The 144,179-nt window shown below is 45.1% G+C and overlaps 4 protein-coding genes across 4 annotated transcripts; all 4 read right to left on the bottom strand.

The window, feature by feature from the left end:
* Nucleotides 1-23,185: 23,185 nt before the first annotated feature.
* Nucleotides 23,186-31,193, bottom strand: LOC132584539 (uncharacterized). Its single transcript, XM_060256443.1, has 3 exons — nt 31,026-31,193; nt 29,747-29,803; nt 23,186-23,992 (listed from the first exon to the last, which is right to left on the bottom strand). Exons 1-3 carry the CDS (start codon nt 31,033-31,035, stop codon nt 23,412-23,414), a joined length of 648 nt encoding a protein of 215 aa, XP_060112426.1. The 5' UTR covers nt 31,036-31,193; the 3' UTR covers nt 23,186-23,411.
* A 15,475-nt stretch (nt 31,194-46,668) lies between these two features.
* On the bottom strand, nt 46,669-95,219 carry LOC132584172 (uncharacterized). Its single transcript, XM_060255980.1, has 7 exons — nt 95,058-95,219; nt 76,349-76,736; nt 74,029-74,331; nt 71,832-71,942; nt 58,971-59,051; nt 50,122-50,278; nt 46,669-46,838 (listed from the first exon to the last, which is right to left on the bottom strand). The coding sequence occupies exons 1-6, from the start codon at nt 95,076-95,078 to the stop codon at nt 50,172-50,174; spliced, it is 1,011 nt and encodes a 336-aa protein (XP_060111963.1). The 5' UTR covers nt 95,079-95,219; the 3' UTR covers nt 46,669-46,838; nt 50,122-50,171.
* A 4,056-nt stretch (nt 95,220-99,275) lies between these two features.
* On the bottom strand, nt 99,276-106,286 carry LOC132583936 (uncharacterized). Its single transcript, XM_060255685.1, has 4 exons — nt 106,177-106,286; nt 104,850-104,939; nt 103,547-104,092; nt 99,276-102,310 (listed from the first exon to the last, which is right to left on the bottom strand). The coding sequence occupies exons 1-4, from the start codon at nt 106,232-106,234 to the stop codon at nt 100,683-100,685; spliced, it is 2,322 nt and encodes a 773-aa protein (XP_060111668.1). The 5' UTR covers nt 106,235-106,286; the 3' UTR covers nt 99,276-100,682.
* Nucleotides 106,287-107,319: 1,033 nt separating this feature from the next.
* LOC132583383 (uncharacterized) lies at nt 107,320-126,527 on the bottom strand. The gene is made up of 9 exons (XM_060255035.1): nt 126,476-126,527; nt 122,951-123,326; nt 116,390-116,473; nt 114,836-115,177; nt 113,609-113,719; nt 110,515-110,751; nt 109,477-109,530; nt 108,313-108,537; nt 107,320-107,423 (listed from the first exon to the last, which is right to left on the bottom strand). Exons 2-9 carry the CDS (start codon nt 123,312-123,314, stop codon nt 107,320-107,322), a joined length of 1,521 nt encoding a protein of 506 aa, XP_060111018.1. The 5' UTR covers nt 123,315-123,326; nt 126,476-126,527.
* Between the last annotated feature and the right edge of the window lie 17,652 nt (nt 126,528-144,179).

The raw sequence follows: 144,179 nt of genomic DNA, 5'->3' as shown, positions 1-144,179 counted from the left end.
GTGGCCCCAGGTTACATCCTAAATGTCTCCAGGTTGAATCCTTGCTTTGCATTCAAGATCACCTTCAGCTGTCCCAGCTTCAATGCACAGGGGCTTGATCTTTTTAGCACCAATCTGTTTAGTGGCTTGGTTTTTACCAGGGGTGGCCAAACTGTGGCTCAGGAGCCACAAGTGACTCTTTTACACATATTGTGTGGCTCTTGATGAACCCAACACCCCATCAGCCAGTTTGGAGAAGGCATTTCTCTCATTAAATCACTTCTCCAAGTCAATCCAGTCGTTGACTTGGAGAATGCAAAGTTAAAGTTGCTTTATTTCCACCTCTCCTTCCCTCCCCATCTATTTTCCATTCTTCCTGTCATGTGGTGCTCAAACATCTGACATTCATGTCTTGTGGCTTTCAAACATCTGATGTTTATTTGATGTGGCTCTTATGGCAAGCAAGTTTGACCACCCCTGGTTTATACTGTTCACTACTATTGGTTTCTAATTTTGTGATGTTTTCTTCTGTAAATGTTCTAACTGCTTTCATTGTTGTTGTTTTTTACTGGAAATAACTAGCTCACACAAATTCTTGGCCAAGTGCATCACAGAAAGTTATTCAATAAAAGAATAAATACTAATAAAAATAAATTATTTTTTAATATTTTGTCATTTGCCTAGAGTGTCAGTGAGAAGGTAAGCTATGAATAAAGCACATGAATTTTAAAAATCCCCACACTCCAAAAGTTTGCAAATGACATTTCTTATAAGCAACTTGGCTTCTCCTTTACAATGTCCAACAGTAACAAAAACCAGGATAATTCATTGCATTCTGTGTTTGTTGTTGTTGTTATTATTGATATGTTACATCACATTGTTAAATGACCTAAAAAAAACAGGACCCATACTCAGAAGTTTCAATCTCAGGTAATGAATGAAACAAATGTAGTTTTACAGGAGTGTGCTGCAAATCAGAAAACACAATGTTGAGTAGAGCCAATAATATTATCTTTTTTACCTTTTTTACCTTGTCCAGCTTTGCTTCTGTGACATGTTTTATACCTATATACTGAACAGGTTCTGTCTCACAAACACTGTACTACATGGTATGCTGACCATCAACAGACAAACTTATGCCTGCATTTTATTCCCAATCTTTCTATCTGCATCTTGGCCCCATCACTGAAATATTCTGATCTCAATTCTCTGTTACTCTTCCTGTCACATGGGATTGGTACTAGGGTTGGCAGGTCTCTCCTGCCAACCAGTGAGGATAGGGGAGAAAGAGGAAGGCCCAGGCCATGTCACCAGTACTGTACAGGAACTGACGCCATCATGCTGTGAGATCAGTGCAACACTCAGGTATTCAGGCAAAAACTCAATGGCTTATACCATAGAGTTTTTGCCCAAACACCAGAGCATCATGCCAGATATCACTGGCATGATGATGTCACTTCCTGTATGGAACCAGCAATGTGACCTGGGCCTTCCTCTTCCCCCTGGTAAGTCCCCCTTGTTGGCCAGCTGATTGAGGGTGGAGGGGTGGGGCCTGTAGGCATGGGGCCCCCACCTCCACTGGTGGGAACCGGCAACCATAAATTGGTTCTGTACCATGTGACAAGAGCTAGACAAGAATTACCTTTGTGTTCCATCCAACTTTGCATACTTGGTACAGAAGCTTGTTTCAGAAAATCATTTATTGACCTCAGACTCTCTATGCAGGTAGTGAGGAAAGCTGACTGGTATCAGAGTGGATCCAACCACTTTCTCCCTTTGACCACACAAAAAGCAGCTATGCAGAGTACCATGGGACCTGGATGGACAGAATCCAGGTGGTACTAGGGCTGAATATGAAGAATTGGGCAACACTGAGTGAAAAAGCTGGGTCACATCTAACCCACTGTGTCCAGCCAAATTTGCAAATCATAGCTTCTAGAAAATCATACACTTACCTGCTTCTTCATCCATTAGGCTCTGCATTTTCTTTTCTTTATTGAACCAGCAATTAGGAGATGCACCAACATCTAACTTGATGACTGTTGTTTGAGAATTCTCTTCTAGAACCACCACGTTCTTCATGTCAGTCAGCAAATACTTGAGTGAACTGTATCCATGAAGAGCCAGTTTGGGGTGATGGCCATGGAGTTTGTTGAAAGCACCAGAAAAATTCCCAAATTTGATTCCCTGAGGGTGCTTGAGCAACAAACAGACAACATTCTGTTTCAGGACACCAGCATCTGCCACATCCAGGGCCATCACATTCTCAAGCTGGAAAAGACAGATATGTGAAGGGCATCTAGTATAGCATAACAACATGATTCACCCCCTTGAACATTGTCCCTGCCATATTTTACTTGGGCCTATATCCTGCCTTACCTCCAAAGTTTGGGAATAGTTTAAATTAGAAATGTCAAACTCATTTGTTACAAGGGCCAGATCTGAGATAAATGTCACTTTGTCTGTGTCAGCTTGTGTTCAAACTAATACTAACCAGAATGCCTAAACTGTTGTATTGCTTACTAACCCTGTGACCTGTAACCGTAATTTAGCTGTGAGAGCAAGAGGAGTGGGAGGGGAAGAAGAGGAGCTTGGCGCCAAGAGCTGTAAAGGTGTTTGAAGTGCAAGCTATGCGGCCAGCTCTCAGCCGCGGCAAGGCCGCCTGTGGGGGAAAGGGAACGAACGTGGCTAGCTATGCAAGATATCAGTGTGTGAACCTCGCACCTCTCAGAAGTAGAATGTAACTGTATTGTGGGAATGATTTAAACCCCCCAGCTTTGATCCTGGGCCATAAAGGCCAGCTAGTTTGTGTGTACCTTATCACTTTCAAAGAACTCTCGTAGCAGTAACATGTATGTATCCAATAAATGAAACTTATTTTCAAATGAAAAGAGTCTGTCCATTGTTGGAGCGTCCATGAACCCTACGCTGACATTTTGAAAGTGATAAGGTTTACCTGGATGACATCATTATTTATTCGAAGGACCTACCCTCCCACGTGAAATTGGTCCGAGAGGTGCTGAGCACCCTGCTTCAAAACAAACTGTATGCCAAACTTTCGAAATGCGAATTTCACAAATAGGAACTGGACTACCTGGGGTTCTGAGTCTCGGGGAAGGGATTGGCCATGGACCCGGCTAAGGTCCAGGCGGTGTTAGAGTGGGAACCCCCGAGGACACGTAGACAGCTCCAATCTTTCATCAGATTCTCCAATTTTTATAGATCCTTCATACACGGTTTTGCTAAGGTGGCCCTTCCCCTCACGGACTTACTGCAGACGAAAGGGAAGGGACCAGAGGCGAAAAAACCAAACACTAAACTTAAATGGACCAGCCAGTGTCAGGAGGCGTTTGACAAACTAAAGCACCTCTTCACGAGCGAACCCGTGTTAGTGCACCCTAACGAACTCGAACCCTTCGTGGTGCAATGTGACGCTTCCGACACGGCTGTCGGAGCCATTCTCATGCAGAGAGATGAGGAGGGGCACCTAAGACCATGCGCCTACATCTTGCGGAAATTTCCCCGGCGAGCAGCGAAATTGGTCGGTCTGGGACAAGGAAGCCTACGCTGTCACGTTTGCACTAAAAACCTGGCGCTCCTGGTTAGAGGGAGCCCGGGTCCCCTTCGAGATCTGGACAGACCACAAGAACCTAGAAGCCCTAACCGGGCGGCGGAAACTGACCGGGAAGCAGATCCGGTTGGCTGGGTTCTTCACCAAATTTGATTTCACCCTCCGCCATATCCCCGGAGCCAAAAACTTTTTAGCTGACGCTCTGTCCCGGCAGCCCCAACACGAAAGCGAGAAGGAGGAAGTTATAGACTCACTGATCTCCCTGCGGGCAGTGGCGGGGGCGGTGCAAACTCGATCGAAATCCAAAACCCCAACTGCGGGTCTGTGGGGGGGAAGCAGGCTGATTGCCGAGACTGAAGCGGAGGGGGGAGGGCGACCAGAGGGATTGATCAAGGGGGAAGGGGGGTTCTGGTACCACGAGGGGAAACTCTACGTCCCCGAATCCCTCCGGGCAGAAGCACTACATCACTGCCACACGAGTAGACTGGCTGGACACTTTGGCTATGTAAAAACGTTGCACATGGCCCACAGACAGTTCTGGTGGCCACAAATGAAGAAAGACATTTCCAATTTTGTGCAAACATGCCCAACCTGCCTCATGGCAAAGAGAAGGGGGGGGAAGGTTCCGAGATTACTACAACCCCTCCCCACCGCGGCACGGCCGTGGTCAGTCATCTCCATGGACTTTATAGTGGAGCTACCCCCATCAAGGGGGAGGAGCGTGATTTGGGTGGTGGTTGACACATTCTCCAAACAGGCTTACTTCATCCCCTGTCGAAAGCTCCCCACCGCAAAAGAGCTAGCCCATCTATTTTTTGTCCACGTGGCCCGCCTACACTCGATCCCCAACAAAGTCATTAGTGACCGCGGGCCACAGTTCGTTGCCAACTTCTGGCAGGAGTTCTGTAAGCTAATGGGCATGGAGCAGGGCTTGAGCTCAGCTTATCACCCCCAGACGGACGGCCAGAGCGAGAGGGTTAATGGGCTCCTGGAACAATATTTAAGGTGCTATGTGAACTTCCAACAAAGCAACTGGGTGGACTTGCTTCCTTTTGCAGAGTACAGTTATAACAACAGCCTCCATGCCTCCATCAAGGTTTCCCCTTTTCAAGCGGTCCACGGGTACGAGGGGAAGCCCCTACCTACCCTACCGGGGGGCAGTGAACCCTCACTCTCCCCCGAGTGCCATCAATGGTGGAAAACATTGGAAAACTCTTGGAAGGGTATACAGGAGAGCTTAGAAGAGGCAAAGAGAGACTACAAAGCCCAATTTGACAAAAAACACAGCCCGGGGTGGGACTTTAAGGTGGGGGAGATGGTCTTCCTGTCCACAAAGAACTTACCGCTCCCCCAAACCTCCCGGAAGTTGGCATATAAGTTCCTGGGGCCGTTTCGAATAAAACGGGTGATTAACAAGGTGACCGTGGAACTAGACCTGCCCAAGCTATTTAGTAAGGTGCACCCTGTTTTTCATTGCAGTCTGATTCGTCGAGACCCGGGGGGGGGTCAAAATGGCATCCTCGGGGCCCCGAGCCGACCCCCATCAAGGTGCGGGGCCAACAACACCACAAAGTGAAGGAGATTCTCGATGCCAGATTGCACCGGGGTGCTCTGCAGTATTTAGTGAGGTGGCGCTACTTCCCCCCTAGTTGTGATAAATGGGTAAAAGCCACGGATCTGAACGCCCCGCTGCTCCTTAAGCAATTTTACCTACTGCACCCAGACAAACCCTGAGCGCGAGCTTAGGGGGGGCAGTATGTCAGCTTGTGTTCAAACTAATACTAACCAGAATGCCTAAACTGTTGTATTGCTTACTAACCCTGTGACCTGTAACCGTAATTTAGCTGTGAGAGCAAGAGGAGTGGGAGGGGAAGAAGAGGAGCTTGGCACCAAGAGCTGTAAAGGTGTTTGAAGTGCAAACTATGTGGCCAGCTCTCAGCCGCGGCAAGGCCGCCTGTGGGGGAGAGGGAACGGACGTGGCTAGCTATGCAAGATATCAGTGTGTGAACCTCGCACCTCTCAGAAGTAGAATGTAACTGTATTGTGGGAATGATTTAAACCCCCCAGCTTTGATCCTGGGCCATAAAGGCCAGCTAGTTTGTGTGTACCTTATCACTTTCAAAGAACTCTCGTAGCAGTAACATGTATGTATCCAATAAATGAAACTCATTTTCAAATGAAAAGAGTCTGTCCATTGTTGGAGCGTCCATGAACCCTACGCTGACATTCTGGGCCATGCAATGTGCGCCATAAAATGTAACATGAGGTACTGAAGATACAGACTTTATAAAAGTTATTTCAGATGCCAAACAGTAATAGCAGGTGAATGACAAAAGCAGTCTTGATTGAATTAGGTGTGATTTGCAGAGGTGTAGTAATTGTGGAGATACCAGCATTGGTAATTAGACAGGAAAACTAAGTCTCAATTCCATCCAGGAGGATTCAGTTCAGGAGGATGCAAAGAATAAATGGACATAAATCTGACATTAGAAACCACAACATTCAGTTGTTCACCTAAGAGTAGCAGTGCTCTCACAAAGGAATTTCAAAGGGATTAGAAAAAGACACTGCTGAATTGCAATCAATAATGAAGCTCAAGACAATGCATCCTCTTGGACTGAACTGGGACCTAGTTTTCCTGTCTCATTACCAATGTGTGCTATTATCATTTGACATGTGAAATCACTCCATCCGCCAAGATACAGAACCTATCCAAGTATTCTGATTCCTGATCAGGGTCTTTTAAAAAGAAAATAAAATCCAGATAGGAACAGAGAAATCCATTCTTTTATTTTAACTTGTCAGAATAAGCCAAAATACTTCCCTCAGCAAAAACTACTTGTCATAAAAATCCATCCATAGATCCTCCCTCCAATCAAAGAAGAAATGTACTTGCACACAAAAACTTATACCTTGAATAAAATGATGTTGGTCTTAAAGCTGCTGTGGAACTCCAACTTTGTTTTGTCTCTCTTTTTTCCTATTCCCTTCCTCCTTAAAAGAAGAGGACTGGCCCTCAAGAAGGAAGCAGAAGCTGTATGTGGGGGTGGGGGTGGGGGGAGGCAAAAGGCAGGAAGCAAAGAGCCACTTAGGAAAAGCAAGCAATGGTGTGGCTGCAGCAGCAGCCATGGAAAAGGAAGCAGAAGGAAGTTGCACAAGGACTGGATATGGGGCTCACATCTGTCCCACAGGCTTATGTTTGACACTCCTGGTTTAAATACTCCCTGTTTTCCATAGCTGAATGAAAGGAGAACTCAGGGAAATTTTGAATAGTTGCACCATAGACAATAGACTCCCTTTGTCCTTAAGTCGTTTAAGTGCATTAATTCAGCCAAAGCTTTTTGGGCTCAAGGTGGTGTGCAATGTTGGAAGAGAAGGACCAGACACTATTTCTTAGTCTCAACCTCAGTCAGATAGACAGACAGGCAAACTGTGAAATTCCTTCCTATCTACTCTTCTGTTTCTGTCCCTTTGATGTTATCCATATTATAAGTATATTCATTCATTCATTCATTCATTCATTCATTCATTCATTCCATCCTAATCTGCCTTTCTTACTGAGACTCAATGCAGTTTACAGAATATAAAAACAATGCCACAGGGCAACATAAAACTCCAACAAATAATAGGATTACAAAATATGACATAACATGAACAATTCATAGTAAGAACAAAGTAATACTTACAATACTACAACTCTGCTTCCTCAATATTTCCCTTCTGAACATTTCTGTTTTATAGAACCTCTGCTATGATAAAAAGTGTGGGAGCCTTCCTGACCTCATTTCATAAGGTGGGGGGTTGCAAGAGAGAAAGCTCAGGTATGGGCCGCTGGTGATTTCAGCCATTTGCAGAGTGGCACCTTCAGAAAACTGTGCTCACATAAGCAAAGCTGTTGCAGCAGAACATTGTAGGAAAGACAGTCCCTTAAATATGTGGGTCCAATGCTATAAAGAACTTTGTAGGCAAAACCAGGACCTTCAATTGAACCTGTTAACTGAATGGTAACCCAGTGACAGCAGGATAGCTGCAAAATGCATACTTAGCCTTCCAATGGTAACCAAGTTGCATCATTCTGTATCAAACAGAGTTCCCAGAAAATACCATTGTGAAATCCATTTCAGTAGTCTAGCCTCAATACTACCATGGTATGAATCCATCACATCTGCCTTGTCAGGATTCAGCTGCAGCTTGTTCCTCTTTAGCCATGTAACCACAGAAGTCAGCCAACAGCTCAAGACCTCCACAGTATGACCAAGCAATTTGAATTAAAAAAATACAGAGTTGGATGCCCTGGTCATATTAAGAACACTCAAAGAGAAAACCACAAATGATTTCTCCTGAAAGCAGCAAAATAAAAAGAACCTTGAGGAACTCCACAGGAAAAACCTCACACTGGGGAGGGACGGTGGCTCAGTGGTAGAGCATCTGCTTGGGAAGCAGAAGGTCCCAGGTTCAATCCCTGGCATCTCCAAAAAAGGGTCCAGGCAAATAGGTGTGAAAAACCTCAGCTTGAGACCCTGGAGAGCCGCTGCCAGTCTGAGAAGACAATACTGACTTTGATGGACCAAGGGTCTGATTCAGTATAAGGCAGCTTCATATGTTCATAGTAATGAATGGTTTCCAAGAGTGGGAGAAAGTACTTTCAGTGTTCATTCACAATTCAAATTATACATTTAGTAAACTCCACTGAAACAGAGTCCAATAGCACCTTTAAGATCAAAATTTTATTATATAATTTAATTATATTGTATGCTTGTATACTAATTTGCAGTTCAATCTCTGCCTTACTTATATAAATGGATAAGCCTTATTTCATGCTGTTTGACAAAGTGTGCATACACACAAAAGCTCATACCTTGAACAAAACTTTATTGGCCTTAAAGGTGCTATTGGACTCTTAACTTTGTTACATTGCTTTATACCAACATGGCTGGCTACCCATCTGGATCTAAACTCCATTGAGTTAGCATGCACATGACTGAGCTCCAGAAGTGGAAGGAGGTCCTTAAATACAAGACTGAATTTGATTCCCTGTTCTTTATTCAAGTTTGCAGCCATAAATATTGATTACTTAGGCTGTTTCGCCAACCCTGTTGCTCGCTGTGCTTGTGATATTTAAAATGAGTCTGAACAATGAATAAGCAATCCTGCCTCCTGCTGAAAGAGTTCCAGCAATACTGAATGAAGCAATGGCAATCGTTCTTTGTTGGCAACCTGTAGGGAAAATTAGACTTACAATGCCTATCTCCCCCATGGGGACCCCAAAGTAGCTCACATCATGGTCCTGTCCTCTTTTTCATCCTCACAACAACAACCCTGTGAGGCAGGTTAGGCTGAGAACATGCGACTGGTCCAAGGTCACCACAAGGAGAAAACCTAGCTGTCCTAGATCCTACACAGCCAGTCTAAGCTAGGGGTGTCAAACTCATGAGAGCCAAAACTGACATAAATGAAGCCTTGTCAGGCTGGGCCATGTCAGGCCAGTCCATGTGTGTACTTATTTAAGTTTATGTAGCAGAGATATAAACTTTATAAAGGACACAAATACAATTAAGAATGTTTTTTAAAAAAAACCTTAAAATAAAACGTGCTTAAAACATTAGCACTTATTGGTATTAAAGGTGTTTTCTTTGTATTTCTCCCATGGGATCCATGGAACTGGGCAAAGGAAGCTCTGGCTCTTTCCTTCTCCCCAGGGGACAAGGAGAGGGAGAAGCCTCAGCCAATAGAAGAAAGAGAGGCTTGGCTCAGTAGGTCTGCTGCATGATAGAGAGCAGCCTGGCAAAGCAAGCTCTGCCTCCTCCCATCCTCTGTAGCTCCTGTGCAACTGAGCAAGCTGTGAGGAGAAGGAAGCAAAAAAGAGGAAGAAGGAAGCAGATTATTGCCAGTTGCTTGGGGGCCTGATTTGGCCCCCAGGACACATGTTTTGCACCCTTGTCTAAGCAGTACACCACACTAGCTGTGATAGCTGTGCTGCCTTTCTCCCCAGGTGGGACACAAGCCACGTGCATTGTTCTCCTCTCCCAACATTCTGTCCTCATAAAAATCTAGCTGCAATCACCAGACAACTTGATGCCACATGACTTGCATAACTCATCCAGGCCCACCTGCTTTCTATAGTTCAACAGCTGCCACCCTGCAAAAACCAGTGTATGTACATTTGTTTTGATTATATTTATAGAGCTGCCAGGTCCAGCTCAAGAAATATCTGGGGGCGGAGCTAAGAGGCTTTGAGAGTGGAGCCAGGAGCAAGGTTATGACAAGCACAATTGAACTCTGAAGGGAGTTCTACGCATCACAGAAGGGGAACACACATGTTTTGTTCTATTCCTTCAAAACTTCCACTTTTTATTTACTGATGCTATTTTGTCAAAGGCCGTAGCCTTAAAAAAGGAAGAGGGGGACTTGCTCCTTTTTTGAACCTGCTTCGGCGGGGAGGGCGGGATATAAATGCGAAAAATAAATAAATGCCTTCACTTCACTGGAAATAGTGGAGGATAAGGGCACCTATTTTGGGGCTCATAGAATTGGACCCCTAGTCCAACCTTTTTGAAATCTGGGAGGCTTTTGGGGGAAAGGCACCAGATGCTGAAAATTTGGTGTCTTTACCTCAAAAAACAGCCCCCCTACAGAGCCTCAGATACCCACAAATTGATTCTCCATTATACCCTATGGAGACCAGGATAGACAAGACAAGACCAGAGCAAGTGTCCTGATTGACTCATCAACGCCCAGCCCATGTTGGCATAGGATAAAATGCCAGTAAGGCATGAGGCATTGCTTACTGATCTGACAGCTACTGTCAAGTAGATGACTAAGGATGATCTGGCAGATGAGAACTGGTTCTGGCCAGATGGATGATGTAATCAGGTGAGGAGTGCAGAGTGACTCAGCACTGTCTCCTCATTGGTGCAGCAATTAGCAGCAACTGTATATTACTGGAACTATGCTGTACATACTATCCTCTCGCTATTATATGATTGATTGGCTAAGCATTATGGTGGAGTGTCTGTATATATGTATAATAAAACCTTGTATATAGTTTAAGAGCACAGTGTGGTGTTGGCTGTGTTAAACTATTGCTCACCGGAGTGGACGGACAGAGGCAGACACTGGCAGTCACAAATCTGCTAACTTATACACCGACAGCCCAAACCCTTGGACCTAGAACCCCAAAAATTCATTAGCACCCAACTCTGAAGGGATTTTAAGAAATTCCACTTGTAAGGGAGTGAAAATGGGTAAAATGTATTTTCCCAGAGGGGTAAAGCTTTGCTGTGTGCATGGCTTGCTGCTGCCTCCTTGCACACCCCTGGCACAGGGAGAGCAAAAGGGAAAGAAGGAGATATTGGTTTGGTGATAGGGTTGCCAGATCTGGGTTAGAAAATACCTGGAGACTTTGGGGGTGGATCCAGGAGAAGGCAGGATTTGAGGAGGAGAGGATCCTCAGCATGGTACAATGCCACAGAGTCCACCTTTCAAAGTAGCCATTTTCTCTAGGGGAGCTGATCTCTGTCAGCTGGACATCAGCTGCAAAAGTGGGGGGATAACCAGGGCTTTTTTTGAGCAGGAACTCACAGGAACACAGTTCTGGCTGGCTTGGCATCAGTTGTTGTTGTTGTTCAGTCGCACAGTGGAGTCTGACTCTTTGCGATCCCATGAACAAAGTCACAACAGGCCCTCCAAAGTCTGCTCAAATTTGTGTTTGTTACATCAGTAATGCTGTCCAACTATCTCATCTTTTGCTGTCCCCTTCTTCTTCTGCCTTCCGTCTTTCCCAGAATCAGGGTCTTCTCCAGTGAGTGCTCCCTTCTCATTTGGTGGCCAAAGTATTTGAGCTTCAGCTTCAGCATCTGACCTTCCAGGGAACAGTCTGGGTTGATTTCCCTTAGGACTGACTGATTGGATCTTCTTGCAGTCCAAGGGACTCTCAAGATTCTTCTCCAGCACCACAGCTCAAAAGCATCTTTTCTTCTGCACTCAGCTTTCCTTATGGTCCAGCTTTCACAGCCATGCATTACTACTGGGAATACCATCGCTTTGACTATACGGACTTTTGTTGGCAGGGTGATGTCTCTACTTTTTATTATACTGCCTAGGTTTCCAGGTATTTTCTAACCCAGACCCAGCAATCCTATCACCAAGCCAATATCTCCTTCTTTCCATTTTGCTCTCCCCATGCCAGGGCTGTGAAAGGAGGCAGCAGCAAGCCATGCACACAGCAAAACCTTTGCGAAAGCACATTTTACCCATTTTCACTCCTTTAGAGGTGGAATTGGGGAAGGAAATGGCAAATCACCCCGCAAAAAGTCTGCCGTGAAAACGTTGTGAAATGTCACCCCAGAGTCAAAAATGACTGGTGCTTGCACAGGGGACTACCTTTACCTTTACAAGTGGAATTACACTGGCATCAGTGGGTGTGGCCTAATGTGCAAATGAAATCCTGTTTGGCTTTTTCTACAAAAAAGCCCTATGTGAAACAATGGTGACATCAGGGGGGATGCAAATGAGTTCCTGTGGGCTTTTTCTACCAAAAAAGCCCTAGTGACAACTCTGCTGGTGAGGGGGGGGGGAGAGAGAAAGAACAGGAGAGGAAATAATGTCAGGAAGGTGAAATGGGAAAATGGAGAAAGGCTTAGGAGGAGAAAATGGCTTGGGAGGACAAAGAAAAAATAAGGGGGGGCTTACTTTGGTGGGAGAAAGAAAAGTAAAAGAAGGGGGGGGGAGGAAGCAAAGGTGGGGCAATGCCTGCAAGTTTCTTGGATTCCCCACTTGTAAAAGGAGGGATCTGCTGCTTTGTATGTCCAAGAAGGCAGCAATTTATACACAGCTCTTCTCACCAGTGGGGACAGAAAACAGGTTACAACAACATGGTCTTCTCTTCTATTTTATCCTCTTTCAACATGCTGAGAAGTATATTAAGTTAAGAGAGCAAATTGATCCTGAGTCACTCAGAAAGATTTATGCTACACGAAAACCACAGCCACCCTGTGTAACTTCTTGTGAAATCCAGCTCAGGCTCTGGCTCTGCCTTTGACAAAGGGCTGCCACTTGTTACCTCCAGCCTTGATTATGTGCTTTTAACACTGAAATTCAGCAAGAGAAGCTTTTGCTGCTATGACCATGAAAGGTGGGGCAGAGAACTGAGTTTTGCCCCTCCTAATCCTGTATTCTAAATAGATTTTGCAAGACCTTTAAAAGATAACCCAGCCATATGCATACAGGATGGGGGGGCATATATTGTGACGCTGGTTTTTTTAATCACTGTTCTTTTCATTATTTACTAGTAGCAAAAAAAAAGTACTGATTCCTAGACAGGCGAGGGGGTGGAGATGCCCCAGAATTTCGAGACGCATCTCTGGCTTTTCTTTCCCAGCACGTACTTCTAAACGAGGCACCTTCATAGCCCCCCAAAGACAATGAGGCTTCCAAAAAGAAGTGTGAGGCAGCGCTGTTATTCTCCCCCCGCCCGGAGTTTACAGACGTCTGCAATTGAGGTACCCAACCAAGGCATCATCGCTACTACAGCTACCTCTCTACCTTTAAGCCAACCCTTACAGAACTCCCTCACAACCTGAAACGTCAGTTTCGTTTCCTCTTCAGCTCCGGAATATGGAAATGGTAAAAGAACCGGGGGGGGGGGGGGGGGGAAACTTGCCCAGTGGATTTTGCCCTGTATCCTGTGAAGGTCAACAGGCCTTTAGAGTCCCCACCTTTGAACAACAAGCTGGTTCTTGAACAGCAACTTTGTGTTTTAACCAATTTATTGATAGCATATGGTTACAGAACTTAATTTCCCTTCGTTGCTTCAGTACTAACCCATATGACTTTTCAATCCCCCCTCCCTCCAATATAGACTTCCCCAAGGTTATAGATTCTAATTCAATACTAAAGATACATCTGACTAATCAAAATTCGTTATATAAATATTCCCCCCCCTTCTTGCTTCTTCGTTCCCCCCCCCCATTATTACTAAAAAATTGTCCAATGTCTTCTTACATTCGACTCTTTCTCTATGTATTCTTTAAACTTCCTCCACTCTTTTTTAAATATCTCCAAATCATAGTCTCTTAATGTTCTAGTTAATTTATCCATTTCACTCCACGATAGAACTTTCATAGTCCAATCCCATTTATCTGGTATTTTTTCTTGCTTCCAAAGCTGCGCATACAATGTCCTAGCAGCTGATAGCAGGTACCAAATTAGAGTCCTATCTTCCTTTGGATATTTTTCTAATTGTAATCCAAGCAAAAATGTCTCTGCAATTTTCTTAAAGTCGTAACCCAATATTTTGGAGATTTCTTGTTGTATCATCTTCCAATACTCTTTCGCTTTTTCACATGTCCACCACATATGGAAGAAAGAACCTTCATGTTTTTTACACTTCCAACATCTATCCGGCATTTTCTTGCTCATCTTAGCCAATTTTTTCGGGGTCATATACCACCTGTACATCATCTTAAAACAATTTTCTTTTATGCTCTGACAAGTTGATATCTTCATTGAGTTCTTCCAAAGGTATTCCCATGCATCCATTTGTATTTCTCTATTCACATTGATTGCCCATTTGACCATTTGAGATTTTACTACTTCTTCTTCTGTAGACCATTTCAATAATAACTTATATACTTTTGATATCAATTTTTCATTATCACCAAGCAGGACCCTTTCCAATTCTGTTTGTTCTCGTCTAATTCCTTCCAATTTTATATCATTTTCCAACAAGCTTTTAATTTGTTGCATTTGAAACCAATCATATTTATTGTCTAGCTCTTCCGAAGATTTTAATTCAATTTTATCTCCTCGGATCTTGAGCAGTTGATTATATGACATTTCTCTTTTATCGTCGGATTCAGCTGTTATTTTTATTACTTCTGCTGGCACTATCCACAGCGGTTTTCTCTTGTCCCCATATTTCTTATATTTTATCCAAGTACTTAGTAAAGTGTTTCTAATATAGTGGTGAGAGAAAAGACCATCCATTTTATTCTTCCCATAATACATATACGCGTGCCAGCCGAATTTATTTCTGTGAGCTTCTAACCATAAAGGTTTTTTATCTAACAGCATTATCCAATCTTTAATCCATGTCAAACAAACTGCATCATGATACAATCTTAGATCAGGAAGTTGAAAACCTCCTCTCTCTTTAGCATCTGTTAAAATCTTCATCTTTATTCTTGGTTTCTTTCTGGCCCATATAAAGTCGGAGATTTTCCTTTGCCATTTGTTAAATTGTTTTGCATCTTTTACAATCGGGATGGTTTGAAATAAATACATTATTTATTTTTTAAATATTTTTTTTATTTAAAAATATTTTTTAATATTTTTTAAATTATTTTTTAAATATTTTTTAAACAGGACTGATTTATTTATTTTTAAATACTATGCAAATTTATTTAAAGGTGTAAATATAAGCAAAGAAAAAATGGAAGAGTATCTACGGAATATCCAGGTGGCGCCTTTGACGGAATATATGAAAAAGATATTAAATGACCCAATAGAGAAAACTGAAGTAGAAGCAGCAATAAAAGCAATGAAAGAGGGTAAAGCCCCTGGGCCAGATGGATTCACATCAAAATTTTATAAAACTCTTAAGGATGAAATAACACCCAAACTGTTGAAACTGTTAAATACAATAAGAGAAGAAGGGAAGATCCCAAAGACATGGAGGGAAGCTGCAATTTCTTTGATTCCTAAGGAAGATAAAGACATCACAAATGTAAAGAATTATAGACCAATTTCATTGTTGAACAACAACTATAAGATTTACTCAAGAATCTTAGCAGAGCGATTGAAACAATATTTGATCAATTTTATAAATAAAGACCAAGCCGGATTTCTTCCTAAAAGACAAATAAAAGACAATGTGAGAGCTGTCATTAATGTTGTGGAATACTATGAGAAGCATCCAGAAAAGGAAGCGGCCTTATTTTTTGTTGACGCAGAGAAAGCCTTTGACAACTTGAACTGGAACTTTATGTTTGCGGTAATGGAAAAAATTAATTTAGGGGAACAATTTATAAAAATGACAAGAGCAATATATACAGATCAATATGCAAAATTGTGTATAAATGCAGATCTTACTAAAGAACTGAAAGTGAGTAAAGGAACAAGGCAAGGATGTCCGTTATCACCATTGTTGTTTATAATGACCCTGGAAATATTGTTACAACAAATTCAAAAAGATGAAGAAATAGAAGGTTTAAAAATTAGAAGATTCTCTTATAAATACAAAGCTTTTGCAGACGATATAGTGTTTATACTGGAGAACCCGATTCAAGTGTCACCATTGTTGTTAGCCAAGATAAAAGAGTATGGAGAACTAGCAGGATTGTATATAAACAAAGAGAAATCAAAATTCTTATGTAAAAATATGCAACCAAATAAAATAAAAGAACTACAAGAGGTGATGGGTTGTGAAGTCACAACCAAAGTTAAATACCTTGGAATAGAGATAACAATGAAGAATATTGATTTATTCAAAAATAATTATGAAAAACTGTGGTGCAAAATGGACAAAGATTTGATGAAATGGAATAGGCTTAATTTGTCCTTATTGGGTAGGATAGCTGCAATCAAAATGAATATTTTGCCAAGTTCTTGAACAGCAACTTGACACAGACAATGAGTAAGTGGGCGTGGGGTACAGAGATCAAGCGACGCATGAAAAGCTTTGCCCGCTGAAGGAACGCGGGTGAAGCTGAGGTTAAGAGAAAAAGCAAAGATGCTAAAATGAGGTCTTGGTGTTACCTTTCCTCCGGCATCAGAAATGGACAAAGCATTTTTTTAAAAAGGTGTTTTGGGACCCAGAATGGTTTTCAGTTATAAGGGGGGGGTAGGGTGTCAGTTTGCTAGGAGCAGTGGCGCTGGGGTGGGTAAGGGTGTAATGAACTGCCCCCTCCATGCTATTTCTATCCCCTTCCCATACACAGAAAAGCTGTTGTGCATCCATGAGGATGGTGAGCACAGCAGGTCTGCGTATGTGGGGAAGAACAGCGCCTGTGAAATCACACGCATATACGGGCGTGCCAAGAAATGCATATTTTCGACCCTGGTTGAACGATAAGACAGTTGATAGCTTTTAAAGGGGCAGTTTGTCTCTGGAAGATAGCACTGGACGATGGGAATTTAGTCAAGCTCTATAGATTTATATTTACGAGTGTGAAAGAGGAAGCAATGGCCAGGGTTGGAGTGAGCCAATACAAGTGTCGTTTTAGAAATCGGCCACTAGGTGGTAGTAAAAAACTCTATATGAGGCCCGGGACTTTTTATGTCTCTTATGTATTGCCTCTCTAGTCGCAACCGACTGAACAGAGCGATACTGAGAGGTGGTAACCTTCAAATTTCACACTAGACCTTTAATCCTGGTTTAGCCCTTTCCCCAAACTCACATTCTACACTAAAATCATAATCATAGAGTTGGTTTCTCCGATCCTAGTTCGGAGACAGCTAAGCTAGGATTAAAGGACTAGTGTGAAATTCCCTGTCTCTGCGTAGCGATCCTCGTTTTCTTTGGCAGGTTCCCCAAGGAGCACTGACCCTACTTAGCTTCCAGAATCTGAAGCGACTGAGCCAGCCTGATTAGAAATTAAAGTGCCTCAATAGTATCTGTCAAAATTGGCAGCTCTTTTTGCAGCACAGCAGCTTTGTATGTATGAGGAGGCCCCAAACCTGCAACTAATTTGGTAGCTTTGGTTGAGTTTCTTTGCCAGCTGTTCAACCAGTCACTGAAGCAATGCTTTTAGGATGAGTTTGAAATGCAAGAATAAGCGAGTCTTTTCACCGCATGGAAAAGAATGTATCACTTGCTGAGAGATGTATCTTCCCACCTGTTATAGGCACAGCTAGAGGTAGATAGTAATATCAGCTACCCTAGACTTTAGATCAGGTCCGTAGCCAGAAAATTTCAGATGGGAGGCCCGCAAAATAAAGTTTTGGGTGGAGGGACCCCCCCACTCTGGCGACCTCCACTCTCTCCGCCACCCTCCCCGTGGGGTCTGGTGGCCCTGGCCCCCTCCATGGCGCCTCCCCCCTCCCTCCAACCCACTTGGTGAAGGCCCATCTCACCTTTCCCTTCATCTCTCTGCCCCCATGCACAATCACAGCAGCCCCCAGAAAGAAAAATAAGTCCCTGATCAGTGCTGTCTTGTACCCCCACCCCGGTGTGCCTCCTCTGCCGACCCGCCGTTGCCGCTACTGCCGCTGACCATCCCTCCTTTCCCTTCCCATCACCTCCCCTCCCCCACACACATGATCACAGCAGTACCCAGGTACGGTACGGTACGCTGTGATTGCGCACACGGGGGGGGGGCAGGCAATGGGAATGGAAGGTAAAGGAGGGGTGGGCAGTGGCAGTAGCGACGATGGCAAACCAGCGAAGGAGGCATGGGCGGTGTGCTGGGGAGGGGTGCAAGCCGGTGCTGATCAGAGACTTTTCTTTCTGGGGACTGCCGTATCGTGGGGGGGGGGGGAGGCAACAGGAAGGGAAAGGAGAGGTGGGCAGTGGCAGTAGTGGCTATGGCAGGCCTGCAGAGGAGGCATGCTGTGGGTGGCGTGCTGGCGGGGTGGAAACCGGTGCTGAATGGAGGGGTCCTATAGGAGGAAGGGGGGGATTAATACAGGGGTCATGCTCCCCGCCCCCCCCCCTCCATGGCTACGGGTCTGCTTTAGATTAGTTTCAAAATTAGGTAGCTTAGCGTGCTCTATATAAGATAACTGGGAAGCTGCTGGAATTCCTTCTTTTGTGTGTTACAAGTTATGAAAGCCCAGACTTCCTTTGAATCTGGCTGTCCAGTGAACAACACGTGTGCATGCAATGCTACAGAATAAACCACTTTAAAGCAGAGGAGAATTTCCCAACCATTTGCAACAGGGCATGATGGCCAAGGGGGGGGGGGGGGTACACTAAATCCAGAAGGGTTCAACCCTGACAGCAGTCCTGTTTCTTCAATAATTCTATACAACTACCCAGTGGGTCAACCAGCCCTCCTACTTCCACTTCAGGGTGGTTTTCCATAGTGGTTAGCTGGCTGGCACAATTGTGGGTGAAATCACACATTGCATCTGATTCCAGGTGGCAGAGGCTAATCTCCTCTCTATTAAGCCAACTGCTTTCAGCATTAACTGAGTTAACATTTATGTTCGCAGTGACCCTGCAACTCTTAGTATCCCTTGTACATCTTTGCTCGAACAATCCTATTGCCCATACCCTTTTCTTCTCATTGTCAGCAGACATTGTTTGGCCTACTACAACTTGTTTTGTTTTCTTTCACAACTGCTTGTGAATACCTTGCAAAATAGGCCTTTTCTAATAGCTTGACCACCATTGTGGCAAATTGTTCCTGGAAGGCTACTGATGTTGTGGAGGTCATTAGAATTAACAACAGATACCATTAAAGAAATACTAATTTCTGTTTCCACACTCTGCAGGCAATTTTGTTTATGGAATTTTAACCTGCTCCTAAGGGAAGGGAAGGTCCCCTGTGCAAGCAAGCACCAGTCATTTCCGACTCTGGGGTGATGTTGCTTTCACAGCATTTTCACAGCAGACTTTTTACGGGGTGGTTTGCCATTGCCTTCCCCAGTCTTTTACACTCCCCCCCCCCCCCCAGCAAGCTGGGTACTCGTTTTACCGACCTCAGAAGGATGGAAGGCTGAGTCAACCTTGGGCCGGCTACCATTAAAACAGACATATGGAAACTCCGAATGTTTTTGTATATGGGAATTGAATCCAAAGCAATACATTAACAAGTAAACCACAAGGCTATCTAGAGATGATTTTTTTTCTCAATCTGACTGAAGAGAGGTCAGAAGTTTATTCCAGGTGCCAAATGAAAATCTTATATTTAAATGTTGTCATTTTTAAGGTCTTTATTTAAAATCAACCACTCTTTAAATAATTTAATTGAAAAGTCACATTGATACAAAAGATGCTAGCATAATGTCAATGTAATTAGAAATATGGAATATATTTTATCTCTTAGCCTACGTATCTTAAATTTAAAAGATAAAATACAGTCCCCTCCCCCAGGAATCAACAAGAGGAAACCAATTGAGGAAACCAATTGTTCAACCTGCCTGAAAGGTAGGGGGTGGGTCTTTAGATTAGGAGGGCCATGTTCTGTGCAAATTTGGAGCAGCACCAGTTCAACCACACTACAGCCTTGACTTGCTTTCAATACTGCTTTACTACTAAGTGTATTATTTTGAATTATCTGCACATATATGAGAGTGGACCATACTGGATTATGACATGAGACATCTTATAAATCACATGATAAATTACCAGGTTGCATCTCTTTCTTACCATTGCAACCATTTTTTTCTCAACCTCCTTCCCACTGATTCTACAGATATTACCATCAGGTATTTCCAATACAGAAATGTATCAAACCCTGCTTGTTTGTTTAAGACGTGAAAATTGGGTAAGTACAAACACATCTGAATCACTATAGTCCACTATTGACATTACAATGTCAGAGGACTCCCCACCACATTCCCTTTGGTGTGCATATCAAATCAATCTAGACACACCCGGTTGGCAACTTGAGAACCTATCAAGCAAACTTTGATTTATGCACTGAGCCCAACAAGAAAGATCTCACAAGAAACTGGGGGAGCAGATCTTTCCCCACTTTTCCCTTCACACAGCAGCCAGCTGCTTCTCAAAAAGACCATCTGGAGGGTCAGAATCCCCACTATAAACAAAACATATCAGGGATGTGTGTGTGTAAAATTCTATTAAACAAATATGTCTGAACAAAAGTCTGAATGGTATCAGAAAGTTGACCCTAAACAAGCTATTGTTTTTGAAGTATATGGTCTCACAAAGAGGTAGCACTATTAAGGAGCACTTTGAATTCAGCTAATTAAGATTACTTGTTTTTTTAAAAAAAATTGTTAATCACATCAGTAAACAGACTTTAATGAACAACAAAAGAAAAATGATATGCTCGAGATAATAACAAAAGGAAGCAAAGGTCATCTCTTTGGGAAGGTCACTGCACTAAGCATAGAACCAGATGTAAATCCCTTGTATCACTTCCTTGCTACAATAAGTACTTCCTACAAAAAGCATTAGCATATGGTTCCTGTTAGATCCAGTAATGACAGGCACTGGAAGAACCATAGACCTTCATCTAGACAGCATTTTTAAAAATTTTGAAATGAGACCAAAAATGTATATTAAAAGTTTCTAGCTCTCATGGTTGCCAGGCTAGTGGACCTTGTAACAAGCGTAAGGTGTTATCTCTACTAATTAAAAAAAAAATCAAAGAAGGGCAGGACTAATTAAGATTTCCAGATCTAAAAGGGCATTAATGGCAAAGGGTATTTATTCCATGCACTTTGCTATTAAGGTCAAAATTATGTAAAAAGCGGTGATAAGCTTCAGCTATACAATCCACACAGGTCACAAGCAGTGTACTGTCAGCTTGTGTTCAATTGCATCCTATTGATCCTAACCACATTGCCTATATTGTTTATTTGCTTAGAACTAACCCTAGGGCCCTTTGATAGAATGCTAGGTATGTCAAACGGGGGGAGGGAAGAGCAGGGCGCCAGAGGCCATAAACGGAGGGAAGACCAGAGGGAGGCGCCGCCGCTTCCCAGCCGCTGCAAGGACATCGGCCGAAAGGGGGAGGCTGGATGGCCCAGGAAGGGAGATAGCCAGCGTGTGAATCAAACACCTTGGAGAGGGAAAATAACTTTGTTTTGAGAATGATTTAGAGGCCCCTGTCTTTGATGTGCCCCCATAAATGCTAGTGCCTTTTCAATGTATGTTATCACTCTCAAAGACCTTCTGCAGCAGTAACATTGTATATTCAATAAAGAAACTTATTTCAAAAGAAAGAGTTCTATTATTCTGAAGAATCAATGAATCCTGCGCTGACATGTACCCTCTAGTCCCCACCCTCTGGAGTGGAACGATTCACATCCTGAGCAGAATAGAACTGCTGTAATCTTAAAATGGGCAATGGAGAGTGGAAGACTTTATGCGGCTCCAGATTACTGCTGAGCAAGGATTCCCATATTAATGAGCAGCTATTCACATGCACAGTTTACAGGGAACACTGGTCACATGACAGAGTTCTCTTGGTGAAGAATTAATATTTGCCTATTGTTATGTATTATGTTATACTGGGGTCTTGTTGCCTGAGCTTGAGACATGCACTCCTTGCAAACCAGGATCCTGAAGCCTGGAATAACTGGCCAATCAGGATGCCAGACATGTAACAACTTGTAACAAAGAGATGCAAATGAATGATTCTGGAGTGAGCCAATACAAGCAATTGTAGCCTGCTGGGGGGCATGGTTAACCATGGCCAGAGTGCATATAATGAGTGAAGTGCCTGTGCTGCCTGTGGCTGTTTCTTCTTGCAATAAAGTGTTCTTGATTGATTCAGAGCTGGCTGGACTCACTTTGCAGTACCTATCATTAGCACAGACACCATGCCTGCCTACTGGTAAATTTAGTCCACTTCTCTTTTATCAGCCTGGACCTCAAGGGATGTGGAGGCAAGGAATCAGCAGGGTGCCTCCCCCAAACTCAATACAAAGAAAACTGGAGTTTGAAGCAAGTATTCAGCCCACAGAGGAAACCATTAGCAGACTTCTCTCCTCAAGCCCAAACCAGCAATTGTAGTGATGAATCTCAACATGCAATTCCAGCTTTGGCTCTAAAAATAAATATAGTATAGATAGGGTTGCCAAATCCAATTCAAGAAATATCTGGGGACTTTGGGGGTGCAGCCAGGAGACTTTGGAGTTGGAGCCAGGAACAAGGGTGTGACAAGCATAATTGAACTCCAAGGGAGTTCTGGCCATCACATTTACAGGGACAGCACACCTTTTTAAATGTCTTCCTTCCATAGGAAATAATGAAGGATAGGGGCACCTTCTTTTGGGGCTCATAGAATTGGACCCCCTGGTCCAATCATTTTGATACTTGGGGAGTACTTTGGGGAGAGGCACTAGATACTATACTGAAAATTTGGTGCCTCTACCTCAAAAAACAGCTCCGCCAGAGCCCCCGAAACCTCCAGATCAATTCCCCATTATACCCTATGAGAATCGATCTCCACATAGGGAATAATGAAGTGCTCAGCAGACGTTTCCCTCTCCCCCTCCACCCCATTTCTGGTGACTCTGAAGGGAGATTGGCCTGTCTACTCACGAGTTGCTGCCAACTTCTTCACAGCAACACAGACACACCATTCCAAGAGGAAGCCTTTCAATTGGAGATTGCAGCCTCCGGAGGTGCAAAGGCACATGGTCCTCTGTGAGCGGGGCTTCTCCCCACAGGCTAGCTGACTGGGGACGGGAAGGAGTCTGGGAAAGCGGAAGAACCCCCGCTGGGACCTGGGGATTGGCAAGCCTAAGTATAGATGATCAGGTGATGCCAGGCAGGTTTCTGATTTGTTCTTTCTGTTTCCTACCACGTCTCCTCAGTCAAAGCAACTGCCAGCTGATGGGTAAAATAAGTATGTCTTATTTCTGCTAGCCAGTCTTGGGCCCTTCACTCTTAAGAGCCAGTTTGGAGTAGTGGTTAAAAATGCAGACTCTAAACTGGGAGAATTGGGTTTGATTCCCCACTCCTCCACAATTTTTATTTGAAGCTCAAGCAGAAAATACTCTGCATATTTTTTTTTATTTACGATAAACTCATGTTTTCTTCTTTATGTGAGTTTCCTGTAAACATACAATATCAACATTTTGTTTTTTTAAATGATTTAAAAGATTTTCAATTTTCATGCATTTGTAGGAGATTTCAGTCTGTTAGTATCTACTGATACTATTTTTAATTTATCCATTTTGGCCCAATGTTGATGCCACTACTATGTCAACTTTTGAGCTCTTAGATCACCTTTGGGTTGATTAAACATTTTTCTTTAGTTCTTCTATTTAAGTCTTCTGCTTGCAGTTCTTCAACCAATAATTTAGCTTGTTCTTCTGTTTTAATTACTTTCCTTCCTCTTGGTAGATCTACCTCTATTGCAAATGGTATTTTCCACTGGTATCTTATTTCCTTCTCTTGTAAAATTTGTGTCAGAAAATCAAAGTCTTTTCTTTTCCTTAAAACACTTGGTGGTAGATCCTGAAAGATCTTTATTTCTTTTTCTGCTACTTTAAATGCTAAATCTCTTTGCTTCCTTAATATTGCATCTCGTGTTTTCTTATGAGAGAATCGAACAAAAATATCTCGAGGTAACTGGTTCATAAATGCAGATTTTGAATTCACTCTGAATATCTGGTCAAAATCAAGGCAATTTCCTTGTATCTTCAGATAATCTTGAAGCAATTCTCGAAATTTTTCTTCCAAGTTTTGTCTTCCAAAATCTTCTGATATGCCTCTAAAGCGCAGATTATTAGATCTGTGTTGGGTTTCCAAAATTTCAACTGTTTGTTCTGCTTTCTCAATCCAGAAGTCTGGCTCTTCTAAATACATAAAAAGGGAGATCAAATTACTTGTGCAGAAAAAGAAATACAATAACAATTTATTAATGTACTTTCAGGATTGTACAAAAAGAAGTATGTCTCAGAAAATTAAATAAAATAATATTAAAAGATATTCTGACTACAAAGTTTGCATCAGGACATGGAAAAATCTTAAATCAAGCAATAAAAATACAAACAGTTTCCTAGACAATAAAAAAAATGAAAAAGGGGCAGTGACTCAGTATTCTTGGTGCTTGGGGGGGCAACAATGTGAAGACTTCTAGTGCCCTGGTCCCACGAATGGACCTCCTGATGGCACCTGGGTTTTTTTGGCCACTGTGTGACATGGAGTGTTGGACTGGATGGACGATTGGCCTGATCTGACATGCCTTCTCTTATGACAAAGCACCAGGCCTGAACGGTCAAACAGCAACATAATATTAACTTTTGAAGAAGTTTTGCTGATACCATTACAGAAAGTTATGAATGAAATAACAGAAGGAAAGACAATACGTCCAATATAACAAGAGGTGTATATAATGTTAATATACAATGAAGGCAGTGATGCAACATTACAACAATCATACAGACCTACTTCTCTACTGAATGTAGATTGCAAGATTTTCAGTACAATAATGGCAGAAAGATTATGAAAATGGATACAAAATTTAACACACACTGATCAAACAGGCTTTGTACTAAAGAGGTACATGAAAGATAATATACAATTTATATATAATTGAAGCAACTGATTTTGTGAACAAGACAAAAAAATAAAGCATTTTTATTCTTGGATGCAGGGAAAGCATTTGACAACATAACATGGCCTTTTCTATTGCATGAACTCCAGAATATGGACTGTGGACTGGAATTCTATAATTGGATGTGAGGTATACACTCAAATCAATGAGCAAAGATTTAATTAAATGGAAAATTAATAGAAGCAATTTCAATCAAGAAAGGAACATGCCAAGGCTGTCCATTGTCACCTCAATTATTTATTTTATCAATAGAGACTCTAGCTACAAAGTTTAGACAAGATACAAGGATCAAAGAAACTAAAGTGGTAGAATTTAAAATGAAAAACTATGCTGATGATGTGGTTTTGACAGATTTGGATTCACAAAAAATGTTACAGTATGTAATGGAACATATTGAAGAATTTAGATCTCTTTCAGGATATAACATTAAAAGGAAGAAGATGAAAATAATAATGAATTTTAATGCAACAATGAGAATATGATATTATAAAGAGTACAGAATGCACAATAGCCACTGAACCCATGAAATATCTGGGAATAAGTGTGACAGGACAAAAATTGTAATCTTTTAAAAATAATTATCTGAAGATTTGGAAATTGATACAAGCAGAACTATACAGGTTGAAAAAAATACAATGTTCTGAGCTGGATAGAATTTCAACCACTAAAATGAGTGTGTTGCTAAAATATTTTTTTTATTTTAAATGCTACACACACAAACATATATAATAATATTGATAGAGTAGCAAAGACAGAGCAGCAAAAACAGATAATCAAATTTATTTGAAATTGGAAGAATCATAGAGTCAGGAGGTACCTCCAGGGTCACCTAGTCCAACCCTCAGCACAAGAATAAGTTTTTAAAACATTACAGGATGAGAAAAAGCAAAGAGGGTTATCAGTTCCAAATAAAATGTTATACTACCAAGTGGCACATCTTGTCTGAATCATAGATTGGATAAAAAGTTTGGAAGAGATATTTAAATATTTAGTGACAGTAGCTAGAATTACTTATGCTGCAAAACAGAAGTCACACAAAAAACAAACAACGTATCTGTGATATAAATAGGCTACCATACTTTTTAATATATTTACATGCTTTTTAAATATAAAACTGCTTTAGATTTAATCAATATGTTTGACACAAAAGTCCACATTAACAACCATAATTGTTTAAACCATTATAAACAGAGCCCATAGTGATTTAGTAATACGGCGTACAAGTAGCTAGTTACAATAACAGATGCATTTCATGTTCCCACTTCTTCAGTATTATATTTTCCACATGTTGAGCTGTATATGACAAGGGAGTAAGCCAGTTCCTTTTACTAAAAGATGAGCAAAGCCTTCCAACTCCATTACTGGCCAAAACACTCTCCATACATACTGGATACAAGCACTAGGACTTCATGAAGGAACCACCCATGGTTGCAATATACTTTTCTATATAGAGCAAGGCACTTATATAAATGTAAAGGTAGTCCCCTGTGCAAGCACCAACCATTTTCGACTCTGGGGTGACGTTGCTTCCACAACGTTTTCACAGCAGACTTTTTACGGGGTGGTTTGCCATTGCCTTCTCCAGTCATCTACACTTTCCCCCCAGCAAGCTGGGTACTCATTTTACCGACCTTGGAAGGACGGAAGGCATTCGATGAAATTGCTGAGCAGTCAGGTTAAATTGGATAAAAGGAAGTACTTCTTCACCCAAAGGGTGATTAACATGTGGAATTCACTGCCACAGGAGATGGTGGCGGCTACAAGCATAGACAGCTTCACGAGGGGGTTAGATAAAAATATGGAGCAGAGGTCCATCAGTGGCTATTAGCCACAATGTGTGTATATATGTGTGTGTGTATATATATAATTTTTTATAATTTTTTACAGAGTGTTGGACTGGATGGGCCATTGGCCTGATCCAACATGGTTTCTCTTATGTTCTTAAGGCTGAGTCAACCTGGAGCCAGCTACCTGAACCAGCTTTCGCTGGAATCAAACTCAGGTCGTGAGCAAAGGGCTCCGACTGCAGTACTGCAGCTTTACCACTCTGTGCCATAGGGCTCTTAGCCACTTATATATCTTGTTCCAAACCTTCAATTCTACATATGGCATAATGCTCTCCTTTGCAAGCTATGCAGCAATGAGACCAAGTATGTATAAAGAGTCATTCTTAATTTTAAGCAAGACCAATGCCTTTCTTATTGCTGGTCAAAAGGTTCTCTGGGTGGTTCCTTCATGAAGCCCCAGTGCTTGTATCCAGTAGGTATGGAGAGTGTTTTGGCCAGTAATGGAGTGGAAGGCTTTGCTCATGCTTTTAGTAAAAGGACCTGGCTTACTCCCTCATCATATACAGCTCAACAAGTGGAAGATATCATAATACTGATGAAGTGGGAACATGAAATGCGTCTATTATTGTAACTAGCTACTTGTATGCTGTATTACTGAATCACTATGGGCTCTATTTATAATGGTTTAAAAATGTTATGGTTGTTAATGTGGACTTTTGTGTCAAACATATTGATTAAATCTAAAGCAGTTTTATATTTAAAAAGCATGTAGATATATTAAAAAGTATTTAAAAGTATGATGGCCTATTTATATCACAGCTATATTGTGTTTTTTTATGTATCCTCACTGTGATCCCCTTGTTGATTATGCAAAACAGAAGACAAACATCTGTGTAAACTTAGAAGAATAGGAAAATAAACTTTCTGATTGTGCAGTAATGGTGAAATTGACATCTTATATGAGAAAATCCTGAAATTTGAGGAGAGATGGAGTGTCTATTATGAAAGCAGGAGATAAACTCAGAATGAAAAAAAAAAACTAAAAATGGTCTATATATGTACTGTAAAGCATATAAATTAATATATTGCAGAAAAAGAAAAAAGTTTTGAATAGAAATGTATAGGGACGTGGATTTTGAACAAAATACTTTTTAGCCTTTTATTTTTAATGTGAGGTAGAGAACAGATTTTCCTTCAGTTCAGTTCAGCTTTATTACGGTCAAATATCAGAACTTAAATACCCATGGATAAAATGCCACTTAGGGCAATAAATAGTATACAAACCATCAGGATGCAATAAAATAATTTTTACGTGGATATTAAAGGAATAAAATGTTAAAATTCCACTACTTGAGCTAATAAAGATTTTCTTATCCCTAGCGCACGCCAACCAAATCTAGCTACCTGATAAGTAACATCAGGATGTCTGTCTGAACGAAGTTTTCTCAAAAGGCACAATCTTTGTCTGCCAGTGTGGGAGAGGGGGTAAAGGAAGAGATTCATGAAGCTTGTTATAGGCCTTACAGTCAAAGAAAACATGCTCTAAAGATTCTTTGTCTTCCCTGCAACATGGGCAAAGCTTTTCCTCACAGGGGATTTTTTAATACTTCCCTTCAAGAACCACTGTGGGAAGTACATTGCAGCACATTAGCATGAACATTCTCCTATATTTTTGGTTAGATAGGAGAGAAAGGTAAGGCGTGGGGGTTGCCCTGATGGTGGGTTCTATAAGGCTATTCCCCTTTTCCCAGTTTTGCTCAAATCGTATTGCCTTGCAATATCATAGCCATGGCTTTCTCATAACCCAAAGAACACAGGAATTGCTTTGAGAAGCCATAAAAAGGCAATTTCTTGTCCAGGGCCCTTATCCATGGAGTAACAAAAGAATCTAAAGATATTAACCTTGTCAGTCCCATTGGTGAAAATACCAGTTTTAATCAGTACAGGATCACCACTAAACACAGCCTTGCCTCCACTGTGATCATACCAGTTTCAAGGCATATAAGAGCATTTGGGACACCATTAGGTACTTGTAGGATTGTTCTCAAGAATTTAGACTGAACGGTATCCAGTTTCCTAAAATTTGAAGAGATATTAATGGGGGCTCCATAAGTAAGCTGAGAGAGGGATTTGGCCTTGAATACTTTTAAAGCTGCTGCCACACATCACCCCCCCACACACTTATTTCAATGTAATTTTTGTATTGCCCCTGAGCTCCTTTTAGCTTCCACAGCAACAGTGTTAATATTAATTGTTCTTGAGCCACTGTCCTGAAAATGAATCCCCAGATATTTAAAACAAGGGACTTGCTCAATAGGACTGTCATTTAATAACCAGTGATAAAATTTTTAGGTTATATTTTTTGTAATGGTCATTACTTTTGTTTTAGTGTAATTGATTACTAATTTGTTTTCCTGACAGTACAGAGCAAAAGAATTCATGGCTCTCCTAAAACTAGAGTCCTTCAGCATATGGTATAGTCAAAGTTATAGTTAGTACATAGTATCAGTGAAATATGTAATACAGAAAATGTATTAATGATGAAACTATTATAGAAAACGTCTTTACAATTCTAATGTAGAGGTTGCCAGGGAAAAGTATTTCTTTATTTCTTTAACGTATTTTGTAAGTATAATATAATCTATTCTACAAATACAATCTGTTCTATAATCCCTTTCTTTTCTTCTGTACCTTTAACATTATCATATTATTTTAAAAATAAAATACATATCAATATACCAGCAGGGAATTAAACCTTGCACAGTTCCTTTTAAACTTCACTCCTGTCATACTAATTTTTTTATCCAGTCATCTGAGACTAGCAATAGTCTCATATCACTGAAATCATTCTGTCAACATATATATTTAAAATAGGGATGGGGGGAAGGACCTGGTCCACCAATGAAGGGGGGATGATGGTGGAAGGTGCAGTGTTGGTGGAACAACCTCAGTTTGGGTGGGGGAGTGACCTTCAAGGGATAACAGAAGTGCAGTGGGTGGAATCTGAAGGAATCTGTATGATTTTGGCTTAGAGATGAAACAAGGGGAAAATCAGCACAAAAGCACTCCCAGAAAACACAGGAAAACAGCAACCAGAAAGGGAACTGAGTGCTGAAGGGGGAAAAATCAATGCAGAATGACAAAGAAAACCCAACAAACATGCACAGTAAAGGCAAGGGGAAACACTCATGTGTAACAGGCCTTACTCTTTGTTTTCTCTTCAAAACCTTGACACTTTTTCTGTTCCTTGCTTTTCCATTGACCTACAACCAGAGAAGAATTTCCTTGTTCAAAAAGGTCACTTGAGTGGATTCATGTATCAAAAATATGTGGTCATGCTGGGTGACTTCACCAGACAGGAATCCAGGGTTAGCCAAAGACTCACAGCAAGCTATCATTTGTAAGACGGAAGATTCAACGGGCTCTTGAATCAACCTGCAACCCTGAGTGAACCATGCCAGCCAACAGAACCAGTACCAGCTTGGCAGATTCTTATAACTGCTCACCTGCTTCGAGATTGCACTAAGAGCCTGTTTTAAGTTGCATTTCTTCATATAAATTGTGTGTTCTATGCATTTTGTTATGTCAGTGGAGCTGCATTCACAAGCTGATGGGTATTATGCTATCACTGTGCTACAGCACTCATCCACGACAGCATTTCCCAAGATGGAGACAAGATGGTCCAATTGTAAACCACTGCTGTAGGAGAACAAGGGCACAGCATTCTGTGAAGTATGTTTGCATTCCCAAAAGTGTAAAAAAATAGGGTGAAAATTACTCCCGATAGCTTATTTGCAGTTGATTTTATAGAGTTAGTCTAAAAGCGTCAAGATTTAGCTTCAGCCAGAAACAAATGAAATAACCCTAATGATGGGATGAAAGGGAGATTGACTGATCCCATAACACAGAGGAAATGAGGCTCAGAAAAGGCCCTGAATACAAATGGAGCAATAGTAGAGAGCAGAGGTGGCCAATGGTAGCTTTCCAGATGTTTTTGCCTACAACTCCCATCAGCCCCAGCCAGAAGAAGAAGATGAAGAAGATATTGGATTTATATCCCGCCCTCCACTCCGAAGAGTCTCAGAGCGGCTCACAATCTCCTTTACCTTCCTCCCCCACAACAAACACCCTGTGAGGTGGGTGGGGCTGGAGAGGGCTCTCACAGCAGCTGCCCTTTCAAGGACAACCTCTGCCAGAGCTATGACTGACCCAAGGCCATTCCAGCAGGTGCAAGTGGAGGAGTGGGGAATCAAACCCGGTTCTCCCAGATAAGAGTCTGCACACATAACCACTACACCAAACTGGCTGATGGCTGGGGCTGATGGGAGCTGTAGGCAAAAACATCTGGAGAGCTACCATTGGCCACCCCTGGTACAGAGGATGTAATTCCAGGCTGCGGTGTCTGGAAATGCCATAATTTTTGCACAAGTTACATTGTAATGAGATTGGACTGTTCATAGTCAAGGCTTTCAGTTCTCAACTTACTCTTTTTCATTTTCTCTTGAGAACCTTGACACTTCTGCTCCTTCCTTTTGTCTTTTCCTAAGACCAGAGAAGAATTTCCTTGTTTAAAAAAGTCAGAGTGATTCAGATATCAAAACCATGAGGTCATGGTGAGTGATCTCTCCCAGACAGGACTCTAATGTCAATCAGAGACTCATGGCAAGCTATTGTTTCATCAATTAAAGGTTTAAGACCTGATTACTGAATTAAAGATCATTTGCTAGAGTAAATTCACAGTACTAACCTGAGCAGTGTTACTAAGTGTTACTAAGCTCATTCACTTCAAAAGACCTAGGGCCATTTTGGTACTTGAAAGCAGATGATGGGCAACAAGATCACATAATTCTGCCAGTGCTGCAAACCTAGTCATGAATGGGCCCTTGCAGCATTTTTAAATAGCTGAGTTCAGCTCAAAGATCCTTTCAAAAAGAAACAAATCATTATAAAAATCTGAAAAGTCTTCCAGAATAGTTAAATGTTCAACCAGCCAATGTATATTCAAATATATTTAGACATTCCTATGAAGACTGAAATCCTTCATCAATCAGGAAAATTATGAGCAGATTATATGAAGTCAATGATGAGGGGTTTCTCACACTTCACACCCTTTCAAGGATAATTTGATTCCTCTGACCCCTGACCTGGGACAAATCCCCTTCTGATAGTTTTGACTGAGACTGGATTTGGACTCTCTCACACACTGCAGAACACACCAATAAAAGCAACAGGTTTTATTGAAAAGATTTTAAAAGTGGTTCAGACTTAAGCATAAAGCAGGAATAAGAAGGTGCAATAAAATAACAAAATCTGCCTTCCTACATACACAAACATGCATGAAGGCAGGCAGGTTACAATATCTTCAGATCAGCACAAGTAACAAAATGGCATGTTGTAGCTGCAGCAATACAGTCCCTGGCCCTGATGGTATTATTGGGCCATGCTTGACAAATTTGTTCCAGATGGTCATAAGCTAACTTTACAGGAAAACTGGACCCCTGATCAGTAAAAGCTAATCAAGAATGGGATCCAAAAAATTATTCTTGAAGAACAGCAAGACTCCCTCCCCTCCCCCACCATCTGAGTGTAGTTGTCAGATTGCTTTGATATTCAAAGATGGAACCTCAAGTTTTTAATCTTGGCTTGGAGACAGTGGAGGAGTGATATTAGGCATGTGACAAGGAACTCTCCCCATATCAGGAAAAAGGCTATTACTTTACATTTATGACATAGCCAAATGCTGATGTTTAAACTGTCAGGGTAATTGACAACAAAGGTGATAATCTCTCTTGACATATGCACATGTAGTGCACTTGTAGGCAACCACCTTTCCTCTGAAGATGGCGGCACTGGGAGCAGGAACTCAAGGATCTTAGTAGTGGTATGGAACTGCATTTGAACAAGCAGTCCTTCAGATGCTTTGTTTCCAGACTGTTCAAGCACAAAGCATAGGAGCCTGCATATTGCAGACACACTGTGGATTATGTAGGTTTTGTGTAACTAGGGTGCAGGGATATTCCTCAACCAAGTGTTGAGGCATACACTGAAGGGGTTGGCAAAAAAAAAAATTAAGCCAGGGGGCCATCACATCTGCTCCATTCTATGTCTGAACAATGTATCTAGAATCCTTGGCAGTCACAATTCAATCTTACCAGCCTTCTGTCTCAGTTCGCTTTGCTTCACGGTTTTAGGTTTGATGGCAGAGCAGAGTAAGCAACAGGGTAGAGAAGCCCTGGACTGGGATTTCATGAACCTGTGGGAAGCTGAAAGAGTAGAGAAGTAGGGGGAGCAATGGGAGAAAAACTTAAATGAATACACAACAAAAAATCAAGGCATCTGCATAATGGCAGCCACACTGGTGTATGACTATGACTACTTGAGTGTGCAACAATAAAGCACCTGTAAAATCCAGGGTGCTTTCTATTTCCTGGCTTTCTTGTGCAGTCCCTTAAACTTTAAAAGGATTGCATGAGAAAGCCCAAAACAGCTGCTCAGCAGGGAGCGCTCCTAGCTGCTCAGCTGTTTTTTTGTGTGGCTTTTTGCTAGAGCAGAAAGCAGGCGTTTAAATAGGCTCGGCGTCCCTGCTTTCTGTTCTGGAGAGGTATAAAAATGTCCAATTTTCAGAATGTTCTAATAATCAGGGTGCTTTGGATTATACTGGCAACAAGTTTTAGTATTCATGTTCATCAAGAAAGTCCATAAAGATTACTGAACCACCATAAATTAGTCGGCTACGGAAGCCTAACTGTTTCTCATTTGTGTGTCCCCATTTTTACAGAGCTGTCAGCGAGAACAGGCTGATCAAGTAGAGACTCTGTGGGCCCACCCATCAGAAAGGCCTCATGCCTTGACAGAAACACAAGATGCAAGATCGGACTAGTTTTCAGCATTGATGCTGTGGGTATGAAGAACATATTTCCTTACTAATCTCCCAAAATTCTTTACTGGCCACCTCCCAGCTTGTATCAGAACACAAAACTGCTCCAGAAAGCAGGAGGAAAAGGCAAGAGTTACTAAAAGCCTGAGGAAAAATCAGGTTGCTTATCTGTAACTGATGATCTTCGAGTGGTCATCTGTGCAGTCACACTGATGGGATTAGGCGCCAGCGCCGATCTCGATCGGTATACTTAAAAGCTGCGGATTTCTGTGCCGATGTCCCAGTGTGCATGCCCAGAAGCCCCACTGCGCACGCCCACTGAGATGGGAGCGGACATCCCACCAGTTCCTTCTGACCGCTGCATAAGCCCAAGATGGACCGGCAGCAGAGGGGAAGGAGGGCGGGTAGTGTGACTGCACAGATGACCACTCGAAGATCATCAGTTACAGGTAAGCAACCTGTTTATCTTCTTCGTGGTCTCTGTGCATCACACTGATGGGAGATTAGCAAGCCAAATTCCTACCTGGAGGAGGGCGAAATGGTCCATCAGCAGGAAAAAGACTGTAGAACAGCACAGCCCACCGACGAGTCCTGGCGAAAACGTAGGTCCAGCGCACAGTGACTCACAAAGGTATGCAGTGTAGACCAGGTGGCAGCCTTGCAAATGTCCTGGATTGAAACGCCCTTCAGGAAAGCTGCCGAAGTCACCATAGCTCGAGTGGAATGGGCTCGTATGGGCCCTGGCAGGGGCCTCTTGCTCAATAGATAACAGAGTTTTATGGTCTCGGTTATCCATTTAGAAAGTCTTTGGGACGAGATCCACTGCCCTAAAGATGCAGTGGCATAGGAAACAAAAAGTCTGGAGTCTTTCCTTGAAGAATTTACACGATAGAGATATAACGATAACACTCGTTTTACATCCAAAGCATGAAGTCTCCTTTCAGCATCATTAGCCGGATTAGGAAAATACACTGGCAGGGAGATTTCAGAGTTCAAGTGAAAGGAAGAAATCACCTTGGGAAAGAAGGTGACAGCCGGACGAAGCACTATGCCTTCATTGGTGAAACACAAGTAGGGGGCGTCGCATCTGAGCGCTGCCAGCTCACCCACTCTTCTCGCAGAAGTAATTGCCACCAAAAAGGCCATTTTGCATGCGAATAATTGCAGAGAGCAAGTGGCCATAGGCTCAAAGGGTTTCCCTGCTAAAGCACGTAGGACCAAGGAAAGGTCCCAAGTCGGAGTAGGCTGTCACACAGCAGGATACAGTCTAGAGAGCCCCTTGAGGAACCTCTTAGTATCAGAATGTGTAAAAACAGAATGTCCATCTATCTGGGAATGATTAGCGGATAAGGCAGCCAAATAAACATGTAACGATGAGACTGCCAATCCCTTATCCAAAAGGGAAGGGAGAAAATAAAAAATGACAGGTAAGCCTGCTGCTGACGGGTCTAAGGAAAGATCAGAAGAAAACTGAACGAATCGTGCCCATTTATAGGCATAGGACTTGCGTGTAGACGGCTTCCTGCTGTTCAATATGACAAATTGAGCTCTGTTTGACAATAGAGTCACTGTAGACACCATGCTGTTAATTTCAGATGTGATACATCGTGGTGCACCACATGGCCCTGGTGCGTGAGAAGATTTGAGGCCTGAGGAAAATGGTGAAATAGTCCGTTGGCTAGATGAAGGACCAGGGAGAACCAATGCTGTCTGGGCCACCAGGGTGTCACGAGGATGCCCACAGGTCTTTCCCTCAAAATCTTCTGCACTACCTTGTTGGTCAGGGGAATGGGAGGAAACAGGTACACATGCTGTTGGTTCCACGGAAAGAGGAGGCCGTCCCCCTAGGACAGGGGATCCGCACCCCCCCCCCTTCCCGGCAGCAGAATAGTTTGCATTTCCTGTTGTTACGTGTGGCAAAAATGTCTATCTCTGGAGTTCTCCAACTCAGAAAAACGGGTTCAAGGAAGTCCCAGTTGAGCTCCCATTCATGGAGCAAAGCTCCCCCTTGACTGAGGAAGTCTGCACACACATTCAAGTCCCTGGGAAGATGTGCCGCCACCAAGGACACATCCATTGATATGCACATCTCCCATATGCTCAGAGGAAGTACACAGAGTCTGTGGGAGACCGTACCCCCTGTCTGTTTATGTAAGACATGGCCGTCATATTGTCTGTCAGAATGGCTACCGTTTTGCCTTTGGAAAGCGATTGAAAGGACTGGATAGCATGGAAGATCGCCAACAGTTCCAAGAAATTTATATGGTGATGCGCATGGTGATTGGGCCACCTGTCCCCCACGCATAAGCCGTTCATATGTGCTCCCCAACCCCACAGGGACGCATCTGACGTTATTGTGACTGACGGGGATGGTATGTGGAAGGCAGCCCCCTCCATCAGGTGCTGCCGCTGTTGCCACCAGGTGAGAGAGGATAGAACTTCTGGATGAATGGTCATCAGACGAGATGGAGAATCGAGATTGCAATTGAAGTGTTTGAGGAACCATAGTTGCAGGATCCTCATATGCAACCTGGCGAAGACCAGAACCAAAGTGGTGGCTGCCATGAGGCCCAAAAGACACTGTACCTGATGCGCTGTGACCGTAGGTCTGCGCCAAACGGCCTGAACAAGATTGATTATGTTGTCCGGTTGATTTGGAGGCAGGAAGGCCTTGCAAGCATTGGTGTCTATTATGGCTCCTATAAACTGCACCCTCTGAGAGGGTTGTAGGTGAGACTTCTTTTGGCTGACCTGCAGTCCTAGCTCCCAAAGAAGAGAGAGAGTAATGGCAATGTGCTGTAGAAGACGGACCTTGGATTCTGCCACAAGGAGCCAATCGTCTATGTACAGGAACAGGGTGATCCCCTGCAATCTCAGATGGGCTGCGATTACTACCATAGTCTTGGTGAAAACCCTGTGGGCTGTAGAAAGCCTGAAGGGCAACGCCCGGTACTGGAAATGGCCTGCTGCAATGGTGAAAAACAGGTTTCTTACCTGTAACTGATGATCTTCAAGTGGTCATCTGTGCAGTCACACTGATGGGAGAAGGCACCAATGCCAATCACGATCGGTAACTTCAAAGCTGTGGATTTCCGCTCCCACGTCCCAGTGCGCATGTCCAGAAGCCCCACTGCGCATGCTGAGACGGAAGCAGACATCCCGCCAGTTTCTTCTGACTGCTGCATGAGCCCTAGAACGGACCGGCAGCAGTGGGGAAGGTGGGCGGGTAGTGTGACTGCACAGATGACCACTCGAAGATCATCAGTTACAGGTAAGAAACCTGTTTATCTTCTTCGTGGTCTCTGTGCATCACACTGATGGGAGAATAGCAAGCTAACAGCCTACCTGGAGGAGGGTGCACGGTCCGTCAGCAGGGAAGCGACTGCAGAACAGCACGGCCCACGGACAAACACTGATGCCAACGAAGGTCCAGCGCATAGTGTCTGATGAAGGTATGTGGGGAGGACCAAGTGGCAGCCTTGCAAATGTCCCGCAATGGCACACCTTTCAGGAAAGCTGCAGAGGTGGCCATTGCCCTTGTAGAATGTGCTCGAATAGGCCCTGGAAGAGGTCGCTTGTGCAATAGGTAACACAGTTTTATTGTCTCCGTTAGCCATTTTGAGAGTCTTTGAGACGAGATCTTCCGGCCCAACGAAGCTGAGGCGTACGAGTCAAAAAGCCTAGGGTCCTTCCGGGAGGGCCCTACACGATGCAGGTAAAAGGAAAGCACCCGTTTAATGTCCAGAGCATGGAGTCTCCGCTTGGACTCAGTAGCCGGGTTAGGGAAATAAACCAGTAAACAAATTTCCCTGTTTAGGTGGAAAGATGAAACCACTTGGGTAGAAAAGTAATGTCCGGACACAGCCATACTCCTTCGGTACTGAAACGGAGATATGGGCCATCACACCTCAATGCTGCGAGTTCCCCCACTCTCCGAGCTGAGGTGATAGCCACCAAAAATGCTGTCTTCCACGCCAGCAACTGGAGGGAACATGTTGCCATGGGTTCAAAAGGCTTCCCCATCAGGGCATCCAGAACCCCAGGAAGATCCCAAGATGGAGTCGGGCCTCTAATAGAGGGATATAACCTCATCAACCCACGCAGAAACCTTTTCGTAGTAGGATGTGTGAAGACCGAATGTCCTTCAATCTGAGCATGGTTGGCAGAGATAGCGGCTAAATACACCCGTATGGATGACACTGCTAGCCCTTTGTCAAGTAAAGTAAGTAAAAAGTCCAAAATCAAGGGGAGACCTGCTAACCTCGGGTCTCCTGAGGTATCTGACTGAAATTGTACAAACTGCGCCCACTTATAAGCGTAGGACTTTCAAGTGGACTCCTTTCTGCTATTTAGGATGACATGCTGGGTCCTCAGGGATAACGATCTCACAGCAGCCTCCATGCTGTTAGCTTCAGATGCGGGACATCGTGGTGGACCACTAACCCCTGGTGGGATAGCAGCAGATTTGGAACCATGGGAAAATGATAGAAGATTCCCTTGGATAGGCGAAGGATGGGGGAGAAACAGTGTTGTCTGGGCCACCAAGGGGTGACCAGCACTCCTCTCGGACGTTCCCTGGACAGTTTCTGAACTACTCTGGTAATCAGTGGAATCGGAGGGAACAGGTACACATGTCGCTAGCTCCATGGAAACAGAAGGCCGTCTCCCAACGATAGCGGGTCTCCTCCCCCCCCCCCCGGCAACAAACGCACCTGCACTTTTTGTTGTTGCGGGTGGCGAACACATCTATTTCCGGCATCCCCCACCTCTGGAAGATGGGTTGGAGAAAATCCCAGTTGATCTCCCACTCGTGAAGGGAGGCTCCCCCCCCCCCCGACTGAGGAAGTCTGCGCATGTATTCTGGTCGCCAGGAAGATGTGTTGCCATTAGAGATGTGTTCATTGCTCTGCAAACTTCCCATATGCGCAGAGCTAAAAGACACAGCTTCCTTGATACCGTGCCCCCTTCCGGTTTATGTAGGCCAGCGCCATGGTATTGTCCGTTAGGATTGCTACAGCTCGGTTTGCAAGCAACGGCTGGAAGGAGAGAATGGCGTGATGAATCACTAGTAGCTCTAAAAAGTTTATGTGATACTGCGGTTTATCAGAGGAAGTATGTTTGGCAAGGAGGTCATCCTGAATTTGTGGTGTGGGATGAATAGATTTAGACCTCGAAGGTCCATGATGGGACGCAGGCCTCCATCCCGTTTTGGGATTGCAAAATAACGGGAATAAAAACCTAGTCCCTCTTGGTTTGTCGGAACCGGTTCTATGGCATTTTTGCGAAGGAGCGAGAGTACCTCTTCTCGAAGAGTAGGAGATGGGCTGGTGTAGACGAATGTTGGAACTGCTGGCTCCTGGTGGAACTCTATCATATAACCCAGCCGAATTATCGATAGGACACACTGGTCCATAGTTATTCTGGACCATGCCTGGAAGAAGGGGAAAAGGCGGGTATGGTCTGAAGCCGGAGGAGGGAACGGGGAACAGGGGAAAGGACAGTCAAAGTCCCTGCTTGGGTTGTCTGTTCCCTTTTTGGCGAGACGATTGTGCAGAGGTCGGGGAGTATTTGGATTTTGAGTTGTAAGGGGGCTTAGAGAAGGGTGTCATGTTCTTGGGCCTCCACCGTTGCTCCCCTGTTGGTTTAGGAAATGACTTCTTGTTCCACGGTTTAGGCCAAGGACGCTTGTTCTGTGGGCGAGATGAGATGGGGACTCCCAGATTCCTGGAGGTCCTGATGCTTTTATCCATCTCTTGCAACACAGAGTCCATGTTGGCACTGAATAAGCCGTTCCTGTCAAAAGGCAAATCCTCAATGTAGGCTTGAGTATCTGGTTGCAGTGCAGTGGACCGTAGCCATGAATGTCTTCTTAGACATATTGTAAGAGTTTTTGCTCCTATGTCGCCAGAGTGCTTGGCCGAGTTTAATTCCTGTTTGGCCAATGCCATGCCTTCTTTTTGGATCTTCTTGATCGCATTCCTACTCTGCTCTGGGAGACCTGGTAGAATAGTTGAAAGTTTGTCCCATAAGGTATATTGGTATCACCCCATGCAGGCTGAGTAGTTTGCCACCTTCAATCCCAGCGAGCCCGCCGAGTAGACACGTCTTCCCAAGTTGTCCAATTTCTTCCCTTCCTTATCTGGGGGGCCCGCATGTGTCTTCCTTGCTTTCGATGAAAATGCTACCACCACCGAGTTCGGTTTAGGGTGATTGAAGAGGAAGTCCGCTGTGGATTCTTGTATCCTATACATGTGATCAAGCCTGCATGACGAAATAGGCATGGACACAGGCTTGTCCCATGATGCTTTTGCTATGTGCAAAATCACTGTGGTTAGTGGAAGAGCTATCGCTGTTGACGTGTCCATTTGAACAATGTCAAAGACATTGTCTGTGACGACGGGTTGAGGCGGGTCCATGGGGAGGGATAGGGACTGAGCCATTTTTTTATAAGGTCCCCATAAGACTTTAGGTCCTCCGAAGGAGAGATGGGTTGCTCCTCGGTGACTTTGTGCGAAGGTGATGGCTCCTCTGGAGACGATAAGGCTCCTTGCTCCTCCGGTATCAAATCCTCTATTGACCTCGGGAAACCCGCAGGCAATTCTGAATGTTCAGAGGGTAGCAATGGTCGGTCTGGAACCGATTCTGGTGGTGTAACCCGTTCCAGAGCCAGAGGACGCGGAGAAACTTTCCTCTGCTTGGCGGGTTCTTCCTCCGGAGGTTTGGATACTGACGCAGATGGGGCTCACTTCGGAGGTCTGTAGGACATCCGAGATCTGCAGGATGCTTCTGAGTATTGGTCCCACTCGGCCTGATGCGGGTGGAACCACGGTAAGACCGACGGCATCGGGTAGGATCCGTACAGATATTGTCATTGGCATTGGTCCCATGGCAATGGAGGTGGTACCCATCGAGACGGAGAGCCTTCACCCGGTCTCGCTCTAGGCAAATGGGGAGCTGTCTTTATCCGGTTCCCGAGAGCGACGTCAATGCCAAGGGCTTCGGGATCGGTCTTGCTGAGAGCTCCTGGAACGATCTCGTCTAGGGCTCCTGGATCTACGTCTTGGACTCCGGGAGCGAACCCGGCGAGGGCTTTGAGATCGGCCTTGAGGAGGGCTGCCCAATCGATCTCGAGGGCTTCGGGACTGAGGGGTTTCCGCTCTGACGTGAAGGAGCTCAGGTGGGCTGTCGTCCATACCAGATCGCTGTGCCAGGTCGAGGTCGTGGTAGGAGTCGGACGAGATGGCAATCTGTGTCGACATGGAAGCGAGCATCAGTGGGCTTAACCGATGGCCTGGTGAGGCGAAAAGCTTCAGTGGTGGGACAACCAGAGCCGTCGGGTCCGATGGTGACTTCGGTGGGGAGAGGGGAGCGGCCTTGCTGTGTTTCAGCTTATCCGCCTTCTTCCTCTTTTTCACTTCCACAGGAGCCCCTTTATCCTCCCTAGACCTCTTTGCAGGTGTGGAGGAGTCCGACGTAGAAGCCGAGCCCGCTCTCTTAGTGAGGTGATCGGCGTCGGGGGGTGGGTCTGTCGGTATCGTCCGACTCCGATGTCGACTGTGAGCGCGCTCCGACAGAGCCGCCATCTTCCGAGGGGACAAAGCCTGTTCCATCAGTGCAGCTGCAAGATGGGCCGCCCGATTTTTCTTAGTCTGCTTCGAAAATCTGGCACAGTGGGCACACGAGTCCGGTCTATGAGCTTCCCCGAGGCAGAATAAACATAGAGTGTGGCCGTCTGGTGGGGTGATTTTGCTGCTGTACTTAGCACACCTCTTAAAAAATCTCCAACACTTTTCCATGCGAGGAAAAGGGGGGGAGGAGAGGAAAGCGGGAAAAATAGGGGGGGGGGGAAAGCCTCTTTCCTCCCCACTTCACAGACGATAGGAATGAAACAACAATGAAGAAAAAAGGGTTTTAACAGTCTCTGGAAATTTGACGAAATACTAGCAATAGTGAAAAGTTCACCGACCGTAGCGATGATCGACTGATCCAAGCGGTGGTCAGAAGAGAACTGGCAGGATGTCCGCTCCCATCTCAGTGAGCATGCGCAGTGTGTCAGACGTGTAACTTACTTATGGTAAAGTGAACTGTAGATTAGAATAGCTTGACATGACTAACGCCATATTGTACTCTACTGTGACCCCTGCTTCACTAACCGTGAGAACAGTAACATGCATCTTTCCCCAAAGCAATCTGTAACCGCAAGGAGAAGAATGTCACACCTGGCCTAGAAACCATCTGGGGGCCTTTTAAGTTAGCATATTCAAAGTGACTAGGGAATCGCTTCCTGGGAAGGAGATAAGGGGTATGGGAAGCGCCGACTGTCTCTGGGAGTGTGAAAATGCTGTATTGTTTCCTTCCTTTGAAATGTACAAAAAGGCTGGCTTCAGCCTTGGAAGTTATCAAACTCAATTTGACTTCGTACTAGACTGTTTGTTCTCAAATAAATTGATTAATTTTGCAACAATATGATCCGTCTCTGTTTGAAGTTCCACGTCTTGACATTGTGGGGCTTCTGGGCATGCGCACTGGGATGTGGGCATGGAAATCCGCAGCTTTGAAGTTACCGATCGTGATCGGCGTTGGCGCCTTCTCCCATCAGTGTGATGCACAGAGACCACGAAGAAGATTCTGAGGTACTGCCTGTGAGAGGGGTGAATGGAGATATGGAAGTACGCATCTTGTAAGTCCAGCGTGGCCATCCAATCTCCATGATTGAGAAGAGGGAGAATGCTGGGCGACGAGGTCATTCTGAATTTGTGGTAGGTAATGAACAAGTTCAAGGATCGAAGGTCCATGATCGGCCGAAGACATCCGTCTCGTTTTGGGACCGTGAAGTAGCGAGAGTAAAAACTGAGTCCCCTTTGATCTAATGGAACTTGTTCGATGGCTTGTTTGAGAAGAAGAGACTGAAACACCTCTCACAAGGTGTCTGAAGGACTGGTGGAAACGAATGTCGGGGTGGCTGGATTCTGATGGAATTTGATCACATAACCCCGCCGGATTATGGATAGGACCCATTGGTCTGAAGTTATGTTGGACCATGCCGGGAGACATGGGAAGAGGCGGTTATGGCCCAAAGAAGATGGGTGGGAAGGGAGGATGGACAAAAGGCAGTCAAAGCACTGGCTACCTGTTGTGTTCCGAGTTCGCTTCAAGGTGTTGGTATTGAACTTTAAAGCCCTTTATCGTCAGGGACCTGCATATCTACGAGACCGCCTTTCTCCATATATCCCCCAGAGAGCACTGCGTTCAGGGGCAAAAAACCTACTCTCTGCCCCCGGACCAAAAGAAGCCAGGTTATGCGTGACAAGATCTAGGGCTTTTTCGGTGGCAGCACCAGAGCTTTGGAATGCCCTTCCAGAAGCCATACGGGCCCTGCGGGATCTGTCTGCGTTCCGCAGGGCCTGTAAGACCGAGTTGTTTAAGCAGGCCTTCGATGCTTGACGAAAAGACAGCTGCCACCGGACATCACACAGAATGCTGGTGATCACTGCTTGGAATTTTAATGCCGCTTATAATGTATGGATTCAGCACTATATAATGGTTTTAAAAATTGTAATATGTTTTTAAACTGGAAAATGTAAATTATGGTTTTATATATTTTATTGGTTTAACTGTGTAGATATGATACTGTGAGCCGCCCAGAGTCCACTTGTGGAGAGGGCGGGATATAAGTCAAATGTAATAAATAAATAAAAAATAAATAAAGCCCCTGCTTGGGCTGTTTAGGGCCCTTCTGATGAGAAGATTGAGCAGAGGAAAGAGAGTATTTAGATTTGGCTCCATATGAAGGCTTGGTGAATGGCTGTGTCGATTTCGAGTGCCAAGATTGCTCTGAAGGAGATTTCGAATAAGGTTTCTTATTCCACAGTTTGGTCCAAGGTCGTTTAGTTTGGGAACGCAGCTTGGAGACTCCCAGGTTCCTGGAGGTTCGGATACTCTTATCCATCTCCTGCAGCACCGAATCAGTATTAGAACTGAAGAGGCCCTTGCCATCAAAGGGTAGATCCTCAATGTAGGCTTGGATGTCTGGCTGTAATGCCGTGGAACATAACCAGGAATGACGTCGTAGAGTGATGGCCGTTGTTAGGGTCTTGTCACTGGTGTCATCCGAGTGCTTGGCTGAGTTTAGTTGCTGCTTGGCAAGGGTCATTCCCTCCTTTTGAATCTTCTGCAGAGCAGTCCTGCTCTGTTCTGAGAGGCTGGGCAAGATGTTGGGAACCTGTTCCCAGAGAGCGTATTGATAGAGACCCATGCAGGCGATGTAGTTGGCAATTTTTACACCCAGGGAACCAGCAGAATACAGTCTTCTTCCTAGGTTGTCCAATTTTTTCCCTTCCTTGTCTGGTGGAGCAGAGTGTGTCTTCTTCGCCTTGGAAGATGAGGACACTACTATGGAATTCGGCTTGGGGTGGGTGCAGAGGAAGTCTGCACTGGACTCTTGTATGCGATACATGTGGTCCAGCCTACGAGATGAGATGGGCGTGGAGGCTGATTTCTCCCAAGAAGATTTTGCAGTATGCAGCATGTGTCAAGTCTGCAGATTCAATGATGAGTCGGTGTGGATACAAAGACTCTATTTTATTGATACTGATACTTGTGGCCTAAGCCAAGGCTTGAAAAGACTAAAGTACATACAGTAGATACATTGCATATAAGGTACACTTCAAAGGGATTCCTATGAGTAGGGGAATTGTGCAGAGGACATTCATACATAGATGTTACAAATACATTCTCATGTTGATTAGAGGCCCATTTGGCCTTGATACTCCCAGGCTCCTTCCTCTCCCCCGAGCCTGAGCTGAGAAGGCACAGATAAGACTTTTCACACATTACCATTTCAAAGCAGGAACACTCTCTAATGGGAGGGGGGATAGGAGAGGGTTTGCTAGCAGCATTTGGTTATACTTTGGCTCTACCCAGCATGCTCTTTGTTTGAGCCAGAGTTGCAGACAGACTTGACAGCATGACAGTAGTGAGTGGTAGAGCTACTGCAGTAGAAGTGTCCATTTGAATGATGTCAAAGATGGTGTCCATAATCACTGGTTGAGGTTGGACTGTAGTGAGGGACAAAGACTGAGCCATACGTTTAATAAGGTCTCCATAAGACTTTATGTCCTCCGAAGGTGAAATGGGTTGCTCCTCTGCTATCTTCTGTAGTGGAGAGGGTTCCCCAGGTGATTATGTTGTTTCTTGTTCCTCCGGAGTCGACCCTTCAATGGACCTGGGTGACGCATCAGGAGAATCAGAGCGCTCCGATAAGTGTGGAGTCGGGGATGATACAGGCTCCATTATTACGCCCTTAGACTGCTCCAAAGAAATCTGTTGCGCGGGGTCCCGACGGGGTCGAATCAGCTCGAAATTGGGCGGCTTCGACACCAACACAGAGGGTGCTCTTCTAGATGGTCGGGATCGATGGTCGGGATCTTCTAGAGGTTCGGGATCGATGGGAAGCTTCGGAAAACTGATCCCAGTCCATCTGGCGAGGTGGAAGCCAAGGAAAGGAAGGTTGCATGGGATATGCCCCGTATAAATACTGCCACTGATGCTGATCCCATGGGATTTGCGAAGGCAAGCAGTGCGGAGGAGAGCAATTGATCTCTCGGTATCAAGGAGAGCGGCTTCTCAAAGAGCGGTCCCATTATGATTCCTGCAGTCGACCTCGAGGAAGCGGACTCCGGGATCGAGAGACCTCAGCTACCCTTCAGGATCGATCAGGCGGGCTCTTCTCGGTACCGTAACACTGTGCCGGTTCGATCTCCTGATCGGAGTCAGAAGAAATGACTAGCTCCATCGACATCGAGGCGAGGATTGGAGGGTTTAGCCGATGACCCGGTGAAGCGAATAGCTTCAGTGGTGGAAAGATCGGTGCCAGCGGGTCCGATGGTGAGACTGGAGGAGCTAGAGAGACAGATTTAGTATGCTTTGGCTTATCCGCTCTTTTAGCCTTCTTCTTCTTCTCCTCATGAGTGCCCTTATCCTCCCTTATGCCTCTTAGCAGGCGTAGAGGAATCCGACATAGCAGCCGAGCCCGAGCGTTTGTGACGGCGATCGGCGTCGGAAAGGGGACGATCGGTCTTGAGCGATGTCGATGGGTCAGCCGGTGTGGTTGGTTGCTCAACCCGTTCTGCTGAGGACAGTTTCCGAGGGGATAGTGCCTGCTCCATAAGAGTTGCTGCAAGGCGGGCAGCTCTGTTCTTTTTGGTCTGTTTAGAGAACTTCGCGCAGTGCGCACAAGAGTCCATTCTATGGAGCTCTTCAAGGCACAATAGGCACAACGAATGTCCGTCAGGTGGGGCGATCTTACTCCCACACTTAGAGCACCTCCGGAAAAATCCCCAACGTCTTTCCATATGAAAAATAGAAGGAAGGACGGATTGGGGGGAAGATGGGGTGGAAGAGCGGGAAAATAGAGGTCTTCACACCCGCGCTCCCCAAAATGCTTATTATTAAAACTAACTAACTATAACTAACTACGACTATAACTATATTTGAAAAAAGCAGTTAACCGACCGAAGCAACAAAAGATCGACTGATCAGCGCGGCGGTCAGAAGAGAACTGGCGGGGTGTCCGCTCCCGTCTCAGTGGGCATGTGCAGTGGGGCTTCAGGGCGTGTGCACTGGGACGTCAGCGCAGAAATCCGCAGCTTTTAAGTTTACCGATCGAGATTGGTGCTGGCGCCTAATCCCATCAGTGTGATGCACAGAGACCACGAAGAAGATTAAAATAGTTTTCATTTGGCACCAAAAGGATAATGACATTAATGGCAGATGAACATATTTAGGGAAAGATTTCTACAGCCCGATGGCCACCACAGAAAAAAACCCTGCTCCTTTTGGACAACCACCTTTCATCATCTAACTGCAGAAGGTGCCTGGAGCAGGATCTTGACTGATTAGCTTAAGGGGGGGAGGGGTTGGTAGAAAAAGCCCAACAGGAACTTATTTGCATATTAAACCTCATCCCCTGACACCAAGTCAGCTGGAACTGTGTTTCTGTCTGTTCCTGTTCACCCTCCACCCCCGATCTTAGTAGTAGCATGTGATTACAAACTACCACCAATCTTTCAAATGCTCTGCTTCAATATAATTCACACACCAAACCTAGGAAGTCTGCATACTACAGACACACTGTGGACTATGTACATTTTTGTGACTAGATTGCTGGGATACTCCTCAACTGAGTTCTGAGGCATACCTCATGGAGCATGGATTTTGCCCAAAATTATGACAAGTGGCCCACACACCGGCTTCCTTCCTCCTTCTGTGCTTGAGTTTATTCCCCAGAATACTTCACAGTTAAAATACAATCATACCAGGTCTCTTTCCTAACACAGTTTGGTCCAGGGTTTTAGATTTAGACCGATCCAAGTCACAGGATGGAGAAGTGGTGGCCTGGGATGTCATGAAGCTCTGGGATGCTGGAAAAGTAAAGTAATAGATGGAGAAATGGGAGGAAACTCAAATGAATACACACCAAAAAGACCAATCAAAGCATCTGCTCAATGTTTGCCACTCAGGTATATGGCTGTGGCTACTGAAGTATATAATGGTGAAGCACCCACAAAATCCAGAATTTCCATTTGTAAAATGGACATGTTACTAACCCACAAAATCACAGACGCATATTTAATCAGCTGGAATGTGAATGGAATGGCCACTGGCTAGTCGGAAAGTAATTCTCCGAAGTACTGCCCCAATATCTGTGCCTCTTTATGCCAAAGTAATTGATCTTTCCCAGCCAGTTTCCAGGAGGGATGACAGAACTTTGCGAAACAGTTAACTTTGCCTATCTGAAGGGAAGGCTGCTCCCATATATTCTTCCACATGTACAACTTACACCACATGCCAGGACCCGCCATAGAGGGCTTTGTTGAAAGTGCAGTCACTGGGTGCTATCTAGACTGTCCACTTAATCTCAACCAATCTCTTCCTCACTGAAACTTCCATTACAGACAGATTTTGTCTACACAAGCCCCATGAGAGATGGAAGTCACAGCCGCTATTTGTCTTGAGGAGCAGCAGCACCTCTTCCCCCAAGGAGTTCAAAATGGCACATATGAGTAATAGCTATATTGCTATAATGTAATGTTATGACAATGTACTGCAAAGACTTGGGGCGTTTTCGCACTCACCTTCAGCCGGCGCGACCTCCCTCTTCACCGCGCAGGATCTGCGCGGATTTCGCATGTAAAGCCGCGGAGCAGCCGAAAGAGCCGGAAACTCCCGGCGCAAAAGCCGCGCAAACGGAAACTGCTTTTTGGTGGTTTACGTTTGCGCCGCAAAAGCGCCGGGAGTTTCCAGCTCTTCCGGCTGCTCCGCAGCTTTACGTGCGAAATCCACGCAGATCCTGTGCGGTGAAGAGGGGGGTCGCGCCGGCTGAAGGTGAGTGCGAAAACGCCCTTGGAGTCTCTTTAAATCCTGGGTTTCTGATCTGGCCAGGAACCAGCATGAACTCAATGAACTGCCTTAAAAGTTTGTGGACCAGTCATGGACTTCGGTTCCTGAACCAGTGAACGAGAAAATTCATCAGGAATTTTGCTTTATGGCTCGGTTCATGCCCATCTCTAACAACAAGTCAAAGGTATCACATGCCATCCTTATTCAACCAGGGACTTCAGATTACTGCTACTACTGCCAATGGTAGCAGCTCAGATCCAAGTGTCATAGAACAGCCAGGTCCTGGAGACAGTTCTGACTCCTCTGGTGATGAATGGATAGATTCTGTGCCTATCAGCCACCAGCCCAGTGCAGCTGAGCAGCCAGACAAGGAATCACAGCTGAGAGATAATGAGGTGCATGTTTCATCCCCCAGCCCTGAGCTGACAGTCAGAACTTAAGAACTTCAAACGGATCCCATACTTGGTTACAAAGTTAGGATTTTATTGAAGAGAACTAAGCACTGGAAGAGGCAAGATAACAGTGATGGCGAGAGCCAGCACCAGCACAATTTTATACACGTAAAACAAACATCTCACAAAGCCACAATTCACACCGTTACAGGCACATCTGTCTTCTCACCATCACTATCAGTAGAGAGGATGCCTCCCTACTTCGAAGGCCATGCTGCTCGGCTTCAAAGGGTCCCAGTGTGAGAGTGTGCAGAGACATAACATAACTCATTCTACAACCCCAAATATTTTAGATACCAGTGGGGCAAGGTTAATTACTATTCAAGCACTTTGGGTCAAGCAAGGGTTACAACATGGAGTCAGTTTGGTTCAGTAACAAAGCAGCTCTAAGTCATGATAAAAATACATTGCAGCATTGGTCACATTATAGGGAACCAGCAGTAAAGATACAAGTTCTGACAGTCAGCCAGCCATCTCATCTTTTCCAGAATCTCCAGGTCCTCATGAGCAATGTTTGTGCAGGTGAAGAGAGGATTTACAGTCCTTACTAAAGTCAAAGTTAGAGTCCAGTAGCACCTTTAAGCCCAATAAAGTTTTGTTCAAGGTACAAGCTTTCATTGTTGTTGGTCTCAAAGGTACTACTGAGCTATAACTTTACTCTGTTGCTTCTGACCATCATAGCTACCCACCTGGATCTACGTACTCAGGTCAGTTTGCCTCAGAGCTTAACAGTCACAGAGGAAAGAGAAACATCACCGGAGGAGACATGAAACAGCTGTGGCAGGCATGACATAGGGCTTGGAGCATATAAAAATACGAGGGAGGAACTCTTCAGTGTGGTTTCCAATAGGGTTGCCAAGTCCAATTCAAGAAATATCTGGAGGCTTTGGGGGTGGAGCCAGGAGACATTGGGGTTGGAGCCATGAACAAGGGTGTGACAAGCATAATTGAACTCCAAAGTAGTTCTGGCCATCACATTTAAAGGGACAGCACATCTTTTTAAATGTCTTCCTTCCATAGGAAATAATGAAGGATAGGGGCACCTTCTTTTGGGGCTCATAGAATTGGATCCCCTGGTCTAATCATTTTGAAACTTGGGGAGTACTTTGGGGAGAGGCACTAGACACTATACTGAAAAATTGGTGCCTCTATCTCAAAAAACAGCTCTCCCAGAGCCCCTGAAACCTCCAGATCAATTCCCCATTATACCCTATGAGAATCGATCTCCACTTAGGGAATAATGAAGTGCTCAGCAGACGTTCCTCCCCTCTCCTCCCTCCCCCCCCCATTTTCTGGCGACTCTGAAGTGAGGGATTGGCCTCTCTACTCACGAGCTGCTGCCAACTTCTTCCAAGTAACACAGACACCCTATCCCAAGAGGAAGCCTTTCCAATCGGAGACTGGAGCCTCCGCAGGGGAAAAAAATCACATGGTGGCTTTGGGGGTGGGAAGAAGACTGGGAAAGCAGAAGAACCCCCGCTGGGACTTGGGGATTGGCAAGCCTAGTTTCCAACAAGTTTCATTTGAACGCCGACCAGCTTCTGGCTGATGTTTCTAACTTGCTTTCTGGAAAACTGACCTTGGCCCACTCAAACAATGATGTGATTACAGACTTTTTTAAAAAAAATTAAATTCTGGCATCCTGACTCTGATAACCAGCTCCAGTTATCTGCTGAAGTTAACACCATGAATGCTGGCACCATCCTGAAGCAGAACACCAAGAGACACTGAGTTGTGAATGCAACTCTAGGAGGCATTTTGAATCGAGGGGCATTAAGCAAGACTGGAAACTCAAGGTCAATTAAATAGGCTTGCCCTGCCCCAAGGAACAAGGAATGGAACCTCATCTCACCTTGCATAACAACACAGTTGCCTTCATTTCCACTGTATTTGATCTTCAGTTCAGGCATTTGTTGCTCCAAAAATTCCAATGTGTTCTTGTAGCCTAAAGCAATGCTGAACTTCTCCAGATCGAATCCCTTCGAGGTTAGAAGATGCTTCTGCAACTTCTTAATCCGCAGTCCCAATGTATAGGGTTTTAGGAAGTTAGTGAGTAATGTCAAGGCTTCTGTTGGGGCTGTAGGTCAATACGCCCCCGCCCCCCCCCCCAAAAAAAGCATATCAACATAAAAATCTGACAAGTCTACCAGGACAGTCACACATTCAACCAGTCAATGCATATCCAAGTACGTTCGCTTTAGACATTCCTATGAAGGCTGAAATCCTTCAACAATCAGGACAAATTATCAACAGATCACATGCACAGTAGTGGCTTTGCTCAGCTCTGCAAGAATTTCAGCAAGAGGTGCTAGTGAAATTAAACAGGTAAGTTTTGCACAAAATTTTCATGTTACCTTGTGTAGGTATTTTCATGAACATATGAGAGAACAATAAGCATCTGTGATGCCGGACTCAGGATCAAATCTCCATTCTGCTAGGAATCTTTAAATTAGGCACTCTCTGCAGCTATCAGTGATTTTACAGAGTGATTTCTAGAGTGTACTCTGATCTTACCCCCACCCCAACTGAAAAATTCTACCCATGTTTCCCAAGGACATATAAAATGAGAAAACTATTCCTTACTAACTGATTGACTGGGTTAACAAAATTATAATACTCTCCCATGACCTACAGCCTTGAATTTTCGTATATGAATTCAAATGGAACATTCCAAAAATAAGGCATAAAATTTAGCATTAAAGTACACTTTAAAGCAAATGTTCTGTTCTCAGATATGGAAGAGGAGCAGTTCCATTTACAGAGAGAAAACAAGTTTTATTTTTTGTTTCTATTAAGCTCGAATGAATACACACACACATTATTAAACCAATCCTCAAACTGGAGGGGCAACTTCTTGAGTACTCTTTAAATTCCATGAAACCCAAGCCCAAAGAACCAGGAAAGTGTAATATTCTACCCCATGTGTACCCTCACTTGTTACAAAAGGCTGACTTTTATTACAAGGTAAATGTCAAACCCTAAATTTTGGATATTAAGTGGGAAGCTGCCTTTTTTAGATGTTTCTAGAAGCTTTCTGAGGAAACTGAAGTACCTTAATTTTGCAGGGGAGGGGGAAGGGATGCACTTTGTTCTGAGGGAGGCTCAGAGACCCTGCTTTCTGTTCTGAAGGAGAGGTATAAAAATGTCCAATTTTCAGAATTCTCTAGTAATCAGGGTGCTCTGGATTATACTGGCAACAAGTTTTAGTTCTCATGTTCATCAAGAAATTCCATAAAGATTACTGAACCATAGTGAATCATATAGCTAGGGAACTCCAACTGTTTGAAATAAATATAATTCTTTTGTGTGTCCCCATTTAAACAGAACTGTCAGCTAGAACAGGTGGGTCAAGTAGAGACTCTATGGACCCAAGAGTCATCAGGAAGACCTCACGCCTTGCAGGAAACACAGAATTCAAGATGCCTCTAGTTGTCAACGGGGTACCATTGATACCGGTCCCTATGGTCAAGAGCTTAGGCGTGCTCCTTGAGTCCTCCCTTACAATGTAGGCTCAGGTGGCAGCCACTGTTAGATCTGCCTTTTTTCATCTTCGGCAAGCGCAGCAGCTGGCCCCTTACCTGGAGCGCAACGACTTAGCGACGGTAATCCATGCTACGGTCACCTCAAGAATAGATCACTGTAATGCTCTCTACATGGGGCTACCCTTGACACTAACCCGGAGACTACAGCTAGTGCAGAACGCTGTGGCACAGCTGCTAATGGGGCTGCCGCGACGGGAGCACATTCAGCCAATGCTGAGAGAGCTGCACTGGTTGCCTGTTGTATTCCGAGTTCGCTTCAAGGTGTTGGTATTAACCTTTAAAGCCCTCTATGGTCAGGGACCTGCCTATCTATGGGACCGCCTTTCCGCATATATCCCCCAGAGAGCACTGCGATCAGGGACAAAAAATCTGTTGTCCGCCCCTGGCCCAAGAGAAGCCAGGCTATGTGTAACGAGATCCAGGGCTTTTTCGGTGGCAGCGCCAAAACTTTGGAACACCCTCCCAGAAGCTATAAGGGCCCTGCGGGATTTATCTGAGTTCCGCAAGGCCTGTAAGACCGAACTGTTTAAACAGGCTTTTGTGGTCTAACTGAAAAAGGGCTGCCACCAGACACCGGTGGGTCTGATCATAGTTAAGAAGTCAATACCGCCTATACTGGATTGAAATAGCGCTATAGAATGGTTTTAAAGTTGATATGTAAATTATGGTTTTATATGTTTTATCGGATTAATTGTTTTATAATGTTGTAAGCCGCCCTGAGTGTCAAGTCGGCTGAATTCAATAACGAGTCTCTTGATAAAGTAGCAAGTTTATTGTAATCAGAACTGTGGACCATGGCAGAGATTGAAGGACTGAAACACATATGCACTAATCCAGTATTTAAAGTATGAATCTAAAGGATTCCTACGGGGGGCAATCTATGCAACACATCTTCACACTAGGATGCTACTTCTTTCGTTCCCAGACCGAAGTCTTGACACCCCATACTCCCCACAGAGAACAAGGCTGGGAAGGCGCCACTATCTTGTTCACAGGTTAGCATTTCAAAGCAGGTTACACAACAAAGGCATTTCTAGAGAGGGGGCAGGAGAGTGAGCTAGCAGCCCCCGGTGTACACTGTAAAGTACCCAGACTCCTTCACTTCAGAACCAACCTTAATACAGATATTGAGTAACCCATAGCAGACTTGACATACTGCCCCCCCTAGGATCCCCCTCCTGCCGGGCGGCCTTGCAAGGAGGGCGAGTCACATTTATGGCTCCGGAACTCGGGCCCCGAGAGGCTCCGGCACTCCCCCTTCGAGGGGAGGGTTGGTGAATCTTGTGAATGCCATTTGGACGGCCCCGGAGATCTGCGCAGTAGGCTGCAATGAAAAACAGGGTGGACTTTACCAAGAGCAGGGGGGAGGTCTAACTCTACTGTCACCGGGTTGATTACCCGCTTGATTTTGAATGGCCCTAAGAACTTAAAAGCCAATTTCCTAGACGGTTGTGCCAGAGGCAGGTTTTTTGTTGACAGGTACACGAAGTCCCCCACCTTCAAGTCCCAGACTGGCACGTGGCTTTTATCGTACTGTTTCTTATACGCCTCCTTGGCCAGCTTCAGGTTTTCTTGAATGGCTGGCCAACATTGGCTGGGACCTTGCCACCATTGCTCGAAACTTGAGCCCGTCAATCCCTCCCCCCCTGGCAGCATGGGAATCGGCTTTCCCTCATACCCGAACACTGTTGCAAAGGGAGATGCTTTTGTGGAACTGTGAGCGCTGTTGTTGTAAGCGTATTCAGCGAAGGGGAGGAGGTCCACCCAGTCCGACTGGCGTAGGCTCACAAAGCACCGTAGGTACTGCTCTAGCACCCCGTTCACTCTCTCAGTCTGTCCGTCCGTCTGGGGGTGATAGGCAGAACTTAGCCCCTGTTCCATCCCTAGTAACTTACAAAACTCCCGCCAGAAGGTGGCAATGAACTGAGGCCCCCTGTCACTTATGACCTTGTCAGGGATGGAGTGATGTTTGGCCACGTGGTCGAAAAATAAAGTCGCTAGTTTCTTGGCCGTGGGTAATTGGCTGCAGGGGATGAAGTGGGCTTGTTTTGAAAACGTGTCCACCACCACCAGTATGACTGTTTTCCCCCGGGAGGGGGGTAGCTCGACTATGAAGTCCATGGACACCATGGCCCATGGCCGTTTTGCTGTTTCCAGAGGCTGTAGGAGTCCCGGGGGTTTCCCCCCCCTCCTTTTTGCCATCACACACACCGGGCAACCAGCTACAAAGTCCGACACATCCTTCTTTAGGGACGGCCACCAGAACTGCCGGTGCACCAAGTGCAAGGTTTTTACATAGCCGAAGTGCCCAGCTAATTTGGAGCAGTGACATAGTTGGAGAATTTCTTTCCTTAATATTTCCGGGATGTACAGTTTCTCCCCCTTGTACCAAAGAGCGTCTTTTCTTTTCTGCAACCCCTCCGGCCGCCCACATCCCTCCCGTTCGGCCTCTAGGGTGATTCGTTCTTTGCTTAGCCCGCTCAATTCCTTTTTCCTCTGCGAGCGGGTAGTGACCATAGCCGCCACTTGTGTGGGGGGGATCAGGGAATCTACCACTTCCTCTCTCTGGCTCTCATGCTGTGGGAGCCTGGACAGGGCGTCTGCTAGGAAATTGCGGGTCCCCGGGATGTGTTTCAGGGTGAAGTCGAATCGGGAGAAGAAGCCCGCCCACCTGATTTGCTTTTCACTCAATTTTCTTTTCCCTGTTAGTGCCTCTAGATTTTTGTGGTCCGTCCATATTTCAAAGGGCACCCTGGCTCCCTCCAACCAGGACCTCCAAGTTTTCAGTGCAAACATGACAGCGAAAGCCTCTTTGTCCCACACTGACCAGTTCCTCTGCTCCTCCGAGAACTTTCGCGAAATGTAAGCGCAGGGTCTCAGCTTCCCCTCCTCATCCCTCTGCATGAGAATGGCTCCTACGGCGACGTCGGAGGCGTCGCATTGGACCACAAACCCCTTCCGCTCATCTGGGTGGCTTAAGACCGGCTCGCTTGTGAACAGTTGTTTAAGCCGGTCGAAAGCCGCCTGACAAGTCGGTGTCCAATTCAGCCTGGCCCCTGGTCGCTTTGCCTCCTCCCCCTTCGTCTTCAGGAGGTCTGTTAGGGGCAGAGCGATCTGGGCGAACCCCTCAATGAATGTTCTATAGAAATTGGAGAATCCGAGGAAACTTTGGAGCTGTCTACGTGTCCTCGGGGGGGCCCACTCTAGAACTGCCTGAACTTTGGCTGGATCCATGGCCAGCCCGTCCCCAGACACCCGGAAGCCCAAATAGTCTAGTTCCGTGCGGTGGAACTCGCATTTAGACAGCTTGGCGTAGAGCTGGTGCTTCAGCAGGGTGGCCAGCACTTCCCTCACTAGTTTCACATGGGATTGTTCGTCTTGCGAATAAATAATGATGTCATCAAGGTACACCACCACCCCCTTGTACAGAAATTCCCGCAATACATCATTTATGAAATTCATGAACACCCCCGGTGCCCCTTGCAATCCAAACGGCATGACTAAATATTCAAATTGCCCCATCGGGGTGTTGAACGCCGTCTTCCACTCATCCCCCTCCTTGATGCGCACTCGGAAGTACGCGTCCCGCAGGTCAAGCTTTGTGAAAATCTTCCCCCCCGCCACCGTGCTTAGCAAATCTTTGATGAGGGGGATGGGGTAGGCGTTTGACATGGAAATCGCGTTAATCCCACGAAAATCCGTGCAAAGCCTAAGACTGTGGTCCTTTTTCTTTCTAAACAACACGGGGGCCACGTGGGGGGCCGTCGCGGGTCTGATGAACCCCCTTTTCAAGTTCAAGTCTAGGAATTTTCGCAGCTCCTTCTTCTCAGCCCACCCCATTTGGTAGAGCTTGGCCCTGGGAAGGCTTTCCCCGGGGATTAGTTCTATCGCACAGTCTGTGCTCCTGTGGGGGGGTAGCTGGTTGGCCTCCCGCTCACTAAATACCTCCATCAGGTCGCGGTAGGCGTCCGGGACATGGTGCACCTCTTCCACCAGGACGCACGCCCTCTCCCGAGCGGTTGGCGCTCGTGGCCCCCATGCTGCCTGCCAAAGGTGCTGGTTGCAACTTGGGTCGGGAAATCTGATGGTCTGGGCTCTCCAGCGGATGAGGGGCTCGTGCTTTTCCAACCACCCCACTCCCAGGACCACGGGGTAGCCGCAGGCGGGCGCGATCACAAACGTCTCTGAGTCCCAGTGATCCTCAATCCCCAGGGGGCACGGCTCAGTCTCTTGCGTGCAGGGTTCCCCCCCCCCATTACTGACTCATCCATCTGTTCAAAGTGCATGGGGTGGGGCAGTTGTAAGCGTTTCAATCCCAGAGCCTCCACCACCTTGGGGGAAATCAGCTCTCTATTACAGCCCGAGTCTATGAGGGCCCGGATCTGTAGGAACCTTTTTAGCTTTGGGTTCAACAATTTGACCACTATAAAGTACCACCTTCCCGTGGGTCTCACCGTGAGCGGTGCCTCCTCTCGGTCGACCTGCTGGTTGGCACCGTTCAAAGCAGGTCGGCGTCGTTTCCCGCCGGCTCCTCTTCCCACGCCAGCTCGGCCAGCTCCTCTGACAGACGCACCTCCTCCTCTTGTAGGTCGTCTTGCACCAGGAGCGCGCTGCTCTTCGCCGCGTCCTTAGGGCGGCCGGTGGTTTTCTTGGGGCCGGGGGTGCCCGGGCGGGTGGCTCCCTGCGGTGGGGCGGCCCCGGTGGCTGATTGGGGGCAGCCGGAGGCTAGATGGTTGGGGTCCCCACACCGAAAACAACGTCGGGGCCCCCCTGGGGCAGCCACCGCCTGCTTCTTGACTTTAGGTGGCTCAGCCTTCCCGGGGCTTGCTTTCGGCGTTCCCCTGCCGGCGGCCAGTGCTTGGCGCAGCATCGCCACTCGTTTCAGGTTGGTCTCCACCTCCCCCGCCAGCTGAATCCACCCCACCAGGGTATCGGGGCGGGCTTGCGTGAGCGCTCTATCCAGGATGCTCGGGTTCAGCCCATTGGTGAAGTGCTCGATCTTCATCACCTCGTTCCAGTTCCGAGCCCGGGCGGCGTTGGCCTGGAAGTCGGCCGCGTACTCCCGGATGGATCGGGCCCCTTGCTTCATGTTCCGCAGCGCCGCCAGCGCTCGGGTTTCTTGCAGGGGGTCCTCGTACTGGGTCAGCAGAGCCTGCACGAAAGTGTTTACAAAATGGAGGACCGGGCTGTTGGTTTCGCATAGGCTCACATACCACTTCTTCGCTGCGCCCCGTAGCTTCGACCCGAGGTAGTCCACGCGGCTCATCTCATCGGGGAATGAGTCCCCCCAGTAGTGCATGTAGCTGTTTGCTTGGATCGCGAAGTAGTTCACTTCCTCCGGGTCCCCGTCGAGCGTGGCGTCCAGCTCCCGCCCCCCCCAGGTCTCTTTGTCTGACCGGGGCAGGGGGGGGCGCCGCTGGGGCTTGCGGGGCCGCTCCGGGTGGAGGAGCGGCGGGGCCCTGTCGAGCCGGGGGTCCCCGCGGACCCGCCGGGGCTGGCTGTTGCTGGCGAGCCCCGGTCACCCCCAGCGCTCTGCCCAGCTGCGCGGTCAGGGTCTGCATCTGGTCCTTTAGGTCTCTCACCGCCCCGTCGATCTCCCTGCGGACCATCGCGCGAAACGTCTCGTACTCCTCATCGGTCTGGTCCTTGGGGCTCGCCCCTCCGTCCTCCGCTCCGCACTCGGCCCCTTCGCTTCCACTCTCGAGGTCCTGCGCCCCCGCGGCGCTGGCGCCTTCGCTCGCCTCGCCCGGGTGGACGGCGGCGGCCTCGGCCAGTTGGACCCGCTTGGTGTGGCGGGTCATGATCGCCTCCCGACGGACCGGGGCTTGATCCATCAGCGTAGTGGAGGTTCTTGGCTGGTATTGCCGTGGGGTCGCCACCAGCTGAAACTGTGGAGGGGAGGCCGCGGTCCTTCTGGCAGTATGGATGTGCCAGGGTGTCTCGGCCCCCTCCACTCTGGTTGGGAATCCTCCATTCTCCGGAGACTGTTCGGACATCGCCTTTTCAGTTGCCGGAAAGGTTGAACTCCAAGATAGGGAGTCCTTCAAAATGTCAAGTCGGCTGAATTCAATAACGAGTCTCTTGATAAAGTAGCAAGTTTATTGTAATCAGAACTGTGGACCATGGCAGAGATTGAAGGACTGAAACACATATGCACTAATCCAGTATTTAAAGTATGAATCTAAAGGATTCCTACGGGGGGCAATCTATGCAACACATCTTCACACTAGGATGCTACTTCTTTCGTTCCCAGACCGAAGTCTTGACACCCCATACTCCCCACAGAGAACAAGGCTGGGAAGGCGCCACTATCTTGTTCACAGGTTAGCATTTCAAAGCAGGTTACACAACAAAGGCATTTCTAGAGAGGGGGCAGGAGAGTGAGCTAGCAGCCCCCGGTGTACACTGTAAAGTACCCAGACTCCTTCACTTCAGAACCAACCTTAATACAGATATTGAGTAACCCATAGCAGACTTGACACTGAGTCCGCTTGTGGAGAGGGCGGGATATAAATGAAAAGTAATAAATAAATAAATAAATAAATAAACATTAATGTAGGGAAGGGGGGCAGGATAACAAGCACATTTCCTTACTAATCTCCCAAAATTCTTCATGGCCCACCTCCCAACTTGTATCACAACAAAACACTGCTCCAGAAAGCAGCAGGCAAGAGCCAGAGTTACTAAAAGCCTGAGGAAATAAAATAGTTTTCATTTGGTATCAAAAGGATAATGACATTAATGGCAGATGAACATATTTGGAGAGAGATTTCCACAGCCTGATGGCCACCACAGGAAAAGCCCTACCCCTTTTGGACAACCACCTTTCCTCTGAAGACTGGAGGTGCCTGGAGCAGGATCCTGAGTGAGAATTTTAATAGTGGTGTGTGATTGCAAACTAACCACCAGTCCTTCAAATGCTCTGTTTTGATAGAATTCACACACAAAACGTAGGAAGTCTGCATACTATAGACACACTTTGGACTATGTACATTTTTGTGACTAGATTGCTGGGATACTCCTCAATTGAATTCTGAGGCATACCTCAATGAGCATAGATCTTGCCCAAAATTATGGCAAGTGGCCCACACCTGCTTCCTCCCTCTTTCTGTGCTCAAGCTTATCCCCCAAAATCTTTTAGTTAAAATGCATTTCTTACCAGGTTTCTTTCCTAGCACATTTTGGTCCAGGGTTTTAGATGGAGAAGAGGTGGCCTGGGATGTCATGAAGCTGTGGGGTACTGAAAAAGTAGAGTAGTAGATGGAGAAATGGGAGAAAACTCAAATGAATATACACCAAAAACACCAATCAAGGCATCTGCCCAATGGTAGCCACGCTGGTATATAAGACTGTGGCTTCTGAAGTACATAATAGTGAAGCATCCACAAAATAAACAGGTTTCTTACCTGTAACTGATGATCTTCGAGTGGTCATCTGTGCAGTCACACTAATGGGATAAGGCGCCAGCGCCGATCTCGATCAGTAAACTTGAAAGCTGCGGATTTCCGCGCTGACATCCCAGTGCGCATGCCCAGAAGTCCCACTGCACATGCCCACTGAGACGGGCGCGGACATCCCGCCAGTTCCTTCTGACCGCTGCGTAAGCCCAAAGATGGACCATCCACAGAGGGGAAGGAGGGAGGGTAGTGTGACTGCACAGATGACCATTCAAAGATCATCAGTTACAGGTAAGAAACCTGTTTATCTTCTTCGTGGTCTCTGTGCATCACACTGATGGGAGATTAACAAGCCAAAATCCTACCTGGAGAAGGGTGCAATGGTCCATCAGCAGGAAATAGATTGCAGAACCACACGGCCCACAGAAGAATTTTGGCGTACATGTAAATCCAGCGCATAGTGATTCATGAAGGTATGCGCGGAGGACCAGGTGGCAGCTTTACAGATGTCATGGAGTGGAACACCCTTCATAAATGCTGCCAAAGTCGCCATGGTTCGGGTAGAGTACGGGCGTCCCCCAGCGATGAAAAATGGGTTGCAGGAACTCCCAATTGAGCTCCCATTCATGAAGCATTTCTAAACAAAGCTACATTTCCCCAAACAATGTTACGTTCACATGTGAAGATTCACACGGGTCCTTCCTCTTATCTCCTCCGATCTAAATTCCCGGGACTAGCGACTAGCCTCCGGCCAGTTCCCTGGGAAGTGTTATCTTCAAAGGCAAAGTTTTGCAGTTGTTAGTAAAAGTGAAAGAAAGGCCCCAGCCAGGGCCTGCTTTGATGTGCATGGCTTTATTCAAGGTTAGTAACAAGCATCTTAGATTCAGATAAATTAGCATTGCCTGACATACTGCGCCCCCCCCCCTAAACTCTTGCTTGGGGCTTGTCCAGGTGCAGCAGGTGAAGCGAGGCTCCCCCGACTGAGGAAGTCTGCACAGACATTCAAGTCCCCCGGAAGGTGAGTCGCCACCAATGACACCCCCATCAAAATGCACATTTCCCATATGTTCAGGGCGAGAAGGCAGAGTCTGCGGGTGACCGTCCCGCCTTGTCTGTTCACATATGACATCGCTGTAGTGTTGTCTGTCATGATGGCCACCGTCTTGCCCTTGAGAAATGTCTGGAAGGACTGGATGGCATGGAAAATTGCTAGAAGTTCTGAGAAATTTATGTGGTGGTGCGCGTGGTGCCAAGGCCATCTGTCCCCTACGTAGAGACCGTTCATATGCGCACCCCAGCCCCACAGAGACGCATCCAAAGTTATTGTGACTGATGGAGACGCTCTGTGAAAGGGCGCGCCCTCCGTCAGGTGATGCTTCTGTGCCCACCAGGTGAGGGACGACAGGATCTCTGGAGGAATGGTCAGCAGGCGCAAAGCAGAGTCTCAATTGCATCTGAAGTGCTTTAGGAACCAAAGCTGCAGGGTTCTCATACGCATCCTTGCGAAGACCAGAACAGAGGTGGTGGCGGCCATAAGACCCAGCAGCCGCTGGACTTGACAGGCTGTGATCGTTGGATTGCGATGGAACGAGCGGACTAGCTGTATTATATCATCTGCCCGGTTTGGTGGGAGGAAAGCCTTGCACGCAAGGGAGTCCAGAATAGCACCGATGAACTGAACCCTCTGAGAGGGCTGAAGATGCGATTTCTTTTGATTTATCTGCAGGCCCAGTTCCCGCAGAAGAGAAAGAGTGGTGGTGATGTGCTGCAACAGAGTGGCCCTTGATCCCGCCACAAGGAGCCAGTCATCTATGTACGGAAACAGGATTATACCCCGTAAACGCAAATGGGCTGCGATCACCACCATAGTCTTGGTGAAGACCCTAGGGGCCGTAGAGAGTCCAAAGGGCAGTGCACAGTACTGAAAATGGTCTGTTCCAATTGTGAAACGTAGAAACTTCCTGTGGAGGGAATGGATGGAAATATGGAAATACGCGTCCTTTAGGTCCAGTGTAGCCATCCAATCCCCGCGATTGAGAAGAGGGAGGATGTTGGGCAACGAGGTCATTCTGAATTTGTGGTAGGTTATAAACAGATTCAGAGCTCGAAGGTCCATGATGGGACGAAGACCTCCATCCTGTTTTGGAACTGCGAAGTAACAGGAGTAGAAACCGAGACCTCTTTGATTTGGAGGAACCTGTTCGATGGCGTTCTTGAGAAGTAGGGATTGGACTTCTTCTTTTAAGGTGTCTGTAGGGTTGGTGGAGACAAAAGTGGGAGTGGGTGGATTCTGGTAGAATTTGATTACATAACCCTGCCTGATTATGCAGAGGACCCACTGGTCTGAGGTTATTTTGGACCATGCCCGAAAGAATGGGAAAAGGCGGGTATGGCCCATAGCGGACGGCTGGAACGGGAGAAGGGCCAAAAGGCAAAGTGCCTGCTTAGGCTGTTTGGGACCTTTCTGTCGAGAAGACTGGGTCGAGGGCGGAGAGTATTTCCATTTGGCCGTATATGGCAGCTTGGAGAAAGGTGATGTAGGCTTTGGACGCCAAGGTTGATCTGGAGATTTGGAATATGGTTTCCTATTCCATGGTTTTGGCCATTGTATTTTTGTTTGAGAGCGAGATGTAAAGACTCCCAAATTTCTGGACGTTTTGATACTCTTATCCATCTCCTGCAACACTGTATCGGTATTCGAGCTGAAAAGACCGGTGCCATCAAATGGTAAGTCTTCAATGTAGGCCTGGGTATCTGGTTGGAGGGCTGTGGAGTGCAACCAGGAATGGCGTCTTAAGGCGATGGCTGTAGTCAAGGTCTTGGCACAGGTGTCGCTCGAATGTTTGGCTGAGTTAAGCTGCTGCTTGGCCAGAGTCATTCCCTCCCTTTGGATCTTCTTAAGAGCATTCCTGCTCTGTTCCAGAAGGCTAGGCAGGAGCTTTAATACCTGATCCCAAAGGGTGTATTGATATCAACCCATACAAGCTGTGTAGTTGGCAATTTTGACTCCCAGAGACCCACCTGAATACAGTCTCCTTCCGATGTTGTCCAACTTTTCCCCCTCCTTATCAGGAGGAGTAGAGTGAGTCTTCTTCGCCTTGGAGGATGAGGATACCACGACTGAATTCGGCTTAGGGTGATTGAAAAGGAATTCTGCACTGGACTCCTGAATGCGGTACATGTGGTCCAGCCGACAAGAAGATACAGGTGTGGAAGCCGGCTTCTCCCATGAGGATTTTGCAGTGTGCAGCATGACATTGGTAAGGGGTAAAGCTACTGCAGTGGATGTGTCCATCTGAACTATGTCGAAGACATTGTCTGTAATGACTTGCTGTGGTTGGACAGTGGTGAGAGACAACTGGGCCATTCGCTTAATGAGGTCCCCATAGGATTTTAAATCCTCCTCCAATGAAATAGGCTGTTCCTCTGTTATCTTTTGTGATGGGGAGGGTTCCCCAGGTGAAGATGTCTCTTGCTTCTCTTGAGAAGACCCTTCAGGGGATCTAGGAGACGCATCCGGCGAGTCAGAATGCTCAGAAAGGTGTGGAGCTGGGGGTGATACAGGGTCTACAGAGCCAACCTTCGCTTTTTCTGAAGAGACCCGATGACCATGCTCCCGATGGTGTTTGGTCGGTTCAATATCGGACGGTTTCGATACCGAAGCCGATGGAGCTCGTCTTGGTGATCGGTATGATGTTCGGGACCGATAGGATGCCTCAGAGAACTGATCCCATTCCATCTGATGCGGAGGAAACCAGGGGAAGGAGGGTTGCATGGGGTACGCTCCATACAAATACTGCCACTGCCTCTGATCCCAGGGGATCTGAGCAGGGGGGCGGTGGCGCAGTGACAGATCGACCTCTCGGTGTCGTGGAGAGCGGCTTCTCGGGGATCGATCCCGTGGTTCTTACACTCAACAGCGAAGAAGAGAGCTTCAAGATCGGAAGGTTCGAGCTCAATCCGGAGGGCTCCTCTAGGTACCGGAGTGCTGCGCTAGCTCAATCTCCTGGTCTGAATCGGAGGAGATGACTAGTTCAGTCAACATTGAAGCGATCGGGGGTTTGCCCGATGACCTAGTGAGGCAAATAACTTCAGTGGTGGGACGATCGGTGCCATCGGGTTCGATGGCGAGGTCGGAGAAGCTGGGGAGACGGATTTGCTGTGTTTCGGCTTATCCAGTCTCTTGATTTTCTTTTTCTTCTCCACATGCGATCCCTTATCCTCCTTATGCTGTTTCGCAGGCGTGGAGGATTCCGACACAACAGCCGAGCCCGGACATTTGTTAGGGCAATCGGCGTCGGAAGGGAGACGATCGGTATTGACCGCTGTCGATGTCGATGGTTCAGCGGCAGCGATGGGCTGTTCGGCCCATTCTGCGATCATCCTTCGAGGTGAAAGCTTCTGCTCCATGAGGGCTGCCGCAAGCCTTGCTGCTCTGTTCTTAGTTTGTTTCGAGAACTTGGCACAATGCAAGCAGGAGTCGGTTCTATGCAGCTCCCCAAGGCACAGCAGGCACAGCGAATGCCCGTCTGGTGGGGCTATTTTACTCCCACACTTGGAGCACCTTCTGAAAAATCCCCACCATCTTTCCATGCGAGGGCGGAGGAAAGGACGGGTTGGGGCAGAAGAGAATGGGGGGGGGGGGTTGGAAAAAGTGGGAAAGTTCTTCCAGCCCCCGCTCTCCCCCAAACGAACAACAATCTATCTATCTAACTAACTAACTACTACTACTAACTAACTACAATAACTACAATTCTAACAAGATTTTAATTTCTATGAATAAAGTTCACCGACCGAGGCGAAGAAAGATCGACTGATCAGCATGGCGGTCAAAAAAGAACTGGCGGGATGTCCGCTCCTGTCTCAGTGGGCATGCGCAATGGGACGTCGGCGTGGAAATCCGCAGCTTTAAAGTTTACCGATCGAGATCGGCGCTGGCCCTTATCCCATCAGTGTGATGCACAGAGACCACGAAGAAGATCCAGAACTTCCATTTGTAAAATCGGCATGTTGTTAACCCACAATATTACAGACACAAATTTAATCAACTATTATACAATGAGAAAGGATCTGAATGAATGTCTACTGGCTAGGCAGAAGCTGTTTCTTCAAAATACTTTCCCAATATCTGTGCCTCTTCACACCTAAGCAATTTGATCTTTCCCAGCCAGTACTTTTGCCAATCTGAAGGAAAGGCTGCTCCCATATTTCTCTACATGACACAACTTACACCTTGTGCCAGGACCACCACAGAAGGCTTTGTTGAAAGTGCAGTCAATGGGTGCTATCCAGACTGCTTGTTCACTTAATCTCAACCAATCTCTTCCTCACTGAAGCCTCCATCCCAGACAGATTTTGTCTACACAAGCCCCATGAGAGATGGAAGCTGCAGCCACCATCTATCTTGAGGAGCAACAGCTCTTCCCCCAAGGAGTTCAAGGGAGAACATGAGTCTCTTCCTTTCTCCACTGTGTCCTCACAGCCACACAATGAGATAAGGCAAGCTGAGGGAGCCTCAGCTTCTTGTTGAGTAGAGATTTAAACTCAGGTCTTCCAGGTCCTAGCTCAGCTCTAACTACATCACCAAGCTGGCTCTTTGGAATCCCGAAGACAGAATGCTTAAAGATGAAGTTCATCCCTCACTGTCTGCATCTGCATCCCACACTTCATTGGAAACACACTTCACTACAGCAATAAAATGTAATTCAATTTTCCAGCATTGGCAAGGGAGGCTGGCTGCAATCAACTTATTTTACACACCTAGAATGCAGCCTCAGGCAGTCTCTCATATAAGCATGATAACAATCCTTATAAAGTTTTTTATCCAGTGCTCAGACAGATTTCAAAGGCTTCCATCATATCTGAGCAACACTGGCATTTTCCACACAGATATTTTGCTCTGCTGTGGCTTTCTTATGCAGCACTGGATGCTGTATGAATGGGAAGCTGCACATTTTTGTAGGCTGCACACGTACGAACACCAGATTCCCTACCTCAGCCTCTACAACAGCCATTCTCCCCTTAATCACCAGAGGGTTTTTTATAGCATGTTATGACAATGTACTGCAATTACATGGAGCCTCTTTAAATCGCTGCTTTCTGCTCTGGCCAGGAACCAGCATGAACCCCCATGAACTGCCTTAAAGGTTCATTAAAGTCTGTGACTGTGGATCTATCAAGGACTTTGGTTTCTGAACCAGCAAAAGGAAAATTTTTTCAGGAATCCTGCTTTGTGGTTCGGTTCATGCCCATCCCTAACAAGTCAAAGGTACCATGTGCCATCTTTATTCAACCAAAGGCTTCAGATTACTACTGCTGCTGCTAATGGTAGCAGCTCAGAGCCAAGCGTCATAGAACAGCCAGGCCCTGGAGATAGTTCTGACCAGTGTTACCTCTAAGTGGAGTTAGTGTGAGCTAGCTCACAGTTTTCTAGCCTCCAGCTCACAGATTTTTGTCTTAGCTCAGGAAAGATGGCCCCAGAGCAAGCTAATTCATGCAGTAGCTCACACCTTTAACGTCAGTAGCTCACAAAGTAGAATTTTTGCTCATGAGACTCCAAGGCTTAGAAAAAGTATTGGTTCTGACTCCTCTGATGATGAACAGCTAGATTCTGTGCCTATCAGCCACCAGCCCACTGCAGCTGAGCAACCAGACAAGGAATCACAGCTGAGATAATGAGGTGCATGTTTAATCCCCCAGCCCTGAGCTGACAGTTGAGGGTCAGCCAACTGTCTCATCTTTCCCGGATCTTCAACAGCAATGTTTGTGCAGGTGCAGAGAGGATATACAGACGTTACTCTGGTCAAAGTTAAAATGCAGTAACATGTTTAAATACAACCAAGTTTTATCCAAGGTATACACTTTCAGGAGAGCTGGTTTGGTGTAGCGGTTAAGTGTGCAGACTCTTATCTGGGAGAACCGGGTTTGATTCCCCACTCCTCCACTTGCACCTGCTAGCATGGTCTTGGGTTAGCCATAGCTCTGGCAGAGGTTGTCCTTGAAAGGGCAGCTGCTGTGAGAGCCCTCTCCAGCCCCACCCACCTCACAGGGTGTCTGTTGTGGGGGAGGAAGGTAAAGGAGATTGTGAGCCGCTCTGAGACTCTTCGGAGTGGAGGGCAGGATATAAATCCAATATCATTTCATTGTTGTTGGTCTTAAAGTTGCTACTAGACTAACTTTATTCTGTTGCTTCAGACCAATACAGCTACACACTTGGATCTATGTACTTGGGTCTGTTAGCCTCAAAGTTCAACAGTTACAGAGGAAGAAGAAACATCACCGGAGGAGACATGAAACAGCTGTGGCAGGCGTGACATAGGGCTTGAGCTGTATAAAAGTATGGGGGAGGAGGACATCTTCAGTGTGGCTTTAATGAGTTTCCTTTGAATGCTAACTTGCTGCTGGTTGCTGCTTCTAACTTGCTTTCTGGAAAACTGACCTTGGCCTGTTCAAACAATTATCATGTAATTACAGACTCTTTTTATTAAACTCTGGCATTCTGCCTCTGATAGTCAGCTCCAGTTATCTGCCAGAGTTAGAGAACAGAATGCTGGCACCAGCCTGAAGCAGAACACCAAGAGACACTTTGTTATGAATTCAACTCTAGGAGGCATTTTGAATTAAGGGAGATTAAATAAAACTGAAAACTCAAGGTCAATTAAATAGGCTTGCCCTACCCTAACAGACAGACAATGGAACCTCATCTCACCTTGCATAACAATACAATTTCCTTTTTTTCCATGGTATTCGATCTTCAGTTCAGCCATTTGATGCTCCAAAAATTCCACTGTGTTCTTGTAGCCTTGGGCAATGATGAACCTTTCCAGATCAAATCCCTTCAAGGTTAGAAGATGCTCCTGCAGTCCCGATTTATAGATTTTCTGGAGGTTAGTGAGTAATGCCAAGTCTTCTGTTGGGGCTGTCAGTCAACACCCCCCCCCCAAAAAAAAAAATCAACATAAAAATCTGACAAGTCTACCAAGACAGTCAAATATTCAACCAGTCAATGCATATCCAAGTATGTTTTCTTTAGACATTCCTATGAAGGCTGAAATCCTTCATCAAGCAGGATAATTATCAACCGATTATATGCACAGGTAGTGGCTTTGTTCAGCTATGGAAGAATTTTGGCAAGAGGCTGCTAGTGAAATTAAACAGGTAAGGGTTGCACAAAATGTTCATGTTACCTTGTGTAGGTATCTGCATGAACATGAGAAGAACAAGCATCTATGATGCCAGACTCAGGATCAAATCGCCATTCTGCTATGAATCTGTGAAGCCACCTTTAGGCTAGGCACTCTCTCCACCTATCAGCAATTTAACAGAGTGATTTCTAGAGTATACTCTGATCCTACCCCCACTCCCACCAAAAGGACATATAAAATGAAAAAAACTGTACCTCACCAACTGCTTGACTGGGTTAACTAAATTATAATATTCTCCCATGACCTACAGCCTTGAATTTTGGTACATGTACTCAAATGGAACATTCCCGAGCCCGCTTCGGTGGGGTAGGGCGGGATATAAATAGAATGAAATAAATAAATAATAAATAAATTCCAAAAATAAGGCATAAAATTAAACTTCACAATAAAGGTTTGCATTGAAGTACACTGTAAAACAAATGTGGTTCTATTTTCAGATTTGGAAGAGAAGCAGTTCTATTTAAAGACAGAACACAAGTTTTTTTGTTGTTGTTTCTATTAAGCACACAAACCAATCCTCAAACTGGAGAGGCAACTTTTTGAGTACTCTTTAAATTCCATGAAACCCAAGCCCAAAGAACCAGCAGAGTTTAATATTCTACCCCATGCGTACCATCACTTGTTACAAAAGGCTGACTTCTATTACAAGGTAAATGTCAAACCCTAAATTTTGAATATTAAGTGGGAAGCTGCCTTTTTTAGATGGTTCTAGAAGCTTTCTGAGTAATGTGAAGTAACTTAATTTTGCAGGGGGAGAGAAAGGGATGCACTTTGTTCTGAGAGAGAGCAATAAAAATGTCCAGTTTTCAGAATTTTCTAGTAATCCGGGTGCTCTGGTTTATACTGGCAACAAGCTTTAGTTCTCATGTTCATGAAGAAATTCCATAAAGGTGACTGAACTAGGGAAGCCCAAGTGTTTGAAATCAATATATATATTTAATATATATATATTAAATAGAGTTGTCAGCTAGAACAAGCTGATCACATAGAGGGTGTTTTTACACTGACAGTTTGTGACTCTCTATCACCGCATTGGAAACTCACCTTTTACATTACCTAACTGTCAGACACTGGAAAGTTACTGTGATATAATATGATGCTGGGTTTAAACTGTGACGAACTGCTTAGCTTAACTGACTCCATGTTCTACCATATGTTATTAACCCCAAGCAGAAACCTTGCATATCATAGTAGAGGTAAAGTTGCTACTAACACTAGTGTGAATTCCTGTCCCTGATACTAACAAAGGCAAACATCCTTTGAAGATAAAATGCCCCAGGAAAGGCCAGTTCTAACCCTGTGAGAATGGGAACCACAATGAGATAAGAGAAAACAACTGTGTGAAATGTATCACTCCATTGTGGGAATGTAGATTGTTTAGAAACCTTTGATGTACAACTCGTTAAAATATCTATGCTTCTAAGGAAAAGTATCAGTTCCAATCTTGCTGCGCTCAGAAACTATGAACTATCAAATAAAGGCTTAAACATTGTAACAAATGGAGTCTGCTTAATTTGACGTTCCATTGTCTGACACTAACGTTCTCACAACTGTTTTTCATCGTTGCTGCCCGAAGCATCTACATTTGTTTCGGTGAGATGAGTTCTGGTGTTGCTGCTGCAACATTTTTCTTGAAACTAGTTTTGATTTGGTCATTTCTCTACAGCCATTTCAAACTTGTATTGTAGAAGTTTTCATGTGTTTTAAAAGACTCCTCCAAAAGCCACAAGGTGCAGTAATTTGCATGAGAACTGACAGCACTTGAAATTTTTACATATCATTGCTTGCCTCATCTTGTAATTTAAATTTATATTGTTTTTGCAGTGCTGACACAATTTCCAAGCAATCCTATACATTTAACTAAGCACTGGTATTCCAGCTGCCCTCTGATCAGAGACCCCAGCCCCCAATTGAAACACTTTCAGCAGGCAATAGAAAAGTTTGGCTATGCAAAATAAGCAGCGTAAGTCCACAAATGTAAAAGGAAAATAATTAAAGTGGAACAGTGGCTGGCAATTTGAAGATTCTAAAACTCTGGATCAAACACCCAGAGACTCTACAGACCCAACAGTCATCAGGGAGGCCTCATGCCTTGCAGGAAGCGCAGAATGCAAAATGGCTCTAGTTGTCAGCATTGATGTTGGGGGGAGGGGGAGACATATCAAGTACTTATTTCCTTACTAGTCTCCCAAAATTCTTCATCTGCCATCTCCCAACATGTATCACAACACAACACTGTTCCAGAAAGCAGCAGGAAAGAGCAAGAATTACTAAAAGCCTGAGAAAATAAAATAGTTTTCATTTGGTACCTTAAGGATAATGACATTAATGTCAGATGAACATATTTAGAGAGATTTCCACAGCCAAATGGTCACTAGTATTCCCTCTAAACTGAGTTAGTGTGAGCTAGCTCACAATTTTTTAGCCTCCAGCTCACACAATTTTGTCTTAGCTCAGGAAAAATGGCCCCAGAGCAAACTAATTTCCACAGCAGCTCACAACTTTAATGCCAGTAGCTCATGTAATAGAATTTTTGCTCACAAGACTCCACAGCTTAGAGGGAGTGTTGATGGCCACCACAGAAAAAGCCCTGCCCCTTTTGGACAACCACCTTTCCTTTGAAGACAGGAGGTCCCTGGATCAGGATCTTGACTGAGAAACTTAGTAGTGGTGTGCAATTGCAGACTAAGCACCAATCCTTCAAATGCTGTTTTGACAGAATTCACACACAAAACACAGGAAGCCTGCATACTGCAAACACACTGTGGAGCATGTACATTTTTGTGACTTGGTTGCTGGCATATTCTTCAACCAGGTTTTGAGGCATACCTCATTGAGGCATACCTCATTGCCCAAAATTATGGCAGGTGGCGGACACACCTGCTCCTCCCCCTTCTGTGTTTCAACATATTCCCCAGAATCCTTCACAGTTACAACACAGTCTTACAGGTTTCTTTCCTAGCACATTTTGGTTCAGGGTTTTAGATTTAGACCCATCCAAGTCACAGGATGGAGAAGAGGTGGCCTGGGATATCATGAAGCTGTGGGGTGATGGAAAAATAGAGGAGTAAGTGGAGAAATGGGAGGAAACTCATATGAATACAAACCAAAAACACCAATCAAGGCATCTACTCAGTGGTAGCCATCAGTGTTCCCTCTAAGCTGAATTAGTGTGAGCTAATTTTTGAGCCTCTGGCTCACACAATTTTTGTCTTAACTCAGGAAAAATGGCCCCAGAGCAAACTAATTTATGCAGCAGTACACAACTTTCATGCCAGTAGCTCACGAAGTAGAATTTTTGCTCACAAGACTCCACCAATTAGATGGAGTTTTGGTAGCCATCCTGGTATAAGACCTTGGCTTCTGAAGTGTGTAATAGTGAAGCATCCACAAAACCCAGAGTTTCCATTTGTAAAATGGACATGTTACTTACCCACAAAATCATAGATTTAAATTTAATTAGCTACTTGTTTCCCATAGGGTTGCCAGGTCTTGCCTGGCTCCCAGTGGGTTAATTTCCCCATTGTGTGGTGCTGTGCGCAAGCAGTTGGCTATAAAATTATAATAGTGGGGTATGTCTCTCTGAATAAGGGTTTCCTCGGAAACAGAAGTAAAAGTGCGTTCCTGTCAGACGTTTTTGCCATACCCACTTCAAGTTTGAGAAAAAGTTCTCTTTTGAAATTTGAAAGCCATGCATTTGGGCATTTAAGAAGAATGTTAAAATCATGAACCTTTTTGTATTGCCACATTTGGAGCACCAGCACGTTGATTTCAGCCTGTTGGAGCGAATGAATTGTTGCGAGTTTTAAAAGTCAGAACCAGATGTCTGCATATGGACTGAAATAATAAATTTGGAATACTACTTTGGAAGACTATCTTTAGGATTGTAACTGTAGGACTGTAATTATGTTTTTGTAATATAAATATTGTAATGCTGTAAGTGTTTGTTATTAAATAAATATGTTTTTTTCATAATATTTTTTCGTTATTTTTCAGTTTTCTGTTTTGTTTTGTATCCCAGTGGGGGCAAGTTTCTGATGAGTGTGACGTGAACCCAGTGCGATGACATCACCCAGAACTGACATCATAGTTCCAGTCTTGTTTTGTATGGGGATGTTCTAGCAATTTGGGTTACAATTCTATAGTGCTATAGAGTTTTTACCCAATTTGCTAGACCGTCCTCTGTGTGACATTCCTGACACAATTATGTCATTTCTAGGTGATGTCAGCACACCAGGTACATTGGATGCAACAGAGCTCTTTGGGGGCAGGGATTCCCTGGTGACCAGCTCGGTGCCGGTGGGTTGAGGGCTCCAAAACTGGGGGAAACCCTGCCCCCAGCAGGAGTCTGAGAACCCACCTCCCCTCTTGAATTTCAACATATTCCCCAGAATCCTTCACAGCTAGAATGATTCTTACCAGGTTTCTTTTCTAGCACATTTTGGTTTGGGGTTTTAGATTTGCTGGCAAGGCGATCCAAGTCACGAGAAAGAGAAGCGCTGGCCTGGGATGTTGTAGAGCTGTGGGAAACTGGAATAATACAGAAGCAAACATAGAAATGGGTGGTGGGGGAGAGAACATGTATGAATATATACCAAAACACATACCCACAAAATCCAGAATTTCCATTTGCCATACAACTTACACCACATGCCAGGACCACCATAGAGAGCTTTGTTAAAAGTGCAGTCATTGGGAACCATCCAGACAGTTTGTCCATTTAATCTCAACCAATCTCTTCCTCACAGAAGCCTCCATCAAAGACAGATTTTGTCTACGAAAGCCCCATAAGAGATGGAAGCCACAGCCACCATCTGTCTTGAGGAGTGGCAGCAACTCTTCCCCCAAGAAGTTCAAAGTGGCACATATGAGTAAAAGCTATATTGCTATAGCGTAATGTTATGGCAACGTACTGCAATGACTTGGAGTTTCTTTAAAGCCCTCCTTTCTGCTTTGGCCAGGAACCAGCATGAACCCCATGACCTGCCTTAAAAGTTCATTGAAATCTGTGACTGTGGACTCATCATGGACTTTGGTTCATGGAAAAGGGAAAATTCATCAGGAATACTGCTTTGTGGTTCAGTTTGTGCCCATCCCTAACAACAAGTCAAAGGTACCATGTGCCATCTTTATTCAACCAAAGGCTTCAGATTACTACTTCTACTGCAGATTTTGTCTGCGCAAGCCCCATGAGAGATGGAAGCCACAGCCACCATCTAACAGTTTTTTAGGCCCAACCCATATGAACACAACATTCCCTACCTCAGCCCCTGCAACAGCCATTCTCCCCTCAATCATCAGGGTTTTTTTAAAAAAAAATTAAAAAAATCTGTAATAGCTATAATGTTATAATGAGGTACTGCAGTTATGTACTATTTCCCAAGCTTTCATTTAAAAAAATAAAATAAAAAAAATCAATCTCCACTTTTAATTGCTGAACTATAAGGAAAAAGGTACTTGGCTGCACATTTCCCCTTATAATGACATAACCAAAAATCTAGAGATTTATTTTAAAAAAAGAAAAGAAAAGTTGGGACTAGTACACTGTGGTGCTGGAGAAGAGAGTCCCTTGGACTGCAATAAGATCCAATCAGTCAGTCCTAAGGGAAATCAACCCTGACTATTCCCTGGAAGGTCAGATGCTGAAGCTGAAGCTCAAATACTTTGGCCACCAAATGAGAAGGGAGCACTCATTGGAGAAGACCCTGATGCTGGGAAGGCAGAAGGCAGAAGAAGAAGGGGATGGCAAAAGATGAGATGGCTGGACAGCGTTACTGATATAGCTAAAATGACTCTGAGCAGACTTTGGAGGACTGTGGAAGATAGGAGAGCTTGGCGTGACTTGGCCCATGGAGTCACAAAGAGTCATACTCGATTGTGCGATTGAACAACAAAGAAGTACACTGCTGCAATACCATACATTATAATGCTACAGCAATATAGCTATTCTTAATTTTTTAAACAAAACCTGAAAAGAGCATTTGGTTGTAGCAGGGAAATGGAAGCTACAGGGGGCTGGGGCAAGGAAAGCATAGGGAAGACTCCCATGTGAATGCTCTATTGATATTGTGAAGGCCTCTGCATTTGCGGCTGCAATGAGAGCTACTCATCTCCATGTGGAAGAAGTTACAGTCTAGTTGAAAACTGGCTTTATTGTTTTGAACCACTCTGATAACTATGAAGGTTAAAAACTGGCACATAAACACTGTAAACAACCAATTTAGGGGGCAATGTCTTGAAGGCCTTTGATTCAGAATTCTCCAGTTCCTGGGCAACTTAAAAACAAAAGCAAAAACTCTGCACTGATTATGCATGAGAGTCTGCTCTTTTATTTTTGGTCATAACTGAAAGTGTTTTAAACTGCTATTATAAGCTACCCTTAACCATAAGGAAAGGCAGGATATAAAACTTTTAATAAATTAAATGCACACAATGTCATTGGCTTCCACCACTCTCTTGGCATACATAAACCTCTCAGTTTCAGAAAGAGATAGAAATTGCTACTTATAAAGCAAGGGAGCAGCCATCATTAGTATTCGCTAGTCATCCACTCTGGTCTCATTGCTGAAGCAAAACAACAAAAAGAAATCTGTGTCAGCTCAGGAGATATTCTTACCTGGCTTTGCTTCTATAGAATGCTCAAGGAAGGTGCTCAAAGTCCTGGAAGACAAGGGTTTGTGTAAAGAAGAATGAGCACTGAATGTCTGGACCATGCAGTTATAAGGCACCATGTCATTCAACAAATACAACCCTGGCATCTCAAGCAGGCAGTATATTGTATCACTGTGACCCATATCTTGGCTGAAATGCTCTAAGTCAAATCCACACTTCTTCAAAGTCTCCGTCAGTGTTTGCAGTTCCATACCATTTGGATAGTCTCGAAGGATAGTGAGGATAGGCACTACAGCAGCAGCCAGAACTGAAAAGATAAATAATATTTTAGAATCTTATTACATGGAAGGCATATGTCTGGGACTCTACTAAGAAACTGGCTGAAAGAGGGGGAGAAAATGAAACACTGGAAGAGAAGGATGCTCTGACAGTTGGGTATTCTCCTATCCACAATCCCTGGAGGGAGGAAGTAGATTGTTCATAGTGGGAAGAGAGTGCCCACCATCCTCAATTTAGAGATTTCCTGCATCCAAGAAAGATGGCAGACTGATCCCTTGTGATCAATGGAAGACTTCATAGGCTTTTGGCATAAAGGTGGAATAAGTATGTGTGTTAAGTGCCATCAAGTTGCTTTCCATCCCATGGTGACCCAATCCATGAATTAACATTCTCCGAGTCCAGAACATCCTATCTTTAGCAACCATTCTTAAGTCTTGCAAACTGAAGGCTGTGACTTCTTTTGTTGAGTCAATACATCTCATGCTGGGTCTTCCTCTTTTCCTGCTGCCTTCATCTTTCTGAAACTGCTTTCATTGTTTTCTACCAGAAATAACGAGCTCACACAAATTCTTGGCCCAGAGCAGCGTAGAAAGGTATTCAATATAAGGATAGATATTAATTAAAGCAAATGTAATTTAATATTATGTAATCCGCCTTGAGTATTAGTGAGAAAGGTGAGTTTACAAATAAAGCAAATAAACTTGAAAAGTGCCCACCCTCCAAAAGTTTGCAAATAGTTTTCAAATGACATATAAGCAGTCGCTTGGCTTCTCCTTCACACTGTCTGACAATAACAAAAACTGTGCCTATTATTATTATTATTACGCCACATACTGTAGAATTGTTGGATGTTCTAAAACTACAAACCAGGACCCACACTCAGAAGCTTCAGTCTCAGGTCATGAATGAAATAGTTTTGCAGGAGTGTGCTGTAAATCAGTGGTGACACTGAAGCAGGCATGTTTCCCTGGGCAAATAAGCAGCAAAGGCAAACAAGACCTGTATATCTTTACAAGGAGGCTGGAAACATAATGTTGGGTAGAGCCATTATTATTATCTCTTTTACCTTTCTAAAAAAAGTACAAGAGCCTTGTCGAGTTTTGCTTCTGTGCACCATCTGTGCGACTGAACACCAAAAAACCATTTTTATGCCTATATTCTGAATAGGTTCCTCCCACAGACACTGCACTACATGGCCTATTGAACACTGACAGATCAACTTATGTCTGTATTTTATTCTCAGTCTTCTTATCTGCACCATGACCCCATAATTGAAATCTTCTGATCCAAGTTCTCTGTTTTGTTCCAGCTGCATGGGATTGGTACTAGGGTTGGCAGGTCCCTCCCGGCAACCGGTGGGGATGGGGAAAACTTACAAGGAGAAAGCGGAAGGCCCAGGTCACATCGCTGGCATTGCACAGGAAGTGACATTATTACACTTTAATGTCAATGTAATGCTCTGGTATTTGGGGGAAAACTCTATGGTAAAAATGGCTTCTACTAATACTATATACTTTTTGCCCAAACAGCAGAGCAACATGGAAGTGATAATGTCATTGCTGGAAGTGATAATGTCACTTCCTGTGTAAAACCAACAATGTGGCCTGGGCCTACCTCTTCCATCAGCCAACTGATTGGTGGTGGAGAGGTGGGGCCTGTAGACATGGGACCCTTGCCTCCACCAGTGGGAGCTGGCAACCAGAACTGGTACTGAGCCATGTGATAATAACTAGCCAAGAGTTACCTATATGTCTCACCCAACCTTGTCCAGTATTGCATTCTTGGTAAGGAAGGTTCTTTCAGACAATCATATCTGGTCTTTACTGTCTAACAGCTGCAGAGAACTAATTATTGTTGAGTTGGATACCACCCTTTGACCACCCCCAAAAAAGGCTACACTGACCACTATGAGACTTGCATGAACAAAAGCCAAGTGAGATGGGGCTGAAATAAGGAAGAGAAAAGGGTAAGAGTATTCAAAAAAGTTGGTTGGCTCCAACCCACAGAGTCCAGCCAAATTTGGCTGCCAGCCTGTAGCAAATTACCTGCTTCTTTCTTTGCTTCTTCATTCTTTGAGGTCTGCATTTCCTCTTCATAGCTGTCCCATCCTTCAAAGTCGTCCCATCCTTCTTCAGAGCTGCCCCATCCTTCCCTTTCGTCCAGCCACTGATTAAAAGGAATGCCACTGGCCAACTTGATGACTGTTGTTTGGGAATTCTTTTTTAGGACTACCATGTTCTTCATGTCAGTCAGCAAGTACTTGAGTGAACTATACCCATGAAGAGCCACCTGGGGGTGGTGGCCATGAAGCTTGTAGAAAGCACCAGAAAAATCCCCATATTTGATTCCCTGAGGGTGCTTGAGCAACAAACGGATCACATTGCATTTCAGGACACCAGCATCTGCCACATCCAAAGCCATTAAATTCTTAAGCTGGAAGAGATAGATGTGTGAGGAGCATATGGCACAACAAAACAACATGATTCACCCCCTTGAACATTATTCCCTTCCTCCGAGGCCAGGAATTGTTTAAATACTTCCTGTTTCCCACACCTGAATGATGAGAGAACTCAGAGACAATTTTGAATAGTTACACCACTGTCCAGTCATGCTAGTGCCTGGCCTCTCCACAGCTGCCCCTACAAACCCTGATGTCCCCATCCTGTTCACCACATTTCCCCCAGCCCTGTGTTCTATAGAGAGCAAAGGCAATGAAGGACAATCACAGAAAACAGACTCCCTTTGCCCTGAAGAACCTAGGCTTTTGGGGCCTGAAATGAAGTTGGTGTGTGCAAAGCATAAGAACATAAGAACAACCACACTGGATCACGCCAATGGCCCCTCTAGCCCAACACTCTATTTCACACAGTGGTCAAAAAACAGGTGCCATCAGGAGGTCCACTGGTGGAGCCAGGAAACTAGAATCCCTCCCACTGTTGCCCCCCCCCAAGCACCAAGAATACAGAGCATCACTGTCCCAGATGAAGGAGAGACCCCTGAATAATTAATGAATAACTCTATAAAATAATAAATGAAAATATATTTTTGTGTTTAAAAAGCAAAAAGGGTGTCTGATGTAATATTGAAGAAGTTGCAATGTGATAAGAACCCAGCCAGGCCTTCAGGGGGTGTGAGTCACAGATGTGTATTGGTGACAGACACTCCTATAAGGAAGCTCCTTGCTGAACAACAACCTTCCTATCAACATCAACAGCTTCAGCAGGGAAACGAGATAACAGGCCGCCCCCAGGCCTGGGAAAAATAGATGGGGACCGCGATCAGTCCATTAATCTTTCAAAAAATGATACTGATCAATCGCTTCCTTTGTATTTCTCTGTCTCTACTATAACGCCTATTAGTGTGATGTTGGATCAGCCAGTCACTGTCTCGGCTGGGTTCACTGTCCCAGTCCCTGTTACTTTATCAGCGTCCATTCCTTCTGGTGGCATGGGATTGTTTTTGCCAGTGATTACGTCATCTTGCTGGAAGGTGGTGCCAGGTTTGCTCGAAGCATCCTGTTTGCCTCAAGTTACCTTATATATTGAAGCCACAATGGAGGCGGTCATTCCCCCTAATCTACAAGTAGTCTGTGTTCTTTCGTTACCAATTCTGACCACTAATGAGACTGAAAAAATGCTATCAAATATGACTATGGCAACTATTCAATTATCTGCTAAGCGTCCTGTTTTACCAATTGTTGTGGCCGGTCAAATCATTCATGGAATGATTGATTCTGGGGCGGATGTAACTGTAATAGCTGCCAGAGACTGGCCTAAGACTTTACCTAAGCAAAACACTCCATTCGTTTATGGGGTAGGAGGTTTTACTCCTGCTGAACAAAGTGTTCATGACATTACCTTTCAATCAGAAGACAAGACCGTCATTTTACACCCTCTTGTCATGGACATTCCTTTTACTTTATGGGGTCGAGATTTGTTATCTAGCCTCGGGACCACCATTTCGACAAATTTATCCTGAGGGCCTCCCCTTCGGCGCCACTGCATGCTTTGCCCATTCAATGGAAACCAGGTCCCCCCGGTTTGGGTGGATCAGTGGCCCCTCCCTTTTGAAAAGCTCCAAGCGGTGGAGGCCCTTGTTCAGGAGCAACTTGATTTCGGCCATATTCGGCCAAGTACTAGTCCTTGGAATACTCCTATTTTTGTTATTAGAAAGAAATCTGGGAAGTGGAGATCATTACAAGACTTGAGAAAAGTTAATGAATGTATGACAATTATGGGTCCTTTGCAATGCGGTATGCCCAACCCTAATATGATACCAAAAAACCATGATGTAATGGTGGTGGATTTGAAAGATTGTTTTTTCAGTATCCCATTGGCACCCCAGGATTGGAAAAATTTGCTTTTACAGTCCCAGTTCAAAATAACGATAGGCCAACTCAACGTTTCGAATGGCGTGTATTGCCTCAGGGCATGGCCAATTCCCCAACCTTGTGTCAATCATTTGTGGCCTTAGCCCTTCAACCATTTCGTTTGGCGTTCCCTGATTTATTAGTTTATCATTATATGGATGACATTTTGATAGCTGGACAATCCTTAAATCCTGAACATCAAAAATTTTTGCTTAGAGTGCTACATTCATATGGGTTGGTGATAGCTCCGGAAAAAATACAAACTCATAATCCATTTGTGTATTTGGGCCATAAACTTTCTGAGACTGCGTCTATTCCATCTTTACTGCAAATACAAATACCACCCTTTTTTACATTAATTCAACTGCAAAGCCTTTTGGGAAATCTTAATTGGGCTAGACCCTTTTTAGCCCTTACTACTGAAGAGATGTCACCATTGTTTTCGGCTCTCTTCTTCACCAGCAGACAAGATTCCCGTTACTCCATCTATGCGAACTGCCTTGCATATTGTCTCTCAATGGATTCGTTCTCGGGCAGTAGATCGACTGCCATCCCTGGATGTTCCTTTGAATCGTGCTATTTTATCGACGCCACGTTTACCAACTGCAATTATTTATGCACCAGACACGAAAGAACACATTTCCATTATAGAGTGGATACATTTGTCACATACTCCACCACGGAATCTTTATCCTTGGACCATAGCAGTAGCAGATTTATTTTATAAGGCCAGAAATCTTGTTGTCCAGCTCTCCAGAAAAGACATTGACTCTGTTTATTTTTCTTTATTACAGGAAGAAGTTGCTCGTTTATTGCAAACTTCTATCGATTTTCAATCAGCATTTGTGGGATTTGTGGGGAAAGTCCTCTTTAACCCACCAAAAGATAAATGTTTAAATTTAATTTTGCAGGTTCCATATGTTTTAACTTCATGTTTTTCTCCACAGCCATTGTCTTAATACTTTTACTATTTTTACAGATGGAGCCCCTAAAAGGGGAGTGGTTGTTTGGCAAGGTATAGAGGGCTCATGGAACACACGGTTCACTGAGCCTCAAATTTCTGCTCAAAGATCTGAGTTAGCTGCTGTTATATTGGCCTTTCAATTGTTTAAAGATAATGACTTTAATCTTATAGTTGATACACAATATGTATTTAGATTGTTAACGCATTTGCCTTTTTCTTATTTGTCTCCAGCCATGGATGAAGACTTATATCATTTGTTTTTTTAAAATTGCAGGAACTCTTACAGAATAGAACAATGTTTTGCTTTGTTGCACATATTCGGTCACATACTGGTTTTCCTGGCATTTTGGCAGAAGGAAATGCCAGAGCAGATGCTGCGTTGCAAGATATTACCGTTTTTTCATTGTTTGATGATCCTATTTCTTCCCATAATGTTTTTCACCAATCAGCAAAAGTTTTGCATAAGATGTTTTCTATTCCTATGTCACAAGCTAGAGATATTGTGTCAGCATACCCTGCCTGTTGTAAGGCGCCTATTAATTTTCCATTTGATGCTGTAAACCCTTGGGGAACAAAAGCTAATCAAATATGGCAGATGGATGTGACCCATGTTCCTTTTTTGGCACCGTTTTCTAAGTTACATTTAACGGTAGATACATCATCTGGTTTTATATGGGCCACCCCTCTTAAAGGGGAAATGTCCCGACATGTTATCCAGCATTGTATTAGAACATCTGCTATAATGGGGAAGCCACAGGTTTTAAAAACGGACAATGGTCCTGCCTATTGTTCTAGTGCCTTTGCTGATTTTTGTCAACAATGGGGAGTTAAGCTGGTTGATGGCATTCCCTTCAATTCTACAGGACAGGCCATAGTTGAGCGTGCTCATTTGACATTTAAATCGCTCCTACATAAACAAACTGGTGGTCGTGGAGTACCAACATCAGAAATTCTGACTGCGGTTACTAAAGTTCTTTTTACCTTGAATTTTCTTTTTACTCCTCATAATAGGTCTTATACTCCAGTGGAATTTCATTTTAGGTCAGAGGAACCATTGCCACGCCCCCTTGTTACATACCGGAAACTGCCAGATCCAAATTGGCACGGCCCTGTGCCTTTAATTACTTGGGGAAGAGGATACGCAGCTGTCGCTGAAGAAAAAGGACCTTTGTGGGTCCCAGCTCGTTGTATTCGGCCATGGCGTGGACTTCCTACATCGTGATTTTATTGTAGGACTTGGACTTGGATTTAGAGCAGACTTAGGTTACTGGGAAGATAACTACAACCATCCGTCATATGGAAGAATCTATTCGGAATGCCCCTTTTGGTACAGGCTCCCTACCTGTTGACAGTTGGTGGTCTGTACTGTAGAAATGGCTCCCAGATGTGGGATGGTTGCAGTAATATTGTACAATTTTAATGTTAGGTTTGTTCATATTAATAGTATGATGTTGTTTTATTCAACATATTTCTTCATTGTTTTATGTTTTTTAGTCTTGTGGATCTAAACCTCCTTCTGTGGCCTTGGTGGCTCGTAAGCGAGCCTTTTAATAACAGTATCAGGCCTTTCCCACAGAAGAATATAGTAGATGGGTTGGCCATAGGCCGCCTCTCCAGAAATTCTTTATTTTTAAATATATATAATTGGCAAAGTTTGTCAACAAAAAATAAATATAAAGGGAGGAGATGTGGGAAGGTATGTGTAAGGTTTGGCAGTTGGTATAATTGGATACTATGTAACTAGAAGTACAGAATGCATGTGTTTCTTGTTGTTGAGCAGATTGTACTCGACGCCTTATTGGTTAAGGGGTATGATGTGTATGAAGAAATAAAAGGAGGTGCTGGAGAGGCTGAGGGATCGATCCCTGTGCAGCTGTACTCGAGCATGCTTTGAAATCTTTAAATCTGTCTCCTGTTTACCTTTCTTTTTCACACCATTGTATTGTCGGGGCTGGACTCCAACAGGTAATGGAAGTTTGGTGTGAGTGAGAGCTCAGAGCCTGGTTCCCTTGGGATTTCATCTTTCTTTAGACATCCATTTTAGATCTCTAGCAACCTGTCCTGTCTGGATATGGCAACCCCATTCAGGAAATAAAACTAATTGTAGAGAATGTGGCCTTGCCTAAAAGATCAGATCTCTGTTAGTGTAATGAAGTCTGCCACCTGTTTGGCCGAGGTGGGTCAGCAGACTTGCCAACTGATAGTTAAACACAGGTCCAGTGTCTGGTATTTTCCCCAGAAACATCAGGAAGTTAGGTTGCCACCAGACTGGATAAATGCTTTAGCACAGAGGCCCTAGTCAAGCCTCTGCCTATTAGGAAAACTCTAGAGAAAACTAAGCCACACCACTGCAGCAAGGGGTTCCCTAAGTCAATTTTCACAAATTGATAGTAGGTACTTCCGAAGGCTAGTGGATGTTTGGTTCAGATTGTGGTGGCCTGAAAGTAACTAACCACACAAATAAACTTAAAGAAAGTTTATTTTACAAAATAGGCATGAAAGCATAGGTTTTAGTGAGTTGTTCAATGTAATTAGCTAACTGGGTATAAATTCAGAGAGCTAGATATTATCATACAGAGTTCAAAAGTCCAGATGGAATCCAAGGGTTTCCCCAAATGGAATTATGTCAGGAGGCTGTTTAGCAAAATAGGCTTTAGTCTAGGTTAGGCTAGGCAAAGAAATGTACTCATTATGTTATTTTATGCCTCCCAGACCTTCGTGGTGTATCCAGTTAAGCCTATTTAGCTATCTCAGTATCAAAATTTAGTTGGTGCATGGATACTGCATTACAGTCAGCCCAAAAGAACTTAGGTTCAACTCCTTTAAAATGCAGCTAGGATACATATTAAATAAATACAAGTTATTGCCATGATTGAGAAAGAGATTTAGAGAGTTGTACCTTTATTTTCACCTTTAAAATGCCAGAATCAAATATCTCTGAGAAAGAGAGATTAAACTAGTTTGTTAAATATTTACTGCTTTCTATAAATTTCAGGCTCAAGGGAAGGTCTCTGAGCATGTGCAGAGAGTGCCTAAATCAGCCCCAAATTAGAGCCTGGCTTAGGGAAGTTAAAGATTGCAAATTTGCAGTCCTACCCTTCCCCCACAAGAACACCGTGGCACAGAGTGTTAGAGCTGCAGTATTGCAGTCCTAAGCTCTGCTCACGACCTGAGTTTGATCCCCAGTGGAAGCAGGGTTTTCAGGTAGATGGCTCCAGGTTGACTCAGCCTTCCATCCTTCCAAGGTCAGTAAAATGAGTACCCAGCTTGCTGGAGGGAAAGTGTAGATGACTGGGGAAGGCAATGGCAAACCACCCCGTAAAAAGTCTGCCATGAAAAAGTTGTGAAAGCAATGTCACCCCAGAATCGGAAACGACTGGTGCTTGCATAGGGGACTTTTCCCTTCCTGTCCTCCCCCATTGGGAAGGAATGTTAATCCCCTTCTCTTTTCTCAATCTGAAATCTTCAACAGAACCAGAAAAGGGTAAAAGGAATAATAATTTTTAGAATGCAGTGCCCTGAGATATTAAGAAGTAGGCTTCCCAACCCTCCTGCCCTGGCGGGGGACCCCAGGATTTCCACCCTCCTCCCCCGCTCCCCAAAAAAACGGAAGTGGGGGGAGGGGAGGAAACGGCGCCTGGGAGCATGGCGAGCAGCCCGATCCTGGAGCGGGCGCGGCCACCGCGCCGCTGCTGCCCCCTCCCCGCCCACCGCAGCTGCTCCTCCAAGATGGGCCCAGGCTGAGCCCATCTCGGAGGAGCAGCCAAGAGGTGGCAGCAGCGGAGGCAAAACCAGAGAAGGGGAGGGCGAGGCAGGCCAGGAGCATGGCGAGCCGCGAATCCGAGCCCTTCTAGGACCGGGACTCGCGGCTCGCCATGCCCCCGGCCCGCCTCCACCCCTCCTCCGATTCCACCCCAGAGGTGGAGCGGGCAAGGCCGCCGTGCCGCTGCCGCCCCCCCGCAGCTGCTGCTCCGAGATGGGCTCAGCTTGAGCCCATCTCGGAGGAGTAGCCACGGCGAGCGGAGAAGAGGCGGCAGCCACGCAGTGGCGTCGCCCGCTCCGAGACGGGGCCGCTCGCCACGCTCCCCGGCGCCGTTTCCCCCCTCCCCCCTAGCTCCACCCCAGTGTCTCCTGGCTCCACCCCCAAAGTCCCCAGATATTTCTGGGATTGGACTTGGCAACCCTATTAAGAAGGAAAGGAAATTTTCACCTCAGGTCTCTCCTCTTGAAAGCTCAAGCAACCAGGTGTCTTTACAGAAAGAGACCTGTCTTTTTATAGATCAGATCCATAACCAGAAAAGGTACATAGCCAAATTTAGTCTTAATTGTAGAAATAAGAAGTGTAAAATCTAAACCCCCACCAGGCAGATATATCTCATCACCTTCCCCATCTTGTGTTTATAGATATGCCCCATGGTATCTAAGGGGGAAGGCACAATTGAGATATTTTTCTGAATTCTCATATTCTCCTGATTTTGGGTCTAAGGATATTATAGCATTGGAAAAAGTGCCGAAAAGGGCAACTGGAATGATTAAAGGTTTGGAACACTCCCTATGAAGAAAGGTTAAAATGCTTGAGGCTCTACCTTGGAGAAATGTCAACTGCGGGGTGACATAATAGAGGTTTGCAAGATTATGCAAGGGATGGAGAAGGGAGAGAAAGAAGTACTTTTCTCCCTTTCTCACAATACAAGAACTTGTGGGCATTCAATGAAATTGCTGAGTAAACGGCTTAGAACAGATAAAAGGAGGTACTTCTTCACCCAAAGGGTGATTAACATGTGGAATTCACTGCCACAGGAAGTGGTGGCAGCTACAAGCATAGCCAGCTTCAAGAGGGGGTTAGATAAAATATGGAGCAGAAGTCCATCAGTGGCTATTAGCCACAGTGTGTGTGTGGGTCTTATTTTGGGTTGCTTCCCAACCTTTTCATTTGAACTTATAACGTGTTATAGAGGAACATCTATACCCTTCCTTGGGTAGAACTGCCCTCTCATTGTGCATCTTCTCTCTTAAGTCTTGAGAAACTAATACTTTGTTATCAGAAATCCAGTTATTCTTAGTGTCATATTCCCTATGGAAATACCTTTTCTAGATTTCTTAGTAATTTAGTAGGCAGGATTCCTGAAAACTCTTGGTCTTCATTGGAAATCTGGACTTTAATAATGTTCTGCATTCTTTAAAATATATATCTTCATTTGTTCTCTTGATGTCATTCATAATAATAATAATAATAATAATTTTATTTATATCCCGCCCTCCCCACCTCGGCAAGCTCAGGGCGGCTAACAACATTTTATAAAAACATACAGTAGTTAAAAGCCTTTAAATTTAACAATATAAAACAGTAAACACTAACTTAACAACATTAAAACCAATCCAATGAGTACGGTTATTCAGCAGTATAGGTCTTCAAACCGCATTGGCGGATCCTTAATTGCCGATCTTCTCAGCAGTCCAAGTGTGCAAGCTTAAAAAGGGCGGTCTTGCAGGCCCTGCGGAACTGATCAAGGTTCCGCAGGGCCCGCACCTCCTCGGGGAGTCGGTTCCATAGGGTGGGGGCCGCGATTGAGAATGCCCATGCCCTAGTATTCTGGTATTTAATCTCCTTCGGCCCAGAGATGGTCATTAGATTTTTCCCAACTGACCTCAGTGCTCTCTGGGGTTCATATGGGGAAAGACGGTCCCTCAGGTAGTTATGTTCCATCTATGAACATAGTTATGTTCCATCTATGAACAGTGCATATCAATCTTCCTATTCAGCTGGATGGTGGGAAAAGGCACCTATATGCTTATCTATCATATTTTATGCCTCCATCTATAAGTATCTTGTTAGAGCATGACTTTTCCTGAGTGTTATGTTCAAGAAAATTCTTTCTATGTTTCATGTTCTTACCATGGTAGGGTTCCAATTCTGTTTGATTTTGTGTTTCAATCCAGGCTTGCTACTGGATAACACATTTCTATTTAATTATTTTAAATTTCTGCCTGTTATTTTAACCTTCTTTGTCAAGGTGTATTAACCAGAATTTGCCTTCCAGGATTGTTTTGTTATATATATGAAGAAAACCGGGATCTGCAATTCAAGTTTAGTGCATGCACATTATTATATAGTAATTTTAATAATTATTGGTATGTCTGCTAAGAATTTTTTAACTATTATTTGCTTTTTGCTGTTGAAGTTTGATGAAACTTACTCTCACACCTATGTGAGACCCACAGAACAAATTTTGGATGAGATGACACGGAGGAAGATGGGGTTCAGTGGGACTTGAACACCCCACTAAGGTCCAATGGTTTAAATTTTCTAATCCAGTTCTCTAATCATTTTGGGGTCTGATCCCTCACATACATGTATGATAAAAGCTGGCATTGTTCTATTGAGGCCTCAGTTTTATTTTGTGTTTGTTTTTGAACTTTTTTGTACGTTTTTGTGACCATTTTCATAATCCAGGGGTAACTTCAACTCTGGTGATTTCTTTTTGGAGCTCCAAATTTTGTGCACAATTTCATGTTTTCTTTTTAAGATTCATATCTGTTGCAACAAAAAAAAACCCTCTCATGAACCACTAGATGCTTGTTTTCTTTATGGATATGCACTAGCCTGAATCATGAGAAGTGATGCATGGGTTTATATTGTGGATTTGTGTTCTGCATAATGTATGTTGTATGAAATCTGTCCTTTAACATTGGAAGGGTAGAGACCTTGTCAAACTGAAGCACCATGTGAGGAGGAGGAAGTCTCCTGTCCAAAGCAAGTATGGTAATTTAATGTATGCAAACCTATCTCAACAGGGTTGGACTCAAGTTATGGCAATTTGTGGACAGCCAAGGAAAGCTTTAAAGGGAAAAAGCACCTATTATTGCTGTTTTATTTGTTTGTTTCTCCAAGTACATTTTCCAGGCTCTTCCATATCTACCTAGAGGTCCTGAAATTTGCTTGGTCATGACTCATTGATGTTGGAAGGAAGCCCCCCCCCCCCCCCGAGAACCCCATCCAAATTGAGTTGTGGAGAAAACTTATTTCCAGGGAAATTCCTCTGCCTAGCAAAAAGGCTGGTTGCCTAAGCTGATCATGACAGCAGCTACACTGCCACTTTCCAGCTGTGCTTCCAGGAAAAGGAATTCCTTTTGGCTGCAATGGAAACAGATTTCCCTGTGAAAAGATTGTCATGCATAAAGCACGCAAATTCTCCATAAACTCAAGAAAGAAGACTTTTGTTAGACTAAGGGAGTAGGGGAATAAGGAATGAACAGTGAAATGGTTTTTATATTATAATGAGCCAGTATGGACTGCCCATTTCTGGCACTGCTTTTATTTATGTTAATATGGTTTCTGGCCATGCTCTCACTTATGTCTGAATGTGTGTATCTTAATCACCTAGGCTACAACAAGGAGTTTGCCATAAAGGCACATAAATTGATTCAGTTTATAGCACGTCATTTGCAAATGTCCCTTATGTGTTTTAGAAATTGAGATTAGTTCTCGTGTTCTTGCATCATAACTAGCAATGTTTTATTGATAAAGAAATAAGTTCTCTAGGATCCTTCCAAGATCTATGTTCACAAATTTAGACTGGACATGTGTCATCATTCAATGCATATACCATGAATGGATTATTTTATATTTCTTTAACTCAGGCATAGCCTATTTTTGGTAATTGACATTCCTAAAACTCTTTCCCTTTGTCCCAATTGTGTCACAACCCTGGTTGTTTGAAGTCTGATCAGCAGTGCACCTTGAAATGTGACACACTCTCCAAGGACTGAACGGTGCCAAAGAGGAGGAATTAATACCAGAGTGCTGCCAAATAAAGAGGGTAGCCTCAAAAGACATGGGGGGGGGCCCTCTCAAGCTAGTCTGTGTGCCCTGAAAGGCCCCATGATGGAGATCAGGAAAACTCCATAATGAAAGGCTGGGCTGCATAGCCAAGGCATGCCTCTGAGTGACCTTCTTCCACACACACACCTTCTCTAGATGGACAATACTGGGATGTGCCAGTGTGAATGGATAATCCCATCACTGTCTCTCTCCTCCCGTGACCCATCTACACCCCATCTCTGTCAACATACTATTGTATTAACCCATTGTAATGTCATTTCAGTCTTTCTTGGGAATGTCAAAAATCAAATTGTCACCTAGCTGCCCTTCTTGAGTGGGCATACAGAATTGATTTGCTTAATGATGATGGTCAGTCTCCTTCAGATTTTAAAATAATAATAATAATAAAAAAAAACAACTTTCAGAGACACAGACAGAGTCTACACCTTGTGGCTAACAGCCACTGATGGACCTCTGCTCCATATGTTTATCCAATCCCCTTCATTCATTCCATCCATGTCTGCCTTTCTTATGCAGACAGATCCAGGTGGGCAGTCGTGTTGGTCTGAAGCAACAGAACAAAAGAAGGAGTCCAGTAGCACCTTTAAGACCAACAATTCAGAATACAGGCTTTCGTATGCATGCTTTGTGGGTCTTAAAAGTGCTACTGGACTCCTAATTTTGTTCTATTTCTTATAGAGACTCAATGCAGATTACAAAATATAAAAAACAATGCAATCAAACAGCATTAAAAATTCAACAAATAATGCAACAGGACCAGGACTGCAAAATCTGATATAGCATAAACAACTAATTAAATTGATTACAAAACTTATAACACAGTAAGAACAAAATAATGTTTACAATAAACAATGTCACAGACTACAACCCTGTTTCCTTAAAATTCCCCTTCTGAACCTTTCTGTCTTATAGAGATCCTAAGCTACGATAAAAGTGTGGGAACCTTCCTGACCCCATTTCACAAGGTGGGGCCTGCAACTAGGGTGGCCAGACCGTCCCGGTCTCCCGGGACATTCCCGGTTCTGGCCACCCAATCCCGGCTCCCGGGCTGGCTATACCGGGACCATTAAAGGTCCCGGTTTAGCCAGCCCCGGAGGCGGTGGGCCGCGGGCGCCGGCGGGGAAGGCGGCGAGTGAGGGAGGGAGCGTCCCTGCGCCTGTGCAGGGCCCCTGCGCACGCGCAGGGACGCTCCCTCCCTCACTCGCCGCCTTCCCCGCCCGCGCGCGGGGCCGGCAGCGGTGGTGGAGGCCTCTCCGCGGCCTCCGCTGGTCGCTGGAAGCCCTCCAGAGTCTCTGGAGGGCCTCCAGGGACCAGAGGAGGCCGCGGGGACGCCGCGGAGCACCCGGCGCTGGTCCCAGAAGGCCTTCCAGAGCCCCTGGAAGGCCTTCCGGGACCAGCGCCGACCAGCGAAGGCCTCCCCGCGGCCTCCGCTGGTCCCTGGAGGCCCTCCAGAGTCTCTGGAGGGCCTCCAGGGACCAGCGGAGGCCGCGGGGACGCCGCGGAGCACCCGGCGCTGGTCCCGGAAGGCCTTCCAGAGCCTCTGGAAGGCCTTCCGGGACCAGCGCCGACCAGCGAAGGCCTCCCCGCGGCCTCCGCTGGTCCCTGGAGGCCCTCCAGAGTCTCTGGAGGGCCTCCAAGGACCAGCGGAGGCCGCGGGGACGCCGCGGAGCACCCGGCGCTGGTCCCGGAAGGCCTTCCAGAGCCTCTGGAAGGCCTTCCGGGACCAGCGCCGACCAGCGAAGGCCTCCCCGCGGCCTCCGCTGGTCCCTGGAGGCCCTCCAGAGTCTCTGGAGGGCCTCCAGGGACCAGCGGAGGCCGCGGGGACGCCGCGGAGCACCCGGCGCTGGTCCCGGAAGGCCTTCCAGAGGCTTTGGAAGGCCTTCCGGGACCAGCGCCGACCAGCGAAGGCCTCCCCGCGGCCTCCGCTGGTCCCTGGAGGCCCTCCAGAGTCTCTGGAGGGCCTCCAGGGACCAGCGGAGGCCGCGGGGACGCCGCGGAGCACCCGGTGCTGGTCCCGGAAGGCCTTCCAGAGCCTCTGGAAGGCCTTCCGGGACCAGCGCCGACCAGCGAAGGCCTCCCCGCGGCCTCCGCTGGTCCCTGGAGGCCCTCCAGAGTCTCTGGAGGGCCTCCAGGGACCAGCGGAGGCCGCGGGGGACGCCGCGGAGCACCTGGCGCTGGTCCCGGAAGGCCTTCCAGAGCCTCTGGAAGGCCTTCCGGGACCAGCGCCGACCAGCGAAGGCCTCCCCGCGGCCTCCGCTGGTCCCTGGAGGCCCTCCAGAGTCTCTGGAGGGCCTCCAGGGACCAGCGGAGGCCGCGGAGAGGCCGCAGAGCAGCCGGCGCTGGTCCCTGGAGGCCTCCAGAGGCCAGCGCCGGTAGCGGAGAGGCCCGGCGCTGGTTCCTGGTGGCCTCCAGAGGCCAGCGCCGGCAGCTCCCTCCCTCCCTCGCCGCGAGGCCGCCGCCGCAGGACTCGCCGCCGCCGCCGCTGGACTCGCTGCCGCCGCCGCTGGACTCTCCGCCGCCCTGGAAGCAGGTAAGGGGGCTGAAAGCGGGGGGGGCGGGGGGCAGCCTTCCTTTCTTCCCTCCCTCCCTCCTCCCTCCCTTCCTTCCTTCCCTCACTCCCTTCCCTTCCTTCCTTCCCTCCCTCCTCCCTCCCTTCCTTTCTTCCTTCCTTCCCTCCCTTCCCTTCCTTCCTTCCCTCCCTCCTCCCTTCCTTTCTTTCTTCCTTCCTTCCCTCCCTCCCCCCTTCCTTCCTTCCCTCCGTCCCTCGCCCCTTCCTTCCCTCCGTCCCTCGCCCCTTCCTTCCTTCCTTCCTTCCTTCCTTCCTTCCTTCCTTCCTTCCTTCCTTCCTTCCTTCCTTCCTTCCTTCCTTCCTTCCTTCCTTCCTTCCTTCCTTCCTTCCCTTCCCTTCCCTTCCCTCCCTCCTCCCTTCCTTCCCTCCTTATGTTCTTATGTGACACAGAGTGTTGGACTGGAGGGGCCACTGGCCTGATCCAACAGGGCTTCTCTTATGTTCTTATGTGACACAGAGTGTTGGACTGGAGGGGCCACTGGCCTGATCCAACAGGGCTTCTCTTATGTTCTTATGTGACACAGAGTGTTGGACTGGAGGGGCCACTGGCCTGATCTAACAGGGCTTCTCTTATGTTCTTATGTGACCAGAGTGGTAGAGTGGATGAGCCATTGGTCTGATGCAACAGGGCTTCTCTTATATTTTTATGTGGCACAGAGTGTTGGACTGGAGTGGCCACTGGCCTGATCCAACAGGGCTTCTATTATGTTCTTATGTGACACAGAGTGTTGGACTGGAGGGGCCACTGGCCTGATCTAACAGGGCTTCTCTTATGTTCTTATGTGACCAGAGTGGTGGAGTGGATGAGCCATTGGTCTGATGCAACAGGGCTTCTCTTATATTTTTATGTGGCACAGAGTGTTGGACTGGAGGGGCCATTGGTCTGATGCAACAGGGCTTCTCTTATATTTTTATGTGGCACAGAGTGTTGGACTGGAGGGGCCACTGGCCTGATGCAACAGGGCTTCTCTTATATTCTTATGTTACACAGAGTGTTGGACTGGAGGGGCCACTGGCCTGATGCAACAGGGCTTCTCTTATGTTCTTATGTGACGCAGAGTGTTGGACTGGATGGGCCACTGGCCTGATCCAACAGGGCTTCTCTTATGTTCTTATGTGACAATACTGACTTTGGTGGACCCAAGCACTGATTCAGTGTAAGGGAGCTTTGTGTTTGTGTCTTCTGGTGCAATTTTGTTCTCAGATCCTGTATTTACTTCATCAGTATATGGGATAAGGCACTTTCTCAACTGTGCTGCATAATGCAGCCTATTTATTTTGTCCTGTTGGCTCTGTTGGCTCTGTCTGCGCCACCTTCATCACTTTCGGGGTGTGGATCCCCCAGTGGGGTGGTCTCATGACTCCCTCCGCCGGCTGTTTCTGATAGCCCTGCGCCCCCTCTTTCATTTGATATGTGTCCCGTGCGGGTGCCACCCTCCCGCCGGGAGATGCCGCAAAATGAGCCCCCTTGAGGCTTATGGCGGCAGGGCTCGGGGGAAGCGAGCTAGACTGCTGTTCTTTTGAGGGGTTATAGAGTGTTTCGAGCCCGTCCCTGTGGCATCGGTCCCATCGTTGTGGGGCCCAGGGGGCCGGCGCAGCGGCACGCTGAAGCAGCCTGTCGGTCACTTCCGGGTTCCTGTCCTGCATCTCGACCTGTGTTATTAGTGACAGGCTGCTTCGGCGTGCCGCTGCGCCGGCCCCCTGGGCCCCACAACGATGGGACCGATGCCACAGGGACGGGCTCGAAACACTCTATAACCCCTCAAAAGAACAGCAGTCTAGCTCGCTTCCCCCGAGCCCTGCCGCCATAAGCCTCAAGGGGGCTCATTTTGCGACATCTCCCGGCGGGAGGGTGGCACCCGCACGGGACACATATCAAATGAAAGAGGGGGCGCAGGGCTATCAGAAACTGCCGGCGGAGGGAGTCGGGAGAGCACCCCACTGGGGGATCCACACCCCGAAAGTGATGAAGGTGCCGCAGATAGAGCCAACAGAGCAAACAGGACAAAATAAATAGGCTGCATTATGCAGCACAGTTGAGAAAGTGCCTTATCCCATATACTGATGAAGTATATACAGGATTTCAGAACAAAATTGTTTCCGGCGGTGATATTTGGGGGATTTTTGGGGATGTCACAGGAAGTGCTGTGAAGTCACTTCCTGTTTCCGGCAGTGGCATTTGGGGGAAATGATGTCATTTGGGGGAAATGATGTCACAGGAAGTGATGTCACTTCCCATTTCCGGCAGGTGACGCGGGGAAATGATGTCACAGGAAGTGATGTCACTTCCTGTTTCCTGTCGCGGCATGCCGTCACCGGAAGTGACATCACTTCCTGTTTCCGGCGGCGCGCGCGCGCACCCCTACCTTCCCCCCCCCCCAACGTGTCCCTGGCTGGCCTTCAGACATTATGGTCACCCTACCTGCAACAGAGAATACTCAGGTATGGGCCACTATTGTTTCCACCTGCGGGGGGGGGGAGACACCTTCAGAAAACTTTGCTCAGACAAGCAAAGCTGTTACAGCAGACCATAGTAGGAAAGACAGGCCCTTTCGATATGTCTTTTTGCCACTTTGCCACTAACTTTTTCTGTTGAACAAACCCTCAGAACCCGAAGCTCCCTATACTAGTTCAAACCTGCAATGGCAGGGAACTCTGGGAACCGTGATGGGCCCAGCCGTGGTTGTGGGGAATGCCAGGAGCTGCTCCACGTCTGGCTGTGGTGGCAGGGAATGCTGAGAGAGATTCCCGGTTTCGCCATGGTGATGGGAAACACCAGGAGAAGCTCTGGGCCTGGCCACAGCAGATGCTGGGAGCTGCTCCAGATCTGGTTGCCACTAGGAGAGGAGTTCCCAGGCAGCACCACCACCACTGCTGAGCTCAAAGGAAGGGGAAGGGGGGGGGTGATTTGCTGGGACAAAAGAGAGAGAAAGAGAAAGGAGGAGAGGTTGGTTTGGGAGGGAGGGAGAAAGAAGGGGGATTGGGTTGGGAAGGAGAGAAAAAGACAAAGAAGGAGGTATTTGCATGGGGTGGGAATAGAAAAAGAAAGAAGGGGATATTGCCTGGGAAGGGAAAGAGAAAGAAGGGGAGACTGGTTTAGGGGAGAAAAACAGACAAAGACAAAAACAGACAAGGCTGGCTTGGCAGGGGAAGGGAAAGAAAAAAGAAAGGGGGATTGGCTTGGGGAGAGAAAAAAAGGAGAAGGAAGGAAGCTAAGGTAGGGGAATGCCCCCTCCCCACAATTTTCTTGCAGTCCTCATTTGTAATAATAATAGTAAATCCAAGGAGGCAGTAATCTATACACTGCTTTTCTCCCCACTGGGGACCAGAAACATTTCCCAACAACCTCCTCTTTTCTGCCATTTTATCTTCTTTTAACATCCTGTGAAATATATTAAGCAGAGGCAGAGCAATTGGTCCAAGGTCACTCAGAGACATTTAATAGCCCAGAGGGGATTGGAGCATATCCTTGCTGTACTCTCCAACCACCACACGAAAACTACCGCCACTCCATGTAGCCTCTTGTGAGATCCAGCCCAGTGTCTGGGTGTGCCTTTGGTACAAGATTGCCCTTTGTTATCCCCAGCTTTGCTGCCGCTTGTAACATGGAAATCTTGCAATTTCCTCCGACGGAACACTGGCTCTGCAACATGTTATCAAGCAGTATTGCAAGCAGAGTTCCTTCTAAACTGAGTTAGTGTGAGCTAGCTCACAGTTGATTAGCCACTGGCTCACACATTTTTGCCTTAGCTCAGAAAGAATGGCCCTAGAGCAAACCAATTCATGCAGTAGCTCAAAACTTTAATGCCAGTAGCTCACAAAGCAGAATTTTTGCTCACAAGACTCCACAGCTTAGAGGAAGCATAGGAGTCCTTAACGGTTCCAATCGACCTTCCTTCCCCTCCCCTTTCTTTCCTTTTCCTTCCCTCTTCTCTCCCTCCCCCTTCCCCCCCTTAAAGCTTTTTGAAATTGCTCTGCAAACCTGTTGACTTGTTCATATACCTATCTCTCTGCACACTATCTTTGCGAACTCTGCCTTACTTCTGGGAACTGCTATGTGTTTTAACTTTAATGTTACATGCACTGTAATTTTGGAATATTGAATAAAGATAATTTCTATTTTTTAAAAAAATCAGCAAGAGAAGCTTTTGCTGCTGGGATTGAGGAATGTGGGGCAGTGAACCGGGTTTTGCCCTTCCAAATCCTCTACTGAAAACAAAATTCTCAAGACCTTTAAAAGATAACCCAGCTATGTGCATACTGGATCAGTGTGTGCATGGGTAGGAGGGGGGTATATACTATGACCAGCCCTCAGATTCAGTGGGAGCTCACAGGAGCACGGCTCCTGAACACTTCTGAGAGTTCCACCTCCTTGTCCATTGAATAGTAGGTACAGCTGTATAACAATCCCTGGATGAGCTCCACCACCTATTTTTCTACAAAACAACCCCTGACTATGACAGAGTTGTTATTTTAATCACTGTTCTTTCCATTGTTTACTAAGTACAATCAGGGATCATTTTGCAGAAAAAGAGGTGCCGGAGCTCATTTGCATAAGTCATTTGCATGTATCGCACACCCCTGGCAGGTGTACTAAATTATATCAGCTCAGCATTTACCTTATAATACTTCTTGGATTTTAACGGTCATCATAGAACCTTACTCCCATCATACTTTTTAAATTACTTTCTCCTGTGTGGCCACAGAGGCAAGATGATTTCCATCTGTTTGCTTCATATAATTTGGTTACTTTCCTATTTTTTGTGGGGAAAAACATTAGAAAGTTTGTCTAATTTTTGAGTTCAGCAAAATTCTCATGGGGGTTTGAACAATGGAGCCCAGAAGCTCCATTGTTTTTTTTAGGGGGGGGGGTGGAGTAAAAAAGAGCTCCTGCCCAAAATGAGGCCCGAGTACAATTAAAACAAGGTACTGATTCCTAGACAGGCGAGGGGGTGGAGATGCCCTAAGATTTCGAGACCCATCGCTGGCTTTTCTTTCCCAGCACGTACCTTTAAACGAGGCACCTTCATAGTCCCCCAAAGACAATGAGGCTTCCAAAAAGAAGTGTGACTCGGCGTTGCTATCCCCGCCTCCCTCCAGATCACAGAGGTCTGCGGTTCACATATCCAAACAGGGCATCATCACCCACAGCGGCTGACTCTCTCCCCCCAGCCTTTTCTCCTAACCAGCCCTTATATAACTTCCTCACAGCCTTAGGTTTCCCTTTCGTTTTCTTCTTCAGCTCGGGAATGGGGAAATGTTCCAGGCTCCATGCCGAAAAAACCGCCCCGTGGCGCAGAGTGTTAAAGCTGCAGTACTGCAGTCCTAAGCTCTGCTCACGAGCTGAGTTCGATCCCTTGTGGAAGCTGGGTTTTCAGGTAGCCGGCTCGAGGTTGACTCAGCCTTCCATCCCTACGAGGTCGGTAAAATGAGTACCCAGCTTGCTGGGGGGAAAGCATAGATGACTGGGGAAGGCAATGGCAAACCACCCCGTAAAAAGTCTGCCGTGAAAACGTTGTAAGAGCAACGTCACCCCAGAGTCGGAAACAACTGGTGCTTGCTTGCACAGGGGACCTTTCCTTTCCTATGCCGAAAGAACCACAAAAAAATTGCGGGTGGATTTTGCCCTGTCTATGAAAGTCAACAAGCCTTTCTATGAAGAAGGTCCCCACCTTTGAGAACCAAACTAATTGCGCGGCTGTTCCTCGAACAGCAACTTGACAGAAGAACTCGCTCCCCTCCCATGCTATTTCCTAGCCTCCTCCCGTACACAGGAAAGCTGCCGTGCAGCCGCGAAGATGGTGAGGACGGCAGGTGGGAGTGTCAAACGGCACCAGAGGCATCCTGCGCATATACGGATGTGCTAAGAAATGCATATTTTCGACCCCGGTTGAACGATAAGTCGAGACACCTCTTAAAGGGGCTGATTTGTCTTTGGAAGGTAGCACAGGAAAATGGGAACTTCGTCAAAATCTATTGATTTATAACTTTTCGTGCGCAGAAGCAGACACAATGGCCAAGATTGGAGTGAGGTTAGTTTAGAAATTGGCCACTAGGTGGCAGCAAAAAGCGCTGCATGGGGGTCAGGACTGCTTTTTTACATCTTTCTATTGCCCCCCTCTCTCTCAGCTTGACTTCGCGAACGAAGATTTAAGAAGGGTGCAGTAGTCCACGTCTGCTGCAGGCTCGCTGGTGGCTGACAAGACCAATGCGGGACAGGCAGATCGCAAAGCATGGAGGCACACCATCCACCAGGCTGTCTCTTCCTTTGAGAACGCACGCATAGCTGGTCTTGAGGACAAAAGGAGATTGAGGAAGAATTGCCCCTCTACTCACAACCGATTTACACTGTGACGCTGAAATACTCAATTTTGGTTCCCATGCTCTGCACGTAATTTTATTAAGGAGTTTTACCCCACTGCCGAGGGAAACACTACATTTAAAACGGACAAATGGAAAGTCGGAGTGTTTTTGTATGACAACTGAATATCTCTTGAGAATCCCAAAGCAACACATTAACATGATTTTTCTCTGAGTGAAGACTGAACAAAAGTTTATTCTAGGTGTCAAATAAAAACTTTATATTCCAGTCCAGTCACTCAACTATTTTTGAAAAAAATTAAATAAGTCACATTGGTACAAAAGACGCTAGTATATGTCAATCAGATATAAGGCATACATTTTATCCCTTAACCTACTAATCTTAAACAATTTAAAACAATTTCTAAAATTCTTACCAAAGTGTTTTCAGAAAAGATGAAATAGTTTGACTGCAAACCAAATGTTGTATTCCAGAGGGTGTAGCTACCTGATAGGCCCAATAACATGAACTTCACATGACTTTATTAAGCCATCTAATTTGTTTCATCTGATATGCTGGCCAGGGTGTGCACGATAGCTGATGGCATGTTCTCTGCGCTCCGACTTTCAGGTTTTAAAAGGCTTTTAGAAACAAGCTTCTTTTCTTTTTAACACTGCTATCTTGTCCCTGAAGTATTTATAGTGATATTTGCTAACTGGAACAGCTGGGCAATTTGCCAAGTTAGGAAAACTGTTGATTTCCTTAACGGAAAGGAAAGGAAAGGTCCCCTGTGCAAGCACTAGTTGTTTCCAACTCTGGGGTGACGTTGCTTTCACAACACTTTCACGGCAGACTTTTTACGGAAAGAACTCGGGTCGTGAGCAGAGAGTACAGATCACAGTACTGCTGCTTTACCACTCTGCACCACTTAACTGATTGAGACTGCACTAATTAGCTAAACTGCTGGTTTAACTTGGGGCTTTTACATCTGTGATGGGAAATATTTTAGATAATCCAGTGTTACCTAGCTCTACCTAGTATGTTGTCTTATTATAGGTGCAACATGAACTTCACATGACTTTATTAAACCATCTAATTTGTTTCCTCTGAAGCTATGATGCAAGAAACCTCCCAGCATAGAATATCACCTTCCCAAGAAATATGTTTCAAACTGTGCTGCTCATTCTAAGCCTTATTGTGGGTATAAAATATTCCAACTATTAATCTGAAGATTGGGACAATGTGAACAATGCTGAAACAGTAAGGAACAGTACATGTTTGCTGATTAAAACATTAAAAAGAAAATTTTTAAGGAATATTTTGTTCAAGATTTTATACGATTAAAGTCAATGTGACAATAAACTCCATTTCTGTCTAAAACAGCATCATCTTTAACATGTAATCTCTGAAGCTCCCCCTTGAATCCATTTCTATTTTGCCCCCCCCCCCCCCCCGGTAAAAGAGGTGCTGGAACTCTCAAGAGTGAAATAATTGGAGAAACACAAGGATGCCCCTCATGAACTTTTAAACTTTTTTTTTTTTGAGAATTTCCTTCCCACAAAAGAGGTTCCAGAACTCTGTTCTACTGTGTTCCCTTGCAAAAAAAAAAAAGCCCTGGGCTTTTCACAAATAACTCCTTTATGAGCCTGGAACTGGACCCCATGGTCCAATTTGCTTGAAACTTTGGTGGTCTTTAGTGGACATGTTAGCACTCACTCCCCTGCAATTTTGGTGTCATTTGGTTTAAAAATAGCTGCTCCATTGCCACTGGGGAAAAGGTCTCTCCTATGCAATAATACCAGAACTTCAGTTCTACCTGGCTCTTCCTTCCTCATTTTGTGAAACCACCAGTACATCACAAGGAAAGATGGCACAGAGTGTTCAGCAGAAATGTTTCATTGTCAATGTAAGAATAAGAAAATAAAATGAACAGAGGCAAGGATTTCCACCCCTCCCCCCCCAATAGGAATAAACAAGAGGAAACCAAATTGGGAGTCTGTAAAATCAAACCCCTTTGTTCAACTTCCCTTGAAAGGTAGGGGGTCTTAAGATTGGGTGGGCCATGTTCTGTGCAAATTCAGCACAGCACCAGTTCAGTCGTGCTACAACCTTGATTTGTTTTCAATACTGCTTTACTACTAAGTATTATTTTGAATTATTAGCACATATCTGAGAATTGGTCACACTGGATTATTACAGGAGACACCCTATTAAGCCACACGATAGATTACTAGGTTGTATCATTTTCTTACCATTGCAACCATTTTTCTTCAGCCTCCTCATTGACTCTACAGATATTAACCATCAAAAGTATTTCCAGTGCAGAAATGTATCAAACATTGCTTGTTGGCTTGTGAAGTGCAAATTAGAATGAGTCCAAACACATCTGAAGGACTGTAGTCCAATACTGGTGTTACAATGCAGAGAACTTTCCCACCACATTGCCTTTGGTATACAGATGAAATCCATCTAGGGACCCCTGATTAGATATTTGAGAACCCATCAAGTTTGCTTCAGCAAATATGTTGCAGTCAGTCACCAAGTCTTAAGAAAGCAAACTTTTTGTGTATACATTGGCAGAAATAAAAGATTACACACTGGGCCCAACAGGAAAGACCTCAGAAGAAACTGGGGGAGCAGATCTTTCCCCACCTTTCCCTTCTCACAGCAACAGACTGCTTCCCAAAAAGACCATCTGGAGTGTCAGACTCCCCAGTATAAACAAGATATACCAGGGTGTGTGTGTGTGTAAAATTCCATTTAACAAATGGGTTTGAACAAGTCTGAATGGTATCAGAAAGCTGACCCTAAATAAGCTATTGTTTTTGAAGTAGATGGTCTCACAAAGAGGTAGCACTATTAAGGAGCACTTTGAATTCAGCTAATTAAGATGACTTGTTTAAAAAAAAAAAGACAGACTCTCAGCCACATCAGTAAACAGACTTTAATGAACAACAAAAAAACACACGATGTGCTTAAGGAAAAAACAAAAAGGAAGCAAAGGCCATCTCTTTGAGATGGTTACTGCACCAAGTGTCAAGCATGGTGAAATTCCATTGATAATTGATTGTTTTAGGGTCCTGCCTAAACCTGATCTGTGAAGTGTCATGAAGAAACCCATTATGTTAGCTTGTTATTCTTTACCTTCCCCCTTTCTTGCTTTATGGCTTGTAATTAGAAGTAGCGAGAACAGAAACTAAGTAATCAGTGCCTTCCCAGGGAGTATGGGACATCAGGAGAAAGCAAGGATGAAGTCCTGATAACGCTATGGGAACGTAGACATTTATGATGGTTTTTGTGTGAATGCTACCCCGCAACCCCATCCCTTGGAATTCCTTTGAAGTAAGCCTTAAAAGTATTGTATCAATGTATCATACTCTCAAGAAATGGCTATGCCAACAGTATCGGCCTATCAATAAATGTAGTCTTTGTATCAACTTTGATTTGTCATTGAACCCGCATGCTTGACACTAAGTGTACAACCAGATGTAAATCCTTCATATCACTTCCTTCCTACAATAAGCATGGATCACACATCATTATCACATGGCTCCCACTGAATCCAGTAATGAGAGTCACTGGAAGAACCAGTAGACCTTCATCTAGATACCATCTTCTAAAATTCTGAAAAACCCCCCCCAAATTTAAAGGTTTCTAACCCTCATGGTTGTCAGGCATATAGACTTGGTAATGGCCTATTTTATTTTATTTTTTATTTATATTTTATATTGATTTATATGGTGCTCTCTCTCCTGATTTTAAAAAAAAAAATCAGAAGGGCAGGACAAATTGGGATTTTAAGAGCCAAAGGGGCATTAATGGCAAAAGGCATTCCATGCCACCATTAAAGTCAAAATTACGTAAAATATGTGTTGGTAAACTACAGCTCAGCTATACAATGAACACAGATCACAAGATCTGAATATAGATCTTGGTTCAGGATTAACATTCACCTATCATTTAGCACAGACATCATACCTGCCTACTGGTCAATTAAACCCCCTTCTCTTTTGTCATCAGCCTGCACCGTCCCTTTTGACATGGGATCTTTTTGCTTTATGCTTCAGTGAGGAAGGTCTCCCAAGCTGCCTGTGAGATGAGGTTTCTGGGGCACAAGTTGCACCTTCCCAGCCCATGCACAAAGTGCAACAATCCACATGTGAATCAAGATTCCCTGAACCCTCCATGTAGGTAACCAAGCCTGATGCAGTTTACAAAGCTGTGTGTCTTGCAAGTTTTTGATGCACTCATTCAAGCACATCGTAATCGCCACCCTCCTAAAGACAAAAAAATTACCCATACATAAGTGCTGCCACAGGGCAACTGCTTGATTTTAAAGGATGACACAATTATCAGACCTTCGGGGGGGTGGGCTGTTCTGTAGAGCAGAGGGCTGTGTTGACTCTTCCTTGAAGTGGTACTTCTGGTTATCACCCAAAGTGAGAAGGTGACTGTCCTGCCCACTACCTTCCCTGGAAACTCCTGGCAAGGGCTTGCTATGGTGGGAAGCATCATAACCTGTTTTCGGCCTAAAAGAAACATAGGAAGGCTGGCTTGCTGTGCTGATGGGGGATCCTTGAGAAGAATGTAAGATGGATGGGTGTGCATTTGAGGAGGCTACAGCAGAATCCACACGGATGTGGTGAGGCTGAGGCATGGAGACTAGAGGATTAAAAGGTGCAGTATCAGATTCAGTGTGACTCCTATAGGAAGATGAGGCAGGCTGATGGGATACACTAGATAAGGGTGTTCTGGGGGTGGTTACAGGAGCATCCACAACATCATACTGCTTCTGATGTGCAGGTACTACTGGCTTTGAAGGCACTCTGGCTGAAGATGAAGCAACCACTCTATCGTCCACTGTAGGAACAGAGCTGCATGGCATACTGCTCAACCACGTATGGTGAACATTTTCTAGCTGCTGGATAGATGGGGAGTTGAGGGGCTGAAGGCTGGGTGGCTTCACAGAAGGTGAAGAAACAGGACACCCATCTGCAGAGAAACCAGGAGCTCGGCCACGTCCTGGGCCCCATGTTCTGGAAGTACTCTGTAATGCATCTATCCCTTCAGCAGCGTGAGTATGGTCAATCTGTTCTGCATGTTGAATGGGAGATGTTGGCTTCGCAGTTCTGCCTTGGGATGCTGGCTGAGTAAGGTGGGAGCTCACCAATTCTGTCTTTTGCAGCTGGGCTGTAGAAAGGGTTCTGGACACTGACTGGGACGATGCTGGAGTGTGTGGAAGATGGGTGAGAGGAAAATATACGACTGGCTGTGACATGGTTATATTAGCAAGGACAGGTTGAAAGAGGGAAGGAACTGGGACATTGACAGAAAAGGCAGGATTAAAACTGTCAATGTCTGCAGGGAATATCACGGGGGAATGGGGAATCAAAAGATTTTCTCCTGGCATGATTCTGAACCTTACATTCTTTTCCACAGGAACTGATGGTTTGGGTATTTGAGGGGGCAGAGATTCTGGTCGGAAAGAACTCTCCTTGTTACTTGACGCTCTGAGACATGTTGAAGAAGAGGGGACAGAGGGAAGGAGCTGAGGCACAGGCACTGCTGCAGTCCTAGAAAGAGGCCTACTACTAGACTCTGGAATCACTACAGGTTCAATTTTCACCACAGCTTCAGGCAAAAAATTGCCAAGATTCTTTGCAGCTTCTGTTTTAGAGGAATCAGAATGACCTCTTAAGATGACCTTGGGCCCCACAGGCTTCTGTACCACTGTTGGTATGGTTGAGAATAGCTCCGTAGGGGGAACACTGTTCTCCTTGACGTCACGTGTTCTGAGGTGATCTGAAGCCAGGGGGTGAGTAGCGTAAGGCTGAGGCTGTATCGGAGTCTTGAGAAGGGAAGGCTTGGAGACCACCACAGATTCAGGCCTCACCACAGCTTTGGGCAAAGAGTCAGCCAGAACCATGGCAGCGTTTTCCACCCTGGAAAAGACAGGTGGCCCTGAAAGACATAAAACAAATTGCAGTGCAGCTAGGACTTCAGCTGCAGTTAAGAGACATGAAGGTAAGAAAATCAGCAGGGTGCCTCCCTAAAGCTTGATGCAAAGAAAACTGAAGCAAGTATTAAGCCCACAGGAAAGGCCATTAGCAGACTGATCTCCTCAAGCCAAACCAGCAATTGTAGTGATGAATCTCAACATGCAACCCCAGCTTTGGTTCTCAAAAATATGGTAGAGATGATCAGGCAGATTTGTGATCTTCCCTTTTTGTTCAATAATTTTATTTCTTACTATATCTCCTCAGTCAAAGCACCTGCTAACTGCTTGATAAAATATGTCTTATTTCCGCTGGCCAATCTTGGGTCCTTTACTCTTCCAGAGAAAGTCCTGTTTCAAAACTTGATTCAAGGACACAGCTCAAACAGAACAGCTATATAGGCAAAACTTGTTGGACGGCACTCAATCAGAAGAGCACAGTCTGCTGACCTCCACTGTCATAGCCCTTCCTGGCACAAAGTGGGGGGTGGTATCTTCTTTGGTGAGTGTTTCTCCCACCCATCCCTTTGGCTGCTGTATGCACTTTTATTCTAAATCTTCAGATCAAAATGTCTATAAAGTTGTAGGGTTGGGAGAATTTGGAGGGGCGATCTGAAAATTCAAGCTATTTGTTATGGGTGATATATTGATGAGCTTTAAAACTATGTATTTATATGCACTAGGGAGGCCTACAAAATTCATGGGGGCAGGACTCCTCTTCTCCCCATTTTCCACCACTTGGGACTAATTTGCCTTTCCCCCTACAAGGTTCCACTTCTCCGCAACTTTCATGCCTACCCTCTCCCACCACTGCCAGTCTTTCAGTTTCACAATGAAAGAAATGATCACTGAAATCTCCATATACTACCTCAGGAGATCTCAGCAGCCATTTTAAATCACTCAGGCAAGCTCAGAAAACATCACTGACCCCCCCCCCCCCCCACAAATGGTTGCCAAGATCTTGGGAGATGCTCTTATGAAACTAAGGTACAAAACTATCTCCCTTCTCCCGGTTGCTAAATTAAAGATATTTCTATAGAGCCAGACGCTCCCCTGGCTTGCATAAACAGCTCCAATTTGTCCCTCCAGCACTGCATGGGTTTCAAGATCTGTATGTTGCAGGTCAGATCCAAGATTAGATTATGTGTACACGTGGACATAGACAAACATTGTACAATCAGATTGTGTGTGACAGCACTTACCAAGCTTTGGAGGTGGCTCTTCAGGGGACACAGGCAGTAGCAATGTTTGAACTCCACAGCCTTTCATGGAAACAATGTCTGACATTTCCAGCAGCCGCTGCTTTGCAGAGGAGGCATTTCCCAGGGGCAGGTGATGCTGATAGGTCATGCTGTAGGTGGCACGGAACTGGAACAGCGACATGCCCTCAGGGTGTCTGGCAAGGATGTGGGCCACCTGCTGCTTCAGTTCATCCAGGTGCTCAGAATGAGTCAGGCTGGATTTGCTTGGCACTTGGGCATCTATAGGACGTGATACCTCTCTGGCTGCAGATGGTCCCCCAAACTGGCACACGCTGGACTGCTGGGCTGGGATATCAGAGTGAGGCTGTGAAGAACTGCTATCTTCATCTGAAGAGGCACCAAGTTGCTCCTTAAAGGATGGATGGTTCGGAACTATGGTGAAGGGGACAGGTATGCCGGAGTGGAGTCCATTCTGCAATGGTCTTAAAGCACCTGGACCAGCTTCGGTGACTTGTCTGAAGCAAGGCTTAGAGATGCCTCCCAAAGCTAGGAAGGAAAAACGCAGTTACTGAATTAGCAGGACACTAGAAAGATGGTGAAGTACCTATGAGTATAATGAATAGACTCTAAACTCCAACCCCATTCAGTTCTGGAGAATCTCAATAACAGAATTTTCACTTTCTAAAAGCATGATCATTCATTAATCTCCCCCCCCCCCCAACAGAGTAATTCCAAAGATTTTACAAAACTGATAGAATCAGGTAAATAATGTAAAGGGATTGAGCTATGTGTTCTGTCTAAGAGGTCTCAGGAGCAGCTGGCTGGCGCCATTGAGAAGAGAAGGCTGGACTAGATAGATCTTAGACTAATCTAGCAAAGGACTCTCTTTCTTCCTAAATGAATGCAGCAAGCAAACTACACAATTTTGATCCATCTAACTTGTTTCAAATATAGATCACAGAATATGGGATCAGAAATCCACACCTGAGAGTGGTAGGATTGTGAGGTCCCACCTTGGCCACTGGTGGGGAATGTGGGGACTCAGGAAGCAGAGGGAAAAGAATAAGAAGTATGGTGCTCCCGTCTTTGTAAGGAGCAGGGGACCAACACCAACACTATCAGCCAACCCTTACACAACAGGAGGAAAAAAAGTTCCATTCAAAAATCTTCAGCTTAGTGGCCTTTTGTCATTCTCTCAGTTCCTAACTTCCGTATTGAAAAGTCTTTTCCATCAGTTGCATTCCAGTGATGAAACACAATAAAGAACTGTACTGTGCTGGAGATGTAGATATTGGCGACTTACCTGGTGTAGCATTTGGTGGTTCCACCATTTCTGTTGACTCCACCTGGGGCTGGCCATTGGGCAAGGGAGGGGGAACTTTAACATCAGGATCTGATGAAGCAAGAGGAAATCATAAAGTGTTGTATTAGCCAGGACAGATGACTGCACGCTCCAGTCATTTTATATGATGGACTACAGATGTGTTACTGAAAGTATGTACTCTAGGACCAAGCATTTTCAATCACCAGATTAATAGTACCAGCCTAAGAACACTTTTGTGAGAATAAAAAGTGCTTGCTTCTTTTTGCCATGTTCTAGGACTGAAAGAATTTCTTTTGTTTAAAAGTCAGAGTGGATTCAATGTCAACAAACAAGGTGCCATTCTCAGCTAGGAGTGACTTCACCCAGACAGGACTCCAACCAGAGATTCACAGCAAGCTATTGTTTATCAAGTAAAAGTTCAAGAGTTATTTACTGACTCAAAGGTCAATTTTGCTAGAATATAATCCAGAGCAGTGTTACCAAACACATTGACTTCAACATGCTTAGAGCCATTTGGGCACTTGAATAGGGGCAGGGGGGTGGAATAAGACCAAAAAAAAAGGGGGAGGGGGTGGAAACCAATCCAATACTAGAAAGGTAAACAAAGAGGTCAGGGCAAAAACAATAAGCAGGAGGGTGGCAAACAAGATTGTTTGGTCCCTCCATGCTACTGGCTAAGTTAGGAATGGGCCCTTATGGCATTTTTAAACAGCCACAGTTAGCTCTGAAATGGCATTGGCATCCACAGGTAAAACATTTAGTTAGAACCTTAGAAAAGTGCAACTCTGCTTAGAATGACACTGTAAATAAAGTTTGCCAAATGAATAGATAAGCAAAAGGGAGCCAGCAATTAAATTTGATCATTGCCATTGCAGTCTGCTGCATTTCTTAAAACTCTTTTGTACTTTTTTTGGTGACGAAATATCACCCAACTGCTGTTACAATGATTTACTTGTATGCTATTCAGATGGAAACAGAAGTTACAAGTACAACATGCTGTCATTATTCAAGAGGTCTCAGGAGCAGCTGGCTGGCCCCCTTTGAGAAGAGAAGGCTGGACTAGGTAGACTAATCTAGCAAAGGACTCTCTTTCTTCCTAAATGAATGCAGCATGCAAACTACACAATTTGTAACTTCAGGTTACAACCACCACTGTTGTTAATGTTAGTGGCTCAGAACCAAGAGACTATGGATTCAACTCCAGGATGCATTTGGAATCTAGGAGCATTAAGCAAAACTGGGAACTAACGGTCAATTTAATTGGGTTTCCTGACCTAAGAAACAGAAAAAATGAACCTTGTTTCACCTTGCTTAACAACACACTTCTGTCTATTTTCATGGTATCTGATTGTCAGTTCAGGCATTCGGTGCTCCAAAAATTCCAGGGTGTCCTTATAGTGTAGAGCGATGCTGAACTTCTCCAGATCAAATCCCTCCTTGGCCATAAGAAGTTCTTGCAATTTCTTAACCCTCAGTCCTGTTTTGTGGGGTTTTATGAGGTTAGTGAGTAATGCCAAGACTTCTGCTGGGGCTGTCAGAGGGGGAAAAAGTCTATCAACATGGAAACCTGCCATGACAGTCAAATATTCAACCAGTTAACACAGATCAAAGTACTTTTTATCCAGACATTCCAATGAAATCCTTCATCAATCTGGAGAATTACCAGCAGATTATACGCACACAGTGATTTTTCCCAGCTATGCAGGAATTTTGGCAAGAGTCTGCTAGTGAAATTAAGCAGGTAAGCATTGCATAATTTCTTCATGTTATCTTTTGAAGGTATCTGCATGAGCATGCAAGAAAGGAATAAGCAACTTTGATATGAGACTCGGGTTCAAATCTCCATTCTGCTATGAAGCCAGCTTTAAGCTCTCTCAGCTTCACCTATCAGCAATTTAACAGAGTGATTCCTAGAGTGTACTCTGCCCTTCTCCCCATCCCCAACCAATTCTTTCCCCCAGGCACCTCAACAAGACCTCACAAACTTGGTTGACTGGGTTAACAAAATGATAATACTTTCCCATGACCTAGAGCCTTGCAATTTGGTACATGCATTCAAACGGAATATGAAATTTCACCTCATAACAGAGGTTAAAACTTTATAGCACATTGTAAAACAAATGTGGGCCAAAATGGTGGATTCTTAGTACCATTCACATTCTGGCATGGATATGGAAGAGGACAGTTCCCTTTACAGACAGGAAACAAATGTTATTTCCTTTCTGTTTATATTAAACACACATATTATTAAATCAAATCAAAAACCCTCAACGTGGTAAAGCAAGCAGTGATATTATGATCAGAGGAAGGTTTGTCTGATCCCACAGCAGAGAGGAAACAAGGCTGCACTCAGAAAAGTCCCTGAACAGTAATGAAGGGATAGTGGCATGTCTATTATACCAGGCTGGGATGTCTGGAAATACCATAACTTCTGCTTCAGTTACAGCACTTAGGTTACATTGGGCTGTACATAGTCCATATTTCCCATTATCAACTTACATTTTGTCATTTTCTTTTGAAAGTCTTGACTCTTCTTCTGCTTCTTCTTTTTGCCTTATCATAAAACAAAACAAATGTCCTTGTTTAAGTCAGAGCGGATACGAGTGTCAACAACATGGGGTCACGCTCAATTAAGAGTGACCTTGCCCAGACAGCTCTCCAACTACACCCACAGCAAGCTACTGTTTATCGAGTAAAGTTATTTACTGAATCAAAAATCCATTTGCTAGAGCGCTATCCAGAGCTGTGTTACCAACTGTATTGATTTTAACAGACTTAAGGTCATCAGAGCACTTGAAAAGGGGCAAGGGTGGGAAACAGATTGCCTGGTCCCTACGTGCTACAAGCCCACTGGGTACATTAGGAATGGACCCTTGTGACATTTTTAAACTGCCAGTTTTAGCTCATAAATGGCATTAGAATCCACAGGCAAGTGCAACTCTGCTTAGGATGGCACTGAAAATAAAGTATGCCAAATGAATATATGAGCAAAATGAATACATGAGCAAAAGCTGATTCCATTGAGGGCTTTCTGGAAATGCTTCTAAGACCATTCTAACAGTCTGAAAGCAATATTTGGTCAATGCCATCACAGTCAGCTGCATTTCTTAAAAATCTTTAGTACTTGTTTGGAGAAGAAATAATTTGTTTGGAGAAGAAATAATCGCCTGACTGCTGTTGCTATGACCTACTTGTATGTTGCTCAGGTGGAAATGGCAAGTACAACAAGTAAAATATACAGCATGCCTTTCTTACTCAACCAAGAACTTCTGTTTATTACTACCTATGCTAATGCTAGCAGCTCAGAGACAAGAGACAATGAGTGATGAATTTGACCCTAGGAGGCATTTGAATCTAGGTGCATTAGACAAAACTGGGAACTCAAGGTCAATTAAATTGGGTTGCCTGCCCTAAGAGAAAGAAAAATGGAACCTTGTTTCACCTTGCATAACAACACAGTTGTGCCTATTTTCATCGTATCTGATCTTCAGCTCAGGCATTTGGTGCCCCAAAAATTCCAGAGTGTCCTTGTAGCCTTGGGCAATGCTGAACTTCTCCAGGTCAAATCCCGTAACACTCAGAAGAAAGGTCTGCAATTTCTTAACCCTCAGCCCCTCCGGATAGCTACTTAGGAGGTTAGGGAGCAAAGTCAAGACTTCTGCTGGGGCTGTCAGAGGAAAAAAAAAGTCTAACTTCTGAAACATCTCCCACGACAGTTCAAATATTCAACCAACCAACACAAATCAAGGTACTTCTTCCTCTAGGCATCCCAATGAATCAAGAAAATTATACACACACATAATACTTTTTCCCGGCTGTGCAGGAATTTCGGCAAGAGGCTCCTAGTGAAATTAAGCAGGTGAGTATTGCACAATCTCTTCAAATTATCTTGTAAAGGCATGTGTGAACGTACGAGAAAGGAATAAGCATCCATAATATGAGACACAGGTTGAAATCTCCATTCTGCTATGAAACTATGAAGCAAGATTTAGGCTTGTTCAGCTTCCATATCAGCAATTTAACAGAGTGATTACTAGATTACCCAGGCTCCCCAGGGAGGTATAAAATGAGAAAACTGGACTTCACTAACTGGTTGACTGGGTTAACAAAATTATAATACTTTCCAAGACCTAGAGCCTAGCAATTTGGTACATGCATTCACATAGAATATTCCAATTATAAGGCATGAAATTTTTGCCTCATAACAGGTTAACTTTAAAGCACAACAGAAAAACAAATATGGGCCAATATGCTGGAAACTGATAGTTCCATTCATATTCTGGAATGGATATGGAAGAAGACAGTTCCCTTTACAGAGAGAAAACAAGTTTTATTTCCTTTTTGTTTATATTAAACACACATATTATTAAACCCAACCAAAAACCCTCAATATGGTAAAGCAAGCAGTGATAGTGGGATCAGAGGGAGGTTGTGTGAGAGGAAACAATGTTGTGATGGCTATCAAAAAATGCCCTGAAGAGAAATGAAGGAATAGTGGAATGTCTATACTAGGCTGGGGTGTCTGGAAATACCATAACTTCTGCTTCAGTTACAGCGCTTAGGTTACATTGGACTGCTTAGTCTATGCTATCAATAATCAACTTACTTTTTGTCATTTTCTCTTGAAAATTTTGACTCTTCTTCCGCTTCTTCTTTTTGCCTTATCATAAGACAAAAAACAGAATGCCTTTGTTAAAAGTCAGAGTAGATTCAAGTATCAACAACACAGTGTCATGCTCAATTATGGGTGACCTCACCCAGACAGCACTCCAAGCAAGGACTCACAAAAAGCTAGTATTTATTGAGTAAAGTTCAAGAGTTATTTATTGAATCAAAGATCCACTTGCTAGAGTGCAATCCAGAGCAGTGTTACCAACCTCATTGACTTCAACAGACTTGGGTCATTTCGGCACCTAAAAAGGAGCGGGGATGCCTCCTTTAGGAATGGGCCCTCATGACATTTCTGAACTACCAGATTTAGCTCTTAAATGATATTAGAATCTACTCTGGCCCTGTGGCAAGTTCAAATCTGCTTAGGATAGCATTGTGAATAAAGTATGGCAAATGAATACATGAGCAAAATGAATACATGAGCAAAAGCTGATTCTATTGAGGGCTTTCTGGAAATTCTTCTAAGATCATTTCAATGGTCAGAATGCAAAGATGTGGTCAATGCCATCACAGTCAGTTGCATTTCTTAAAAGTCTTTTGCACTTCTTTGGAGAAGAAATATCATCTGACTGTTGCCATGATCTACTTGTATGTTGCTCCGGTGGAAATGGCAATGACAACAAGTAAAATACACAGCATGCCATTCTTACTCAACCAAGGGCTTCTATTTATTACTACTACTACTAATGCTAGCAGCTCAGGAGACAAGAGACACTGAGGCTGCGATCACACACACTAAACAATGGACTTTCAATGCACTGGATTTTTCTATGTGAACTGGCAAAATCCTGTTGGAAAGTGCAATGAAAGTGGATTGAAAGTGCATTATTTAGTGTGTCTGAACACAGTATGAGTCAAGGAGTCAATTCTAGGAGCCATTTTGAATCTAGGCACATTAAACAAAACTGGGAACTCAATGTCAATTAAATTGGGTTGTTTGTGCTAGGAAACAGAAAAATGAACCTCACTTCACCTTGCTTAACAACAGAATTTTGTCTATTTTCATCATATCTGATCTTCAGTTTAGGCATTTGGTGCTCCAAAAATTCCAGTGTGTCCTTGTAGCCTTGGGCAATGCTGAACTTCTCCAGGTCAAATCCCGTAATGCTCAGAAGAAGCTCCTGCAATTTCTTAACCCGCAGTCCCATCAAATAGGTATTTAGGAGGTTACTGAGTGATACCAAAACTTCTTTTGGGGCTGTCAGACCCTCTTAAAAAAAAAGAGCACATCAACTTAAAAAGCCTTAAAACTGTACCACAACATTCAAATATTCAAGCAGCTATTGCAGATCAAGTATGTTCTCTTTAGATGTTCCTATGAACGTTGAAATCCTCCATCAGTATGGAAAATTACCAGCATATTATATGCACACAAATGTTTAAGGGTCCCATTTTCAGAGTACTGACATCATATTCATCATGAAATTCCATAAAGATTACAGAACCACAGTGATTCAATTAGCTAGGGAAGCCCAATTGTTTGCAATAAACGTATATACTTAATTTCCTGGAGGATGCTTCCGTCCTTGACCCACTCCAGTCCGGCTTTCGCCGAGGTCATGGGACGGAGACGGTGTTGGTCGCCCTGGTGGATGACCTGCAACGGCATCAGGATCGGGGCGGCTCGGCGGTGCTGATGTTGTTGGATCTGTCGGCTGCGTTTGACACAGTCGACCATCAGTTACTGACCCGCCGCCTCGCCGACGCGGGGATTCAGGGGTTAGCTTTACAGTGGCTTTCCTCTTTCCTCGAAAGTCGGGGACAAAGGGTCGCGATTGGGGGTGAACTATCCCGGAGGCGCACGCTTGATTGCGGAGTGCCTCAGGGGGCGGTTCTCTCCCCGATGTTATTTAACATCTATATGCGTCCCCTTGCCCAGATTGCCCGAAGGTATGGGCTGGGTTGTCACCAGTACGCTGATGACACCCAGCTCTATCTACTTATGGATGGCCGACCGGTCTCCGCCCCAGAAAATCTAGACCGGGCACTACAGGAAGTGGCTGGATGGCTCAGACTGAGCGGGCTGAAGTTAAATCCAGCGAAGACAGAGGTCCTTTGCTTGGGTCGTCGGGGTCCGGGGAGGGAAATCCCCCTTCAAGCTTTTGAGGGTGCGCCGCTGACGGCGGCGGACAGGGTCAAAAGCCTGGGGATACTATTGGAGTCCTCCTTAATGATGGAGGCTCAGATAGCAGCCACTGCCAAGTCCGCTTTTTTTCATCTTAGGCGGGCAAGGCAGTTGGCCCCCTTCCTGGAGCATGACGATATAGCAACAGTGATCCACGCCACGGTCGCCTCAAGGTTGGACTACTGCAATGCTCTCTACATGGGGCTGCCTTTGTGCTGAACCCGAAAGCTACAGCTAGTGCAGAATGCCGCGGCCCGGCTCTTGTTAGGACTCCCAAGAAGGGAGCACATCCGGCCAGGGCTCCGGGATCTGCACTGGCTGCCAATAGCTTACCGAGCCCGGTACAAGGTGCTGGTTATTACCTTTAAAGCCCTATATGGCCTAGGACCTGCCTACCTGAAGGACCGTCTCTCCCCACATGTGCCCCAGAGAGTACTGAGATCGGGAACTCGAAATCTCCTAGTTATCCCTGGGCCAAAAGAAGCCCACTTAAAATCCACCAGGGACCGGGCCTTTTCTGTGGCGGCCCCCTCCTGGTGGAACCAGTTGCCGGAGGAGGTGAGGGCCCTGCAGGACCTTGCCCAGTTCCGCAGGGCCTGTAAGACAACCCTCTTCCGGCTGGCCTATGACCTGCTTGTACAAGAAATCCAAGTGTAGTCATATTAGAGGTTGCTGTCCCTAATGTTTTAAATGGTTTAAATGTTTTATTATTTTAAATATTTTATAATTTTAAATGTATTAATTAATTTTAACTGTTCTATGTTTAAATGTTATTATGTGGAATCTTATACTGTGAGCCGCCCTGAGCCACTTGTTGGGAAGGGCGGGAAATAAATAAATAAATAAATAAATAAATAAATAAATAAATAAATAAATAAATAAATAAATAAATAAATAAATAAATAAATAAATAAATAAATAAATAAATAAATAAATAAATAAATTTGTGTGACTCCATTTTTACCAACCTGTCAGCTAGAACAGGCTGGTCATGCAGAGATTCTATGGACTCAACAGTCATTCAGAGGGCCTCATGCCTTGTGGAGAAACTAGGATGCAAGATGGCTTTAGTTGCCAGTGTTGATGCAGGGGGAGGGAATATCCTACTGCTTTCCCACAGTTCGTCATGGGCCTTTCCCTTGTATCAGAACTAAGCACTGCTAAAGAAAGCACCAGAAAAAGCAAGAAGTAGTAACAGCTTGAGGAAATGAAACAATTTCAATTGGACACCTAAAGGATAATGACATTAACATACCTGAACTAGGGTCGCCAACTCCCTTGTCCGGGTGGAGGTTCCCCTGCTTTTATGGGTTCCTCCAAAAAAAAATAAAACCCCACCCACAAATGCTCCAGAACACAATGTGATGATGTCACCCAGAAATAACATCAGCGCATTGCCAACGTCACACCCCTAACACTCTCAAAACTAGAGCATCACCATGCAACATCAGCAGCATGATGATGTCACTTCAGTGTGATGTCATCACACTACATGCCAGAAAGAAGGTAGGGCCTGGAAACCTTAACTTGAACACAGGGAAAGATTTCCACAGCCAGATGGCCACCACAGAAAACATTCTACTCCTTTTAGACAAACAGCTTTCCTCTGAAGATAGGAGATGCCTGAAACAGGGCCTCAACTGAGGATCTTAGTAGTGGCATGGGATTCCAAACTAACAAATAGCCCTTCAAATGCTCTGTTTCAATACACTTCAAAACCAAAATGTAGGAAGCCTGCATACTGTAGACACACTGTGGAGCATATATGCTTTGCAACTAGGTTGCAGGGATACTCCTTAACTGAGTTCTAAGGAATACCTTATGGAGGGTTGATTTTGCCAAAAATTATGCCACGGAGCCCACACTCCTGTTTCCACCCCCCCCCCCTTCTGTGTTTCAACATAATTCTCCAGAATTCTTCATAGTTACAATGCAGTCTTACCAGGTTTCTTTCCTAGTTCATTTTGGTTCAGGGTTTTAGATTTGATGGCAGAGCAATCCAAGTCACAAGAAAGAGATGCGGTGGCTTGGGATGCTGCGGAGCTGCGGGAAGCTAGAAGAATACAGAAGTATATAGAGAAATGGGGGAAAACATGTATGAATACATATCACAAACACCAGTCAAAGCATCCGCTCAATAGTAGCTACATTGGTATATGAATGTGGCTACTGATGTAATAATACATAATTTTGTTTCTACAGTCATTGACCAGATACATGAAAGAGGAACAAAAGATCTAATATCAGCCAGTATGTTATCGAAATTCACACAGACATTATCAACAATGTCAGACAGTAAAATATTAAAAGTGAAATACTATTAAATAATTAAGATAATTACAATCTCGGAATAAAATATGAGCTGTTAATGGCTTGTTTCCGGATTTTAACAGCCTGCATAGCAAATTTTGCCATGTTAAAGTAATTGCCTGCTCTTTGTCAGCTAACAACTTATCTAAATAAAATCTTTCATTTCTCCCAGGGAATTGACAACAGATTAGGATTATATAACTGGCTGTCTTTGGTACAACTTACATTCAAACTTCACATGTTCCCTCATTTTTTGGCTACTGATGTATATAATAGTGAAGCACCCATAAAATCCAGAATTTCCATTTGTAAAAAGAACATGTTACTAGTCCACTCATCTCCATGTGGGAAGAAGCTGCTGTCTCATCACACACTGGCTTTATTGTAGTGAATGACTTTGAGAACTATAAGAATTAAAAACCAGCATACATTCACTGTAAACAACCAACTTACGGGGCAGTGTCTTGAAGGGCTTTGAATCAAAATTCTCCAGTTCATGGGCAACTTAAAAAACCAAAAAAACCCTCTACACTGATTATATGCTTGGGATTTACTATTTTATTTTTGGTTTTAATTGAAAATGTTTTAAACTGTTATTGTAAACTGCCTTGAACCATAAGGAAAGGTGGGATACAGATGTTCTGATAAATTAAATAAATGCATGCCATGGGCTTCCACGACAGTCCTGGCATTCATAAATCAGTCCTGCAAGTTCAGAAAGAGATGGCCACTGCTGCTTATAGAGCAGGGAAGCACTCATTATTAATATTCATTAGGCATCCACTCAGCCCTGCTTAAATCTCATTGCTAGAGCAAAGCAGCAAAAAGAAATCTGTGTTGGATCAGGTGATCTTCTTACCTGGCTTTGCTTCTATCAACTGCTGAGGGAAACTGTCTGTAGCGCTGGAAGACAAGGGTTTGTGCAAAGAAGAGCCAGTGCTGAGTGGCAGGGCTGGAAGACCAGAGCTGCTTGAAAGAAGCTGGATCACACAGTTGTGGGCCGACATGTCATTAAAAAAAATCAAATGGAGTCCTGGCACATCAAGCAGGCAATGTATTATGTCACCATAACCCATATCTTGGCTAAAATGCTCCAAGTCAAATCCACGCTTCTTCAAGGCCTCTGTCAGTATCGGTAGATTCAGACCTTTGGGGTAGTCTTGAAGGATACTGAGGATAGGCACTAAGGCAGCCGTCAGGACTAAAAGAATAAGTAGTAATATTTCAGTCAGAAAAGTGTTGTATCAGTGTCTTATTACACGGAAGGCATATATCTGGGACTCTACTAAGAAAATGGCTGAGAGAGAAGAAAAATGGAACACTGGATTTGTCATGGTGGTTCCCTTTAGTTGAAATAGAGAAGGATGCTGTGACAGCTGGGTACTCTCCTACCCACAATCCTGGGAATTAAAGAAGTAAGTTGTTTCTAGTGGGAAGGAAGTACCCACCATCCTCACTTTCAAGACTTCCACAGCTAAGGTAGTTTATCACAGAGTGTACCTTATACAAAACGAACTTTGGCTCTGATGGAGAAGGCACTCACAAATTGACTACAGTGCCCAGAAGGAATAATGGCATGTGGAAAAAACAGGCAACAGAAACAACTGTAAACTGGAATGTTCAGAAATGAATAGCAAACATAAACAACTGAACTGGCCTTAATCCCCCTGCAACAGGTCCAAATTCTCTGAAGCCCCCTCCAAAAAAGCAAGATGAGTCCAGAATGTCATTTTCTTCAAGTAAAAGGAAGTTCCTCAATCCTATGTTCTGTTTTCACTTGAAGAGAGGAGGACACTCTGATCATTGAGATATTACCAGGCATAAGTAATTACCAGGCACATAAGATGAATAAGCCCGGTGGTGCAGTACTGCAGTCCAAGCTCTCTGCTCATGATTTGAGTTTGATTCCAGCAGAAGCTGAGTTCAGGTAGTTGGCTCAAGGTTGACTCAGCCTTCCATCCTTCTGAGGCCAGTCAAATGAGTACCCAGCTTGCTGGGGGCAAAGTGTAGATGACTGGGGAAGGCAATGGCAAAACATCTGCCGTGAAAACATCGTGATACGACGTCACCCCAGAGTCAGAAATGACTGGTGCTTGCACAGGGGACTACCTTTTACTTTTATTACTTAACAGACGAGGCAGTGGCATTTTGCTTTGCTGGTATGAAAATGGCAGTTAATTCAGCATCCTTGTTTTGCAAAATTTTCAAGCAAAGATGAGACAGGTATTGGAAGGTTGGGGGGGGGGGGTTTACAAGCAGAACATATGAAGAAATACTCCTCTCCAAAAAAGCCAACACTAACCCTTCTTTGATATTTATCTCAATCAAAACATACTCCAAGGAAATAGCAAAATGTTCACAGATGAACTGAAGATTCTGCATTGTTAACACAGAATCCCAAACACAGTCTCACCAGCTTCCTTTCTCCCCATCTTCTGTGGTACCAAGTTGCATGCAGAGAAATCTGTATCCAGGGAAGCAGCAGGACCACAAGGATCTGGCAGAAAAACAGAGAGAAGCAACATGAGAGATAATACACTTTCTGTCTGTAGACTAAGCCATGAGATTCAACACTCACACCCTCAGCAGGGCTTGCACCTGGGACTTTGATGCGCTATAAAATAGATCTACTTTGTGTAGCACTAATGAGCTCTGGCTAAAGATGCAAGAACGAGAGTCGGTGGGAGCCATGAATGGGATTCATGACAAAACCTATCCAACAGTTTCCACCTTGCCAGAACCCACCTTGGCTAGCTTTGCTCTTCAATTCTCCAACAGGCCATCCCTTCTGACAGAGGGGCTGACTCCTGCCTCCTATCCACAGAAGTAGCCACCCACCACCAACAGGATCACAACTTATGCCCTCCCAGCTTGAAGCTGCTTGACACCATTTTTGGCCTTTTCGCATTTTAGAAGGAGCCCACGAATATCCCGCAGGCAGGCTAATTTGTTCTTGTAACCCCGGGAAATGCTAAATATCACCAGGCTGAAACTGTGCTTTGTTCTCAGGATCTGCTTCAGCCTTTTCACTATCAATCCATGAGGGTGCATACCAACAACATCTTGGATTAGTACAAAGACATCTCTAATGAAGATGGTGGGTTTTGCCTGATCTCATCAGATCTTGGAAGCTAAGCAGGGGTGCTCACAGAGGCAGGTAATGGCAAACCACCTCTGTTCCTCTCTTGCACTGAAAACCCCATGGGGGCATCAGAAGTCAATGGTGACTTGACACCACTTCCCACCACCCTTTAGATTTTTTAACTTCAAACCATAAAGATGGTATTGAAGGAGATTTTGGACTGGCACAAAGGCAATGGGCAGATCTGTAAAGAAGAGAGCGGCAGCTTTGATTCTCCAGTCTCTCCAATGTTCTTTAAGATCAGAAGGGTTACAGCTTTGTTTCCAGATTGCTCTGCCTCTAACCCTCTTCCTGGTGCCAAAACTGTTAACTTCCACTGCCAGGCCAATGCTCTACTATGTCTGCCAGGCATTTCTATTTTCAGGCTCCTCAGCCATTTGCTTATTTGATCTTTTAGCACTGGCCTGCTTAGTTCATGGTGGTTTGCTTATTTCCTTCCTCTTTCACCAGAAGAAAATCTGGTGGGATCCAACCCTTTATTTGTGGTCAGATGACCAGAGCATACATAATACAACTGGGCCCTCCCCAAGCATTCCTTCTCCCACCCCCAGCATGACTCCATGAAGTTCAGCATTCCATATGGCACTTGCTTTGTTTGTCCTTCTATAAGAGGCTGAGCTCTAACAGAAATGGAAGCTGCCACAAGATCTATCAGAGAAGAACAACATCTTAGTCTATCAGAAAGAATAGGGCTTTTTCAGAATATATCAACTCTTGCTTTGTAATTAGAACAGAAAAAGGAAATCCTAATTGCTGTTAGATACTCAGTGAAGAAAAGATTCTCAGTAGTCTTTATCAGAATATTTATACCCCACCTTTCTATAAAAAATACATACTCAAGGTGGCTTTCAATATTAAAATTGTACAGAACAGTTAAAAACAGCAACCATTAAACAAAACCATTTTGAGCTCCACCCAAGCTGTTCCATACTACAGTTTTAATCTCTTCACAAAAATGCCCTAAAAACAAGAAGATCTAGGGACATCATATTATGACTGCATCACACTTCAAATGGTATTCTGAAATATGTTTCAGGCGCTCACCAAGATCCCATGACAGAAGCTTGTAATGTGAGAATACACAAACATACTGGATTGGATCCAACTGGCTTTCTCTGTGTTGCTCAGTCCCTCTCCTTACTACAGTTCTCATCTCTCATTGCTTCTTATACACCAAAAATGTTCTGCATTGCCCTTTTGAGTAGCCAGAGAGAATTCCTCCTTTTAACATTAATGGAAAAGCCAGTCAAATCTACTCATCAACTAAATAAGGAAATCAATGGTAGAAGTATTCTTGAGAAAGTAGCTTTGCTACAAATGTGCAAGATTTGTTACTTTCTCTTAAATCTCTGCCCTGACCAACATTAAAAAAACACCTTAAATAATTTGAAAATCTTATCCAAAACCTGCAGTTCTGAGAGCTGAGTTTCCATGAAACCACAACCAAAATAGAAATTTTATAACAGTTTTTTATATGATAGGGAACCATTTAGGGATAGTTCCAGGTAATAAACACAAATCCCTTTGAGAGTCTGTATTTTAGGAAAACAACCCCTTTTACTTTTAGCCCAACAACAGTGTGAAAAAAACTTACACCAACTGAATCTGGAGTGCATTCACCGACCCAAGCTAAATTCCAACATATCTCAAGCTAGTCAAGTGTCCAAATACCCAAAGCCTTGACACATACTTTCACATGAGGCCAAACTGTCCTTTAGTTTCAATTCCCCACACCTTGCGTATTGCATTAATTCACATCTGTTCTGTGGAACATTATCAGATGATCTTTCTGTGAAATGAAGGAAGGCTATCTTTCTCTAGAGCACTTAATACTGTTTCCCAGCAGCTCCATTTTCTCAAAAAAAATTGTGGAAGAGACTTTTACCCCAATATTTACAATATATCGTCTTTGGTAAAGCACTCACCCAATACAGTCTGAAGGCACTGCCTGGGGTAAAAGACTAAAGCAATTTTTTGTTTGTTTGTATAAAAAAAATCAGTGAAAGATAAAAGGTTGTACTTTGGAATGTTATTTACTCATGCGCAGGTGGCAATGTCCAAAGAGGACTAAGTTCTAGAAACATTTCAGCATGCATTCTGCCCCCAAAATGGGTGAGATTAGAACTACATTACAATGACAATGCATGAGGACACTTTTATAAGGAAACAAACATGGACCACAATCATTCCCATTCTTGCTTCTGTGTGCTCCTTCACTTCTTCTCTCAGTCTCTTTCTCCCTACTTCCATTCTCTTACTTTCCGTTTCTCTCCATCTTTTTCCCTTTTCCTTGTGCCTACTGTCATTCCTTCTCTCTCTCCTCCACCATGTACTTTTGATCCTACTTTCTCACATGGTCACTGCTCGCTCTCTCATACTCCTGAGCCATAGTTGACTCTGCCAGGCCTGGGGGGGGGGGTGGGGCAGGGGAAGGGTGGTGATGCCAGAGACATGCCAGGTCCAGGGGGCAATGATTGAGGTAGACAGATGCAAGTTTCTCAGCTGCCTGCCCAGCTAATGTGGTAGTGGGTGTGGCTTCTCCTCCCACTCCTTTGCCACAGCAATGGAAACCAGTCTCCCCCTACAGCATTCTGCCTTCCCATTCACCAACTAACATTCTGTACAGTCACTCATCTCCCCTACCTCTCTCAGACAGACAATCACAGCTGAAGTGTTGCTGTCTGCTGCACTGACTCCCCCTTGCCACTTCATCATCAGGCAATGGCCCCGACAGAGATGCATTCTCTGCACAAGTGTAGACAATGCTACTCTATTTTAGGCAATTTGGCCTTCCTATCCCCCCCCCCCAAGTTCTGTATAGAGAAAAATGTTTAAAAAGTCCGCAAGTGGCCCTGATCTGTGTAGCTCTTTCACCAGGCTTTCAGTTGAGGCCGCGGACATCACTTGTTATTGGCCTCCCTCCTTCATCCCATCCCAGAGCTATAAGACCTGCTGAACCTGGACAATAGGCCATGTCTGTGAGGCAGAATTTGCCATTTTAGAACCCAAAATTCTCTAATTTTAGATTTTATATATTTTAAATTGGGATTTTGTTACTGTTGTTTTTATGATGTATCCCGCCCTGAAAGGTGGGCTAAAAATCAAATAAAATTATATATATATATATACACTCACACACACACACCTTGCTTCAATTGTATAGTCTTCTGTCTTTGTAATCCACTTTCTGTATTACACTATGCTGCATCTTAGTTTTTTGTTTACATCCTGGTGCATTTGTGATTGATTTGTTATGTCATCTATCTTAATTTCTTTTATATTTTCCAATTCACCTTGATTGTTACCCGAATAGACAGTCTCCTACTTAACTGAAGGAGACTTAACTGAAGGGGACAGAGCGAGAAGGGGTAACTGGGATTCTCCACCCATGTTTATGGGGATTTTTCCTTTTAAGAGAAAATAAACCAGCGGATGTTCAATGGAAGGTCTTCATTTAAAGGAAATCAAAATAAGCAAAAAGCACGCAATGAAAACACATACAAGGCTAGCTAAGAGGAACACAGGGAGTAAAGGCAATTTCAGGGAAGGGTAATAATGATCAGTCTCCATGAAAGAGGCCTACAGAAGCAGCAGGTTGAACAGCAAAAGTGTTTCTTTGTGGAGGAGAAACCCAACAAGGTGGGGATGTGGGAGAGGGTCCAAGTCACACAATAGCTTGATGGGCTTTCCTAAGATGGAAAGGGGCTCGATGCTGCTGCAAGTACCGGATGGGAAAGCTAATCAGTTTGGTGAATAGAACTGATTAAATGGCACTTCATTAAGGTAAGTGGGTGCAGAGGAAGTAAGGTTGGACTTGTTGAGATTAGTCCAAGGTGAGTCAATAGACCCTGATGGATCCATTGTCCCAACAATTATGCATCTTCTCTAGGGCATGGAGGGGACCATTAGCCAGCCAGTCGCTTCTGACTTAAATTCTAAAATACTTGCCCAAGTTTGTTCCCGACTGGCATCCATTTTGTTTCACTATAATTTTGGCGTAACATTAGAGGGGTGTTTACCATTGTGTCTGTCTATTAAAACTGCCCTTCTGAGGGAGGAAGGGTCTGACTGCTAGCATGGGTGTCAGTGAGAAAGATGGACTATAACTAAACCAAATAAATACTCCCCCAAGTGTTCACAAACAGCTTTCAAGGGAACTATTTATAAGCAACTTGGCTTTTCCTTCACATAACCCAACAGTAACAAAAACTGAGAGAACTTGTTGCATTCTGTGCCTGCTATTAGTGCTTATATAGTAATTATCACTGATAAAGCATATAGAGTTGTTACATGCTGTGGAAAAACGAAAAATAAAAAAGGACCCACACTCATAATCATAATACTCAGGTATTCAATCAAACAGATCTAGTTTTATACGACTGTTCTGTAAATCAATGGTGACATTCAAGCAGGCACATATCCCATTTTAAGATGATGTACAGATGGTATATGACTCCTAAAAAGTTGGCAAAGATGAACAATAAGATGCCAGATAGATGTTGGAAATGTAAAAAACATGAAGGTTCTTTCTACCATATGTGGTGGACTTGTGAAAGAACGAAAAAGTATTGGCAGATGATCCAACAAGAGATTTCTAAGATCTTGGGATACGAATTTAACAAAGTTGCAGAGACTTTTCTGTTGGGATTACAAATGGAAAAATTTCCAAAAGATGGAACTTTAATCTGGTACTTGCTCTCAGCTGCTAGGACATTGTATGCGCAGTTGTGGAAGTAAGAAAAAATTCTAGAGAAATGGGATAGGATTGTAAAAGTTATGACATGGAGTGAAATGGACAAGTTAGCAAGAACTTTAAGAGACTATGATTTAGAAGTATTTAAGATGAAGTGGAAAAAGTTCAGAAGATACGTAATAAAAGAGTGGAAAATAAAAGGACATTGGACAATTTTTGATAATGACTGAGCACAAGAGGGAGGAGGATATTAATTTTGGTTCTTATTAATTAAGGGTACCTTTAATATTAAGATTTTAAGTATATAACACCGGCATGGGTCACGTAATGGGGGGAGGGGTGGGTAAAAAGTAATATATGGGATAGGTAAAAAAAGTAATTATTAATGATGTAAGAAACTGAAATTTATTACCATATGTTACTAATAAAATTGTTTGAACACAAAAGCAGGCACATATCCTGGTGACTATAACCTGCCCAGGCAAAAACGTCTCCCATAACTTTACAAGCAATTATAAAACAATGTTGGGAAAATCCAATAAAATTATCCTTTGTACACTTCTGTGTATGACGCTGCCTCATACAGAATCAGATAATTGGTCCAGCATCGTCAGTACTGTCTACACAGATTGGCAGCGGCTCTCCAAGGTTACAGGCAGAGGTCTTTTAGATCATCTACAAACTGGTCCTTTTTTTACTGGAGATGCCAGGAATTGAACTTAGGACCTTCTATGAACCAAGCAGATGTTCTACCACTGAGCCACAGTGAGTCACAGCCCTTTGCAGTTTTATGCTTCTGTTCCTGTCTTGTTGGATTGGTGCTGAGGCATGTGACAAGACCTCATGAAGAATTACCTGTTATGTCCCACCCAACCTTGGCCAGTATTTCATTCTTGGCAAAGAAGGTTCTTTCAGACAATCATTTCTGGTCCTCACTGTCTAATGACTACAAAGAGCTAACTGTCACTGAGTTGGATACAACCCTTTGACCATCCAAAAAAGGCTATGCTGACTATCATGAGACCTGCATAGACAAAAGCCATGTGAGGTGGGGTTGAAATAAGGAGGAGAACAATGCAAGATTGTTCAAAAAACCCACTGAGTCCAAGCAAATTTGGCTCCAGCCTCTAGCAAATTACCTGCTTCATCATCATCTTCATCATCATCATCCTTTAGGCTTTGTATTTCTTCTTCAGAGCTGTCCCATCCTTCTTCAAAGTTGTCCCATTCATCCCCTTCATCCAGCCATGGATCAAAAGGAATGCCATTGGCTAACTTGATTACTGTTGTTTCAGAATTATTTTCTAGAACCACCATGTTCTTCATGTCAGTCAGCAAGCACTTGAGTGAACCATACCCATGAAGAGCCAGCTGGGGGTGGTGACCATGAAGCTTGTAGAAAGCACCAGAAAAATCCCCATATTTGATTCCTTGAGGATGCTTGAGCAACAAATGGACAATGTTGCGTTTCAGAACATCAGCATCTACCACATCCAGAGCCATCACATTCTTAAGCTGAAAGAGACGGATGTGTGAGAAGCATTTAGCACCACATAACAACATGATTTACTCCCTTGAATGTCCTCCCTGCAATATGTTATTTAGGCATATCTCCAAGGTTAATGAACCATTTAACACTCTGTTTCTCGTACCTGAGTGGAGAACTCAGACAATTCTGAATGGTTGCACCACAGACAATAGACTCCTCTTGCCCTGAAGACTTCCAAAGAATTTTAAGTGCATTAATTCAATTTAGAATTTTGGTGAAATTGGTGTGCAAGGCATATTCATTCAGTAGTCTGCCTTTCTCACTGAGATTCAGTGCAGATTACAGAATATAAAAACAATACAATCAAGCAGCATAAAAAAAAATCCAACAAACAATGCAACAGAACTAGGAGTACGAAAGTGGAAAACAATGAAAAATCAAGTCAGATAATGGATTATAAAATTATAATGTAGTAAGAACAAAACAATATTTACAACAAACACTGTCACAGACTACAACATTGTTTCAATAAAAACGCCTTTCTGAACATTTCTGATTTGTACATTCTATGAAATGATAAAAGTGTGGGAGCCTCAGGTGGGAACTACAACAAAAATTGCTTAGTAAAACATATCAGAAAGGACAGCCCCTTTAAATATCAGTGTCAGAAAAGATGAAGGGCTTTGCAGGTGAAAACCGATACCTTGAATTGAACCTGGTAACTGAGTGGCTGCAGGATAGCAATACACATACTCTGCCTAGTTCCCAATAGTAACCAAGCTGAATTATTGGGTACCAAATGGAGTTTCCAAGCTGAATTCCAAGGACAGACCATTGTGAGATCCATTACAGCAGTCTAGCCTCAATGTTAATATGGTATGCATTAATCACCACAGACTTGTCAGGATTCAGTTTCACCTTTAGCCACTTAACTCCAGCAAGCAGCCAACAGCTTAGGACCTCTATGGTATCACCAAGTGGTTTAGATAAAGAAATATTAAGTTTGGTGTCCTTATCATATGGAAGACCAGCCAAATGCAAAACCACAAATTATTTCTCCTGAAAGCTTAATAATAATAATAATAATAATAATTAATTTGTATCCCGCCATCCCCACCGAAGCAGGCTCAGGGTGGCTCACAACACAGGCACTTCAACAATTAAAATTCTCCATCCTTTAAATGGAGAACAAGCAAAATGGAGAAACAAGAACTTTGTGGAACCCCTTAATAGACATCTCACGCTCAACAGTGGGAGAAAGTACATTCACACTTCAAATCTAAGCACTTAGAAAACTGCATTGAGTTAGCATGCACAAGACTGAGCTACAGAGTTCCCTGTTCTTTATTCAAGAATGTAGTCTGAAACACTGATCGTCATGGCCACACTCGCCAATCTTATAGTTCACTGTGCTTGGGATATTTAAAAATAGTTCAAATGCTGAATGAGCAGATTTGCTTCCTGCCAAAAGAGTTGCAGCAATGCCAGATGAAACACCACCAAGAGTGATCATCTCTAGTTGACAAGCTGTAGCACAATTATATTTATAACAAATGGCATACTACACCTTTCTCCCCAACGGGGACCCGAAATGACTCACATCATGCTCCTGTCCTCCATTTCATCCTGTGATGTAGGTTAGGCTAGAACAGGGGTGGCCAAACTTGCTTAATGTAAGAGCCGCATAGAATAAATGTCAGGTGTTTGAGAGTCACAAAACAGACAAGAAGGCAGGAAAATAGATGGGGGGAAGAGAAAGTAACTTTAAACGCACCTTTCAAGCTGCCAGTTGGTTTAGCTTGGAAAAGTGATTTAAAGAGGCAAATGCCTTCTCCAAGCTGGCTGATGGGATGGTGAGGGCTTCAAGAGCCTCACAATATGTGTGAAAGAGCCACAGTTTGGCCACTCCTGGGCTAGAACATGTCTGACTGACCCAAGGTCACACAGCACACTTCCATGGCAGTGATGGGATCAGAACCTGTCTCTCCAAGATCCTACTCAGACACTCTAACCATGACACACCAGTTGTGGTAGTTCAGGGGAACCTCTTAAATCCCCTTTGTTTGTAAAGGAAGGAATATGTGCCATCCTTCACAGCTGTGCTGCCCTTCTCCCCAATGGGAACTCCAAATGGCATACATTGTTCTCCTCTCCCACCGTTTTACCCTCACAACCCTGTGAGGTAGGTCTGGTTGAGGGTGCTTGACTGGTCCAAAGTCAGACAGAAACCTTCCATGACACTTTGAAGATTCAAACCAGGATCTAGGCACCTATCAACACTATTTCTGGTGCCCACCAAGTGTTTTTAGGAAGTGGGCAGGTCAAGCTTTTGCTCAACAAGGCTTCCAACTGATGGCTGGAAATTTGATCAGCTGTGCCAATTTTTTTTAACTGTTGATTTGAAAGCGGATGCCACCCCAGCACAAGGACCCACACTGTATTTCTTAACTTAAACTGTAGCAATCATTTTACACCTGGCTCCACCTCCTGCAGCAGCCATTTACTGTCATAGAGGGTGAGGAGCCAGGTGAGTGCAGATAGCACGGAGAGGACGAGTGTAAAATATACCCTCTGTGACAAAACAAAAGGCAGTTTAACAGCTTCCCTGAGATATCAAATTCCATGTGGTGTAGTCATTAGAACAAGGGGTCCTCAATTTTTTTGAATCTGAGAGCACATTTGGAATGCTGACATGGCACAATGGGCACAACAGTAAATGGCTGCTACAAAATGGTACAAAATATTAAATAGCTTGCTTCAAAGACTCAGCTCTGTCCCTTCGGCCATGGAGGCCCAAAGCCACATGTAGTCCCTTGGGCGGAGTCCCACTGATAACAGCGAGCAAACACCTTCAGCAAGTCTCTCCCATTCCCAACCCTGCCGCTTTTGAGTTCTAGCTGCTACTGTCCGCCACGCCCTGTTTGCTTTTCTCCCTCCTCTGAGGCAGGGAAGAGAGAAATCAAATCAAGGTCTGGTCTGGATCCCGATGCAAAGGGCGGATTCTCTCGACACAAAACCACGAGCTAAAGAGCAGGAACGCGTTCAAGCAAAACGTGCATTGCAGCAGCCGGCTAACTCCAAGGTAGGGGAAGGGCTGTGCGACCAATCCTCAATGAACCTGGACGCTAGAAGGGCACTCAGGTGGCAACAAATCCAAGAAACAAGTTTCCCTTACCTGAATGAAGCAGCCTGCAGTTTAAAAACAGGAAGAATCGGCAGGAACCAGCGAAGCTCTTAAGTTTCGTTTTTGCTTTATCACGTGACCGTAAGTCTAGCGTGTCACGTGATTGAGTCGGCTTCTCCAAAATACTCCCCCCACCGGAAGCTCAGAGGTATAGAGGGGCTCGCTCCCGCGGATTGTGTCCATCTTTACCCCCCCCCCCCCCGAGCCTTTTAAACCCACCTTCATCGGCTTGCTTTGTTTGTGAAGCGCGGGGCTTGAATACGCGTGATCGGCTTTGAAAATAAATGGATCCGCAACAAAAGCCCAGCAGGAGCGGGATCCAGCACCGCAATCACCATGCAGGTGCCTCCGGAAAGCCCACCTGGAGGGCGCGAAGAGAGCATTTGTTTAGCAAATCTGCATGCCCCCAAGGCAGTTCCCAGCGCTTGTACAGCAGGGTTCGATCAAAACGGGAGCAAGGCACCATCCTCCGCAGATGGGCTAAAAAGGCGTTTGAAACAGAAATGGTCTCGCCCCTGGCGACTTGTAGGGTTACCAACCTCCAAGTGGGGCCTGGAGATCTCCCAGAATGACAGTATATTTCCACATTACAGAAATCAGTTTCCTTGGAGAAGATAGCTTTTTATACCTTGGTTTTCTCTATGCTAGCGGTCCCGTGGTGCAGAGTGGTAAAGCAGCAGTACTGTGATTTGAACTCTCTGCTCACGGCTTTTCTGGCTTTCCTTCCCAGTGCTTACTTTAAAAAGGCACCTTCATAGTCCCATAAAGACAATGAGGTTTCCAAATAGAAGTATAATGCAGCATTGTTGTTATCCCCACCCCCAATACTGCTATTTAAGTACCCAACAAGGCGTCATCACCAAAACAGCTCTCTAAAAGGTAGTCCCCTGTGCAAGCACCAGTAGTGACTCTGAGGTGATGTTGCTTTCACAACGTTTTCACAGCAGACTTTTTACAGGTTGGTTTGCCATTGCCTTCTCCAGTCATCTACACTCCCCACCCCCGCAAGCTGGGTGCTCATTTTACCGTCCTCAAGGATGGAAGGCTGAGTCAACCTCAAGCCAGCTACCTGAACCCAACGTCCGCCGGGATCAAACTAAACTCAGGTTGTGAGCAGAGCATAGGGCTGCAGTACTGCAGCTTTACCACTCTACGCCACGGGGCTCTTACCCAAACAAGGCGTCATCACCAAAACAGCTCTCTAAAAGGTAGTCCCCTGTGCAAGCATCAGTAGTGACTCTGAGGTGATGTTGCTTTCACAACGTTTTCACAGCAGACTTTTTACAGGGTGGTTTGCCATTGCCTTCTCCAGTCATCTACACTCCCCACCCCCGCAAGCTGGGTACTCATTTTACCGTCCTCAAGGATGGAAGGCTGAGTCAACCTCAAGCCAGCTACCTGAACCCAACGTCCACCGGGATCAAACTAAACTCAGGTTGTGAGCAGAGCATAGGGCTGCAGTACTGCAGCTTTACCACTCTACGCCACGGGGCTCTTACCCAAACAAGGCATCATCACCAAAACAGCTCTCTAAAAGGTAGTCCCCTGTGCAAGCATCAGTAGTGACTCTGAGGTGATGTTGCTTTCACAACGTTTTCACAGCAGACTTCTTACAGGGTGGTTTGCCATTGCCTTCTCCAGTCATCTACACTCCCCACCCCCGCAAGCTGGGTACTCATTTTACTGACCTCAGAAGGATGGAAGGCTGAGTCAACCTCAAGCCAGCTACCTGAACCCAACGTCTGCCGGGATAAAACTAAACTCAGGTTGTGAGCAGAGCATAGGGCTGCAGTACTGCAGCTTTACCACTCTACGCCACTGCAGTACCACTCTTGTTGGGGCTCTTACCCAAACAAGGCATCATCACCAAAACAGCTGATTCTCTACAGTCAGGCTTTCTCCTAGCAAAGGGGGAGGTAGTGACATATACAGCTTTAAGTTTCGGTTTCTTAGTCAGCTGGGGAATACTTCAAGGGTGGTCAGGGCAGTGACAGACAGGGAAACTTGTAGAGTAGATTTTGCCCTGCTAGAGTATGAAAGTCAACAAGCCTTTAGAGTCCCCACCTTTTTTAAAAAAATGGTTGTGCTGCTGTACCTTGAATAGCAATTTAAAACAGACATTTAACAATGGGGGGTGAGGCAGAGAGACTGAGCTTTGTCAGCTGAAGGAATGTGAGTGAAGCTGTTAAAGCTATTAAAAAGTTGTCAAGACATTGACAAAGGCTTCATTGTTCTTTCTCTCAGAAGTGGGATGGAGCAATGTTACATTACATCCTCAGGCTGATGTTTTGAAAGTAAAGTTGCCAACCTCCAGGTGAGGAAAACAAAAACAAAAAAAGCCAATGGACTCCATGCAAAAATAGTCTCAAACACACAATTGTAGAATATTTATCCAAATTTATCAAAATATAGGGTTGCCAACATCTGGCAATCTCCCAGAATTACAACTGATCCACACGTGATAGAGATCAGTTCCCTTGGAGAAAATGACTGCTTCTACGGTGAACTCTGTGACATCATATCCCTGCTAAGCTTCCTCCCCTCCCCAAAGTGTACCTACCCCAAGTTCCACCATTCCCTCAAAAAAAAAAATCTCCAGGAATTTCCCAACCCAGAGTTAGCAGCCCTATGGATGCCTTATGGTTTTTAGCCATAAGGGGGTGGGGTTACCAATGTGCTTGGAGCAGCCGTGCTGGGGAGGGTGAGCCGCTGTCGGCCCTGAGGGGAAGAAGGTAGATTCTTTTTCCTCCTTTGGGACAAGAAAGCATGTGGGGATGATTTAAAAACACTTGTACTGAGGGCATTCCACACATACAGGTGCTCTAAGAAATGTATATTTCCCATTCTGGTTGAATGATAAGAAATTCAACACAGCATTTAAAGGGTTGATAGCCTTTTTGAAGGCAGCACTAAAAATATGGTTATTTAATGAAAAACTATTGATATGTGATTAGGAGAAACTGCAATCCACTGGGTTGGAATGAGATTAAGAATGTTAGTGGTTTAGATATTGGCCATTAGGTGGCAGCAGAAAGTGCTGTATGGAAGTAAGGAAAAGGAAAGGAAAGGTCCTCTGTGCAAGCACCAGTCGTTTCCGACTCTGGGTCCGACTCTGGGGTGATATTGCTTTTGCAACGTTTTCACAGCAGACTTTTTACGGGGTGGTTTGCCATTGCCTTCCCCAGTCATCTACACTTTCCTCCCAGCAAGCTGGGTACTCATTTTACTGACCTCGGAAGGATGGAAGACTGAGTCAACCTTGAGCCGGCTACCTGAAAACTCAGCTATGCTGGGGATCGATCATGAGCAGGGCTTAGGACTGCAGTACTGCAGCTTTAGGACTCTGTGCCACAGGGCTCCTGTATGAAAGTAAACCTGCCTTTAAATCATGCCTTTCCTGTGAACGGACAAATATATTACCCATGTATGTGTGTGTTATGTGCCATCGAGTCGCTTCAGATATATAGTAACCCTGTGAATTAATGACTTCCAAAATATATTGTTGCTAGCCTTGCTCAGATCTTGCACACGGTGGCTGTCTCTATTGTGTCAATCCATCTCACGCTGGCTCTTGTTCTTTTCCTGCTGCCTTCATTTTTTCTAGCATTATTTCCCTCAAAATATGCAAGAAGCCTTTTTGCAATAAAGTCCCTTTGAATGTAGGAGCATCCCAAAATCCTGCAACTAAATCTATAATTTTGGTGGCGTTTGCCAGCTTTTCAACCAGTCTCCATAGATATGCTTTCAGCATGAACATGAAATGCAGGAATCAGCAAGTGAGATGTTTTCATAATGTGGAAAGGAACTGTGTACTTACAGCTGTGCATCCTACCTCTGATCAAAGCACATTTAGAGAGGCAGGCTGAAATGTCAGCAACCCTAGAGGTTAGACTAGTTTTGAAATACCTATCTTATCATGTCAAGGGAAGAATATTTGGAAGTGGCTACAAAGGTCAAAGCGATGGTATTCCCAGTAGCAATGTATGGCTGTGAGAGCTGGTCCATAAGGAAGGCCGAGCGCAGAAGAATAGATGCTTTTCAGCTGTGGTGCTGGAGAAGAATCTTGAGAGTCTCTTGGACTGCAAGAAGATCAAATCATCAGTCCTAAGGGAAATCAACCCAGACAGTTCCTTGGAAGGTCAGATGCTGAAGCTCATATACTTTGGCCACCAAATGAGAAGGAAGCACTCACTGAAGAAGACCCTGATGCTGGGAAAGACAGAAGGCAAAAGAAGAAGGGGACGGCAAAAGATGAGATGGCTGGACAGCATTACTGATGTAACAAACACGAATTTGAGCAGACTTCAGAGGATGGTAGAAGACAGGAGGGCCTGGCATGACTTTGTGCATGGGGTCACAAAGAGTCAGACTCGACTCTGCGACTGAACGACAACAAAAACAAATGTGTTAATGATACAAGACCCCAGTAGTAGTAAATAAACTAACAATTTGCCATGTTGTTGTGTAATTGTGCTGTTCTGTTAATATCCATTATCATCCCCATCATCACCCCCAAAAAAGGACAAATCATGGAGAACTTGGGAGAAGATATTCCCAGAGATTCCATGGGACATTTGCACAGCACTGTAGAGAGGGCATAATATTGCTGAAAGTCAAATAATGCTGCTCTGATCCAGGCCTCATTTTGGACAGGAGCGGAGCTCCAGGAACTGTAAATGTTATTGTGTTCTTTCTTTCTTATACCCCCCCCCCCCAATACTTGCTTTTGGGCTCCATTGTTCAAACCCCCTATGAGAAATCTGCTGAACTCTAAGATTTGACAAACTTTCTAATATTCCCCCCCACACACACACACAAAAGGAAAATAACCAGAACATATAAAGCAGACAGATGAAAATCTTCATCATGCCACTGTGGCTACATAGGAGAAAGTAATTTAAAAAGTATGATGGGAGTAAGGTTTTATTATGACAATTATAATTCAAGAAGCATTTGAAGGTAGTTGCTGAGCTGATATAATTTAGTACACCTTCCGATGATGTCAGGGGTGTGTGGTATATACAAATGAGTTGTGCTAATGAGTTCCAGCACCTCTTTTTCTACAAAATGTCCCTTCTGTGATCTGAACCTTTAAAAAAAAATTGGTGCCAACAATGGCAGGCAATTGAGGGGAGATTTTCCAGCAATTACAAGGCAGTAGTTCAGTGATAAAATGCAAAGGAAGGAAGCCAAGGGGGCATTTCCTTTCCATTCACACATAAGAACTAATTTCTCTTTCAGATACATAAAACTGTTCATGCCAATGCTGTCCTGCCAGAGAAACATTTTTAACACATTCAAAATATAGAAGAGCTTTTGACAGAAAGGATGGATGGTTCATGAATTGAACATGATTGAAGGACAGCATTGTGTGGAAACAAACACACACTCCACCACAAAAGTGAGTTGGCTAAAACAGGGGAAGTCTTCCATGTGAAAACTGCCCAGATTATTACGCAGATGGGAGATGTCTCTATGCAGTGCTGTTAATGACTGCTATAGTTTTCCCAGCTCCTCTGCCTTTTAAGGGACTGGTGGAATCTGTCTGGCATATGAGAGGCATTTCTGTTGTCATATTTTCAACTGGGTGGCATCCATTTTTCCTTATTCAGTCCCAGTATGCCAAGGGCAGAACTTGATATTGGCTCACCCACACCCTGTGCCAACTGAAATCAACAGAGCATCCTACACAGGATACATAGAGAAAGAGGCCTCCAGACCACAACTTTCCTTTCACACCTCTTGCTTGTCACGATGAAGAGAACTCAAAGGCTAGAACTCAAGGACTTGCACAATGTGTTATTTGGTTGGTTGGTCTTAGTAAACAGTATTACCTTGCTCCTGTTTTTGTATTTTGTTCTGTGTACAGAAAAAAAGGGGGGGGGACACTTGTTTTGCAATGAAAACTACACCTCCCCTTTGCTACAGAATGATGCAGCAATATATCAGATGAAGAAAGATCTCCTTCCTGGATATATAGACATACAATCTGAGACTAAAACACACTCCAATTGCGATAGGGTCACAGATCTAGCTCAACCCCGACAACAACATTTCTTCAGCCTTGGGATAATTTTGCAATCTGTTACTGACAACATTTCTTCAGTTTCCTTCTGAGGAAGGTGAATCACAAGCAACCTTTCAGCTTTCCTGTTTGTTTGCTGATATTTTGAGGTTTTCACACCACTCCTAAATAGATAGTTAAGAAGAACCAACCATCCTGTTTCCAGCAAAGAGAATACCTCAAGCAGGACTACAAAAAGCATCCCTCCTCCACTGGTTGCCCCAAGAATCTGATGTTCAGTGGTATACTGTCTCTGAACATGGGGGGGTTTAATGTTAAATGTAACTTTGTTTTTTGTATAACTGAATGATGTTGTTAGCCGCCCTGAGCCTGCTCCGGCGGGGAGGGCGGGATATAAATAAAATTACCTACCTACCTACCTACCATCTAGCTCGCATGACCAATCACTGTGAACTATTGTACAATGACTTACACTGAATAGTGGATCCAAGTGGGGAGCTATGTTGGTCTGAAGCAGTAGAACAAAGTTTGAGTCTCATGGCACCTTTAAGACCAACAAAGTTTGATTTAAGGTATGAGCTTTCATGTGCATGCACACTTCCTCAAATACATTGAAATGGGAGTTACCAGCCCATACATAAAGGCAGAAAGAATTAGCATGCGGCAAATTTGTGTACAACATAATGAAGATGTTATAACAGATGCATACAGGGATAACAAGCTACTTGTGGAGTGCTGAATTAAGAAGGATACATTTACACATCTATCTCCAATTTTGACATTTATTTGCTTCACTCCCCCCCCCCCCCCCGAATAAAATCCGAACAATGGTGATCTTATAAACCTAGATCCACCTTAGCCTTTGTCCTGGTCTCATTCTCAGCTCACGAGTTTACGCAGGGCAGGGAGCAAGTAGGGGATGTGCAGCCCTGCTCCAGAGATGCCAGTGCAGAATCCAGGAAAAAGAGTCACCGTGAGGAGCCCCACACAGAAGGGAGTCAAGTGTTAAATGCGGAATCGGCACTAGTTTCTTATTTCTGTTTGCATCTGGTTAAAACATCTTCATTATGTTGTATGCTAATTTGCTCTTCAGCCTCTGCCTTTATGTTTGCGGTTTCAATGTATCGGCAGAACTGTGTGTGCACACAAAAGCTCACACCTTGAAAAAAGCTTTCTTGCTCTTAACAGGTTCCACTGAAGTCAAACTTTGTTTTAAAATGAATGGGTGAATCTAAGGCTGTGATCACATACACTAAATAATGAACTTTCAATCCACTTTCCCACTGGATTTTGCCAGTTCACACAGTAAAAGCCAGCTGCATTGAAAGTGCATTTATTAGCGTGTGTGATTGCAGCCTAAGACTGTTATTCATACCTTTTTTTATTCCACCCTTCTTCCAGGGACCTCAGATGCGACCCTTTATCTTCACAACTACAGCATGCAGTAGGTAAGGAGCAGTGTTCCCTCTAAGCTGAGTTGGTGTAAACTAGCTCACAGTTTTTTAGCCTCCGGCTCACACATTTTTGTCTTAGCTCAGGGAGGATGGCCCCGGAGCTAACTTATTTATGCAGTAGCCAAATTGCTCATTCACAACTTTAATGCCAGCAGCTCATGAAGTAGAATTTTTGCTCACAAGACTCCACAGCTTAGAGGGAGCATAGGAGGTCAGAGAATGAGAGGCTACGATTCAGCTAGGGTTGCCAACTTCCATGTGGTAGCTGGAGATCTCCTCGGGTTACAACTGATCTCCATGTAACATACATCAGTTCACCTGGAGAAAATGCCTGCTTTGGAAGGTAGACTCTGTGGCATTATACCCCACTGAAGTCCCTTCCCTCCTTCTCAAGCTCCACTACCAAATCTCTAGGTATTTCCCCACCTGGAAGTGGCAACCCAAGGGGCAGATATTTGAACCTGGACCTCCTTGTTCCTTAACACACCACCTCTCTTTCCCACCCCACTAGCGTACTCCACATCTTTTGATCAGTTTCAAAATGGACTAAATAAGGAACAGGGCAGGATAGGGGATATTTTTAGCATGCTGGCGGAACCTACGCAGAGCAGCCGCAAGCCCTGCCTCGGTGTGCCTATAAAGACTGTAAGAGCCAGGGTTGCCAACTTTTTACATCCTGCTGCTCCTGTGCCTTTAAAAGCAGCTTGATCTGCAGACATTAGCAAGTGATAATGTTCATCACCATGCTGTGGAAAGCTCCATCTGCAGATCAAGTTGCCCTTAAAAGACAGGAGCATAGCAGGTATTCCCCAACACCACCATTTGGGAGCCTGATAAGAGAACAATTGAAGGAGGACTAGAATTGTCTGAGGTCCTTGGGACAGATTTTTGAAGACAAAGAGAAGGTGCTGCATAAATGGGCCAGAGGGCATCAGTTTGGATGCTCTGTGGAAGAGGATGAGGCAAGAAAGAAGAGACTTCTGTGGTTTCACTTCTCGGGTGTCAGAGCTCTCTCCTCAGGATACGGAGATACAACGTCCCCATCCTGGGAAGGCTTAGCACTGCCCCAGTGGGTAACACGGCTGCAGGGCTATTTTAGATCCAGGGACATGTTGTGGTAATTATTAAAGCATCTTCTGTCACCACCTTGGGGCTTGCCAGCCTTCTCCCAGCTAGTGCCCCTCAGCCTCCCATGCAAGTTGCCTTGGTGCTTGTAAATAGACCCTACCATCCATCACTCATGCCACTGCCACCCCCAGATAGCAAACCTCATATGGGTGTTTGTGTGTATGGCTCCTTTCTCCGATGGGAGAAGGCCAAGGGGAATCAAAGAGCTGAAAAGTCAGAAGAAAGATCTGATTCCCTCACACTTACTCAGATGGACCAAGCTCTGGGGCACTCGCTTGTCCTTAGAGGTGGCTGGCTTGGCTTGAGAGGCAATGGCTTACATGGACATTGCTGCATTAGAGGCCTACTTTAACATTCCCTAATTTGAGGCTTTTTTGTAAACTGGTGCAGGGTGAGTTTCAAAATGATGATGGTAAGAAAAGTGTCCAAACCGAGGCTGCGAACACACACACTTTCAGCCCACTTTCAGTGCACTTTCCAACTAGATTTTACTGTGTGAACTGGTAAAATAATAATAATAATAATAATAATAATAATAATAATACATTTTTTTATATCCTGCCCCCCCCCCCCGCCGAAGCAGGCTCAGGGCGGCTCACAACATATATAAAATTACAATTTACAATATAAAAACATCATTTCAATACAAGACACAATTCACTAAATAAAACCATCATAATTAAAACCATCAAATTACAATTAAAAGTAACATTTGCAGTTCTATATTCTAGATATTCTCCTCAGTGGTTTTTGGTGGCTGGATATAGTAGACTGAATCTACATTAAGTGAAGGCCATTGATCAAGACTCCACAGGGCCCGCAGTTAATTCGGTAGTTGGTTCCACCAGTGTGGAGCTACAATCGAAAAGGACCTTTCACGTGTGTTCTTCAGTTTGGCCTCCTTTGGCCCAGGGATTGTCAACCAATTCTTTCCACCTGATCTCAGTACTCTCTGGGGCACATATGGGGAGAGACGGTCCCTAAGGTAGGCAGGTCCTTGACCATATAGGGCTTTAAAGGTAATAAACAGCACTTTGTAACGAATCCGGTATGAACTGGCAGCCAGTGCAGCTCGCGCAGCCCTGGCCATATGTGCTCCCACTTTGGGAGCCCTAATAACAGCTTAGCCGCCGCATTCTGCACCAGCTGCAGCTTCTGGGTTCGGCACAAGGACAGCCCATGTAGAGGGCATTACAGTAATCCAGTCTCAAGGTGACCGTTGCATGGATCACTGTTGCCGACACTTCAGGAAGGGGGCCAACTGTCTCGCCCATCTAAGATGGAAAAAAGCAGATTTGGCAGTGGTCGCTATCTGGGCCTCCATTGACAAGGAAGGCTCCAGTAGAACCCCCAAGCTCATGACACTGTGCGCCGCTTTCAGTGACGCACCGTCAAAAACTGGAAGGGGGATTTCCCTTCCTAGACTGCCACGACCCAGGCAAAGGACCTCTGTCTTCGTTAGATTCAGCTTCAACCTACTCAGCCTGAGCCAACCTGCCATGGCTTGCAATGCTAGGTCCAGATTTTTTGGGATGCAGTCAGGCCGACCGTCCATTAGTAGATAGAGCTGGGTGTTATCTGCATATTGATGACACCCAAGCCCATAACTCTGGGCAATCTGGGCAGGGGGGCACATGTAGATGTTAAATAACATCGGAGAGAGCACTGCCCCTTGTGGCACCCCACAATCTAGTGAGTGCCTCTGGAACAACTCTCCCTCAATTGCCACCCTTTGTCCCCATCCATCAAGGAAGGAGGAAAGCCATTGTAAGGCCAGCCCTTGAATCCCTGCGTCGGTGAGGCAGCGGGTCAGTAACCGATGGTCGACCGTATCGAACGCAGCCGACAGGTCTAACAACATCAGCACTGCCATGCCACCTCGATCCAGATGCCTCTGGAGATCATCCACCATGGCGACCAGCACTGTCTCCATCCCATGACCCGGGCAGAGGTGAGGATCTAAGATGGAAGCATCATCCAGAAAACTCTGCAGCTGCAACGCTACTGCCCTCTCAATGATTTTACCCCAAAATGGTAAATTTTAGACCAGCCGATAATTTGCCAATTCGGCCAGATCTGATGTAATCTTTTTCAAGAGAGGGCGGACCACAGCCTCTTTAAGAGGTGTTGGAAAATGCCCCTCTGAGATGGATTTATTTACAATGTCCTGAATAGGACATCTAAGTTCCCTCTGGCAAGATTTAATTAGCCAAGAGGGACATGGGTCCAAATCGCAAGTTGTTGGGCATACAGTAGAGAGGATTCTGTCAACTTCCCCCAAGCTAAGTGTGTCAAAGTGATCCAGAACTGAACCAGAAGACAAGCACGGAGCCTCGAGTTCCTGTACTGTATCAAATGTGACGGGGAGGTCATGGCGGAGCAATGTGATTTTATCTGCAAAGAATTTCGCAAAAGCCTTGCAGCCGATCTCTAATTCACTAGCATTTAGTCTGCCTTGAGGCAGTGTTGTAAGGTTCCCAATTATTTTAAACAATTGTGCCGGGTGCAAATTTGCAGATGCAATCTTAGCCGCAAAGTAATCCTTCTTCGTGGCTTTGACTGCCATCTCATAGGACCTCATAAACGCTCTATAAGATGTTCTCGTCACTTCGTCTTGAGTACACCGCCATTGCCTCTCTAGCCGTCTGAGCCCTTGCTTCAGCTGTCGTAGCTCCGGGGTATGCCACGGAGCCAGCTTAACACAAGGACGTCGAGGTGCGATCTCGTTGATGGCCCTGGATAGTCGGCCATGCCAAGACTCAACCAGGTCATCAAGGGAATTGCCAGGGATCCTGCAAAGCCATTTGAAACCGCTTAGGATCCATCAGACTCTGCGGGTGAGCAAAAATAGACTCTCCGCCCATATAGGGTTGGGATGGAGCATTCATATGAACCTTGAGGGCAAAATGGTCCGACCATGGCACTGCCTCAGTGGTAATACCATCCACCAGAACCCCGGCCACAAAGACCAAATCTAACATGTGCCCCGCCTGGTGAGTGGGTGTTGTAACAAGTTGGGAGAGTCCCAGTGTCGCCATGGAAGACACTAGAGCCATCGCCTGACTGGAGGCCGCGTCATTGGCATGGACATTGAAATCACCCAGGATCACAAGCCTTGGGTATTCCAATGCCCAGCCTGTCATGGCCTCCATCAGGGATAGTAAGGCGCCGGCTGGTGCTTTAGGCGGACGGTACACCAGCCAGATCGCCAAATCAAGTTGGAAAGTGCATTGCAAGTGGATTGAAAGAGCATTATATAGTGTGTGTGATATTAGCCTATGGCAAAGGCAGAGGTGGTTCATGTATGATCAGACTTGGGTGTTATGCGGAGCTAAAAGTGGAGCAAGGCGGAGTTCTTTTTTTGCAAAAGCAATTATCTGCCTGGCCCAAACCAACAAATGAACTTGGCTTGGAAGCTTTTACAGAGACCAGCCTCAGCTTTATTCAGCTTTGTTCAGCTGTTCCTCCAAGGAGCTCAGAGTAATATTCATTGTTCTCTCCTCTTGTCATTTTATCCTCACAACAGCCTTATGAAGGAGGTTGAGATGAAAGAAGTGATGGGCCCAAGACCCATCATGAATTTTATAGCTGAACACTGACATGAACTCAGTGTCTCCCTGTCCTAACCCAACACTGTAACCACTACACAACACGGGCTTGTAGTGAGCATTAGGGATGTGCAAAAAAAAAAAAATTCGGATATACACGGATTCGGAAGTACACGGGGAAAAAAAATTCGGATTCCCCCTGTACTTCTGAATGCCGTATTCGGAATAGCCGCATATACGGTAATGCGCGGCTATTTCCGAATATACGGCCCTATTATACCCTATGGGCCATTGAAATCAATGGCAAATAGGGTATATTTGAAGCCGCCTGGAGGGGGGGGTTTGAGGGAGAGCCCCCAAATTTGCAGGGGACCTGCAGGGGACTCTCCCCTCCAAACCCCCCAAGTCCCAAAAAGATTGGGACAGGGGGTCCCATTCCAGGGGCACCCAAAGAGGGTGCCCCTATTCCATCATTATACCCTATGGGCCATTGAAATCAATGGCAAATAGGGTATAATTGAAGCCGCCTGGAGGGGAGGTGGTTTGAGGGAGAGCCCCCAAATTTGCAGGGGACCTGCAGGGGACTCTCCCCTACAACCCCCCCAAGTCCCAACAAGATTGGGCCAGGGGGTCCCATTACAGGGGCACCCAAAGAGGGTGCCCCTATTCCATCATTATACCCTATGGGCCATTGAAATCAATGGCAAATAGGGTATAATTGAAGCCGCCTGGAGGGGAGGTGGTTTGAGGGAGAGCCCCCAAATTTGCAGGGGACCTGCAGGGGACTCTCCCCTACAACCCCCCCAAGTCCCAACAAGATTGGGCCAGGGGGTCCCATTCCAGGGGCACCCAAAGAGGGTGCCCCTATTCCATCATTATACCCTATGGGCCATTGAAATCAATGGCAAATAGGGTATAATTGAAGCCGCCTGGAGGGGAGGGGGTTTGAGGGAGAGCCCCCAAATTTGCAGGGGACCTGCAGGGGACTCTCCCCTACAACCCCCCCAAGTCCCAAAAAGATTGGGCCAGGGGGTCCCTGTTTTTGGGCTCCCCAAAAGGCCCATTGCCAACAATGATGGGGAAAGCCCAATTAGCCACTTCCTCCACTACAATTGCTGTGGGGAAAGTGGCTCTGGCCAGAGGGGGGTTTGAGGGAGAGGCCCCAAAACTGCAGGGCAGCTTCAGGGGACTCCCCAGCATGCAACCCCCCTGGCCCCAAAAGACAGCACCCATCTGTGGGCACCCCAAAAGGAACACTGCTCCCAATGGTGAGAAAAAACCAATTAGAGCCACTTCCTCACTGCAATTGTCGTGGGAAAAGTGGCTCTGGGGAGCAGGAGGTTTTGAGGAGAGCCCCCCAAACTGCTGTGCAGCTTCAGGGGACTGTCCCACACAAAACCCACAAGGCCAAAAAAAAATTGGACCAGGGGGTCCAATTCCTGGGGCACCCAAAGCCAAACCTAACTTCACACCAGAGAATCTCTATAGGCCCCAAATGCACTACATCCCTCTATCTAATCTATGAACCCTGCAGGCCTGGCACCAATAAAAACCCAGTTGCCAACGTCGTGGCAGTACAAAACACAATCTGCTCAAGGTCTGCTCTGCAGACCTGGCTGCAGCAAACCCAGATGCCAGCTCTCCAGCCCTGCCCCAAACAACACGGGGAGAACTGGCAAACCACAAAAAGCCTGCTGCCTCTGGGTCTCTCACCCAGGTGCCAGCTTCCCTGCCCCAAACAACACAATCTACAGGTGCCAGCTCTCCAGCCCTGCCCCAAACAACACGGGGAGAGCTGGCCAACCACAAAAAGCCTGCTGCCTCTGGGTCTCTCACCCAAGTGCCAGCTTCCCTGCCCCAAACAACACAATCTACAGGTGCCAGCTCTCCAGCCCTGCCCCAAACAACACAGGGAGAGCTGGCCAACCACAAAAAGCCTGCTGCCTCTGGGTCTCTCACCCAAGTGCCAGCTTCCCTGCCCCAAACAACACAATCTACAGGTGCCAGCTCTCCAGCCCTGCCCCAAACAACACGGGGAGAGCTGGCAAACCACAAAAAGCCTGCTGCCTTTGGGTCTCTCACCCAGGTGCCAGCTTCCCTGCCCCAAACAACACAATCTACAGGTGCCAGCTCTCCAGCCCTGCCCCAAACAACACGGGGAGAGCTGGCAAACCACAGAAAGCCTGCTGCCTCTGGGTCTCTCACCTGCCTTTTATGAGAAACCTAGAAACTTTTTAAAGCACCCCTGTCTGGCCTACTTGAATTGTGAAAGGAGATAAAGCCCTAAACTGGATTAATTTTTTTTTAATTTCAAAAAAACACAATCCCTAAAAACACCCTTATTAGTGGGGCAGCCTATTTAGTGGCCCTAGCCAAACCGAGAGCACACTCAGATTCCAAAAATCACTCTATAACAACAAGAAAGTGACCCAGCCCACACACACCCTCCCTCGCCAACCCCCACACCAACCAGAGGTAATTTTAAAAAAACAAAACAAAACCAGAGAATCACAAGAGGCCAAGCAAACCAACTCAAGATTTTAAAAAGTGGCCTTTCACCAATAAGAAAACTCAGGCCAAATCAGTCAACAACGACACCCCCACCCCTAAAACCAGAACCAGAAAAGAGGGACAAAACAATGAAAATTAGGCCAAACAGCACCCCCCCCCCCAATAACCTGAAGATAAAAGTAACACAGCAGCAACACAACACAGCAGCAACAAATCAAACAATGAAACAGTTAAAAAGTCAACTTTTAATAATACAGGAACTCCCCCCCCAAAAAAACCCCTTCACCCTAACCCCAAGAAATCCAAGCCACCCAAATCAGGAGAAGTAAAAGGACACTGCACTTTAAAAAGTCCTCTCACTAAATTAAGATATGGGCAAATTAGCAAAACCACCCCACCCCAGGCCCCCCCACCCCCAGCAGAACCTAACCTCAACCCCAAATAGGCTACCCTACCCACCCAGCACTCACCCACCCAAATCTGAACAAGTAAAGGGACTCTAGTCCTTTTACCAACAAAAACTAAAACAAGAACCCCAAAACGGTCTTACCTTGTCTTCTCTGAGTCCAGGGAGGGTAAGGCAGTGAGAGAGCAGCAGGCAGGAGCTTACTTGGATACCCAAGTAAGCAAAAGATCAAAATAACAATGTAGCTGATGGCTGGGCCATCAGCTACACAGCACACAACAGCAGCCCTGCAAAGCATGCATTTTGTAAATGCATGCTTTGGATTGGCTGCTGGGGCTCCTCTTCCCCCTCCCCCCCTCCCTGATCCCAGGGAGGCTATAGCAGAGGCGGGAAGCTAAGCAAGCAGCTCCATTGAGGCTGTAAAAGCCACTTCCCGCCTTTTCTATTGAAGTTGACTTGACAGCAGCCTTTTGACAGCCGTACCGTATTCTTCCGAATAGAGGTACGGAAGAATACAGCGGCCGCGTTCGGGAGCCGCATAATGGGCGGCAATGGCTTTCGGCTGCGGGCAATGCCAGATACAGCTGAATCAGCGTTCATTCGGCTGTATTTCCGGCTCGGCCGAGCCGAATGCACATCCCTAGTGAGCATCTTCTGACCTCCTCTAGCATCATGATGTGGTTTATTTGAGTAATGTGGCTAATCTGGAAGAACGAAATCAATATCCTTACTCTGCCATGAAGCTTGCTGGGTGACTTTGGGCCAGTCACTTTGCTTTAATCTAACCTACCTTATCAGGCTGATGGTTGTGAAGAAGAATTGCAGATTTATACCCCGCCCTTCTCTCTGAATCAGAGACTCAGAGCAGCTTACAATCTCCTATATCTTCTCCCCCCACAATAGACACAAGATAAAATGGAAGAAAAGGAAACAATTGTGTAAGCCACCTGGAGCCCCCAGTAGGGAGAAATTAAGCAAGATATAAATAAGAAAATGCTTTCTTTTGGCCAGAGGTGTCGAGGGGAAGGAGGCATAGTGTGGGACAAAGCTGCTCCGTCTGCCCAGTTTAGGCCACCAGCCCAAAGTCAACTACAGGTTCAAATCCTAACATATTGTCACTGCTCACTAAGTACAACATCAAGTAATGACTTACATGAAAGAAGAATGATTCCCCTAATTTTGCAGCAAGAAAAAAGACTCCTCCCTTTGATACATTCAGCATTGAGCAATGATATTTAAATCCATATATGCATCATCACTTAGATCAGGGGTGGTCAACGGTAGCGCTCCAGATGTTTTTTTGCCTACAACTCCCATCAGCCTCAGCCAGCATGGCCCATGGCTGGGGTTGATGGGAGTTGTAGGCAAAAAATTAAAATGTGCATTTAATTTTTAAACATGATTGTTCTACAAAGGGAGGAAACCCTACTGTGTTACTTTTAGCACACATTCTCAGGGTTTTACCTCCAAGCACTTGGGTCTCTGGATACACTGAGTTGATTCCAATTGTGCACAGAGAGGACCCAGTAGTCTCTCTGAATTACAAGTTGCCTATTCTGAAGAAATGTAACATCTTTGAGAACTCATCTGTGGAGTACCAGATTGGCCTGCTGGTGTCACCTGACTTGCTAGGCCAGAAGGACTGTGGGCCTGTGGTGTAAATAATGCCTCAGCTGCAACTGTCTGTAACCTTCAGGCATAGGGAGCCAATGTCTGATTCACAGGGATTCTGTTTTGAGCCTGACAGTACCATGGCGACCCCCTTTGTTCCATTTTCTGGACCTCCCAAGTGGCAATAGCCAATATATCCCATTCCTCTCTCTAATGCCATCATGTCCCTCTTGCATCTTCACAGAGTTGGCCTCCATTCCTGAGGCTGATTGCCTGGAACAGATGTGGGGTGCTGTTTATGTGGTTTTCCCACTGCATGCCTGTCATTGGACATGTGCAGTCAAGACTTCGTGTGCGTGCTTATACCTTTATCCCTCAAGCCAACAAAACTCAAGTATCAAGCTTCTAAGAATAGCCATAAGAGATTTTGGGGTGGAGCAGGAAATATGTAAGGCCTGCTGAGAGCCAGTTTGGAGTAGTGGTTAAGAGCGCAGAGTCTAATCTGGGAGCATTGGGTTTGATTCTCCACTCCTCCACATGCAGGTGCTGGGTAACCTTGAATCAGTCACAGTTCTCTCTGAGCTGTTCTGCTCAAGAGCAGTTCTCTCAGAACTTTCTCAGTTCCATCTACCTCACAGGGTGGCTCTGTGGGGAGAGGAAGTGAAGGAGATTGTAAGTCACTCTGACACTCAGAGAGAAGGGCAGGGTATAAATCCAACCACCACCACCACTTCTTCTTTTTCTTCTTCCTCTTCCTCTTCCACTTTCTCTTCCTCCTCCTCCTCCTCTTTTACTTCTTCTTCTTCCTCCCTCAATATAGGCTGGCTTGATAGAAAATTTACCAAGGGAAGGAACCATCTTCCAAAAGGACATCAAGGTGTGGCTGAGGCCAGCAGGCATTGTGCAAGAGTTCTGTAGGATAAAGTTTTAGAAGGTAAACACACAAGGAGGAGTAGGTATCTCACAGTCCAGAGTTCAGGCAGCAAGCTCCAACAGGCAGTATTTGAGGAGG

Source organism: Heteronotia binoei, chromosome 15, assembly GCF_032191835.1.
Source record: "Heteronotia binoei isolate CCM8104 ecotype False Entrance Well chromosome 15, APGP_CSIRO_Hbin_v1, whole genome shotgun sequence".
NCBI classification, from domain to species: domain Eukaryota; kingdom Metazoa; phylum Chordata; class Lepidosauria; order Squamata; family Gekkonidae; genus Heteronotia; species Heteronotia binoei.
Note: the sequence above shows the minus strand (reverse complement) of the source record. Positions and strands in the feature narration are given on the sequence as shown.

What these genes read in the sequence shown, in the direction of transcription:
- LOC132584539 (XM_060256443.1), bottom strand. An exon ending in TTTTGAAGAGAAAACAAAGA is followed by an intron (nt 23,993 to 29,746) that starts GTAAGGCCTGTT and finishes TTATGTATTTAG; the next exon opens with AAGAGCCAGACTTCTGGATT.
- LOC132584172 (XM_060255980.1), bottom strand. Translation starts at nt 95,078, where the DNA reads ATGAAGGTGCCTCGTTTAAAG. An exon ending in AGAAGCAAAGAAAGAAGCAG is followed by an intron (nt 74,332 to 76,348) that starts GTAATTTGCTAC and finishes TTATCTTTTCAG; the next exon opens with TTCTGGCTGCTGCTGTAGTG. An exon ending in TGTGCTAGGAAAGAAACCTG is followed by an intron (nt 50,279 to 58,970) that starts GTAAGAAATGCA and finishes CTGCGGATTAAG; the next exon opens with AAGTTGCAGAAGCATCTTCT.
- LOC132583936 (XM_060255685.1), bottom strand. Translation starts at nt 106,234, where the DNA reads ATGCCTGAACTGACAATCAGATACCATGAAAATAGACAGAAGTGTGTT. An exon ending in GAAGTGTGTTGTTAAGCAAG is followed by an intron (nt 104,940 to 106,176) that starts GTGAAACAAGGT and finishes TTGCTTCATCAG; the next exon opens with ATCCTGATGTTAAAGTTCCC. An exon ending in AGAGCCACCTCCAAAGCTTG is followed by an intron (nt 102,311 to 103,546) that starts GTAAGTGCTGTC and finishes TATGTCTTTCAG; the next exon opens with GGCCACCTGTCTTTTCCAGG.
- LOC132583383 (XM_060255035.1), bottom strand. Translation starts at nt 123,314, where the DNA reads ATGGCTCTGGATGTGGTAGATGCTGATGTTCTGAAACGCAACATTGTC. An exon ending in TGAAGATGATGATGAAGCAG is followed by an intron (nt 116,474 to 122,950) that starts GTAATTTGCTAG and finishes TTTTTCTGCCAG; the next exon opens with ATCCTTGTGGTCCTGCTGCT. An exon ending in GTTGATAGAAGCAAAGCCAG is followed by an intron (nt 113,720 to 114,835) that starts GTAAGAAGATCA and finishes GTATTCTTCTAG; the next exon opens with CTTCCCGCAGCTCCGCAGCA.